This window comes from Mauremys mutica, chromosome 2, assembly GCF_020497125.1.
Source record: "Mauremys mutica isolate MM-2020 ecotype Southern chromosome 2, ASM2049712v1, whole genome shotgun sequence".
Classification (NCBI taxonomy): Eukaryota; Metazoa; Chordata; order Testudines; family Geoemydidae; genus Mauremys; species Mauremys mutica.
In genome coordinates this window covers 233,740,661-233,884,839 of record NC_059073.1, presented here as the reverse complement: position 1 = coordinate 233,884,839, position 144,179 = coordinate 233,740,661, and the positions used below count along the sequence as shown (strand labels likewise).

At 43.0% G+C, this 144,179-nt stretch overlaps 3 protein-coding genes across 7 annotated transcripts; 2 read left to right on the top strand and 1 right to left on the bottom strand.

Annotated features, from left to right (window-relative positions):
• Nucleotides 1-6,118: 6,118 nt before the first annotated feature.
• TRA2A (transformer 2 alpha homolog) lies at nt 6,119-50,961 on the bottom strand. Of its 2 annotated transcripts, XM_045003495.1 has the most exons (9): nt 50,800-50,961; nt 37,367-37,500; nt 32,346-32,517; nt 27,447-27,509; nt 21,208-21,396; nt 8,740-8,855; nt 8,106-8,225; nt 7,248-7,315; nt 6,119-7,045 (listed from the first exon to the last, which is right to left on the bottom strand). In XM_045003495.1, the coding sequence occupies exons 1-9, from the start codon at nt 50,833-50,835 to the stop codon at nt 7,035-7,037; spliced, it is 909 nt and encodes a 302-aa protein (XP_044859430.1). In that variant the 5' UTR covers nt 50,836-50,961; the 3' UTR covers nt 6,119-7,034. The 2 variants fall into 2 exon arrangements, with proteins under 2 accessions (XP_044859430.1, XP_044859431.1); XM_045003496.1 differs by lacking the exon at nt 27,447-27,509 and having other exon boundaries at nt 50,800-50,959.
• A 32,787-nt stretch (nt 50,962-83,748) lies between these two features.
• Nucleotides 83,749-94,554, top strand: CCDC126 (coiled-coil domain containing 126). 3 transcript variants are annotated; one of them, XM_045008151.1, is made up of 4 exons: nt 83,749-83,838; nt 90,302-90,442; nt 91,062-91,457; nt 93,959-94,554. In XM_045008151.1, the coding sequence occupies exons 3-4, from the start codon at nt 91,220-91,222 to the stop codon at nt 94,141-94,143; spliced, it is 423 nt and encodes a 140-aa protein (XP_044864086.1). In that variant the 5' UTR covers nt 83,749-83,838; nt 90,302-90,442; nt 91,062-91,219; the 3' UTR covers nt 94,144-94,554. The 3 variants fall into 3 exon arrangements, with proteins under 3 accessions (XP_044864086.1, XP_044864087.1, XP_044864088.1); XM_045008152.1 differs by having other exon boundaries at nt 83,823-83,887; XM_045008153.1 differs by lacking the exon at nt 83,749-83,838 and adding an exon at nt 85,904-86,042.
• A 17,191-nt stretch (nt 94,555-111,745) lies between these two features.
• FAM221A (family with sequence similarity 221 member A) lies at nt 111,746-142,748 on the top strand. 2 transcript variants are annotated; one of them, XM_045002852.1, is made up of 7 exons: nt 111,746-112,045; nt 116,013-116,186; nt 120,191-120,381; nt 123,335-123,541; nt 127,734-127,844; nt 128,592-128,680; nt 129,296-130,620. In XM_045002852.1, the coding sequence occupies exons 1-7, from the start codon at nt 111,981-111,983 to the stop codon at nt 129,791-129,793; spliced, it is 1,335 nt and encodes a 444-aa protein (XP_044858787.1). In that variant the 5' UTR covers nt 111,746-111,980; the 3' UTR covers nt 129,794-130,620. The 2 variants fall into 2 exon arrangements, with proteins under 2 accessions (XP_044858787.1, XP_044858788.1); XM_045002853.1 differs by lacking the exon at nt 129,296-130,620 and adding an exon at nt 141,805-142,748 and having other exon boundaries at nt 111,806-112,045.
• The last annotated feature ends 1,431 nt before the right edge of the window (nt 142,749-144,179 follow it).

Here is a 144,179-nt window from a genome sequence, read left to right as displayed (position 1 = left end):
CTGAGGCACCAGAGACAGCTACTATGTGGATCGCTCACGGGCATGGACCTTTTGCAGCGACTGCAGGGGTTAAAGTGATGAAACTTAAACTCTAACTACTGCTAAGGGCTAACTAACTCAATTACTATGTATACTAACTTTACAAGAACTCTAGTTTGTAAGAACGAAGCCTCAGCAACACTAGTAAAAGCAGCGAATGTTCCGTGCACCATCACTGGCGGCAAGAAGAAACTGAGGGTCGGGGGAGCTGGCGGCGCCCCTTATACCATGCCATGCTGGTGCCACTCCAGCAGGCGCCAGGTCCGCTCCCCAACAGATACTGCTGAGGGAAAAACTTCTGGTACCAGTGCATGTGGCGAGCACATACACCTAATGTGGAATGGACATGAGTAAGCACTCAAAGAACTACAGTTCTCTCATAGACAGATAGTGTTTTTCAAACTTAACAAACCAAAGGTCAGACGAGACCACAGAAATCACCTAGTCTGACCACCTGCATACACAAGCCTTAGAACTTCCCAATCTCCTTAGGAAAATACATCCAACTTTGATTTAAAAATGGCCAGTGATGAGAATCCACCATGACCTTGGGTAAGTTGTTCCAATGGTTAATGACTCTCACCGTTAAAAATGTATGCCTTATTTCCAGTCTGATTTTGTCTAGCTTCAACTTCCAGACAGAGGATCGTGTTGTACTTTTCTCTGCTAGATTAAAGAGCCCACTATTAAAGGTTTGCTTCCCATGGAGGTACTTAGAATGTAGTCAAGTTCTCTCTTAACTTTCTCTTTGTTAAACTAAATACACTGAGCACTTTGAGTCTATCACTGTAAGGTATTTTTTAGTCCTTAGTCGTTCTTGTGGCTCTTCACTGAACCCTCTCCCATTTACCAACATCATTCTTGAATTGTGGACACCAGAACTGGACCGTGTTCCAGTAGTGGTCACACTAGTGCCAGAGAAGTGAAATAACCTCTTTACTCCTACTTGAGATTCCTGTGTTCAGGCAGACAAGGATTGCATTAGACCTTTTGGCCACAGCATCACACTAGGAGCTCATGTTCATCTGATCATCCTTCTCACCACCACCCCAAAAATCTTTTTCAGTCACTGCTTCCTAGGATAGAGTCCCCCAGCCTGTAAGTATGACCTATGTTTTTTGTTGGCAGATATGTTTACATTTAACCATATTAAAATGTGTATTTTTTGCTTATGGCCAACTTAACCAAGTGGTTCAGATCACAGGATCTCAGTACAAACATATCTGTTTGATTATTCCCCATTTACAATTACATTTTGAGATCTATCAGGTAGCCAGATTTTAATCCGTGTACTTACCAGAGTAGCTCTTGTTCTCTGTATGTATTGCCTCCACAGGACCATGCATGCCTGGTCTCACAAACCTTTTGTAACTTGATGGGCAGTTGAGCACTCACAAATTCCTAAAACTTAACAGTGCCTTGACAACAGATATATCCTACACACTCTCCAACCAGCCTTCAGTCTCTTTCTTCCTCCAGGAGCTTTAGGGCTTTAAGAGTGAAGCAAAGAGGAGGGTCAGTGTGGATCTGTGGAGGTGATGCTGTTGAAGAACGTGTTGGTGTGGTAGACGACCCTTTTTTGCTTCCATAACATTGCCTCAACAGCACTATGCCATAGAGAACTAGCTAGCAGTGACAGTCGTCAGAAGGTGGCCTGAGACCACTGCTTGTTGAACATTAGTTAAAGCACTGCCCTTGTTGAAACCAGCATCTTGTTCTTTGTGAAAATAGTGATTTGTGAAGGTGTGAACCAAACTCCATGGAGTAGTGGGTTCTTGACATAAGATAGGGCCCCACCTCAGAAGTTATGTGGGGACTGGGGCTATCCAAGGTAAGCATACAAATATCTCCAGGAAGCAACAAAATCACAACATATGGTGCTGTAACAATAATACGCGGCAATAAGAATTCCATGGGCTCAGCCTGCTCTTCTTATGCCAACAAAAGATGTTTATCAATAAGTCTATTTGAGTGAGAATAGTACTCTATATCCTAGACCCTCGATCAAGAAAAATGCAGTCTGATTATTGCTTGAGACAAATAAATTGATCTGAGCCCCCTCCCCCATTTCTCATAGATCTTGATCAGTACTGTATATTTCAACTCAAATTCCCTTGTGGAGAGAGTTTGGTAACTTAACTAGTCAACTTGAAGGCTGACCTTGTATTGGATGTGTGTATCCGAGACAGGTTTCCCACACACTGCAGGTTCCAAAGAGTAAAATTTGATGGAATAGCTGGCTGAGCTGCTGCTCTGAAGCAGGATGGAGCTAAATTTAATTTGAGGGTTAAGGGTCTCCAACAGCACTGCCCTGACTCCAATTTTTAATCTTGCTTTGTTTCTTCCTGGTCCATTTACCATGATGTGTGAAGACCCATTAAAGTGCATCATCCCAACACTGATGCATCTACAGTTATCTTTGTGGGTAGCATCTCTTGTACTTTCCCCTGGGATAAATCTAGCTTGCTCCACCATCTCAAGGATTATAGTTACTTGTGGAGACCATTACCTTGTGCCATGGATCTTCTTGGCAATCCACTCTGTTAGGATGGATTACAGGTCTGATGCAGGACGGCTAACTGAATTGTGTCTGCATGCATTAGGCCCAGAAGTTTCAGCAGCTGACAAATTTGGGCCGTTGGGATTTTGTACAGAGGATCTGCAGCCTACTTCTTAATCTCCTGCTAAAAGGAATACAAGATCTGGATCACGAGATGGGTTGATCATGCCACCACTCCTCATGTCCAACATTCACAACTATTCTGGCTCTCTGTTGTGGCAGGGTCTGAAATGCCGAAGATTGGAAAACATCCCCTTACAGTAAGAAAAGGAGGATTTATGTATGAGATGGCTGCTCTTGTGGCTGCCTGAGCTGCACTGTAATCCTCCTTTACACTATACTTAAAGACAGAAAGCTTAAGTGCCTACCCTTCCACAGGGATTACTTTGGAATGGGAAAATTTGTAACTTTGTAGCCTTTTATATAACTTTGTAGGCTTTAGTAATATGGCTATTTTCCTTATTTTTTAGCTGTCACCATTTTTAATGTTTTCCCCAAAGAGGAATGTCTGTTCATGTGGATGTGCAGAGTATCTATTGGGAATGACTGTCAACCATCCATGATACAGCCACAATAGCCTCCAACCAAGTAGCTAGGATGCAATCATTCTGCAGAGGGTAGTGTTCTCTCTATGGGATCCTTTGGTAAAAAGATTCCCTTGTCCAAGCTGATCATGATGTCTTTTGTCAGCAAGGCCACAGCTGTATCAACCTTAAGCACCTGCAACTTACACAACTTCTAAAATGTGTTTTTATTCAGCATTCATGTTTTTCTAAGTGTTCATTTAGATCTCCTGCTATTCATAAAGTTGTGGAGGAAAAATCTGCAGCCATCCTAGCTTGAATAGGAAACTTACGCTTGGTTTTGAGGCCTTCCTCCTCTATTGCTAATGTGGCATCAAACTAGGTAGATGGAAAGAATTTGGTTCTGATCTGGTCACGTCGGATACAGGTAACTTGCCCTGTGCAAGGGCAGGGTGTATGTGTGTATAAGAAATACTACAACTTTTGGGTTTTTCAGTACCCAAGGCCTTTTAGTGTGTTTCAGCAACTATTGCTGTCTAAAGAAGCTTGTGTAGCAGTGGGAGAGTGGTATTTTGTGCTGTTCATACATGGTTCCCTTAATTGCTCTTAGGTGGGGCAACTGTATGTTGTACGTCCTCAACTAGGGGCAGGCCAATCCAACAGAGGCACTGGGCAGTGTTCCTTTGGGGGAGGAAGAACCATGAGGGAGTCCTGGGATCTGAAAGACACCAGTCTGCTTCCTTAAGCCAGTTAGCTCCCATTTCAATACTTTACAAGGGACCTAAGTATCCTAGGTCCTTTTCAAGTAATCTGTGTTTGGTACATGAGAAGGGTTTTGCACTGAGTGTTCCTTGGGTGCCCCTGAATGAGAGCTAGAGTCCTTTATGTATATTTTTCTGGGCAGAGGCCACCCTGAATGAACATTCCCTGTGCTGTGTGGAAATGGGGGGAGAAGGGAAGAAAAAAGGATCCTCTCTAGCCTTTGAGCCCTTTTGCCAGCTTAAGACGACAGATATAGCCCCTCCCCCCTTTCTGATGTAGCCTGAGGAGGACTTTGCAGATATTGTGTAGAGGACAGCATGCCTGACAGAAGGCACTCCAGGAGGGTCTGTGCTTAGGTCATTTGCCTAACAAATAAAAAATGCTACCCCTTGTAGGGAGCAAGGGAGAAGAATAGGTTTCACTTGTTTTTGTTCCCATCAGTTGTCCAGAAAACGTTAGTTCCAGAGAAGTTGACTCCTACCATGTCAGTGGAGAACTTCAAGGTAACACAAGATAGTGCTGTGACCAAGCGGAGTAGATGGTTAAGCAACAGTTTGAGTTTCGTCTGCAGCAAGGCACCAAACCAGTATTGCAGACAAGTGGTGCCAGGAAGCAAAAATACTTGAGGTGCTGATCCTCTTTGTTGTTCATATAACATTTTACTAAGAACCAGAAGAGGGGAGATGGACATGCCCAGCCATGCTCTTTGGTGAAACCCAGAAACAGAAGGTCCAAGCCAAGTATTTTTTAAAGTGTTAAACAGCTGAATGCATCAAGACTGCTTCATAACTCAGGTTTCTTCTGTTAAAATTAACAAGTTTAAGCAACTTACATCACTTGTATGCTTCACATGTAGTGAGACAGGAGATTGAAAACTCAAGTTTTCAAGCACGAAGTATGGGTATACTGTATAAATGGCATTTTTAAAATGGTAGCTTCAGTAAAGCTATTTTCTCTCATAGCAAACACTTTTTAGGCCCAACTACCACCAATTTTCTGATAATTTTTGTATAACTTATTACAAACAAAATGCCAGTTGCTTTTCCCAGGAAGTACTGAAAGAATCTACATTGGTTTAACACATTTATGCTATCCTGGGTAATTACAGGTTGTTTTGGACTCTGCCATTTGCAAAACATTTTTCACCAGTACAAAATACACTAATGAAACCTTTTCAGACAGATGTCTACATAAAAATGGCACCTTCTGTCTATTGTGGTCCTGCCTCAAAGCCACTTATCAAGGCCTCCTCATGCTAATGCATAAACATTAATGCATAAACATTATGCTCAGAAAAAATTTACAACCAAAGCTCATTGAAAACATCCAATCCCTGATTTTCAGGTCTGCTTACTTCAGTAACAATACTTTTTACAGCTTTCCTCATTAGCCCTGTAGAATTAACATAGCTATTGGATATGGATTTGATTCCTTGTGCATAAGAATTATTCACTGTTACACCAATGCAAGTCCAATGAGAGTTTCACAGGTGTCACTAAACACTAATCTCCACTTCCTTTTCCTGTGGGCACCCTCCCTTCTGCCCTCCCCCTCAATTGCATCAGTAAAATGGTCATTTGCCTAACAAAGAATTACTTAATGTAACTTACTTAATTTCTTCACAGCAGTGTTAGACTTAATTCCATTTTGTTAAAATTCCTTTGAGAGTCTCAGTTAAGGCACTATACACATACAAATAACTATTATGGTGGGAAGATTTGATGGCTTGGGAATTAAAAGGAGAGCTAATTTCAGCTCAAAATTTAGAAGAGTCAAAACCCTAAAAAAATTTGCTAGTGCACAAGCTCATGTAAATGAGGGAAACGATTTTAATTTTCTAAATTTTGTCAATGATTTTGGGATGGTTTCTTTGGAGGCATTTACTTCAAATTGGTAAACCTTTCTGCATGTGACCAGAGCTCCATCTGGGCATATGTTTTACAAATCTAAAACTGAATGAAATGCAAAAAGAAATGAAGTAAATTAACTTCCACAGTTAAGTAGTAATAGTTAAGTTTAATTAGTTGATTGTGAAAAAATTAGCAAGAAATACTAAATCAATATAAATAAAGTGTAATCTAAATCTAGTCATGAGAGCTGGATGATTCAGGAGATTCTTGGAATATGGATGTTCTTCATCTCTAACTCACTGGTTAGAATTTAGCCCATAGTAGTAGTACTTTTTTATTATCCAGATGACATGTATATACAAAATAAAAGACATGAAAATCCATTTGTGTAATTAACTTTATTTTGAGGAAGAAGAGGTTTATATGTAACTGTAATTTTTCTATCCATACCAGAAACTTCAAAAGGACTGGAAACTAGAACTTCCTTAACCATCATTGCAATACCAACATGAGTTTGTATGAACAGCAAATTATATAACTAATTGCTATGTTCAATAAATATTTTTCTCCTGCACTGATTAAGGGGAAACACTACTTTGAATTCAATTAAAAAAAAATCAGTTAGATTTTTATGGTTTTAACTTGTGTAGCAGTCTAGAAATTTTTCATCTATAAAACATACACTGAAGATAAAGGTTGTAAGAATCTGTTTTTCCAAAGAAGTTAAACCAAATATGAAAATTTGCTATAGCTCTAATATTTTCTACACTCAAAGCAATTTAACCAAAAAAACCCGTTGGGTTCATGACTATCTAGTGAAATTCGCCATTACAGAAAAGGTTCAGAGATGTTGCTTATTTTTCAAAATCAACAACCAAGCATTAACAGAAAGATTAACAAGTTTTTTTTGGAAACACAGGTTTATATTAAAGTAGCTGAGTGTGTATATTACACACAACATGCAAGCTTTAAAAAACATCAATGCTCTCTTCTCCTCATTAGATTAGCCAGGAGTACAATTGTTTTAAAAACAAAAACAGAATGACTTACAAAATGTAACAACACTTTGGGATTTCTATTTAGTTTTGCTTAAGATGTTTACTACACAAAACTACAACAATTACAATTTTAAGAGTATTACAATAAAAGGGGTGGAAAACAGCAATACTTCAACTGAAAATATGCATCTTCTAAATGAACCAAAGATCTTATAAGATGGATTTGAGGGGGAGACCAAAGGGAAGCTAAGGGCAGAACTTTATTTAAAAATCATGTCCACAACTGGAATTCTTCCGTTCTTCAGTAGCGTCCTGAAAAAAGATGACACTATTACTATAAAAATCATGTATATTTAAACATTCGAGCTTGCAGTAGCAGAACTTACACCAAGGCGAATTTTCTGTTGCCACATTCAAGATTTCTCATTTATCACAAATCTATTTTCCATTAAAACTAACAATCAAGTCCAGATGCATTAGCATGGTTTAATATGAACTATTTACATATACTTACTTGGGCTATAGGAGCGGGATCTTGACCGTGATCGATATCGGCTATAATAAGGTGAAGGTGATCGTCTCCTTTAAAGAGAATATAAAGTTTTTGCTTTGTTATGAAAGTGTCTTTATACAATCACTTCTATGTGATACAGTTATTCCCTTGATGGTGGATGATTGGACTGTATGGTTGATTTAAATCTGATTTGGCAGAGACTCAATGAAATATTTAAGGCGCTCCTAGCTTCTCTATTCCAAGTATTGTGTATTTAAAAACTTACGAGTTTATTTAGAATGTTTATTATCCTATATGGTGCTCCAAAGTGTGCCCAGCACATCTGCAGAGATGTAGAAACAAGTCCTTTCCCCCAAATAATTTAGTTTAACTAGACAACTTTGACAAAGGAGAAAGACTTTTAAATGGATCTGACCTCATGCTTAACCATCCTTTTAGTGGCTTTATTTTCAATATGACATTTTCCATTTCATTTTAATATTTTCCTATTTTAGTTTTATTTGCACCCCTGCCTATTTACATACATTCTTATTAGCTTGGGTTCAGAAATCTCCCCCCCCCCCCGATTCTGAAACCTTAGCTTTCTATTACATTAGCCTTTCCTCCAGTTCCCTACTGACATTATTTCCCTTTCTTCTCCTCCCCTTATTCTCCTAGAAAGGAGTATGTGGACAGCTGAATATGTTATTTAGTTGACATAACTGCATTAGTAAGGCTACAAGGCTTGCTTTTGCTGATCTTTCTCCTAGCGGTCACTTGAAATTTAAGGACACCAGATATGTATGAGAGTTGCAAGTTTCCCCACAGCAACATATTAAAAAAAATAAAATAAAATAATCAATTAATCAAACTGGTTACCTGTACCGGTAGTCATATTCTTCATATCTGTCATATCCTCTATCATATCCCCTATCATAGTAGGAATCACGACGACGACCTGCTCCTCCACCACCACCACCACCACCGCCACCTCCACTGCTATTTAAAAAAAAGGAATAAAATAGAAGCATAAAAGTCTGCCTTCGTTCTTCTTAATTTTAAGTTCTCTAAAATTATCTTCAGTGTCCTCAAGTGAAACTACTAACTGTACACTTTGTGTCTCAGACTCAGTAGATTCCACATTTAAAGAAAATCACTAAGTGCATTAATTAACCAGAGTGGGGTGGGGTTTAGACATTAAAGAGCCCTGGAACAATTTGTTTCCCCCATCTTGTTTATTTTTAATATATTCTTCACTCAGTAAGCTCTTGGGCTTTAAAAGACGTTCACCTTAAGTAAAAATACCATACTAAAACAGGGTTTAATAGTGTACCTCAAGATCAACTGCAACAAACCCAACCCCAGTGCATGCAAATACATTAGCGATAAAGAACAGCTTTAAAAAGGCAGACGACAAACCCTCACAAAAAATATGCTGCTGGTAGCGTCTTAACACACTTAGTTTAACTTGATCTGAGGTTCGTTTACGCAGAAAGAAGAGTAAATTCCTTACTGGGTTGGCCTGCCCATGTAGATGCCCGGGGTGGGCGTGTGCGCTCTCTTGGTGATGGAGTAATCCACGCGGATCCTCCTGCCGTCCAGTTCCATGCCATTTGCATGTTCCATCGCCTGCAGGGGAGACAGGGGCCCGGCCATTAGCTCGCGAGCTGCTACACCAGTTAATGAATAGGCGATAAAATGAGCGCTTCGCTTTTCAGTACGCGGCACAAGCCCTGAACAAACGTGATCTACTCAGGCTGGCTACTAGCGCCCCGCTGTGGCGAGCGGCGCGTCTCGCCCGCCGACATGCCCGTCGCAGGCGGAGTGTTGCAGCGCTGCCTGCACTGGGGCGCTGGAGCTACGTGACGCGCGATCCCTGTGCTAGCCATTAACATACTGACGCTTTCCCCACACCACTTCGACATTTAGCCAACCAAAAAGTTAACAGGCAGCAAAGCAGCTTTCCCTGTAAACGGCATCCTTCCGAGCCCCGCGGAGGGGACGGGCTCATTCAGAAGCCGCGCACACAGTGGCTTCCTGCGGGATGCATATGGCCACATTACTGCTAGTCGGCTGCCATTTCATGCTCTCTCTGCCTCCTGCCATCTCCCTTACAAGGACCTACTCCAGCAGAGCTTAATAAAATGGCGGGTTCAGCCTACATGGATACCTAATTACAACTTTCCTCTCTACTCGCACTCTGTGCCGCTCGCTAAACCGATACCCATCAGGGACTGTGCTGGAAGGCTGCGCCCCCAGACAGGAATGGGACCCGCACACGCACTCATTCAGTGGCCCCCTGATACTCTCGGTTTTGAATCAATACAATGGCCCCCTAGCCCTATTCCAAATCATTCAAACTGGAATTCAACGGAGCATCACACACTTTAAAGAGTTACGTGAATATAATCTAAGACTTCAATCAAAGAGATCAGAGTTAACCACTAATATATTTATTAGGTTACAATTAAGTGTTATTTGCAATAAGCAGCAATTTCTGGCCCCTTCCATCTAAGGGCATTCTCAGCTAACAGGTCTTTGACCGATCAGTTCATACTAACGATTAGTTTACCTGATGTAGATTGTATTTTCCTTCTCTTATATGAGCTAAATAGAGTTTTATTAAAATTAGCACACCAAATTGTCTTCCCATTTTATGGATTTTAAGTTAAATATCACACATCACACTTAAGGCTGTCTTGTAAATGATACACAAAGCATTCTCTTTTACAGACAGAAAGTAACTAAAATTGTAACCATTAAAACAAAATTAGATTCAGATATGGTTCCTTTTCAAGTCCCTTTTTTGGCCAACAATAATTTTATAATTTAATGTTAAATCAATGCAATAGGAATCTACAAGACAACACCACATGGTCACTGTTTATATCCCTACCAAACTGGAAATAAATTCTCCACTAACCTATTTAATCCCACTTAGTTTGCTCTTTTATAATGCTGTTTAAATCTAGACAATATCGCCACCTAGTGATATCAATTCAAGCTCAAAAATAGCTAGATTTAGTACAGGGAATAGCAGAGCAAAACCATGAGAGGATAATGAGCAAGATCTCAATCTTTCAGCATTACACTTAAACATATAAATACAAGGTTTTGAAGTGTTTGCATACCCATAATCTTTTAAACTACTCCTATAATGCCATAAAATAAAAATGCTGTTCAGCAAAGATGCACTCAGATATAAAAAAGCAACTGGCTACAGAATACCCTAGAACTCAACAGGATTCTCAACTGATGTCATTTTGACCATAGGCATCTCAGAAACTTAATAAAGTGAAATAAGGTATAAAAGGTGGGGTTATTTTATATTCAGGTGGAAGATATTTTAAAATCTAAGGAAATATGAGCCAGCAATTTTGGTAAAGTCTTACAAAGCAAATACGGCTGAAGTGACAGCCAGTTCAACAAATACAGACTTGATTGAGGTTTTTGTTTAACTGAAAAGCTAACTCTACAGGAAAAGGAACTTCTATTTCAAATGGCCCCGTCCCTTTCAGGGAGAAGTCAACCTTGAAGATGATCCATTTTGAGAGCTGCTATATACGAACAACATACCTAACTGGCAAATAAGGTTTGAGTGTGTTAACTGGAACAACATCTTAGAACTACCATTAAGATATGTACCTATGGATCTCAAGTCAGTGTAATTCTAGTGTCTTATTGTGACCCAAAATATTAATAACTGTTTCCCCAAAGAACATTAAGTACATTACACGTTAATATAAAGATTCAACAGTTTAATTTGTAATTCCACAGCTCTTCAGAAAACCTGACTGGCCTGCTTAGTGTCCCAAATAAATGTTTATCAAAAACAAAACACAAAGACACTCTTTGCCCCCAAACCTACCCCCTTCCCCCCATAAAACACAAAAATAAAAAAGCTGAACAACTGTCAGCATCATGGTCAGGATATTTAAAGTAACTTTAAAGTGATTTCCTTTTTTACCTATGTGTATTACAGTCCTTATAGACATCTATTTACCCAATAGGCAAGAACAATGGGGCCTAGATTTTTTTTAAAAAGGTAATTAAAGTCAAATAATTTTCATAACCTGATCCCACCTTCAGCCACTAGCAACTCTTCTTAATGATGCTGTGTACTATTTTTAACAGCACAAAGCAACTAACAGAGAAATCCATGCAATGATCGTTCATAGAGTGCTTAAACGGTCCACAGGTGAAAGTGTCTTAAATTTGCAGACATTATTGCCAGGGACACATTAGGAATGCTAATAACTTTTGATAGTTTGCATTTCTGTACCTCAAACACATCCATTTGTACAGCTATTTTGTATTTGTATGCAAAGCATATTTTTATTAATTACTGTAAAGCGTATAATAAAAAATATTTAAAATGTTTACTTGCCTAGGGAAAGTTTCCCACAGTTAATCAAATTCTTTACAACATTTGTAAACTAGATTTTCAAATAGGATTGCATATCCCTACAGCACAGTCTCAGAAATTCACTTTTTCGTCAAAAGGGTGAAAAACAGTATTGATTTGAATGTCTGGCAAATCTAAAATAGATGCCCAAATTTAAGAGGAAAATTATTAAAGTTTAATTTTGGTTTTAAACATCACTGTTTACTACCCTTTCCAAGCCATAATGCTTTCCCCTATTGATTCTGTCCTTTTCTATTTGAACTCTGATTTTCTCCCCAATATCTGAACATTTCTGGAAGACCTGAAATCACCATGGCTTTTATAAGATGATGTAACAAACAGACAGAAACAAGTTTTAGTAGTTTACTTGGGTAGATTCCATGGGAAACACTAAGTCACTGTCTTCACAGAGGGAGAAAGAATGGAAGTATATGAACATTAGTAACCGCATGTGAATTCTTCAATTCTACATTACTATCTTAAACCTGGATCAGCTTAGTACTGTTTATATCCTTACAGCTGTTCAGTGGCCTATTAACTTTAAGTTGGTAGTCTGTGTAGATCCTAGTGGACTGGTATACCACCTTTACCCTAGTGACAATGGCCAAGGATTCAATAGGCAGAGACTCAACTACTCTTTCATCCCCCTAGAACAGAGGTTTCCAAACAGTGGTATGCATACCCCTGGGGATACATGGGAGAAATTGTGCAATGGTGGATTTTATTTATTTTATTTATTGCATTTTCATAATAAATGAGTCAAAGATTTAACACAGTGGGAATTTGTTATATAAAATACAGTAGTTGATTTACTCCATATGTACCAAAGAGAACAGTGAAATATGGACAGATGGCTTAAAGACAGGTAGTATTTAAAACACAAAAATTACCAATGATGAAAAGGCTAGAGGTATGAAGACAGCTGGTAGATCCGGAAGGGGGTACGTAATAACAAGAGTTTGGGAACTTCTGCCTTAGAAAAAACAACCCAGGGGAGGATTGAGGCACATAGGAGGGCTTACGCCATCTCTGTGTGTTGCACTTATTCAGCAAACAGCTCTACAAAGTGAAATCCTTTGTTAATATATTTCATGAGGCCTAAAGTCACTAAAAATAATTGTGCCAATTACATGATTGGTTTTAAGTAAGAGATACAACCCAAACTACAAACAGATCAAACATTAGAGGCCTTTATTTGACAGTGTCTCATTAACTGCTATGTACAGCTTCAAGAATTTGTGAAACCAATGAAGCAGGCCAAGCATAGTTAGTAATTTACTACTACAATTGTAAAGGCAATACCCTTACACACTGTAAAAATGTTTTAAATAAAAAACTTACAGCTGTAACTTCTAAATAGTAGTTAATGACTTTTGGGACACATTCAAATATTTCTACATATATTTATTTTCAGTATTCCTTAAAGAATTGTGATTACTTACATGGAAAGGATTTCTACTAAGTCATTGGCTTTTGTTGCCTATTTCTTACCTGACGTCCTCCTTATGTCAATCACTTCCACAAAAAACAATTGTGATGCAATGAACAATATTAAAACATGTGATAGGACCAGACAGTCACAATGAATGAATTAAACTAAAGCTTTTGTGAAACCAATATTGTTTAATATCTCATTCAGATCAGAATAAAAAATGCAAGCAAATTAAGCATATAAAAATAGCTTTTTTATTTACTGTAATCTGTCAAGTCTAACATTCAGGACTCTATTTCCTTGTAAGAGTCTGCATCAGTTTCCTGCTCTGGTGTAAGTATTTCTAATGTTAAATGTTAGAAATTGCAAGCAAGCCTGCATTTTACATATTTAAACATCCTGCTAAGAATTTGGGATCCTGTTTTTCAAAAAGCTTTAAAGAATTTAAGGGTAGATAAATACAGGATATAAAAGAAAATTATTTCTAATCGGAATGCTATTCTAATGTTTCTCTGAGTGTGTCAGCAATGTCAGGACACTTTACAATCAGCAAACTTTTAAAATCGTAATCCCATAGGTCTCTTAATCTCTGCTGGTTCATTTTGTTCTCAAGAGTGCCTTCTGTATGATTTGTGGGTTTTTTTTAAATGTAAACAATTTCTTTAAGCATTCACTGAATAATTTGTATGAGAATTTTTGAAGTCTGTAATAATAAACTATGTAAATTTATTTCTAAACACACCGATAGGCCAGCACTGTAGAGAGTAATTAGTATTGATAATTAGTAACATAGTTAACAGTGGTCTTAAGTAATGTAAATATTTGGTCAGAATATTTGTGGTCTTTTTGGATTTAAGTCCATGTTTCAGTGCTTGGGAAAGGTGATGAATTGACCACCCTTAAGTTCTCTATCTGCAGAACGGAAACAAAATATATCTAGCAACAATGTCAAGTTCATGTTTTATTAATGTGTTATGCTGACCCAGGGAAATTAATTTATAAAGGTCTAAAAAGCAGTGCAGTCTCTATGCCTACACAATCCTTGGTGCCTTTACCTAGACTGCCAACAGTGTAAATTACCACCACTTCTAAAAGTAGTTTTATAAGATTAACGCAACTGGACATTCCATAGAACTGGCATCCATAAAATTGAAAAATCCATATAATTACCAATACCCTGAATTATCCAGTCTCTCACACTTAGAAGTTTCCTGACACATTACTAAACAAATACACAATGTTACAAATATTCTACTTGCGGTTTTATTGAGAAGGCATTCCACTTCCCCACATGTGCAGCATTGTTACTCAAAGGTGTTTTAGCTATGAGTGTAGTAGTAGTTTTTCCCCGCTGCTATACATATTATTAGTCAACACAAACAACATTGAGGATGCATTTTTTTAAATAGAAAAGTGAACTCCAAAACGCAAACAGGTGGATAGGCGAGAATGGGCTAGAATTCCATCAAGGTGTTTCAGTGACAATGCGGTAAACAAGTGGAGGTAGAATGATTTTTCGTTCGAATTTTATGATGGAATGCCAATCGTGTGAATTATCTCCAAAGGGAGAAGATTACAAATGTGATAATCCCTTGTAATAAAATGCCATTCCTTAAACATCTCAATCTTTGAGACTGAGTAACTCAAGGAAGATCAACACAAGTGACCACATACTGCAACAGACAAGACACAAAAACAAATACCCAACTTTTAAGTTTCTTAAGAAAATATAACAAGTGATAAAACGTCTCCTTTCCTCTAAAAAAAAAAAAATCAGACAGAACCTCAAAGATTGTGCCCTCAGAAACAATCCGTGTTTTACAATTGGCCTACTCAAATAAACATCCTGAAAAGGACAAAAAATACTCTAGCAGGTAGAATAGTCTGGGTACCTCTGCTTTGAAAATAGCAACTAAAGACCAAACTGGACCCTTAAAGATTCTAAGCAACATTGTTTTGAAAAAGCATGCCAGAAGGACCACATGTAAACTCTGCATATATTTGGAAGAAAAACAGGTCTTAGGCTGGCAAGTGAAACAACCCTGCCTTATATAATAGCATGATAGTACAGGACTGCTAAAAGCTTATAGCAGCAAGAAATGCACTCAACACAGCCTTTGTAGTAACAGCAACACCTATTCAATTGGTGTTAGATACCAGAAGCTGGGTGGATTAAGGCTGTTCAACAGCTGATCTTTTGGAAACACTAGAATATAACTGTGAAGTCATTTATTGCATCTGTTGAAAACAAAGATGGGTTTGTTAGTTGACCCCATGGTGTCTTGTAAGCTCAGCAAGTAGATCTTTACAGTACTCTACGTGGGAGCTCTTTGGGAAGAAATTACTCACTTTGTGAAGTAACTGTGGTTCTTTGCTATGTCTCCCCCTTCAGGTGCACATTCACCCCTCAAAGCCCTTGATCAGAGGCAGTTAGTACTGTCCATTCAGCCCATGCCTCCTCACCCAGTACCAAGGCTACTGAGGGGCACGCAGGCGAGTTGCCCTTTCTTCTCCACTCAGAACAGGAATAGTCTGAAGCAGAGGGGAAGAAGGGTGGGTAGTGGAGCACCCCTAGAGACACACTTCTCAAAGAACTCAGGAATGCTGGAACAGGAGAGGCAAGGGGGCCATGGCCCCATCACTTTTAAAAGTGCGACGGCATACCAGCCACAAGGGCAAACGACCGGGGGTGGGCAGGGCCATGGTGGAGAGGCCATAGGGGAAGGGGGCCACAGTTCGGGCGCTAGTGGTCCCCACACTTTTAGGGTGCTTCTGCCGCTCCTGAAATAACCAGTTACTGCACAAAGTAACCAACCTCTTCTTCTTTGAGAAGTGTCCCTATGAGTGCTTCACTTCAGGTAACTTCTGAGCAGTACCTTCAATGGAGGAGGGAGCTTCAGGAGAGAGTCCGGAACTGAAGACAGTACTGCAGAACCAAGCATGGACAGCATGGAGCTAGGCGTAATATTTTGAAAACGTATGTACTGAAGCCCATGTAGTAGCCCTACAGTATTTCAGATACTAGTACACTCAATCAGTAATGTCGCAGATGTTGCCTGCGATCTGGTTGAATGTGCTATTACCCTGGGTGGGGTGGGGTGGGAATGAACACCCACAGCATCATAACAAGTGATAATACAGCTAGATATCCATCTTGATAGCCTGAGTAGAGATTGAGAACTGTGTGGATCTATCGGCAAAGAAAATGAAGAGCCTAGGTGTCTTCCTAAATTGCTTGATCCCATCTAAGTAGAAGACCAATGCTCTTCTGACATCCAGAGTATATAAACAAAAACCCTGTAGAGAAATATGTAGCTTTGGAAAAAACACCCATAGATGAATGGCTTGAATAAGGTGGAACTCTGATAGAAACTTAGATAAGAATTTAAGGTGTGGATGTAAAGAGAACTTCCCTTAAAGACCACCGTAAATGGGGGATAGAGTAAGGGAATCTGCCATCCAGGATCCAATCTCCCTGACCTTATGGCTGACATGATGGCTACTAAAAAGGCTGTCTTCATAGACCAAAGCAACAGAGCAGGTTGCCACTGGTTCGAATGGAGGTCTCATAAGGTACCAGACTGAGGTCTCAGGTTGGGGCAGGGTTTCTTATCTGGAGACAGACATTCCTCAAACCTTTAATAAGCCTAGACCACACTGCTTGAGCAAATATGGAAAATCGTTCTAGTGAAGGATGGAAGGCTGATATTGCCGTAGTATATCTGAACTCCTGTGGTACCGAATAGAGGATCAGTACCAACATGGTAGCGGAGGCCATGGTCGCCAAAGTTGATGGTACCGCCAATGGTAGGCATACCGAAATAAAAGCCAATGATGTGTGGTGCTGTTGCTTGCTGGTGCTGAATGCATGGGTACTGACAGATGGGCTGAACTTGATGGTGCCAGTTCTGAGTGTCTGTGCTTGATATGCTTGCTAGTAGAAGGTACCAAGTCCCGATTGGACCTCTCTCTCTCTCCTTGGTGCTCCAGGACTTTACAGCCCCTCTGGTACTGGATGAGGAGTCCTTCGATTCAGTGGTATTGAGTCAAGAGGCAGCTCAGAGGCCATAGATCTCACCAGGGTCCTGGACTTGTTTTGGAGCTGGGTCCTTAAGGTGAGAGCCAATGTTCTTTTTAGAAGCATTTCCTGAAGCCTCCAACGTTTTTCCTTCCTTAGGAGAAGCCTGTGCTGAGGTAAGAGAGGTGCTGGATCTGTCTGGAGACAGTTGTAGAGTGAGTGAGTGAGTGAGTGTGTGTGTCACACTGTCTCCTGACCTGACTCAGCAACTGTCTGAAGGGAGTGTTCCATCATTAGCAGACTGAGGTTAACCTCCTTTTTCATTGCCCTGGATTTGAGGGCCAGGCAGAAATTGCACTTCTGGCAGACTTGGGACTTCCCAAGCCCGACACACTTAGAGTGGCCATCTTGCACAAATACAGCCTCTCAGCAGGAGAGGCAATGTTTGAAGCCTGGTGAGCCAGATATGCCCTGCCAGGAAAAATAAGTCTCCCAGAAGGTAAAGACAGTAAAACTATTATCTCACTACTTATCTAACTAAATCTATACTAACAACTATAAAAACTATACCACTATAGAAATATTAGAAAAGCCAAGGCACACTCAAGGAGGACACAGTAGGGCTTCGTCTCAGGCTGAGGCGATTGAGAAGGAACTCAGGGCTGTTGCTCACCCCCCCCAATATAGCCTTGGTATCTGGCACAAGGAGGCATAAGGATGGATGAGCAGACTGAATGGACATTGCTAAGTAAAAATCTCCAATCATGGGATCGACAGGTGCATGCGTGCCTAAAGTGGTGCACCCATAGGGACACCACTTGAAAAAAGAGGAGCAGCTTTCCCACACCTCTATCTGGGTCCTGTTCAGTTGGAATGAGTGTAGTGTTATGCCATCTACATGTCATGCAACAATAGAATCAAAAGCCAAAGTAAGGCTGAGGTTTTGCTTTTATCCCTAGCTGGAGAGTGGCCACTAAATTACTGCTATGAGGACTGCCTCTTTCTCAAGACCTATCTAAAGTCTGACAGAAAAATGCAAGATGTCCACAGACATTAATTATATGTAATTTCATACTGCCTATGAGAGGTACTCATGTACCAGGACCCCACTGTGACAGGCACTTCATAAACACAGAACAAAAAAGAAGGTTCCTGCCCAAGGAGCTTACAATCTAGTTGTACAACAAGAGACAGAGGGTTACAAAAAAGAGCACAGGGAAGCAATTAAATAATATTGGCCAGCCTCATTGGCTACTGGTGTGCTGAGACCATAACTCAACTGTTGTCAAGTTTTTTGGGTGCATCATGGCATAGGAGAGTTTTAAGGAGGGATCTGAAGGAGAACACTGAAGTGGTTTTGCAAATGTTTACAGGAAGCTTCTCCCAAGCGGGAGGGGCAGCATGAGAGAAAGCATGAAGGTCCTTGTTTGAAAATCTAACAAGTGGGTAATGGAGGCTAGTATCATGAGCCAATCAGAGGCGGGAGTCAATATCTTGATCCTTAATGAGAAATGATAGGGTGGAGCTATTAAGTGATGTGGAGTTTGGTTGTTACCACGTATGATATTTTTACTTAAGTAGAGGGAGACTAGATCCGATAGCATATGGAGAGATGGCAGTTATGTGTACTCTGAGACATGCTGAATAGACCCAAATTCTACCATGACAGAAATTTAGCACTCTGGTGAGACTGGAAATTCTGTAGCAGTTTCACACTGAAGGAGAATTTTACAGAATTAAATAAAAGCATGTTAAATTCAATTAAATGTTGCACCATAATTATCAGTTTTTTAAATCGGCTGCAGAATTTTGTGCTGAAAATACAGAACTGCATTGTGGAAGCTGGAGACTATGAGTTCGTTAAGAGATAGCTGGGGCTTTTGGAAACTGGGAAAACAGTTTATGATTGTGAAATAAGCGTAATAGGCACATGTTTCTGCTAATGTGGTCAGCATTGTTATAGTTAACAAGGCTGACGCAAACTGTCATAATTAGGTTCCAGAATTAACGCTCTATTGAGCATGAGGATAATTCACACCTCTTAGACCTACTGTTTCAGACTGTCTACGCACTTAGGAAGACAACACAGAGACAGTTTACGTTCATTTCAAGTTCTCTTCATAACCAGGAGGGCTAGAAACTTTAAAACAAAATCTTAAGTTTTGCTTAAGGTGGGGTCTCTGTAGACAGTTACTCAGTAGCTGAAAACACAGCTACTAAATAACTTTAAAGCTGATCAGCTTTACCAGGGTCACATTAAAAGCTCAAAGGAATCTTAGTGAATTTCAGACATGTCAGAATGCACATGAACCTGATAATGGTCCTAAGAAACACTTGTTTATTTTGGACTAGTTCATGCAAGACTAAAGCATAGCTGTTTACATGGATCACTTTAAGGGACACATGCTGGCATGCATGACTTCTATATATGGCAAGTAATTCCCAAAGGTATGTAAAATAGTGCTCTTCTTCCAGTTACTTCAGCCGAACTGGCGAAGAAGAGGGAGCATGGTCTAGTACAGTGGATATGAACTGTTCCCACCGAAGATCCAATCAATCATACTTCTTACTGCAATCCAAAATCCCACAAAAATTTGTGGCCACAAAGAAGTGCAAATATGGGCTCCACAACAAGAAACTGGACCTCAGTTTGGGGACTGGGGGCAATGTGTTAAGGTGCTGATAATAACTATGATTTCCCCCATTCCCCAACCTCCTTCCATCCAACTGTTTCAAGTTATTGTGGAATAACAGAGCGAAGTAACTACAAGAAAAAGAAAGTTTCTCTTTTCCTCACTCCTAAAAGCTGTAGCCTTTGGTAGCTTTCTTTCTATCTCACATTCTTGTCATATGAGTGCTTAACAAAAAAATCAATTAACCGATATTATACACCCATGAGGTAGGTTCATTTTACTGCAATTCCTGAATCTATTATCTCCATTTTACAATCAGAAAACTTAACCTGCAAATTACTCATCTGTAGTTACACTACAAATCTGTGGCAGAACCAGGAACGGAATCCAGATCTCTCAAGTCCCAGTCCAATGTTAACCACTAACCCACCCTTCCTCTTTATCAAAATGCCTTCTACCTTAGCATAGGAAGTTTTTTTGTTTCTTGGCCCCTGGAGTGCAACCAATCCGGTAGCTACCCCCTCATGACCAACTTGGGGGGAAAGTAGAGGAGGTGTCACATCCCAGCATTTGAGAAACTAATTTAATGGAAGAAGCATTGACTGCAAACTTGAAACTGCTGATTTGGTGTCTATTTTTCTTCATTTTGACAGAGCACTGTTTAGAAAAACTGGAGATACAGTATCTTTAATTGAGGTGGCCTCACAGCCACAGAAGTTTCAATATAATTTCCTATCTAGGAAGAAGTAACAACACACCTCTTTTTAAAAAAGACACTACTTTTCTATGGTGTTCTGTACCCCTTGTGCAAAAATCAATTTAGATTCTTGGTTTCCATTCTTTCCTCCTCAACTGACCGTATCATGGATGGAGAATGATCAATCTCAGCAGCAAGGTGTCTCACAAGTGTTTTGCATTGATTAGTAACCCACTGACCAATAAAGGCACATAGTGATGAGTCAAAGTAAGCTGTCGAAATCTTGTTCCTTAAAACAATGACAGACAAAAGCTCAAGACTATGTGAGAGAAAACAATGGTATTTCTCACGATTCTGACAGATAAGAGACTGCTCAAAGAAGAGAGAAGTAACTTTTTAAAGGCAGATGTTTAAAAGGTTTCGTAACATTAAAAAAATCCATGCCCCTTTAAAGATTTTATTTCCATTTTGTAATAGATGTACTGAGGCAAACAGGGCTTGCATTAGTGGGTAGTTATGGTTGTGTTAATGGACGTATACTGATTGGACTTTACAGCTGTCAAGCCCAATAATGTTTGCTTAAACAGTATATTTGTATATAAAATTGCAGTGTTTTATAAACACCAAAACATTACTTCTCATAAATTTGACCAATGTACTATTTAGACAGCGATTTTCAGCATTTACGAGATTCACAAAATACATTTAAATTCTTTAGTTTATAAAAATATGTGAAGCTTTTTACAAATATGTAATAAGAATGAACTCCAGTCAAGAGCAATAAACATGAATTTACCTCTTTAGAATCATCTATTCTCTCAAAATAAACAAAAGCGAATCCTCTTGATCGTCCAGTCCGCTGATCATAAACCACATTGACGCCACTCAAAGGTCCATAACGGGAAAAGACTTCACGCAAGTCTCGCTCAGTGGTATACAAACTGAGGCCAAACACTCCAAGGCATGTGTTAGGATCTGGATTAGCCTGTTAAAACAAAAGTTCAAAATATATTCCATTAAAATGTTATTACTATCATATCAACCTACTATTTGTTTTCCTGGTTATTCAAAGCTTAGCACTTCAACCTTAATGAACTAAAAGATATTTTCAAAAATCAACTTAATTTTTTGATAAAAATATTACAGCAAATTAAATATTAGCAAACGATACTGAATTCACAGTACTGGGAACTGAAGCCCTTTGTTAACCTACAAAACAAGTATAACGTAGACAGCTGCTCCGGAAGCTTTCCGATACTGCCCCTTGCTAATATGCTACTGGCCTGATTTGGAAGGACAGACACTAGTGGTCAGAGTAGCACTACTCTCCTTTCAGATTCCATCCTTGACCTCTCTGCAGAGACTGGAATATCATTTAACACTCTATTCATGAATATATAGCATAGGGGTGCGTGAATTCCTAATTTATCTTTGCTAGATATGGAAATCTCAACCATTAGTATACCTGTGATCTTCCCCAAAGATTGTGACTATATCTGTCATTCCCTCCCACAATAGTTTTATGTCTGTAAATAAAAGGCTCAATTTAGGTCGTAAGGTGCATCTCTGTCCTATCCCTCTAAACAGACCAAGATCACAAGCTCATCTTATCTAGATAGTATAGATATGAACTATTTTAAAGGACCTTGGCACTCCAAAAACAGTAGGACCACAATTCTGCAGCAAGATGCCAGGATTCTTACATGGTAGACTGGAAATTCTTTGGCACCTTCATCTCAATTGAATTTTACTACTTTTACTTAACCTACCTTTAAAAAAATATAACATTGACCCACACAATCAGTACAGTACTTTTTATTACATTTATTTTATGTTGTCTCCACATTTTCATTTTTTGATATGCTGGATATTTTAGTTTTAATACACTGCATTGTAGAAACTGTTTTGAAACTTTTAGCACATTCGGAACTGTCGGAAGCACTTTAGGACTGTAGGATTAATTGCAGTAGCTGAATGTTTCAGCTATAATGATCAGCAGTGAAAGTTAATAAGGTTGAAATTTAATCATTTTTAGATAGAACAATGAAGTGAATGGCACAGTTCACATCTTTCAGAACTATGGTTTCAGATTTTCTAGCCACAAAAAGTGCACTGGTTAACATGCTCCTGATCTCTGGAGCTGTGAAGAAAATTACATTTTTTATTTTTCATTTTGGAGCATAATTCCACAGCCATGGAATAATTCACTGACATTTTCAGTGACCACTAACTTGACGCAAGTCATTGACTTACATAAAAAAGTGTAATTTCATTCCTTAATTCCCTAAGGGATCTCATATCTCTACAATTGGCATGAACCTCTTATTCATGTCAGTTATTCTAAAATAAACACTCCTTGTGATAATGTGTGGGCCCTGTGCAATTTGAAATGGGGTTTCCATCCTGTTTAAGGCAATAAAGCCACTTTAAATTTAAAAATCAAACATCTGTATGATAATTTTGTTCTTAGTAATTTTAAATTCTAACAATGACAACTAAAATTTTAGTGAGAACATTCTTTTATACCTTCAATTGGTTTACTTTATTCAATAATGTCAAATGCACAATCAGCTTGAATTATTTCTCTGTTTGTGTAAATCTTATACAATAAAAGTGAAAGTTTAAAAAGAAAAATGTGATTGTACATGCTATAAAAATTGACAGGGGATTCGTGGAAAGATATGGGTTCCAGAACTACTACTTTAATTGACCAGATCACAAACTGATGGTGTTTCTTTAAGCTTTTCTCATGATTAAAGCATTTTCTACCTGTTTTGCACTTGTTTATAATTTACAAAGCTTAAAGTTTTCTGTGGCTGAGTGTAAGCTCATTTACAGTATTATACAGAAACGTTTATAATTCATGTGAGAACTGATACAGACACAGACTTAAAAGCCAGAACGGACTATCATAATAATCTAATTACTTCTATTACTTCAGTTTTCAAGGTCATCCAAATCTTTTTGTATGTCCTCCTCAGTATTGACAATATGTCCCCACTGAGTCATCCAGTTTTTATTAGCACTCACTTTTTGTATCAAGGTCATTAACAAAAATGTTAAATAAGCTTGGTCCCAAAACCAATCCCTGAGGAACTCCACTATAACATCCCTCCAACCTGCCAGTTCACCTTTCAACATGTCCTGTTGTAGTTTCCTCTTTATTTAACCAGTTCCTTACCTATCTTTTGATTCTCATATTAATCCCCATTTTCTTCAATTTAACTAATATCAAATGTTTTGCTGAAATCCAGGTAGATTAGATCACTACATGCCGTCATGTAATGGCAGACAGCTTAAAAGTGACAAGTTTTTAAAGTGCTTTAATAAGATGGGTGAACTGAAGTGCCTTGCATTAAATGAAGATACTGATATAATAAGCATCACAGAAACTTGGTGAAATAAGGATAATCCGTGGGACACAGTAATACCAGGGTACAAAATATACTGGAAGGCCAGAACAGGTCGTGCCAGCGGGGAAATGGCACTATGTGTGAAAGAAAGCATAGAATGAAATTAAATAAAAATCTTAAATGAACCAAACAGTACCATAGAATCTCTATGGATAGTAATTCCATGCTCAAATAATAAAAGTATAGCAGCAGGGATATATTACTGACCACCTGACCAGGATGGTGATAGTGACTATGAAATGCTCAGGGAAATTAAGAGGCTATTAAAATAAAAAACTCAATAACAGGGGATTTCAACTATCCCCATATTGACTGGGTACATGTCACCTCAGGACAGGATGCAGACATAAAAGTTTCTTGACGCCTTAAATCAGGGGTGGGCAAACTTTTTGGTCTGAGGGCCACATCTCAGTATGAAAATTGTATGGTGGGCTATGAATGCTCACAAAATTGGGGGTTGGGATGTGGGAGGGGGTGAGGGCTCTGGGGTGGGGCCAGAAATGAGGAGGTCAGGGTGCAGGAGGGGATTCTGAGCTGGGACGGAGGGTTGGGGTGAGGGCACTGGCTGGGGGTGCAGGAGGATGCTCTGGGCTGGGACCAAGGGGTTCGGAGGGCAGGATGGGGATCAGGGCTGGGGTAGGGGCTCAGGAGGGGGTTGGGGTGCAGGCTCTGGGCGGCACTTACCTCAAGCAGCTCCTGGAAGCAGCGGCATGACCCCCTCCGGCTCCTAAGCAGAGGCGTAACCAGGCGTGTCTGCACACTGCCCCGTCCGCAGCTGCCAATGGTTGCAGTTACTGGCCAATGGGACTTGTGGGGGCAGCACTTGGGGTGGGAGCAGCGTATGGAGCCCCCTGGCTGCCTGTTCGCATAGGAGCTGGAGGTGGGACATACTGCTGCTTCTGGGCAGGCATGGCAAACGTGGAGCGGGGCAAGCCACCGACTCCACTTCCCGGCAGGAGCTTGAGGGCCTGATTAAAACATCTGAAGGGCTGTAGTTTGCCAATCCCTGCCTTAAATGACTGGAATCCACCAGAGGAGAGGCAATTCTTGATTTAGTCTTAAGTAGAGCACAGGATCAGGTGCAAGAGGTGAATATAGCTGGACCGCTTGGTAATAGTGACCATAATATAATTAAATTTAACATCCCTGGGGCAGGGAAAACACCATAGCAGCCCAACACTGTAGCATTTAATTTCAAAAAGGGGACTACACAAAAATGAGGTTAGTTAAACAGAAATGAAAAGGTACATCACCAAAAGTAAAATCCCTGCAAGCTGCATGCAAACTTTTTAAAGACACCATAATAGAGGCTCAACTTAAATGTATATCCCAAATTAAAAAATCTTGTAAGAGAACCAAAAAAGAGCCACCATAGGTAAATGATAAAGTAAAAAGCAGTGGGAGGCAAAAAGGCATCCTTTAAAAAGTAGAAGTTAAATCCTAGTGAGGAAAATAGAAAGGAACATAAACTCTTGCAAATGAAGTGTAAAGATATAATTAGGAAGGCCAAAAAAGAATTTGAAGAACAGCTAGCCAAAGACTCAAAAAGTAATAGCAAAAAAATTTTTAAGTACATCAGAAGCAGGAAGCCTGCTAAACAACCAGTGGGGCCACTGAACGATCAAGATGATAAAGGAGCACTCAAGGAGGCAAAGGCCATTGTGGAGAAACTAAATGAATTCTTTGCATCAGTCTTCACGGCTGAGGATGTGAGGGAGATTCCCAAACCTGAACCATTCTTTTTAGGTGACAAATCTGAGGAACTGTCCCAGATTGACCTGTCATTAGGAGGTGGTTTTGGAACAAACTGATAAACTAAACAATAATAAGTTACCAGGACCAGATGGTATTCACCCAAGAATTCTGAAAGAAGTCGAATGTGAAATTGCAGGACTACTAACTGTCATCTGTAACTGGTTAAAAGATAGGAAACAAAAGGTAGGAATAAATGGTCAGTTTTCAGAATGGAGAGAGGTAAATAGTGGTGTCCCCCGGGGGTCGATACTGGGCCCAGTCCTATTTAACATAATAAATGATCTGGAAAAAGGGGTAAACAGTAAGGTGGCAAAATCTGCAGATTATACAAAACTACTCAAGATAGTTAAGTCCCAGACAGACTGTGAAGAGCTACAAAAGGATCTCTCAAAACTGGGTGACTGGGCAACAAAATGGCAGATGAAATTCAATGTTGATAAATACAAAGGAATGCACATTGGAAAACATAATCCCAACTATACATATAAAATGTACCACTCAAGAAAGGGATCTTGGGAGTCATTGTGGATAGTTCTCTGAAAACATCCACTCAATGTGCAGCGACAGTCAAAAAAAGCGAACAGAATGTTGGGAATCATTAAGAAAGGGATAGATGATAGAAAATATATTGCCTCTATATAATCCTTTGTATGCCCACATCTCGAATACTGCGTGCAGGTGTGGTCGCCCAATCTAAAAAAAAGATATATTGGAATTGGAAAAGATTCAGAAAAGGGCAACAAAAATGACTAGGGGTATGAACAGCTGCCGTATGAGGAGAGATTAGTAAGACTGGGACTTTTCAGCTTGGAAACAAGACGACTAAGGGGCAATATGACAGAGGTCTATAAAATCATGACTGGTGTGAAGAAAGTAAATAAGGAAGTGTTATTTACTCCTCATAACACAAGAACTAGGGCTCACCAAATGAAAATAGGCAGCAGGTTTAAAACAAACAAAAGGAAGTATTTCTTCACACAACGCACAGTCAACCTGTGGAACTCTTTGCCAGAGGATGTTGTGAAGAACAAGACTAACAGGGTTCAAAAAAACTAGATAAGTTCATGGAGGACAGGTCCATCAATGGCTATTAGCCAGGATGGGCAACAAGTGATGGATCACTCGATGATTACCTATTCTGTTCATTCCCTCTGGGGCACCTGGCATTGGCCACTGTCAGAAGACAGGATACTAGGATAGATGGACCTTTGGTCTGACCCAATATGGCCGTTCTTATGTTCTGTTTCAAAAAACTGGTTATCTTCTCAAAGAAAGATCAGGTTGGTCTGGCCTCCCCTACCATTTGTAAAACTATGGGTTTTTTTAATCCCAATTACCATTTACCTCTATGTCTTTAATTACTCTTTCAAAATTTGTTTGAAGTCCTTGCATACATTTGAGGTCAAACAGGCCTGTCGTTTCCCAAGTTACTCCGCCCCTCCCCCTTTCTTAAATATAGGCACTCTGTCTATAATTCTCCAGTCACATGGTATGACAGCCGAGCTTATGGATTTATTAAAAATCCTTGCTATTGCCTAGCAATTTCAAGAGCCAGTTCCTGTAATATTCTTGGCTGGAGATTAGCCTGGCCCCTCGATTTGATCTCATTAAGTTGTTTTGAGTTTGGCCTCCCTCCACGATGTGATAGTTTCTACTTCCATATCCTCATTCCCATCAGCAACCGTACCCCTGCCCCCAAGCACCTAATTATCCTTATTGAAAACTGAGGAAAAGTATTTTTTTAGATTTTGGGCCATACTTAATATTATTTTAATCTCCACCCTGTCATCAGTGTTTAGCAGTCCCACTTCCTTGTTTTCTTTTTGTTTATATGGCTAAAGAACCTTTTACTATTGATTTTAATTACCTTTGTAAGGCCCAGCTCTGCTTGACTTTTGGCACGTCTCACTTTATCACTATGGTTTCTGACCTACATTGTTGGATCAAGGAAAATTGTTCATTCTCTCAAATATACAAATAAATGCAAAACAAGTCTATTCAAAGTATTTAATGGGAGATTATATGATGAAATATTTAGACATTCGTAAAGTTAAACAGAAGAAAAAAATGCGTCAAAAATGCACAATGTCATGTACTATTACAAGAGTAACTGGTGGTAATCTCTATATTTAGGTTTCTTTACGCTTTCCATTATATCAAATTCTTGTAACTCTTTTTCCAGAAGCTCTAACACCTACACTGTTCACAGCAGGCTTTTGCAATTTGGCAACTAGAAAGCCCTTGGGTACGAAGTACCTTTAATCCCATGAAATTCCTTTCAGATTTAGCAGAGTTATAAACAGTTAAAATAATTTCCCTTCTTTCATTAACATTCCTCAGGAAAACTCTGTCTGCATGCCAAAATATTAACAGAACACATTCTAATGAACCAGGCTGCCACAGCACACGATGTATTAGGAACACCTGGCCCTACCAGAGCAACTCCAGTAGTGCGGTTTACGGAAGGAGCTAGACCAGGCCCCCTAATTCTCCAATCACATCACATGGGTAGAGCCCTGCAAATCTGCGGATATCCGCAGACCATGTTTGTGGATTGGACACGGATACAAACACTGGACTCTGAGGCCATGATCTAGGTCGATCTCCATCTGCCTGCCCTTGCGGCCATCATATGGGGGAGGAGCTCCCTCAGCTCAGGGGGCAGTTGGGAAGGGGGTGGAGACAATCAAGCCAGGATCCCCCACCAACTCCACTGACTCTGCACATGGCACCTGCAGACCATTCCTGCTTTGGGATAACTGTCTCCTCCTGCTGCCGGTTAATATGGTCAGTTCTCAAGTAGTAGAAATGTTGCTGCACTGCTGAGGGTTGAAGTCTCAAACTTTCTTGATTATCCATGATGGTGATTGTTACAGCCATACAACCTGCTTTATATTTTTCCCTTTAACAAACCTAGGGAAGTGCAATACAAAAAACTGCTTCAAACGAAAATTGTTTAGATTACAAAACCAAGAATGCAGAAGTTAAGAATGTCCAGATTTATAGTTGCCTATGCAATCTTAATTCTACCACTTTGTGCACATGCATTTTGACAATCTTTAATCAAATCCTCCCCACATCCCAAGACACCTACCTCATTTAGTCCACAGATTGTATGCACAAGGGGGAAAAATTTAGGTTGCATGGGCAACTGTGAATCTGACATTCCCCAACTTTCAAGTTCTTTGCTTTGTAACCGAAATAACTAAGTGTAGATTTTTAAAAATGTAATTTCATTGGGTGTTTGTTAAAATACTTTTAAACCTTAAATAACCTTTTTAAATGCATTTTTGAATGCCTTCTATGCATATATATACTACTCATAAGTGTAAGTGCCTAAACAATTACCGCTACAGTAAGTCACATACACATGTTGTACACATGTTCTAGGCTGGATTTTATACCTAAAATATTGTATTGTGCAAACTAATAAATGAAATGGGCATATTGCCATATGCAAAATGCTTTCGTCACTTGCACCTTTTAAAATATTTTAAGGCAGCGAGGGGTCAATAGCCACTTTTGATATGGAGAAATGTACTGTCTTATTTTGGACTGAAGTTAGCTACCATGGTTACATAAACTAATGTATTTCTCAAGTCGAGCAATTTAGACTGCTTATTGCTAACTCCAACAATAATGTAAAGAACACCTAATCAGGCAAACTGAAGGCAAATGAAATCAGGATCATCAATTTGGAACATCCTGATCATTTCTACCAAATTGGTGGTGATCAGAATCAGAGAGCGTCTGAACTTAATTTCTTCAGGACACAATGGATCAGAGAAAAAAAAAGGTGCATCTTAGATGAACTTCCTAAAGGATCAGGAGTTGTCCAACCCCTTTTTCCTTTGTAGGGAGTGGATAGCGGGGCATCGTTGGTATTCTTAGTAGTCACAAACAGATTTGGAGGAAAAACTCGTTTCAGCTTTCATTCCCCTGGCAGTAAAGACTTAAATCATCCATTTTAATTGGATTGAGCCTGCTGGCTTGGTAAATCATCTCGCGGAATACCAAACGGCATATTGCCCAGCCCATCAGGATCCTAGGTTCTTGTTCTTGGTGTCATCAGTCTTGTGGGACTCACTCTGTCTTGAAGGAGAGTCAAGATCCTATGGGCAAGCTTGCCACAGAATAGATCAGGCATACGCCGGTCACTGTAGTGCTCCATGTTTCAGTTGTATCTTGCTTCTGCTGCCATAGCTACCAAAGGGGGGGGAGGGATAGCTCAGTGGTTTGAGCATTGGCCTGCTAAACCCAGGGTTGTGAGTTCAATCCTTGAGGAGGCCACTTAGCGATCTGGGGCAAAAATTGGTCCTGCTAGTGAAGGCAGGGGGCTGGACTCAATGACCTTTCAAGGTCCCTTCCAGTTCTAGGAGATTGGTATATCTCCAATTATTACCTATTACCTAGAAGTGCTCAAGTAAGAGTACCTGAGTCACTAAAGTAACTGTCAACTGGAGTGGAGAGACAGAGGACTACTGATAGCAGGGGCTCTGCTGTGGGCTAAAAGCCTATACAAGAGATAGAGCTACTTGCAATAATATAAGGAGCAGCACCTCAGATTTCAACTGGCAGGTTCCTTCCAGAAACTAAAGTCAGTCAGACAGGTACTGATGACTCTTGATCATGATCAAAGTGACATATCAAAATGTATGATAAAAAATAAACCTTATCCAATTCACATTTACGTCAATGCTTGATATTCCCCAGACATGTTTGAGTACTTTGCCTTTTTGTTATTTCCTCTGATCCAGAACAGCTTCACTACTTTATTCAATGTTTCAGTTTTGCCATGCTCAATCTGGGTAATTTGAACAAGGATGCCAACTCCTTCTTTTCATCAATTACAGTGTTGAAGCATTTTTTCCCTTGAAGTTCAGCCTAAGTTTTACCTGGCTCCATTTCATTCCATAATTTCCAGTTATTCCTCCCCGTATCATTAAGCAATTTCCTCTTTATTCTTTACACCCTTAATTATTTGTGTTTGTTACAGCATGCCTTTAGTAGTTTTTTTTTTTTTTTTTTTTTTTAAAGCTTAAAACATATTTCTTCTAGCTTTTCTTCATGGGCCTCTATACCTACTGCTACCTGTACTGCCCTTCTGTCTTTGGGATACTATGTGCAAATAGGAGATTTACAGCTCAACCATTGCTATTACCTTTCTAATGTGTGACACAGAGAGCTAGGTATAACAATAACTATGCCACTGTGTAATAGGTTACAATCCCCGATACAGGATGGATTAATTTAATATTGCCTCTTATCACCATAGTATGTGAGAAAACTTTCACGTAAAAGCAACGGGAATGGTGAAATCCGTATTTTTTATGGGATCTCTGGCACTTGTCCATGTATAGCAAAAATTCTACTTGGGCATTTTGTTTTCAATTTTTTAGATTTTATAAATTACCTTTTTGGAAACTCTAGGGGTTTTATCTGGGTTGAAGGGGGATGGGGGGGAATCAGTGTTGTGAGTCTCTCTTATGGTGGAAAGACCTTTTTGAAGAGGAATGATTTGCAGCATCTTTCCTAAAGTAGCAGCAGAATTTACTCTTGCCTCTCCCTTCAACCCTCATTTAAGATAATTAACATATTTCCTAAATTTCATTATTAATTCCAGCCAATTTTTCTAAGTGATATAAACACATTCTCAATATTTTATGTGTATACAACTCCATTTGGCATTGTCATCTGCAAATTTAATTAATTCTTCCATAGATCATTTATAAAATATGCTAAAATCAATTCCTACACTGACATTTCAAGAAGTCCTACTAAACAGTTAATTCAGACAAGATGTTCAAGTCAAACAAGATGCAGAATTACTCCTTAGTTACATCCTGTCATCTTTTAACCCTTTTAATTTTGTATTTGCCCAATAGAGTGAAATTTCATTAGATAAAAATTAATCTGAGGCATAGTCAAGTATGTCAGAAGTCGAGATATCTTTCATAGGAAATAATGTCTAAGGGTTTAAGCAGAGAACCAGGAGTCATGATCCTATCCTACCAATGTAATGTCTAATCTTGGGTAAATAATTTTAATCCCTCTATTATTCCCCCTTGCACGTCTTTAAAATAGGGGTTTGGTTTGTTTGTAAAGTGAGATACTTAGATATTGCCTTTCATAAGTATACATAATAAACTAATGTTTACACTGTAGCCAAATAAAAGTGTAATTTATTTAAAAAAAATTATAACAATGTTTATTCTTCAAAAACTCATGCCACTTTTATTCATCAGACACCAACAGATTTGTTCCCCTTACATGCTATCGTGTTGCAGATGGGACTTTGGGGCAAGGCTAGATTCTTTACTCCTCTGGCTGGAACCACTATACAGGCAGATTCTTGCATTATGTTCCCACATCCCATCCAGACAAAGCACTTAGCAGAACTGATTAACTCCATATGCACCAAGACGTGAGCCCACAGAGCACCTCCTTCACCAAGAAGGCACAAGAAATGCATCCTAATCATAGCTCTTCTTTAGTTAGGCATGAATAGTCTTAAGTGCCCTGAACATAGTACACTGCAAGCTATGCATGGATAATCAATCCAGGAATCTTTACTCCTTCAGTCAGCCTTAGAGGTAGACATCTCCTGGAGTTTCTCTTGCCTTATTCATCCACATAAACAAAGAAAACACAGTAAACTCAGAAGCACTTTAAAAAAAACCTAGCCTCCCTTATGATAGAAATGTCCACATCATACCTTACATCATTTATTTATTTAAAATACTCAGACTTGATTAATACCACATACTCTGCTGCCAGTGTGCCTTCTTCGGTTAGACATTGGAGAATGACTGCGGCTCCTTCGGCGACGATATTCGGGTGTGTACGATCTGCTTCGAGATCGTCTCCTATGGGAATGAGAATGAGAATGGGACCTGGAGCGAGTGTAACGTCTGTGAGAATGTCTTCTTGATCTGGACCTTCAATGAAGAAAAAAGTTTTCAGGTGTATATACATATGTGAAATACATGCAACAAATTCAATTTAAAGGTTACTTGTCCCTAAAGGAAAGTTCACAAATTCACTATCATCACACACAAATTACATTTAAAATATTGTTTAAATTCTACTTCTTAATGTAACTATAAATTGACAATTGCAGATTTGTAGTAGTTTAAAATTGCACTGAGACTGATCAGTAATGTGATTCAAACTCACACGGCAAGTACACTTTTGACATGTGAACTAGAATATATTTTAAATTAGAGAAGAGATTTCTAAGCTTACACACACACACAGCATGTCAATATAAAATGACATCTATAACATGCAGTGATATGGAAGCCCAATATACTATGTTTTAAGAAACAGTCTTACATCAGCAGGGAGATAGACAGATCTAGCAGGGCTTTTCTGTCTAACTTCTATGATTGAGGTAAGCCTAGGCTCAACAGTAATCCAAAATTAAGGCCAGAAGGATCATGCTAGTTTCAGGTAATTAGGTTGTTCTTCACATCATTCACACATGTCCAGCTGTTCAGTAAGATGGTACAAAACTGTTCCAAATTATGTTGTTTCACACACAAGTACCATAGTCACAGGTAGGGTACAACCCTCATTGCCTAACAGTCCAGTATCATTCATGCTCATTATGAAACCTATGCTCTAACACCTCACAACTACCTGCAAAGTTTTGGTAACCCACAGAAATTATTGTCTGACAGTAATTATGAAGAAACCAGTGTGGTATGATTTGAAGTATTTGATCTCATTCTCTACTCCAGTCTCTGGTGTGAAAACTCTGAAGTAGAGAGGAGGAGGAAAGATAGTGGAGCTCCCACAGGGACAACCATCTTGAAGCACCTCAGTTACTGCACAGGGCAAGTAACCTCCTCCTCCTCTTCAAGGATTGTCCCTGTGGGTGCTCCACTTTAGGTGACTGTAGAGCACTGCCCGTTGGTGGAAGGGAGGGGCTTTGGAGTTGCAGTCGTAGACCATCTGATGAGTGCAGCTCTGTGACATAGTGCTGGGTGAATGTATGCACTGATGCCCAGGTTGCTAGCTTTGCAGATGTCCATAACAGGCGCATTGTTGACAAAGGCTACTGATGTGAAGAATGCTCTGTTGGAGTGCGTATGGGTCCCCGTGGGGGTTGTACCTATTGATGGCAATAAAAGTCAATGCAGTTGGAGATCCATTTCCAGAGCCTTTGTTTTGATATGGCATCTCCTGTAGATCCTTCCATTTCTTTGTCCTTTCAATGTAAAAAGCTAGCGCCCTTCGGACACCCAGGATATAAAGTGTTTGTTCTCATGAGGTTTTGGGAAGAATGATAGGAGATGGATGGGTTCATTGAAATGTAATGATGAAACTATTTTAGGTAGGAATTTGGGATGTGGTCATAGGTTAACTTTCAAAAATTTTGTTTATGGGGAATGTGCCATGAGGGCCCTCAGTTCTTCTACTTGTCAGGCAGATCTGACAGCAACAAGGATGGCCATCTTCATTGAAAGATGGAGAAGTGAACATGTCACTAATGGTTCAAAAGGGGCCCCCATAAGGCATCGCAGCACCCGATTGAGGTCTCATTATGGAATAGCAGCTCGTATTACAGGTTAAAGATTAGAAACACCATTGAGGAAGCATTTTAGTGGTAGGGTGGGCGAACATCAAGAACGTGTCCACTTTGTGAAGGAATGCCGTGATTGCTGTGAGATGTACTCTGATCGAGCTCAATGAGAGATCAAATTTCCTTGAGATCTAGTACGTAATCCAATGCCACTGGTAAAGGAGAGGTAGTTGCCATTGTTTGCCTATTCTGGCATCACGTATAGAATCTTTTCCATTTGTGAAGGCAGGTATATCGTGTAGTCAGGGCTGGCCTTTAGGAAAATGGCGCCCTGTGACAACTTGTATTTTGGCCCCCCCAGCTCCCCCGAGTGTGATGCTTCCCCCACTGCCCCAGGTGTGAGATGGTTTACCTCCTGTGATAGTAGGTGTTCATGAGAAGGATCCCTAACGAGGGACAGAGAGAGTGGGTAGGGGGAATGGAGGCAAATTGGATAGAATACCCAGTCTCGATGATTTCCCGTACCCATTTGTCTGACATGATGTTTCTCCGCGCTGGGTGGAATGGAGTCAGACGGTCTCTGAATGGATGGATTGTGTTGGATGGTTCCAGCAATAGAAAATGTCGGAGGTATCTCGGTCCTCGACCAAATCCTTGAAACTGCTGTTTAGAAGGAGGTTGTTGGGATGTAAGGGGCTGAGAAGAGAGTGGTCTCTGTGGGTCATATTGCCTCTGAGGTTGGGTGTAGGGTGCAGATCTTGTTCTTTATGCCAAATAATACTTCTAGTTTTTTCTTTTGAGAAAGTACATAAATGCTCAACGATCTGAGAGTCACACTGGAATCTTTTAATGTGTGAAGAGACTCCTCAATCTTGGCTGCCAACAGCTTTGGGTCCTCGAACTGGAGATCCTCGAAGGTAGACTGTACCTCTGAGAAAAACAGAGAAGTGGAGGCAGGAAACTTGTCACATGACTAAGGCTGTGGCGATGGAATGTGTTGCCCTGTCCACAGAGGCTTGTCAAACTGTTCAAGAGAGAAGGTGACAAGGTTGCTTTGAATTGCTGTTTTTTTGTCCTCGGGGAGATGATCAATACATTCAGACATTTTTCAATAATTTGTGTAACTGTATTTGGCCATCAGTGCCTCATAATTGGCAATCCTGAATTGTAGGGTCACTGACAAGTAGGCCTTATGCCCAAAGACATCTAACCACTTCCAATCCCTATCATATGGGGTGGTTCTAGAGTAGGGTGACCAGATAGCAAGTGTGAAAAATCGGGAAAGGAGGTGGGGGAGGAGGGAATAGGAGCCTATACAGGAAAAAGCCCCAAATATCAGGACTGTCCCTATAAAATTGGGACATCTGGTCAGCCTATTCTAGAGTGATGTTGCCTGCCCTGCTCATTCACAGCCTCTACCACAGGAGAGTTTGATGTGGGATGGGAAAACAAAAATTCCGTTCCCTGAAAGGGGACTTAGTATTTTTTGTCCACTCTCTTACAAGCAGGTAGAATTGTTGCCAGGGTCTGCAGGATTGTCTTGGCCGTGTCCATGAGAGCCTCGTTTATTGGTAGGGCAATCTCAGAAGAGGCTGAAGTCTGAAGGATGTCCAACAACTTATGTTGGGACTCCGCAACTTGTTCCAATGGAATCTCTAATAAATCTGTGATTCTCTTAAATAGTTCTTAGAACTGTTTAAAGTCATCCCCCCATTGTGGGTGGTGGAAGCATAGCAGCTTCATCCAGAGAGGATGAAGAAAAACTGGTACCTGGAGTGACTCAATCTGAAGTCTCCTCCAGTTCCTCAACTGCCTCTTCCGGAGGTTCAGAGGGTACAGGTACAAAGGGTGATGAGGAATGCCTCACCCTCTCTGTGTGCGAACTGGGAGGCTGACAGTGTTGGCAGTACACTGCCCATGAGTCCCAATAAGACCACTGTGGTGGGAATGGCATCGGTGGCAGCATTCATGGGTGTCTATACCATCCCTGAGTTTCAAGAATGAGTTGGTACTCCTGTTGTAGTGGACCTGGTCTGGTGGGGGTAGGCAAGGAGTGGTGGGAGGAGATTTCCTCTTCATCATCATTAGCCTCATTGCTGGATAAAGGAGGAGCTGATCTGGCTAGTGTGGTAAGTTGGTACAGTACCGAGCATGCTGGAGTAAGGTCAGTACTCAGGAGTGGAGATTCTGGTGCTGACGAGACTAAAAGGTCCTTATACCAGAGGAATTGCTGCGGTACAGAGAGCATTGATACCAAGGAAGGTATTGTCGGCGGTACCAGCACCTTTACCGCAGTTGTCAGTGCCGAGGGCCTTGCGCTATGCACTGTGTAGGCAGGAGGTAGTGCCATAGATTGTAGTGGCGCCAAGCTGCTTAGTGCCACATTTGATCAGCGTTGGTGGTATCGAGGCAGGGATTTCCCCGTTTTTGCCTTTTTCTGAGCCAGCCCTCTTCGGGTCATTTGCTTGCACAGTATCGAATGATCCCACTACCTTAGAGGTGGATGGTCTTGGTGCAGTCAATACTGATGTGTCTGAGAGGCCGGAGAAAGTCTTTCTGGCAGCTTCCTGAGACAGGGAAGGTGGAGCCCGTTTCTATGTTGCTTTTTTGGGGAAGTGCTCTTTCCTCTGAGAGGGTGGTGGGGAGAGTCGGTCATGTCCTTTAGAATAAGGTTCTCCCGTAAGGGAGGGTTACTACATTACACCAAGGGGTATACTAATAACTGAAACTTAAACTCCTAAGATAAGGAAGAATTATTATTTTTTGTAAGAAAAACAGGGGAAAGATAGGGCAGTTAACTATGAACTAACTAAATGGGTTATAAACTGGTACTCCGTGAGACAGGGACAGCGCATGAGACCCCCAACCAGGCACCGATACTAAAAATCTCTGATTCCAAGCACAGGCATGCAGATTTACCTAAAGCACCCACATGGACACTCCTCAAAGAAAAACATGGTGCTGTCTGAAAAAGCACTATATTAAAGTGCACTAGGGATTTTAGTGCAGACCAGCAGGGCCCAATTAATGCCCAACATGTTAAGCAACAGTCTACATTACTGCTTTATGTAGACAAGACTTCAGATACAAGTAACCACTTCTGGTGTTTTTCCACTGTTTACTGGGTGTAACAGATTTCTGTACTGGAGAGTTTTAATGTGTTTCTTGGTCGAAACTGAAAATCAGACGCTCTAGGTATCTTACATCATACCCATGGATATATGATGCAGAATTAATTTTTTATCAAAACCAGTACATACCTGGATTTTGACCTTGACCGGGAGTGCGATTCAGAATGTTTGGAAGCCCTCGATGGACTACGAGATCCTGACCTGCTCTCCGATTTTACACGAGCAGGACTCCCAGCTGGAGATTTTGACTGGGAGCGAGACTCCTAACAAAAAAGACAGTATTACAAATGGTACTGGTCACATAAATGCCTAACTCCTAACGTTTAAAGTACCGTAATTATATTATTTTGATTGCTCCTGAAAGACAAATGGTTAGGCAATACCCTCCAGAACAAATTTCAGTCTGTTAACCCACTGTTAATATTGTATGCTTTCCTCAAATAATTCCCTACTTGAACCAGATCACCAATTCTCTATTAACTAAGTAATCATGCAAATTCATCTACAACTTGATCATACAGACACTGGAACATAAACCATACATTTACTTAACCTAGGACCCATTCATTCTTCCAGATTCTTTTAATTCTACTTCACTCTTGCTTTCTACTTTTCTTCATTCTTCATTGAGTTTTTCATTTTTCATACTTCGTGTATTCTTCCCCAATTCAAACAATTCATTATAGCCTTAAAAAAACATTCAAGTGCTTCTATCTGACCAATCTTCTGTTCAATTTTTTCCCCCATTCAATTTTAATTTTCTGATCTTTAATACTTTTCATTAGCCTTCTTTTATCTTGATTTATCTTCCACAATCTTGGAAAAAACTCTTCAATTTCTTCACGAACATTAACCTTAATGGAAAAAGAACATTTAGTATATTTAAGCACTAGGGATTATAAAACTCTGCTGGAGTTCAGAATGTTATCTACCAAAATTGAAAAGCCAGCAGGTAAAGTGCAAGTAACTATTTTATAAAAACATTTTTTTAAAAAAAAAAATCTTTAAAATTGTATTATTTCTAGGTTCTGACAATGAGTTTACTGATTTTCTCAAAATGTTTCAAAGCTGCCCTCCTCCCCTTTCAAATTATAGAATTATCCTTATTTTTTTAGAATTTCTACAAGATACAAACATGTACTAAAACTTAATTTGCACAAATATATTAAGATGTTCTGATATAAAATAGATTTTTTCCTAATATTAAATGTTCACTTTGATATTAAATACCTAAAATGCTAGTCTTGTAATAAGCTCTTATTAAGCCATGTTTAGTTCAACAGAACGTTAAAGCAGCACTTTCCCAGTCCAAAAAAAAAAAAAAAAATATGCACATAGGTATATACAGTGCCCAAACTAAACTTGAAGTTAATGATTCTCTAAATTTTCTTCTCTTCCTTATTGCTATCCTATTTCCCTTGAGTATTAAAGCCATATTTAAAATAAAATGTGTATTATAGTACAAAGCAACCCATGAAGGGCCATTTTTACTTGCATGAACACACACATAAGAGAAATAACCAGGAAAACAAGCAAACAGAGCAGGATAGGATTCTCCTCCCCCCGCCCCCCTTCCCGGCCAATAGCACTTTTTTCCAGGGAGCGTGGCCATATGTGGCTTAAATTTGCTTTAAGTAACTGTAAATGTTTAGATATGGAGAAGTATTAAATATACACAAATTTTAGCAAGCTTTCCCCCAACTTTCAAGTTCTTTCAAGAACCTTTCAAGTTCTACTGAGCCTCATAACATGTAACCTGAGCAAGCTTCCCCAATGTACCTCAACACGAATTCAAGAGAAAGAAGGGAGAGCTACATTCAGACTGCTAACTATTCAGAATGCCCTCTGATGACTATAGGAGGCTTCCATAGAGATCACGAGAAGGTGGTGATTTTATGTACCTTTATTCTATTCCATGCCTTATTCTCACATCCAGAGCTCACTCAGAAAACATGCTCCCTTTCAGGCCCACAACTATTCCTGCCTTTTCTTTCTCTCTTTCCTTCCTATCCTCCTTACTCTATTTCTCTGCCCCTTCATTGTCTTTGGGTATGGCTACACTTGAGAGTTGCAGCACTGGTGGAGGCTTTCCAGCGCTGCAATTAGTAACTGTCCACACCTGCAGGGCACATCCAGCGCTGCAACTCGCTGGCTGTACACCTGGGTCTGCTTGGGGTATAACGATTGCACGCTGGTACTGCAGCACTGCTCGTAAAGTGTGGCCACACACCAGCGCTGTTATTGGCCTCCAGGGTATTAGGAGATATCCCAGAATGCTTTTAAACTAAATTACTCTGTTTTGTTATGCTGCCTCTCTTTGTTTTGTTGTGAACTGGGGCTCCGGGAGCTGCTTATCTAAAAACCAAACACAGCTCCTGTTTGCTGTGAACAATCTGTAACTGACTGTGAACAATCAAAATGAGATAACCCACTACCTTGCTGTGAATGAGGCAGGCAGGGGGATGAGTGTTTGCTTGAGGATAGAAACAGAAGGGGCAGGGGGGAGAAAGGGAGTCTGTTGGAGCAGCTGCTTATCTGGTCTGCAGGCTGTTTACAGTTAAGAGTAAGGGGTCGGGAAAATTTTCTGATTTTGCAAGGCAGGGAGCTGATACACAGTGTCAGCTCCAAAAATCCACACTCTCTCTCTCCCCCGGTCTCTGTCACACTCCACCCCACCCCCCTCTTTTGAAAAGCACATTGCTGCCACTTGAACACTGGGACAGCTGCCCATAATGCATCACTCCCAACAGCGCTGCAAATGCGGCCACACTGCAGCGCTGGTAGCTGTGAGTGTGGCCACACACCAACGCTTTCCCTACACAGCTGTACGACCAGTGCTGTAACTCCCAGCACTGCAACTCTCAAGTGTAGCCATACTCTTTGAGAGCCTCCTCTATTCTTTCCTCTACACTTTATTCCCTGCAGCAATTCCCAATACCTACAGCAATCATTCCCACTGCCTTCCTCATTACAAGTGATCAGCGATTAAAGTTAATTGCAGAAGTGTCATTGACATATCAATCAAATTAAAAAGGGAAGGGTGTGGCCCACAGGATATATGTTTGACACCTCTAGTATAAGAGGTTATAGTTCAGTATCCCTGTCCATTCAAACTTAAAACTCTGCTGACAGTGCCAACATGGTTTCCAATTAATGCCATATTGACATGAATGTATCTGCCAGATATTTGAAAGGAACCACCACCTCATTTCATACAGATCAAACTATAATCCATTTGTTTTATTTTTAAATTATTTCATAGACCTATAGAATATCAGGGTTGGAAGGGTCCTCAGGAGGTCATCTAGTCCAACCCCCTGCTCTAGAACAGTTTAAACTCACAAGACAGTTCAACTGTTCCAATTTTCAAGTTGCAGTGAGAGCACAGGTCCTTACAAGTTTCAAACCTCTTCAAATTCATAACAATTGGTGATGTGGACTGCAGTTGAGGAGACAACTATTCTCTATCAGCAGCTGCATACTATATGTCAATGCCAGGCATTAACAGTTTTCTGATATAACAGAACATTACTCTCACAGAACTTCAAAGGGAGTATTAAAGAAATCTATATAATGGTTTTATGAGATAGCTGCTTTGCTTTCCTTAAACTAAGAAAATATTTCCCTCTACTTGTGGTCTTTTGCTGAACTAGAACAGGTTTCCAACCCCTGGTGAGTTACATAATATGGGATGAAGTCTTCTGCTGGGAAGGATTTTTTCCAGAGACCTCACCATTCCTACCTTTTTTCCCCAAACTCTCCTCTCCCCGCACCCCAAAACCAATATGGCATCTTTACAGTTTTATCATCTACAATGCAAACAGAGCAGACCTGATGGTTTTGTACACAAGCATTTTATGGGATGGATATAACCCACAAACCTCATATATTATGTTTTGTCCTACAATATAATCCCTGTCCCAGGAAGTAAGATTTTTCCTTAGGCACATAATCTTTAATGAATGGGGAAAAAAAATCTCCTAGGATTATTTGAGTTTTCTATGCAGCCGCCAGGTTATAAAAATGATAAAAAGCATACCAAAAAATAAGGGCTTGTCTACACTAGAGCAATCAGTTATTGCTCTTCAAATGGTCATACAGCACTGATGGAAATACCAACACTTGAGTCCACACTTGCCTCCCTAACTGGTTTAAGTTTGCCCTTGCATCCACATTCATCATGGCAAATCCTAAATGAATGTGGCCTTGCAGATGAAAAACCACCTGCGCTGATTTGAATTCACATAAAGACTGCCCTAAAATAACAGTGTGGACAGTTATCTTTGACTGCCACCTAAGCTAGCACATATCCTTACTTGCCAACTGTCCCCTCTCCACTGTCTTCGTCCTTACAGTATATCCTGCTCCATAGAAATGCCACTGAGCAATGCCCTCCCTCCTGTTCTGAAGGTCCTCAATTTGTGACAAATCACCAGTTAAGGCTGTATTTCTTAAACACCATTAACCTCCCATCCCACTGCCACCATTGAACAGAACACCTACACTAATGCCTCCCCCTCTATCTGCTACTCAGTGAGTCATTAATGGTTCATCAGTCAATTCTCTTGCTCTAACAAACTACAGGTAGTTTGTCACAGTGAATGCTTCAGACAGCAATCCACAGATGATTCTCCAGCTCAAGAGGCAGCAAGAAGAGCACAACTAGTAGCTGCGCTCCTTACAATACCTTAGGTACCAGATTCTCCCTAATACTCCAAAGCTAACAGAGCACCTTGACCAACTCCACTCTCCCTGTGGCAGGCCCACATTATGGCTGACATTCTTACTCTGATGAACCACAAGCAAGCAGTGGCACAGTCAGAGCAGGAGACATTACTGGAGGTGAGTGGACAAGCTACAGAGTACAGTTTCAGCTACTGATCTACTGGTGCTTCACCAGATGAGGATATGCAGAGCCAGAAGTATTTCTAAAGGATACAGGGGGGCTCTTCTGGGAAGACAGGAAACCAGAAGCGGAGAGGGGGCCCACCAAGGGCAGAGAGGGAAAACTCACAATCAAACTGAAGACCATTCACGAGCTGAGGATATTGTAATCTCTGATAGATATCGGTTAACAGGGCACCAACTGTACCAATGTGTTGGGTCTACATTGATACACAACTGGTTGAACTATGGGGTATATCCTTACAAATTTCAGATAAGCTACACTGACTGTTGCCTTCCCAATAATCCATGTTATTTTCTCCAGTACAGATAAGGCTTTAAAACAAGCTTTCAGAGTACTTAAACTATCCCACTGAATCTTTTGCAGGGTTTTAAAAAAAATGCTCTTTCAAATTTCCTGGGGTGGTGAAGAGAATGAGGTAAGGGAAAAAAGGGGGAAAAAAAGCCTTGGGGGAAGGGGTATTTATGCCCTCTCACTGACCACTTGAACATCTCCAAAGTGTGACAGAATGAGTTTGTCAAATGAATATCAATGGACCCCATTTTTGAGATGAGATATTAAAAAAGATAAAATAGGGCATAGCAGTGTGTGCATGAAGAGTAGAATAGGAAGGAAAAACAATTCTATGGAATTTCACTATGGCTATGTCTCATAATAACCCCACCTCTCCCTCTCCTCCCCCTCCATGCCAAAATACAGTATGCTTGATTTGGTTAAAAAGAAAACATACATATTACATGCAGAACAAATAAAATCAGTCTCAGACTTCTCTGTAGCTAACATTTCACTTGCAAGAGCTGCACATACATCAAGGTTTTAATCTAATGAAACGTCATGTGAATTCGACTTTCACCACCCCAAACACACTTAAAACATCCACTGAGCCAGTCTTGCCTATGCTACTGTTCTCAAAGTCCTTCCCTACCACAAGAAATAGCATAAGTAGCAAAGTAAGACTGACAGTTCTGATCATATACAATGCTATTCTAGTCTTACTTAGCCAGGGAAGAGTACCACCACAGGCTGGGCCAGTATTGTATGAGCCTTTATTGTTGATGGGGAGTAGCAGCAGGCTCAGCCCTAGACAAGAGACAGGGATAAGCACAGGGATGTGGCTTGCATCACTTGCTGGACAGCACCCCAAGTCAACTGAAGGAGAAACTTCAATGGTCTGGAGCCAATGGAAGGACAATCCTATGTACTTTCTTGGGAATTTCACCAGACCCTTCCCCAAGACAGACAGACAAAAAGGAAACACTAGCAAAATAAAGAGTGAATGAAAAGGAACACAACCCTTTAAAAGGAAAGGAAAAATAAAAAGGGAGATGGATGATCAGAAAAGGAGATTTTAAGGAATGTATAGATAGCAGCCCGAGTCTGTAGGATAAAACATCAACAGGGTAACAGCTAACAGATGAGTCCCTTCAGTCACAGTTATTTACTCAGGGATCAATTGGAATACCTTGCCACAGAATACGGCCAACTTTGCTTTAAATGGAGAAACAGATCTCTTAATGGCTATTTTTTCCTTATACCCTGTCAAGAGCTTGACAAATCAAAACGTAAGACTGTAAATCCTATAATGTGATCTGTATATTAAGCTGTCTATGTATGAGTAATTCAACATATATGGGAGGAAGATGAATTGCTGCTAAAAAAGATAATTTGCCAACTATACTGTCCAACAGAAAATATACCGATAAACATATTCAACTCACAATGTTAATGAGTTACATGATTATCAACAGATAACCCTTACCCTTCAGTGTTCAAAAAATTAACTGGAGCTAAAAGGTCTTTGAAAATACTCATATTTACGGTTATAGCCAAAAAGAGAAGTTCTGTGCTCTACTTAGGGTTTATTTAGGTGAGTATTTTTGCAGAAGGATTGTTTTCAAGTACTCCTCTATAAGGTAGGGAAGACAGGAACAAATCTCCTTTTTTGAAACCTAAGAGTCCGGCTGTCTACGATGGCATGAATAGTAGTCTAGCAGTAACTACCAGCATTACTCAATAACAAGACGAAAAGCCAAAGGGAACAAACAGGACAAGAATATTCAGACACTTAACAAAAAAAAAAGTTACCCTCCTTTTTCACACTCTTATAGACTCAGACCATGGGATTATCAGAGCATTTCCCAAAGAACTGTTGGACTACCCATGTGTGAAAACTGCCACTGCCATCTCCAAAAGCTGCAACAGAATACATCCATACTGTCATCCTCTAAAAATTCTTGTTGGGAGCGTCTGGTCTCTACTGAGGCAGTAGACTGGCCTTGGAGAATATGTTCTGACCCCAACCAAAGGTTACAGACACAGCCTTCCCTAAAATTATCTTTGAGCCAATGAGAGGACTGCAAAGAGAATAGATGACCAGATTTCCTTAACCTGTATATTTTTAAGATACACCTGCAAATTATTCTTTTCAAGCCAATACTCCTTTCACAATTTCTCTGATCCAGCAAAGCACATAAGTAACCACACTGACTTCAATGAGACTGCTTATGTGCTTAAAGCTACATACGTGCTTAAGCACTTTTTTGGACTATGGCCAATGTTAGGATTTATACAGAGTAGAAAGAGATCTCAATTAAAATCAAAGGTACTGAAACTTAGGAAGTTGAGAAAAAATATTTTACTGCTACTTTGACCTGGTGAAAAACTGAATAGGCATATCTTGTAGGAATTTCTATCACTCCTTGACTAGCAAGGTAAATATCTGCTGAAGACACCATTTTTTTAGGGAAAGAATCCCAGTTATCTATGTCTAAAAGAATAGTTTTATATATTACATATGAGATGACAGGGGTTGAGTAAATTGTAGTACACTGCTACCTCGATATAACGCCACCCGATATATCCAAATTCGTGTTATAACGTGGTAAAGCAGTGCTCGGGGGGGACGACTGCGCACTCCGGTGGACCAAAGCAAGTTCAATATAACATGGTTTCACCTATAACGCAGTAAGAGTTTTTGGCTCCCAAGGACAGTGTTATACCAAGGTAGAGGTGTACTGCATTTTTAACATACTCCCCCTGCTGTGCATAGGATGTTTTCAGGATGAAATAAAGAATATGGGCTTATTCACCTCTTTGAAACCAAACAAACCAACCTTTCCGGTTACTCAATCCATCTAGATCAATGTTTCTTAACTTTGGGGTTTCAGCAGGGGGCGGTGGGAGGAGGACGACTCATCAAGAGATGGGTTAGGAGGGGGGTGGTCACAAGTGCAGGGCCAGCATTAGGGGGTGGCAAGCAGGGCAACTGCCCAGGGCTCCATGCCACAGGTGGCCCTGCAAAGCCAAGTTACATGCTTCAGCCCCAGGCAGCAGAGTTCAGTCTTCAGATAAGGCTCACGGGTGAAAAATGGTCTCAAGTATCACACTGAAAGTACAGTAAGTATAATATTTATATTCCAATCAATTTATTTTATGTCTATTTAAAAAACGAGAAAGCAAGCAATTTTTCAGTATTAGTGTGCTGTGACACTTTTGTATTTTCATGCCTGATTTAGTAAGCAAGTTGATTTTAAGTGAGGTGAAACTTGGGGTCTGCAAGACAAATCAGATTCCTGAAACAGATACAGTAGTCTGGAAAGGTTAAAACCACTGTCTTAAAGTGTACTTTGTACACTGCTTTGAAAAACCTCACTACGAAGCTACATCACTGGATGCAGAAGACGCTGCTAATGACAACCAGCTGAATATGAAGGGAACAAAGACTCAAATCTTAAATTCTCTGTAATTTACTAATAATTTGCACAAACTTTGCATAAGAGGTGAAAAAGCCCATGTTCTTTATTTCTCTCTGAAAACATCCTATATGCAGCGGGGGAGTAAGTTAAAAATGCAATACTACAATTTACTCAATCCATGTCATCTCATATATAATATATAAAACCATTATTTTAGACATAGATAACTGGGATTCTAGTGAAGTACTGTCCCTGAAACAAGGAACAATACTCCCCTGACCTGAGGAAGGACAAAAACTTACTTACAGTTTTGGGAACCAAAACATAACAAAGGGCAAATTGGAGTTACCAGAATGAAAATAGTTCCTTCGTGAGTACATGAGCCTAGGGCAGTGGTTCTCAAACTGTGGGTTGGGACCCGGTTTTAATGGGGTTGCCAGGACTGGCATTAAACTTGCTGGGGCCTGTGGCCGAAGCCAAAGCCTAAGCCTCACTGCCCAGGACCCAAACCCAAGGGCTTCAGCCCTGGGCAGTGGGGCTCAGGCTACAGGCCCCCAGCCTGGGGCTGAAGTCCTGAGGCCTCGGCTTTGGACCCCTTGCCAGGGCAGTGGGGCTCAGGCTTTGGTCTCCCCTCCTGGGGTCATGTAGTAATTTTTGTTGTCAGAAGGGGGGGGGGGGGGGGAGACAGTAAAATGAAGTTTGAGAATCCCTGGCCTAGGGTATGAGCAGAAAATGGAACTATAAACCAGACTTAAATCCAGGGATATGACAAAAAATCCACTCTTGACATCCCCTGGAAGCTGGAAACAGAAGACTTCATCTTAGTATTGCAATTAGCAACCACCATATTCACTTGGGAAGGTCTTAGTGTTTGCCACATCAATTAGCACCTTAATTGAAAAGGTGAGGATATTTAATCATTAATAAAGGCTTCCTTTATATATTTATCCAAAATATCAGGTGTTAAATAGATTTAGTCATTATGAATAAAAATCCTTTTACTTTTCAAATTGCTCAACTTCCACCATTTCAGCTCTAACGGGGTCACCATTTCAGTAGTTACCCAGTCAGTGTCTTTCAGCATAGAGATCTTCTGTCATTTTTAATGTAAAAAAGGCAGATTTAAAAAACAAAACAAAAAAAACCACTTTCCTAGTCCTCCATATACATCAGGGGTTCTCAAACTGGAGGCAGGACCCCTCAGGGGGTCATGAGGTTATTACATGGGGGATCACGAGGTGTCAGACTCCACCCCAAACCCTGCTTTGCCTCCATCATTTATAATGGTGTTAAATATATAAACAAGTGTTTTTAATTTATATGGGGGGGTCACTCTCAGAGGCTTGCTATGTGAAAGGGGTCACCAATACAATAGTTTGAGAACCACTGATATACATCATATACAAAAAATGCACATGCCCTTTTTTCCTCTTAGCAGATCACCTTTAAGAGAGATATCAACTGGGAATCTACTCAGCTTCAACAAAATAATTTTAAATAGCTTCAATTGCTATAATTGCCAAGTTATGGAAATTTCCTTAACAACTGTATTAAGGTTTGCCATGACTCAGTTTCCATACAAGCATTCCTTTACTAGTTCAAAGGCCACTTGGTGCAAGTTGCATCCAAAAGGTGTTGTTATCCTAACAATAATATAGTTATAAGCATTGGCCAACATGCTTACAATCAGTTCAGGGTTGGGAGACACCTTCCCCCATCATGCCATGTCTCCAGAAGGCTAAAGAAAACTGACAATGAAACTGCATAAAAAGTAAGCAATATCACTGCTGGTTATTGGACCTTAGCTAAAATCAGCTGAAGCAGTTTAGGGCTGCACCATACTTTCTCATCTCACTTTGCCATATTTTCCCCAGCTGCAAGACTTGACTAAGCATTTCTAACTTATTATTTACTGCACCTGGTGCTCAATTAACCATGTTCTCTTTATTTCCATTGCTTAGCTCAAACGCTCAATAAGGTAACAGTGATATTTCCAGGACCATTGTAAGTTTTAACACAAACAATCCCTCTCATTTTTTCTGGCTGCATGCTTCAGACCTACCTCTTACGTTAAAACCAAAACAATGTAAAATCATAGTTTACTTAGGAATATAGGCCTACATGAGACCTACACCAAGACTTCCCAATTTTGTGGCCTTACAAATCATATTTATCTTTAGTGTGTGTGTTCTAGCCTACAATGTGGATGGGTAAGACACCCCCATAAGTATTATTCATTATACAAGGAAAAAAGTGAAACTGACTATATATACATAAAAATGCAAAGTAAAACTGACAAAGCTAGAGAATTATTTTTCTAATATTTCAAGTATAGTAAACTTAAGTGTTGCACAATTGTTAAGGCAGTCTGCAGCACTTTTTTAAAGTTACTTTATCGTAGCTAGGCTTTTATGACATCCACAACAGTGGTAATTCAGTTCAATTCATATTATTTTAGAACAAAAAATAAAACACTCAAATGCATGTATCAAGGACACATGATGATTAAGGTATGACTGGTTGGGCTGAAGTAGTGAAGAACACATACTTAACTAAGCAGCACCATACAGTACTTCAATTTTATTTTAATTAACTTTAGTGCAATTGACTTTTGTTGGATTTGGGAGAAGTGTTCAACAGATGGATCTTCAAAATCGCTCACAAGCGAAAACACAAGGCACAGATGTATTGCATCTTTAAAATAATGTTTTACACAAAGCAAAAGAAAAACGGACGAAAAATAATTTTAGAATACTCCTAGAGTAACGGGAATTAGTGTTTGTGATTGTTTTCTGTTCTGATATATATGAACAAAAGTAAACATATCACTAATTTTCTCTACCATTGCATTCAGCTGCATGGAAGACCATAAAATGGAAAATAACCAGCATAGCAAATGGCAATGTAAGAAATTTCATCATCACTGGAAATAAAGATAAGTGTACTCCCAAAAGAACTGAAGTAAGGCTAATGGCACACACTGACAAGTAAACTTTACCCTCTAAATAGAGAAGGGACCAACTGCAACAGCAGTGTCAGAACCGTAGCTTCAGAAATGCTTAGAGTAGACCCTTCTATTTCAACATCAGGCAATGGAAAACATACAGTAACTCTGAAGCTCATCAGTTTCATCGCCGCCCTAACAACTGTTCTCTTAAACTAGAGAAAGGGATGAGAAAATATCTCTGGGGAAAAAAAAGCAAGATACCAAAATACATAGTAAAAATTCTTGGTAAACTAGTGCTCAAAGAACATCATAAACTGTAAAGAATTACTGACAAGCAAGCACGATTGTTACCCAAGTTTTTCAAACTGATATCTAAATATACATGTTCATTTTCCATTTACTCATTACTTTAATTAAATCAGAAATACACAGCTAACAGCCACTTTTGCCAGAATAATCCACACTAGAACCGTTTTTGTTTACCTCACCTGAGGAAGCGGCAGCCAATTCTATAGCAGTGTATTGTGCTTCTAGCCTAGGGACTATTTTTATTTAGTGTTACAAAAGTAGCACTACTTCAGTAGAGATACTTGTTGGAATACAACACTGCACTGTCAGAATTTCAGTGGTCATTTCCCTAGGCAGCATCAGGTTGCTGCAAAAGCTGCTGCCACTGCGTCATCAGAGGAGGTCACAAAAAAGCTCCTCTAGTTCTCTTCAAGAGCAACTCTTGAGAGGACCCCAAAGATTTCCTACAATAAAACGGAGGTAAACAGGGATGGGATGAAGACAGTGACCACATGGACGTGAACATCTGTCCCATGTCTCAAATAGTATCAAGCAATTTCTAATTTCTGCCTTTGTCAATCACTAAAAGTGTACAGAGACCATTCACACGTATACAAAGACCATTCACACATGTACAAAAAGACTGCAGCAACCATTAGTGCAGGGGTTCTCAAACTGGGGGTCAGGACCCCTCCAGGGGTCACGAGCTTATTATATGGGAGGTCACAAGCTCTCAGCCTGCACCCCAAAACCCGCTTTGCATCCAGTATTTATAATGGTGGTGAATATATTAAAAAGTGTTTTTGATTTATAAGAGGGGTCACACTCAGAGGCTTGCCATGTGAAAGGGGTCACCAGCACAAAAGTTTGAGAACCACTGCCTTAGAGGATCAGTGAGGTGCTCAGCCTAACAAGGCAAGGGGCCACTGCACCCCAGTAGGTGGCACAGGGGGAGTGGTGGGATACAATCGGATCATCAGTGAACTACACAGGGCAGCAGCGGAGACCTCAGGTGGCATCGGGAATCTGGCTGAGAGGAAATCCCGATCACGGGCCATCGGAAGGGAAGAGGAGGCTGGTCCCTGCGCTCCTCAGGCAGTGACACGGCCCGTCTCTCACACAGGCGCAGCCATTAACTGCCCGACAAAGAAAGCACAACCAAACCAGCGCTGACACGTTGTGATCTCCCCCGCCCCAAGGGCTGGCACCGCGCCGCCTCCGGTGCCCAAGCTCCGGGTAGAGGAGCTCCAGGAGTGGGATCCCGCAGACCTGGGGGCTCGGGGCGGGCGAGCTGGACTCGGAGCCCGAGAAGGAGAGAAAAGAGAAACTCAGAGCGAGCGCGCTCGCCGGGGCTGCGGGAGAGAAGAAGGGACCCCAGGCGGGCTCAAAGGAGGTGGGCAGGTAGCACGGCGCATCGCCCGCATCAAGAAATGAGAGTGGCGGGGCCAGCAGAGCAGGGCGCCCCATGGCTAGACTGTGGGGAGCAAGGGAGGGGATAGGGGGAGAAAGGGCAGCGGGGCGCTGACAGTGGCCCAATGCAGAACCCGCCGGGGGCGGGGGGTACCGGCGGGAGGCATCGATGGCTCAGCGCCGCCGAGGGGCGCCATCTTAGGGAGAAGCTAACGCGCCTCCCGGCCCGCCGGAAAAGAGCGCCTCGCCCCTCCCCCACTCCCTGGAAGACCGGGCCAGCCTCCCCAAGCACGGCCCGGGCGGGCTCGCCACTCACCCTCCCCTCGAAGTTATTCTCCTCCACGTCGCTCATGGCGGCGGGGTGCTGGTTGCTGCGCTCAGCGAACGGGGACGCGAGTCCCGGGCAACGGCCTCCTTCCTGCCTCCCTCCCCGCAGAGCCTCCGGACCCGTCGTGCAGGCAGCGGCGGCAGCGCAAAATGGCGCCTCTGCCTCGTCTGCGCCCGACACCGCGCAGGGGGGCGGGGCCGCCCCGCCAATCACAAAGGAGGCGCCCGGCGGAGGGGGGTGGGTGACTGAGGTGAGGGCCCGCCCCCGGCTTTCAGCCGTCCGTCCCGCCCGAACTGGCGGGGAGACACTGTCCTCATTTACCCCCTGCCTGCCCCTACGGCGGACCCCCTCGTGCGCGCACCCAGGCTCTGCAGCGGCCCCCTCAAACACACGGGACTTGTACGACTCCCCCGCCACACTCAACACACATAAACGTATAAATTCCCCCCTCCACAACACGCGCCGCTGCGTACGTGCCCCCACGCGGTTTGTACGAGCTACCCCCAAACACACAACATACGCCACCACGTGTAAGCCCCCCTACACACAACACACAGCCGTTTGTATGAGCTCCCCCCCCCCCCGCCCAACACAGCGTGGTGTGTTGGGACTCCTGCATCTCACAGCGTGTGTATGAGCAGAAAGTGAAAGTAGGCCAGTGTGTGCGGTTGTGGGGGGCTCTGTGCATGTGTATGTCTGTACGGGTTTTTTGGGGGGGAAGTTGTGTATGCTAGCGTGTGTGTGCGGTTGTGGGAGCTTTGCATATGGCAGCTTGTGGGTGCATTGAGAGCACTGTGCAGGCAGATGTGTGTGTGTGAAGAGGACACGTGGTGCATGCTGATGTTAGGGTGATCAGACAGCAAGTGTGAAAAATCGGGATGGGGTGGGGGAGGTAATAGGTGCCTATATAAAACGAAGCCATAAATATAGGGACTGTCCCTATAAAATCGGGACATCTGGTCACCCTAGCTGGTGTAGACTTTTGTGCATGCCAGTGTGTGTGTGCCTTATATATGCCAGTGTATATTGGCAGGGGCGGCTCTAAGAATCCCGCCGTCCCAAGCAGGGCGGCACGCCGCGGGGCACGCTCTGGCGGTGCCGGTCCCGCCGGTCCCACGGCTCCGGGGGACCTCTGGCAGACTTGCCTGCGGAGGTTCTGCTGGTCCCGCAGGTCCGGTGGAGCTTCCGCAGGCACGTCTGCGGGAGGTCCACCCGAGCCGCGGGACCAGCGAACCCTCCGCAGTCATGCCTGCGGGAGGCCCCCCGAAGCCGCGGCTCCGGTGGACCTCCCGCAGGCATGACTGCGGAAGGTCCGCCGGAGCCGGCTGCCGCCCTGCAGGCAAAATGCCGCCCCAAGCGCGCGCTTGGCATGCTGGGGTCTGGAGCCCGCCCTGTATATTGGGGGAGAATGTTGTACGTACCAGTATATGCCCCTTTGCCACACACATCAGTGTGTACAAGCCTCCTGCACACTAGTGTGTACAAACCCTGTCACCCTACACACACATCAATGTGTATGAGCCCTCTACCACCTGCACTCACATCACACACATCAGTGTGTACAAGCCTCTTACCACCTACACATACAACACATACTGGTGAGCCCCCCCCTCAAAAAAACCATACATCACATGGTGCGGTGTGTACAACCCCCCCCACTACACACACATCAATGTGTAGAGGTCCACTACTGTCACAGAGACACATGCTGATGTGCACAGACAATCCTCCTCTTCCTCACAGAAATGTCCACGGTGTTTCCTTCAACATATACATCAGTGTTAGGGTGACCACCTTTGCTGGATAGAAATAAGGGAAAACCACATGAAAAATAAGGGTCAACGCTTTATTTTAAGAGACATTTTAAGGAAACATTTTTTTTCCTTAGCATATCATGTATTTTTCTCTCATGTGTATATTTCTACTGCCCTCAAGTAGACAATGCAATTATCTTAAGCTTCAGTTTAATGTTTAAAATGGTACTTATTAGTTTGAATACATTTCAATTCATCTTAAAATAAAGGATGGATGGTAACCCTAAGGAACAAATCAATGAAATAAGGAATGGTCCTTTAAAATAAAAGGTGAGTGATCATCTTAATCAGTGTGCATGAAGCCCCCTGTTGTCAGAGTGTTACCGGTGTGGTGCTCTGTTTTCTTCAATGTTGATATCACTCGGCTGCGTGCGTGTGTCTCCTCTGTGTGCTGTCCCAGCTCTGCGCAGATAGCTGACACAGCAGACCCGACGAGAACCCCCAATAACCACAAAGTCCACTAAGATGCAAAGCCACGTCGGCTAGGTTTATTGCGACTTCGGACACAATTGCAGTTCCCTGTAGGTTTCTTAGCCTAACTCAGGGCATACTACGAGAAAGTGCCTCTTGGCAATGGACCCGGCTCAGTCAGTGGCAGGACTTTCCACTGCCCCCTAGGCCAGACAAAGACACCGCCCCAGGGGTACATTCTTATACACAGGTACAAACAAGTTACACATCACTCCTGACGTATTGAGGGGCCACCCCTCTACGCAGCGAGGTTCAACCTCTCTACGTATTAAGGTGCCGCCTTTTACCTTGTACATGTTGGTTCGATCAAAACAACTCTATCCATCATTTACCCTTTTGCCCCTGTCATTGGGCTGGGTCGGCCTATCCTTTTATTATCTATGGAATGTTTCAGTATAGTGTATTCACGTGCTGTGTTTATACTTTGGTATGCTAGGTGAATATATGTTTATGCAGCATCAGCCCTTTTCCTGCCAGCTTCTGTGAACTGGGCCGGCCTTCAGCTCACAGCCTCACTTTGCTTTTTAGCTAAGTCTTGTTCATTACTTTAGTTCAGGCCTCAGGCCTCATACTGGGCCTTTATCAGGGCCTGCACTTACTACACCCCCCACAACAGTGTGTGTGTCCATTCTCTCCACACACACACAGACGCTGGCATGATTGAGGTCCCACCTTTCTCTCCTCACCACACACTAATGTTTATGAAAAAACAACGAGGAGTCTTGTGGCACCTTAAAGACTAACAAATTTATTAGCGCATAAGCTTTCATGGGTGTTTTTTTTTCATAGCCCACGAAATCTTATGCGCTAATAAATTTCTTAGTCTTTAAGGTGCCACAAGACTCCTCACTGTTTTTGCTGAAACAGAATAACACAGCTACCCCTCTGAAATTTATGAGGCTCCCTTAGACAAACACTGGTATGTACAACACGCTACCCCAACATACATTGGCATACATAAGGCACACACACACTGGCTTACACAACACTCTACACCAGCATGAACAGCGTGTCCTCTTCACACACACACACACACACACACCCCTCCCTGCACACAGTGCTCTCTTCAATGCGCCCACATGCTGCCATATGCAAAGCCCCCACAACCACACACATACGCTAGCATGCACAACCCCCCACAAAACCGAATGGACATATACATGCACAGAGCCCCCACAATCGCGCACACATACTGGCCTGCTCAAGCTCTCACTCTCTTCTCATACACACATAGGGCTGACAACTCTCCAGGATTGGCCTGGAGTCTCCCAGAATCAGCATCGATCTCCCGGTGACTACTGAAAGCAATCTGGGAGATTTTAATGGGCTATTTTAAGAAAATGACATCATGTCACGTTGGGGGGGAAAATCTCCCAGAATAGCTTCAGTCAGAGTTGGCAACCCTATACATGCACTGTGAGATGCAGGAGGCCCAACATGACATGCAGGTGGTCCCCTTATGCCTGCAACCCCCAACATACCAACACCTTCCCTGCACAGGTGCGTACATATCCATCTTACCTCACACAGATGCTCCAGTACACACATCACCTATACTTTCCCCTCATCTCCTTATCAATTTATTTAAAACTCACCTCTGTGATGGGTTCAGTCACAGGGGCCCCCTTGGGACTGTCACCTGATGTGCTGAAATTACCTCTGAACCTCATTTCCCTGCCAGCTTGGGACTTCCAGAATCCTGTCTTGTTGAGCCAAATATGCCAGCCTGCTACAACACAGACCCAGGGTTTGGTCCACGCCCCCAAAGCTGCAGACTTCCTGAAAACAGCTCAGCAGGTTATCTGTCTCCATCACCCAGTTCCCAATGGGATCCAAACCTTCCCATCTTTAAAGTTTTAGGCTTCACACAGGGAGAGGTGACACACACATACTCCCATACACCTCTCTCACATAGGGAGGGTGGCTGACCGACTCGACCCTCTCTGCCCAGATTTCTGCCAGGGTTCACACCAGAACATGGCCACAGCAGTCTTTTGGCTTTTGCCCCGCACACTGCATCTTTGCCCTGCCATCAGCCTTGCACCCCCATAATCGGCCACTGGACCCCCCGACTCACCCTGTGTGGGTGGGTGGTGAGCAGGGATCTGGCCAGCAGCAGGACCTGCCAGTACTGAGGGGGGCAGGGGACAAAAAATATGGGACAATTTGCCCGTTTTTAAGAAAAAGTCAGGAAACCGGCAGGAGGGCTTAAATACGGGACTATCCCTTTAAAAATGGGACCTCTGGTCACCTAACTTGAAGAGTTAATATAATAGGCCTCACTATAACTCGGTGGTTCTCAAAATTTTGTACTGGTGACCCCTTTCACACAGCAAGCCTCTGATTTCAACCCCCTTTATAAATTAAAAACACTTTTTTATCTATTTAACACCATTATAAATGCTGGAAGCAAAGCAGGGTTTGAGGTGGAGGCTGACAGCTCACGACCCCCCATATAATAACCTTGTGACCCCCTGAGGGGTCCTGAACCCCAGTTTGAGAACCCCTGCTATAACTGGAATTAGTGCTAAGTAACTGTCATTTTGTTATTACTGTACCCAGGGCCGTCTCTTCGTTGGTGCGGGGCCCGGGACAACCCCTCCCCTCTGGCCCTGCCCCCACTCCACCCCTTCCTCCAAGACCCCGCCCTGCCTCTTTCCAGCTTCCGCCCCCTCCCCCAAGCAACGCGGGGAGCCGGCAGGGTGGAGCGGGGCAGGCTGGGGCCGGGTCGCTCGTTGCTGGCAGTGCCAGGCCCTCCACTAAACCCCTAGGCCGCTCTGGACCCTGCGTCCCAAAGTGTGGGGCCCCCAAAGCGTGGGGCCTGGAGCAGTTGCCCCAGTCCGTCCTATGGATGGGACAGCTCTGACTGTACCAATAAAGCACTTACATCATTGTAAGAACAGTTTGCTCTGATCCTTTCTGACATGGTATCAAAACAGCCCCAGGCTGGGGAGCGGAGTCCCAGGCGGAGGGCCGGGAGCAGGGCTTCGAGCACAGAGACAGCAACTGGGGCATGGGGACAGCCCTCGAGCCAGGGAGTGGACTTCGGGCATGGGGCCAGTGGCCCCACATAAAACCTGGGGGTGCTGCAACACCCCCCGCATCTCTACTTTCCACGCCTCTGGCTGGGATAATAGTAAAAGCAGAAAAGCATAAGGTGGCAATGGCTGAAGTACCAGGTTGGAAATAGATGGATCTACCCCAGTCAATGAATGTAGAATCCATAAAAATAGTACAGTCCACAAAACACAGAAAAATGCCCAATCCTTTAGAGGGATGGGCCACTTGCAGTACATGGTTTGTGCCCAGTTTTAGCAATAGTGTTACATCTATTACAGGCGTGTATGAGGCCAGGTCGCCACTACGCATTTATACCGAATTTAGCAGCGTTAATCCAAATTAACCCTGAACCCGTCCACACAACGAAGCCCTTTATATCGATATAAAGGGCTCTTAATATCGATATCTGTACTCCTCCCCGACGAGGGGAGTAGTGCTCAAATCGGTATTGCCATTTCGGACTAGAGTTAGTGTGGCCGCAATTAGACGGTATTGGCCTCCGGGAGCTATCCCATAGTGCACCATTGTGACAGCTCTGGACAGCAATCTGGAGTTGGATGCACTGGCAGGTAGACAGGAAAAGCCCTGCGAACTTTTGAATTTCATTTCCTCTTTGCCCAGCGTGGAGAGCTGATCAGCACAGGTGACCACGCAGAGCTCATAAGCACAGGTAACTATGCAGTCTGAGAATCGAAAAAGAGCTCCAGCATGAACCGCACGGGAGGTACAGGATCTGATCCCTATATGGGGAGAGGATTCCATGCTAACAGAACTCCGTTCCAAAAGACAAAATGAAAAAACATTTGAAAAAATTTCCAAGGCCATGATGGAGAGAGGCCACAGCGGGGATTCGGTACAGTGCTGTGTGAAAGTTAAGGAGCTCAGACAAGCCTACCGGAAAACCTAAGAAGCAAACGGAAGGTCCGGGGCAGGGCCGCAAACATGCCGCTTCTACGCTGAGCTGCATGCAATTCTAGGGGGGTCCACCACCAGTACCCCACCCCTGTCCGTGGATTCCAAGGTAGGAGTAATCTTAGCCGTGCCTGAGGATTCTGCGGACGGGGAAGATGAGGAGGAGGAAGAGGAGGACGAGCTTGCAGAGAGCACACAGCACTCCGCTCTCCCCAACAGCTAGGAGCTTTTTCTCAGCCTGAAAGAAGTACCATCCCAGCCCTCCCAAGCCACTATCCCAGACAATGAAGCCATGGAAGGGACCTCTGGTGAGTGAACCTTTGTAAATATAAAATATGGTTTAAAAGCAAGTGTTTTTTAATGATTAATTTGCCCTGAGGACTTGGGATGCATTCGCGGCCAGTACAGTTACTGGAAAAGTCTGTTAACATGTCTGGGGATGGAGCGGAAATCCTCCAGGGACATCTCCATGAAGCTCTCCTGGAGGTACTCCAGAAGCCTTTGCAGAAGGTTTCTGGGCAGGGCAGCCTTATTCTGTCCTCCATGGTAGGGCATTTGACCACGCCAGGCATGTAGCAAGTAATCTGGTATCATTGCATGACAAAGCCTAGCTGCGTATGGTCCCGGTGTTTGCTGGCATTCAAGCAACATCCGTTCTTTATCTCGCTGTGTTATCCTCAGGAGAGTGATATCGTTCATGGTAACCTGGTTGAAATACAGGAATTTAATTAAGGGGACAGAGATGGTTGGGCTGTTTGCCTGTGGCTTAAGAGAAATCCTTCCCTGCATTTAGCCAAGCCGCAGGGGGGGAGTGATTGGCGCTGAGCTTTTTCGCGTTTGGCTAGCTGGGATCTTCCCTGTTACCAGCCACGCGGTGGTGGGGAGGGTGGCTAGCAGCGATCTTCCATGATACCAGCCACGTGGTGGGGGGAGGGGTAAAGCGATCATCCCAGATAATTGGATGGGGGCGGTTCTGGTGCTGCACGTTAACAGGAAAGAAGCAGCACTCAATGGGCTTTGCTTGCTATTTGGGAAAGGAGGGTGCTGGATATATGAAGGCTGCAGAAGCCGAAAGACAATGGCTTACCATGGCCGCATGCAAACCGAATTCTGCTGCCCGGACCTGCGTCTGTGAGCTCTAACACCAAAGCCGCAGGCACTCAATAGTAAGATGCAAAATGCGACCTTGTAGTGAGATCACATGTGCTATGTAAGGTGAATAGTGTAGTTCACCGTGAAAGAGTATAACCATTGTTCTGTAAAATGTATCTTTTTAAATACTTCTCTCCCTTTTTTCCCTCCCTCCTGCAGCTGCAAATTTTTCAAGTCTCCCTCCTCCGTCCCGAAGTCTATCTCAAATAAGGCGGCGAAAAAAAAAGACGCGAGACGAAATGTTCTCGGAAATCAATGAAAGAGCTCATCTGAATGAGTGGAAGGATGTGGTATCAAAGTACAGGAAAGATGTCAGTGAACGTGAGGAGAGGAGAGATGCTCGAGATGAGAGGTGGCAGCAGGAAGATCAGAGGAGGCATGATGCAACGCTGGGGCTGCTGCGTGATCAAACGGACATGCTCCGGCGTCTGGTGGAGCTTCAGGAATGGCAGCAGGATCACAGAGTGCCGCTGCAGCCCCTGTATAACCGCCCTCCCCCCTCACCATGTTCCTTAGCCTCCTCACCCACCTGACGACTAAGAACGCGTGGGGGGAGGCTCCGTGCACCCACCCATTCCACCCCAGTGGACAGCCCAACCAAAAGGCTCTCATTATTTTGAAATTTTTTTAGTGGCCTTTTCCTTCCCTCCTATCCTCCTCCCAAACCCCACCCGGGCTACCTTGTCAGTTCTCTCCCTCTTTTTATAATAAATTAATAAAGAATACATGATTTTTAAACGAGAGTGACTTTATTTCCTTAGGAAGCAAGCGGTAATCCAAGGGGGAGGGTGGGTGGCTTACAGGGAATGAGTCAATCAAGGGGGGGGGTTCATCAAGGAGAAACAAACACAACAGTCACACCGTACCCTGGCCCGTGATGAAACTGGTTTTCAAAGCTTCTCTGATGCGCACCACTTCCTGGTGTGCTCTTCTAATCGCCCTGGTGTCTGGCTGCGCGTAATCAGTGGCCAGGTGATTTGCCTCAGCCTCGCACCCCGCCATAAAGGTCTCCCCCTTACTCTCACAGAGATTGTGGAGCACACAGCAAGCAGCAATAACAAAGGGGACATTGGTTTGGCTGAGGTCTGAGCGAGTCAGTAATGTACGCCAGCGCGCCTTTAAACGGCCAAATGCACATTCTACCACCATTCTGCACTTGCTCAGCCTGTAGTTGAACAACTCCTGACTACTGTCCAGGCTGCCTGTGTATGGCTTCATGAGCCATGGCATCAAGGGGTAGGCTGGGTCCCCCAGGATAACTATAGGCATTTCAACATCCCCAACTCTTATTTTCTGGTCTGGGAAGTAATTCCCTTGCTGCAGCCGTTTAAACAGAGTAGTGTTCCTGAAGATGCGAGCGTCATGAACCCTTCCCGGCCATCCCACGTGGATGTTGGTGAAACGTCCCTTGTGATCCACCAGTGTTTGCAGCACCATGGAAAAGTACCCCTTGCGGTTTATGTAGTGGGTGGCCTGGTGCTCCGGTACCAAGACAGGGATATGGGTTCCATCTATTGCCCCACCACAGTTAGGGAATCCCATTGCAGCAAAGCCATCCACTATGGCCTGCATGTTTCCCAGAGTCACAACCTTTTGTAGCAGCAGCTTAATGATTGCTTTGGCTACTTACATCACAGCAGCCCCCACAGTAGATTTGCCCACTCCAAATTGATTCCCGACTGACCGGTAGCTGTCTGGCGTTGCAAGCTTCCAGAGGGCTATCGCCACTCGCTTCTCAACTGTGAGGGCTGCTCTCATCTTGGTATTCTGGCGTTTCAGGGCAGGGGAAAGCAAGTCACAAATTTCCATGAAAGTGCCCTTACGCATGCAAAAGTTTCGCAGACATTGGGAATCATCCCACACCTGCAAAACTATGCGGTCCCACCAGTCTGTGTTTGTTTCCCGGGCCCAAAATCGGCGTTCCACGGCTAGAACTTGCCCCATTACCAGCATGATCTCCAAAGCGCAGGGGTCCATGGTTTGAGAGAATTCTGTGTCCATGTCCTCATTACTCTCGTCGCCGCGCTGCCATAGCCGCCTCCTCCTCGCCTGGTTTTGCAAGTCCTGGTTCAGCATAGACTGCAAGAGAATGCGCGAGGTGTTTACAATGTCCATGACTGCTGTCTTGAGCTGAGCAGGCTCCATGCGTGCCGTGCTATGGCGTCTGCACAGTTCACCCAGGAAAAAAGGCGCGAAACGGTTGTCTGCTACTTGCACGGAGGGAGGGGTGAGGCTGTACCCAGAACCACCCGCGACAATGTTTTTTGCCCCATCAGGCACTGGGATCTCAACCCAGAATTCCAATGGGCAGGGGAGCCTGCGGGAACTATGGGATAGCTATGGGATAGCTACCCACAGTGCAACGCTCCGGAAATCGACACTAGCCTCGGTCCATGGACGCACACCGCCGAATTAATGTGTTTAGTGTGGCCGTGTGCACTTGACTTTATACAATCTGTTTTAAAAAACGGTTTCTGTAAAATCGGAATAATCCCGTAGTGTAGACATACCCTAAGAAGGTTGTTTAAAGAGACCACTGTCAAGAGGCCTTCCACTTTTTGGAACAAGAGCTGTCTAAAGACCTAGTGCTAATTAACCTACATTTTGACAAATCCTCCCTGGTGCTCACAGATGCTTGACACTGGTTTAAGGGATCTCCTGATGTAAGTAAGTATAGAGGGATAAGGAAAGAAATCCTATACAATGCATGGATCATAATTTTGTTCTGTGTTTGTGCAGTGCCTAGCACATGGGATCCTAGTCCATGACGGGTCTTGGCCTATGACTGGGATTTCTAGGTGCTATCACAACATTAATAAATGTAACCCTTCTGCCCCTCTAAGTTGGCAGCAACAAGGGCCGGGTTCAGTATCCAGGGGTTCCGTTTCAATAACACAATGCAAAACCGGCTCGAGCCCCCACCCAGTGACCTGGGACAATTACCTACCACCCCCCGGGCGCCTCTAGGAGGCAATACTTCCCCACTCGCAAGCACAGAGTCCGAGTGTAGCAAAATCCTTTTAATAAAGGAGGGAACCAATGCGGCATCACATTGGAGAGACACCACAAACAGGACTATACACAAACCATAAGCAAAAAACCCACCTCCAAGTACATTTGGCACTGTCCTTTCCCCCTTAGGGTCTTAAGTCCAATCACCCCAAAGTCCAACAACCCAAAAGTCTCTGGTCAGTGCCACCCCAGAGTTCAAAAGTTTATCTGCAGAGTTTTACCCCCCCCAGCCTGGGTGGAAATGGGGGGTGGGGGCGCACACAGGGTGTTAAGGGACACCTTACGTGGGCCAGGGCCGACTGCCCCGCTTCTCCGTGGAGTTCTGCTGCAGCCTTCACCACAACTGGCTCCACTCCACCAGCTGTGCTGTTCCTCCAGCAGACTCGAGAACCACGTCAGCCGTCCCCGTAAACCACTCCACACTGCTCACTGTTCTATGGGCTGCTCCAACATGCTGCAGACTGCTCCGCTCTGCCAGCCGCTTAGTGATCGATCTTCAGGCTCCCCCACTCAGTGATCTCAGCTCAGTAAGCTTAGCTCTTTTAGTGATTTCAGCTCTTAGTGGTTTCAGCTTGTAGTAGGGGAGCCACAGTGCCACATTGGCCCAACGTGAATTCAGGTCAGCAGCCTCCAGATGGACTCCTAAAGGATTCAAAATTAGCTCTGCTCTTTAACAATGGAGAGAGGAGGATGTGCAATTGGTGTTCCAGGCCCTCAAAAGGGGCCCATACCATCAGGTACACACACCAGTCCCCAACCTCTCTCCATTCACTGGGTTTTGGAACCCATGTCCCTTGTCTAGCAAGTACTATTTAATGTAGGTTGAGTCATTTCTGTCATAAAGCAGTCTCATAGTTCCTCATTCACATAATTAAGGTGACAGCACTTTTTTTCCTTCCTGCCCCAATAACAAAGAAATTGGGGATCCCACAGCTATGAAAATAACCATCCCAGGCTGCTGTGTGTTATGCTAAGTGGAGTCGGTTTACCAATGCAAATGCACATTCTTGAAATTCCTTTGCCCACTCCTCATAATTTACCACTGGATGTCAGGGTAGAGCTCATCCTGACTCTGCTTACATAAAATAATAATAAGAACAACAATAAATAATCTAGCTATGCAAAAATACTATTAAGAGAGAAAAACTATGCTACTGTTGAAGAAAAGTGTCTTGTCATAATGCAGGGTCTAAACATACTATAGCTATCTCATTATGGGAAGTGGTTTACTGAATAGATAGACCCGCAATCATATGATCACATCATATGAAAGGAGAATGTTAACTTGTTGTGAAGCCTCAACTCCACAGATCAGCAGCCATGCTGTGAAACCTAGCTCTCCCCCCCCCCCCCCCCACCTGATTAGTGGTTGGGAGTGTGTATGTAAGCAAACAAGAAGCTGGACTCTCCACCCTCAAAGCGTTCTGATTGCCTAGAGAGCTGGCAGGTAATTTTGCTCATGCTTCCTACTGCCAGCTCTCCTAGGACTGGAGATAGAATTCAGTGGGTTGTTGGAAAGGGCATGTGCAGTTGGCTGCTGGTGAGACATATCAGACCAAGAGTCTGAGCTCTAGATAGGGGGGAAACAAGGTGAGGGAGCAGCCTAAACATGTGGCTTCATTCAGTAAAACAGCACCATATGCGAGATTCAGCTAGAACCCACAAACAGGAAGAAGGTATCCTGAGTGTCTTTAGAGTAGCACCCCTGTTTGTCTGTATCCGCAAAAAGAACAGGAGTACTTGTGGCACCTTAGAGACTAACATTTATTTGAGCATAAGCTTTCGTGAGCTAAAACCCATTTCATTGGATGCATACAGTGGAACACTTTGCTGATAAAGCTGACTGTTGCTGATAACATGATTGTTTGTTACTGATAAAGGAGTTGTAGTGGCTTCTGGGTGAATATTTGCCTCTCCAAAGGCCATAGGAGGGCCTTAAGCCCAAGGGGCTGGGAGTTAGGAACTGGCTACCACAGCGGGGAGCTCCCACCACACTGGTGTCTAGGCTACAACACGGACAAAGTCCTGTCTCAAAGAACCAAAAAATAAAAATGTGTTGTTTTCAGTTGTTAGCTTAATGCAAGTGAAAGTCCCTCTAACACTTGTTAAGATGCAGTCTAGCATGTTTTAAGGCATATTATCTGGCTGGGTTGCTGCCTAGGCTACAACATAGCCAGCCAACATGCCTTCATATGTATTATCCTGTTTTATTGAGTGCTGAAATGGTTTTTCAATTGTGTTAAGCTAACTTGATGGAGAATTTTGGTCCATCAAGACAGCACCTTGTAAAGGGGAAGGAGTATGACAAATCCATTATCTTGTCCATTATTCATATTAGATATGGAGTACCATTAATGTTAAGGACAAATTATACATTTATGTAAACCCTGCATCTTTAAAAAGCAGACTGACCTGGCTTCAGGATGGCACCTTCAGGCAAGACAATTCACTTGCCAAGCCCAGTACAAAAGGTCATTCTTGGAGAGGAGAAGCTAAATTGGGTTGATAAGATGCAAAAATGGAGCAGAAAAGGAGGAACTGAAATTGTTTGTTCTCAGCACTGAATACTATTCTGAATGAATTTGGGAATGGACCCTCAGATACACTTCTTCTGCATACTATTTCATTTGTTTTAATCTGATCTCCTTACATGATTTTTAATTAAACCACTTGAAACTCAGATCATTCTGGACAGGTGACAAATTTCAGCCTCTAAAAACAGGTTAACGAAGAGCATCTGTATGATGCTCTTCTCAGGATTCTCATCACAAGGGCATAAATGAAGGAGTCCTCTCTCATTAGGTGTGTCACTTAATATTAAATAAATATGTACCACAAGAGGAGCCGGTGGTCGTGGTACATGTAGGTACCAATGACATAGGGAAGGGTAGGAGAGATGTCCTGGAAGCCAAATTTAGGCTGCTAGGGAAGAGACTCAAATCCAGGACCTCTATGGTGGCATTCTCAGAAATGCTCCCAGTTCCACGCGCAGGGCCGGGTAGGCAGGCAGAGCTTCAGAGTCTCAATGCGTGGATGAGACGATGGTGTAGAGAGGAGGGGTTCATGTTCATTAGGAACTGGGGAAACTTCTGGGATGGGAGGAGCCAATACAGGAGAGATGGGCTCCACCTAAACCAAAGTGGAACCAGACTGCTAGCACTAAACATTAAAAAGGTTGTAGAGCAGTTTTTAAACTAGGAGATGGGGGAAAGCAGACTGCTGCAGAGGAGCGTGTGGATCGGACACAGACTTTTCTTAGGGGAGAGTCTGATGATAGAGAATCTCCAGGTTATCGTCAGGAGCAGAGGACTGAAAAGTATAATGTAAGGGCCGGATCAGATGATAAACAGTCACATAAAAAAGAATCTGGCACATCAGAAAAAGGCAGGCTAATAAACAGGGACAAGTTTTTAAAGTGCTTGTACACAAATGCCAGAAGTCTAAATAATAAGATGGGTGAACTAGAGTGCCTTGTGATAAAGGAGGATATAGATATAATAGGCATCACAGAAACCTGGTGGACTGAGACCAATCAATGGGACACAATCATTCCAGGGTACAAAATATATCGGAAGGACAGAACAGGTCGTGCAGGGGGAGGAGTGGCACTATATGTGAAAGAAAGTGTAGATTCAAATGAAGTAAAAATCTTAAGCGAATCCACATGTTCCACAGAGTCTCTATGGATAGAAATTTCATGCTCTAGTAAAAATATAACATTAGGGATCTATTATTGACCACCTGACCAGGACAGTAATAGTGATGATGAAATGCTAAGGGAAATTAGAGAGGCTATCAAAATTAAGAACCCAATAATAGTGGGGGATTTCAACTATCCCCATATTGACTGGGAACATTTCACTTCAGGACGAAATGCAGAGATAAAATTTCTCGATACTTTAAATGACTGCTTCATGGAGCAGCTGGTACAGGAACCCACAAGGGGAGAGGCAACTCTAGATTTAATCCTGAGTGGCGCGCAGGAGCTGGTCCAAGAGGTAACTATAGCAGGACCGCTTGGAAATAGTGACCATAATACAATAGCATTCAACATCCCTGTGGTGGGAAGAACACCTCAACTGCCCAACACTGTGGCATTTCATTTCAAAAGGGGGAACTATACAAAAATGAGGGGGTTAGTTAGACAAAAGTTAAAAGGTACAGTGACTAAAGTGAAATCCCTGCAAGTTGCATGGGCCCTTTTTAAAGACACCATAATAGAAGCCCAAATTCAATGTATACCCCAAATTAAGAAAAACAGTAAAAGAACTAAAAAAGAGCCACCATGGCTTAACAACCATGTAAAAGAAGCAGTGAGAGATAAAAAGACTTCCTTTAAAAAGTGGAAGTCAAATCCTAGTGAGGCAAATAGAAAGGAGCACAAACACAGCCAACTTAAGTGCAAGAGTGTAATAAGAAAAGCCAAAGAGGAGTTTGAAGAACGGCTAGCCAAAAACTCTAAAGGTAATAACAAAATGTTTTTTAAGTACATCAGAAGCAGGAAGCCTGCTAAACAACCAGTGGGGCCCCTTGATGATGAAAATACAAAAGGAGCGCTTAAAGACGATAAAGTCATTGCGGAGAAACTAAATGGATTCTTTGCTTCAGTCTTCACGGCTGAGGATGTTAGGGAGATTCCCAAACCTGAGCTGGCTTTTGTAGGTGACAAATCTGAGGAACTGTCACAGATTGAAGTGTCACTAGAGGAGGTTTTGGAATTAATTGATAAACTCAACATTAACAAGTCACCCAGACCAGATGGCATTCACCCAAGAGTTCTGAAAGAACTCAAATGTGAAGTTGCGGAACTATTAACTAAGGTTTGTAACCTATCCTTTAAATCGGCTTCGGTACCCAATGACTGGAAGTTAGCTAATGTAACGCCAATATTTTAAAAGGGCTCTAGGGGTGATCCCGGCAATTACAGACCGGTAAGTCTAACGTCGGTACCGGGCAAATTAGTTGAAACAATAGTAAAGAATAAAATTGTCAGACACATAGAAAAACATAAACTCTTGAGCAATAGTCAACATGGTTTCTGTAAAGGGAAATCGTGTCTTACTAATCTATTAGAGTTCTTTGAAGGGGTCAACAAACATGTGGACAAGGGGGATCCAGTGGACATAGTGTACTTAGATTTCCAGAAAGCCTTTGACAAGGTCCCTCACCAAAGGCTCTTACGTAAACTAAGCTGTCATGGGATAAAAGGGAAGGTCCTTTCATGGATTGAGAACTGGTTAAAGGACAGGGAACAAAGGGTAGGAATTAATGGTAAATTCTCAGAATGGAGAGGGGTAACTAGTGGTGTTCCCCAAGGGTCAGTCCTTGGACCAATCCTATTCAATTTATTCATAAATGATCTGGAGAAAGGGGTAAACAGTGAGGTGGCTAAGTTTGCAGATGATACTAAACTACTCAAGATAGTTAAGACCAAAGCAGATTGTGAAGAACTTCAAAAAGATCTCACAAAACTAAGTGATTGGGCAACAAAATGGCAAATGAAATTTAATGTGGATAAATGTAAAGTAATGCACGTTGGAAAAAATAACCCCAACTATACATACAACATGATGGGGGCTAATTTAGCTACAACGAGTCAGGAAAAAGATCTTGGAGTCATCGTGGATAGTTCTCTGAAGATGTCCACGCAGTGTGCAGAGGCGGTCAAAAAAGCAAACAGGATGTTAGGAATCATTAAAAAGGGGATAGAAAATAAGACTGAGAATATATTATTGCCCTTATATAAATCCATGGTATGCCCACATCTCGAATACTGTGTACAGATGTGGTCTCCTCACCTCAAAAAAGATATTCTAGCACTAGAAAAGGTTCAGAAAAGGGCAACTAAAATGATTAGGGGTTTAGAGAGGGTCCCATACGAGGAAAGATTAAAGAGGCTAGGACTCTTCAGCTTGGAAAAGAGAAGACTAGGGGGATATGATAGAGGTATATAAAATCATGAGTGATGTTGAGAAAGTGGATAAGGAAAAGTTATTTACTTATTCCCATAATACAAGAACTAGGGGTCACCAAATGAAATTAATAGGCAGCAGGTTTAAAACAAATAAAAGGAAGTTCTTCACGCAGCGCACAGTCAACTTGTGGAACTCCTTACCTGAGGAGGTTGTGAAGGCTAGGACTATAACAATGTTTAAAAGGGGACTGGATAAATTCATGATGGCTAAGTCCATAAATGGCTATTAGCCAGGATGGGTAAGAATGGTGTCCCTAGCCTCTGTTCGTCAGAGGATGGAGATGGATGGCAGGAGAGAGATCACTTGATCGTTGCCTGTTAGGTTCACTCCCTCTGGGGCACCTGGCATTGGCCACTGTCGGTAGACAGATACTGGGCTAGATGGACCTTTGGTCTGACCCGGTACGGCCTTTCTTATGTTCTTATGTTCTTAAAAATAAATTACACAGGATTTATGTAGTTTGTTATAGTACTTTTTTTCCTGGTCCTAAAACACCTTGTAATTAAATCACTACAAACAGAAGAACTGACTCTGGGGTGTTGGATTAAAGTTCACTTACTCAGCAGATGAGTCTAACAAATATTTATTAAGGCAAAACACTCAGAGCAGTGATCAATTACTCACAAGTGCCAAGCTCACCAGGATGATCTCATCACAGTCACCTGCAGCACTGGACAATACAGCTTCAATCTCTCTTTGTTACACAAACTTATTTATAACTTTTTGTTATCTTTTCTTATACATATGTATTAGTCTCTCATGTCCATGTTAATTCTCCTCCCCTGTCAGTAGAAATTTAGTATTAGTTCAAACTATTCTTTTCTAGCTTTTTATTTACTATATATTTTCTTGTTTTCCCAAATATGATTACTCTGCAATTTCTTACATATGTGCAATGCTAAACATAATTATTCTGCAATTTCTTACAAGTACACAGTTCTACTTATGCTTATGCTGTTAAACATTATCAGAACAGATTCTTAAAATCCACAGCAGGCTTCTGCCAGGCCTAAATATGCCTTCACTCCCAATACAGGCATCAGTGTGAAGATTTTAAGTGCACATATTCCTAAAATGTCTAATCACATGCCTGGGATAACAGGGCAGCATATCATTTAATACGGTGATAGCTGTACCTTCATAATTGAAAAAAAGTAACAAGAGCATGACTATCAGCCCAAAGGAACAAATATGAACACCAGGGATTTCCCTACACCCCCCCTGAATTTCCCCAACCCCCCAGTTTTGTGAACTAATTACATGCAATGTTGCCAATTTAGTGATTGTTTGGAAATTTGAATTGAATTTAAAAGATTAATATACACTTTAAAAGCATATACTGTGTATGATAAAATTAATGTATCGGAAAAAGTATAATAGATTTGAAAAGTTTGAACATAGACTAGCTTCCTTATACAGCTGTTGTTTTTTATGACAATGTCAGTGCATCCATTTTGGTGATGTTGGCCAACATAGTAATTTCAAATTATGATTTGTAAGCAAAGTCTAAATGAGCTCTCCCTGACAGCTAGTGATGAGCTGGGGGCTGGGGGGAAAGGCTTCAGGACCAGATTGTATTTACATTCATACCTAATCTACCTAGGTATCCAGGAAACAGAGCTGCACTGCCCAAGTGATAGATTTTGGCTGGGGTTGGGTTACAAATCACTTGAATGCAGAGGTGGGTGGGTGGGGCGGAATGAAATGTTATCCTTATTGTAAGAAAGTAAAGGGCAGTAGAACTGTACTTAGCCTGTGCTGATTGAGGGCATCAAGAGAGAAGGTGGGGACAGGTGTTTTGCTTGAGGGTCTGCCTGAGTCACAAGTACTATTTGACATGCCCCTCTCCACTGTTTAAAGACAGAGCTGATTAGGCTCCATAGATAGTCTTTTGTTTTGTTAAGTGACCACTACAGCTGAAATCACTGATAATCAGGTTTAAGTGCTTAGACCTGCTGTAGGACAGTGTTTCTGTGGGAGTGATGGCCCAGTCTGCACTAGCAGTGAGAGTTCAGCTGAAATCACCGAGAGCTGGGTGGAACCTCAAGAGACCAACTAGCAGAGGTCACAGTGGCAGGTGGCAGCAGAAGGTGATGGCACAAGGCCACTGGCAACAGAGTGATGGAGTGAACGGTGGCACAATGAAAACAATGGCCAGAGCGAACAGTGAGCAGCTGGAGGAACGAGCAAGGTGCCTTCTTGCCCCACATGTGGGAAACAAACTCATGTGGGGGGAGAGATAGCTCAGTGGTTTATGCGTTGGCCTGCTAAATCCAGGGTTATGAGTTCAGTCCTTGAGGGGGCCACTTAGGAATTTGGGGCAAAATCAGTACTTGGTCCTGATAGTGAAGGCAGGGGGGCTGGACTTGATGACCTTTTGGGGTCCCTTCCAGATCTATGAGATAGGTATATATCATATCATAGGAAAACAACTCTGAGTCTCCACTGACCAAGGACAACACCAGTGAGTGTTAATGAGGCTGTTAAGAATGCTGGAGGCACAACACAGTTCATGTGAACAAACATGGCTGTGGCATCATACTTTCTATTTAAGCAAGAGATACCACACTCTACAAACTGGAGGCCAATGTTAAGTGCATTGTCACTTGTTCATCCTGAAGTTGAACACTGGTTCCAAACAAGAACAGCAAATGCTCACTATCTTTCTGCAAGAAACTCAACCGACTGGCTAGAAGCATGTGGTGCAACAGTGAAAGACTCAACAGTTGAAAAGGCGAAGAACTCTCTCACCACATTCAAAAAATGTGCATACATGGTTGATGAATGCACCAATGCAAATGGGAATCAAGTATTAAGTCATTGTGTACGTTATCTTGATGTCAATGATAAGCCAGTAGATGCATTTCTAGATGTTCAAGTTATAGAAGACACATCAGCTGCATCTGTGACAACCCACATCTTAGAAGGGTTAAATGCTTGTCAACTGTACCCCAAACAGATGGCTGCTTGTGCATTTGATGGAGATGCAAACTTCTCTGGAAGAGATGGAGTACAAGCTTTGCTCGGAGAAAACCCTAAGCTCTTCTATACACAATGCAGAGGCCATCTACTCCAACTAGCGCTAGTACAAGCTGCAGACTCTTCAAAAGACATTAAAAAAGCTATAAATTTAATGTCTTCATTATATTATTTTTTCAGCAAGAGTCCAAAAAGACTGAATATCTTGGAAAATATAGAAGATACACTGGGACTGAAGTTCAAATTAGTCCAACCTAGGAAAACCCTCTGGTTTTCTCATGAGCGATCCTTGGCTGTTGTCCGTTATTACTGGCTTCGGAAAGTATCTACCAGCACTGGATGGATCTAAGTAGTGAGGCTGGTGGATTACTTTTGCTACTACGTTCAGAGAAGACGATTGCTGTTCTTTCTCTTGTAAGTCTACTGTTGAAACCACTTGAGTCATTAAACAATGCCATCCAGGGATCTGCTACAACAGTAGTAGCTCTTTGTCCAGCAATAGAAGCTACATTTGGATGAATCAGAGAGCTATCCATTGAAAAAGTACTGGAAGAAGCAAAGACTTCAGTCCAGGAGTTGACTAATGAAGGCATTTATATTGAATCCTTAAGTGAAGGGGACAAGAAGTGTTTGTTAAGACAACTGAAAAAGTACACAGACTTGATTCTTAAAAATCTACAGCAGCGACTTCTCGATTCTACTCAACCTCTACATAGCATTTACAGATACCTGTCCTATAAAACACCGACAGTTGAGTGGAGTGAGGCACTACCAGCAATGGGGCTGCTATGTGCTCAGGATAGAATAGAGAATTTGAACACAGAGTGGAATATCATACAACGAATGATAAAAAAGAAGTTGAAGTCAAATCTTCATTCATCACTAGTGGCTCGACCCGATCTTTGTGCTATGTTTCCTGGGAAGAAAGAAGTAGGAATTCATCTTTTGCTACTTCCAGTCACAACAGCTACAGCTGAGCATTCTTTTGCCCCATGGAATAGAATTTTGTGTTCTGAAAAAAATCACCTTCTGTCTGATCATGTGAATGAACTAATGAGCATATCAACTGAAGGAATGAAAGTACCGGACACACGAGAAGCCACCAAAGATGAATGCACTGCATTTAATAAGTTCATTAACAGAGTTGTGCAAAATTTATAAGAAGAAACCAAGAAGGATATATAGACGTAGTGCTTCATAGAAGGCTTGAGTTGCCAACTTTAATTTGTGTGATGGTTTTAAAACATGAGTTAAATCTAATAAAATGGTCATGAAACATTTTTCAGTTTTGACTATGGTGCCATACAGCCCACCTTCACCCTCACAGTCTCACCCCTCATCGGCCCTGATACCCCCCCTCCCCTCATAAATTTGAACACATGCACCTAATTTCAATTCCTGGGGAAAACATTGATGAACACAGTTAATAATTTATAAGACCCTGTCTGCAGTAGAAGGAACCTGGATACAGTTTGCTCTTGTAGGGTGAAGAGACTATTGTAACACAGATTTCCTGACCCATATTAGCACAGTTTCCCATATTTAGGCCTTGTCTACACTACATAGTTTTGTCAACACAAGTCAGGTTTCATCGACAAAACAGTGGAGGTGTACACAAAACAATGCTCCTCCTGCCTTGACGAGCGGCATAGAACTTTTTACAACAAAGTTAGAGCGATACAGTGTCAGTAAAGATATTGTGCTTGCTTATGTCACCCTAAGTGGCCTTCAGGAGGTGTCTCACAATGCCTATCATGACCACTTTGGTAAGCAGTTTCTACTCTGCTGTCCTGCAGACAGGTACACAGGCATGCACCCCTGCCCCTTTAAATGCCCAAGAATTTTTGAAATTCCATTTTCTGTTTGCTCAGCGTGGACAGCTCACATTGCATCTTCCCAGCTGATGATGCTGGCTTTCCTCTGCAAACACAGTCCCGCCTGGAGTACACCAGATTATTCACCACACTTTCCCTATATGTGAGAAAATAAAATTGCCAAGTCTAATCATTGTTCTCAAACACCAGTGGCTTGGTCATCTGCACCAGATGGACATATTCCAAAGGATCTCCTGTATGGAGAAATTCCAGATGCTCCAGGGCCCCTGGGCCAACCTAGGCTCAGGTTCAAAGATGTTTGCAAAAGGGAATTGAAAACTTGCAGCATTGACACTACAAGCTGGGAAGATGCAGCTAGCAAGAGGACATGCTGGAAGGCTGGTCTGCACCAAGGTGTCAAAGAGGCTGAAGAGAGGTGGTTGAGAAAAAGGAAAGGAAAGAGGGAAGTACAGCAGGCCTCAAGTGCTAGTAGTGTATTAGTTCATCTTCTGGCTCAGCATCTTACACCTACATTATCTGCGGCAAGGACTGTTGCTTGAGAATTGGACTTATTAGTCACTTGCAATACTGAAGCATAACACACAGTAACTGAATTGCTTCAACACTTACACCACTGTCTTTTGAAATGAACAGCTGCCATTCATTCCCTACACTCATACGGAGGGTGCCCAGTGTGACAGTCTGTATCCCTATATTCACCCTTTTTACAAAACTATAATGGATTTTGTACAAAGTATGCCTTGTGACATCATTTGAAAACAATTGCTCATCGTTATTGTCCTGGTAAAATATGTGTGGCAACATTGTATGTAAAGTTATAAGATTCCACTGTAAACATTACTGAGACACATTCCAAGTTTAGAAAAGCAGGCACAAACCTGTTCCTCAAAGACAAAAGGCAAACTAATGCCTCAGCCAGCTGTCAACAAAATCAAACAGACTATTACCTGGTTAAGCAGCCATGCTTTGGCAGGAAAAGTGTGTACATGAGAAATTTACATCTTGGCAAAGAAACAGCTGGAAGTTCCCGTCCAACAGACTTTCTGTTTCCTGAACCCCAGCTGGAGATGATTCTCAAGGAGGAGGAAAAGATATAAAAATGGGGAACAGATGCCTCAAATGACTCCTCCTTTTTTATCTGCCCATGGCATCAACAACTACTGAGAAGAAGGAAATTAACACTGAACTGGGGCAGGGGTCCTGGCTGAAAGGATTCCAGCTCTAAGACTGCTAAAGCATGTGGTGAGAGAAACCTCTTGCTTTGAATTCAGTTAACTTGTTAAGTTAGGTGTTAGCTGCATTTCATCTTTTATTTCTTTGTAATCAATGCTGATTTTTATGCCTCATTACTTGTAATTACTTAAAATCTATCTTTCTGTAGTCAATACAATTGTATTATTGTTTTAACTAAACCAGTATGTGTTTGGACTGAAGTGTTTGGGAAATTTCATTTGGGATAACAAGACTTGTGCATATAATTTTCTATTAATGAAATGACAGACTTTATATGAGCTTGTGTTGCCCAGAAGGAGCTGGGCAATACAAGATGCACATCACTGGGGGAAAGTCTGGGACTGGGAGTTTGCTAGTGTTGCCCTGTAGTGTAATTCATGGGTGACTGGTTATAGCACTCATACAATATAGCTGGGAGTGATTTACATGCTGGAGGCTGTCTGAACTGACCAGGAGTTGTTGCTCTCACAGCTAAGCACCCCAGGTTGGAGAATTGAGAGGACACACACAGCTGTCCATCAGTCCACATTGTACCCTGGGTAATGTCACACCCAGTATCTAAACTTTCCATGCAATAGACTATCCTCCCTGGCCTTCTCCCTGCTAGACTGTACTCACCATGGCTTGAGCTGCAAAATGGTGCTGTAATGAGCACTCCAAAGCTGAAGTGACAATTAGCATTTCTTATTAAAGATATTTATGGTGATAATGTAAGGGAATTTTAAGACTTATCTGTCCCTTTCCACCGTGACTGTAAATCTAATGGTGTGTTTGTCTGTTTTAATCAGCAGCCTCTGGCATGGTGACTTTGTTGGTCCCTCCGTGCCTGCTGAACACTGAACCTTGATCAGGCACAAAGAGAAGCAGACCAGGGAGGATATGTAATCTTGCTTCCTTCAAAGGGGATAAAACTAAAGTGAACTAAGGACATGTCTACACTATGGGGACTATAGCTGCATAACTATGGTGCTGTAGGTATGCTGGCATAAACCCATAGTGTAGACACAGCTTATGACGACGGAAAGGTTTTTCCAGCTCTGTAGGAACATCACCTTCATGAGCAATGGTAGCTAGGTTATCAGAAGAATTATTCCATTGGCCTAGCTGCATGTACACCAGGAGTTAGGTTTGTATAGCTATGGTGCCCTGGAGTGTGGACTTGTCATGCCCCTGAGCATATCTATGTCAACCTAAATTTTAAATGTAAGACACTGTGATGAAGTGGGGGATTTTCTTGTTTTTTCCTTGTTTTTTCCAATGCTTTGCATGCAGAGGGAGTGGGACTCAGTGTCCCTGGGTGTTACTGGTTTAATGAGGTGAGGGGAGAGGGAGTTTGTTGTTACAGAGGACCGGAGAGGGAACTTGGGACCCCAGCCAATGACCTGGAAGACGGATACCTCAGCAACTGGTGTCCTGGCGACCCAGAGGCCCAGCTCAGGAGTCACAGCCCGTTCTGGCCAGTGGGAGGACAATGGGCTGTAAAGAGAGGACCCCGGTGACCTAAAGAGAGGACCCTGATGACCTAACCAGCTGGTTCTAGCCAGAGGGGGCCAGAGGACAGAAGAGAGGAGAGGAGTCCCAGGTGACCCTTTTTGATGACTCTATTTACCTGAAAACAATGGACAGAAAACTTGGGGCCGGTGATATCAGATGTCCAGCTGGGAAGCAGGGGGCTCTGGGCTGGAGAGGGGGGGAGCAAGCAGAGCCCACCTGGATGCAGGGGAGACTTGGATGTGCTGTGCTGAGAGAGGCCAGGCCTCAGGCCCTGAGAGTTTCCTGTGCTGCATTCAACGCTCAATAAACCCTCCTGTTTTACGCTGGCTGAGAGTCACTCCGGTCTAGAGAACAGGGTTGTATCAACCCCTTCGGGGGGTGGAGGCCCCGGGGGTCCAGAGCGAGTGGACTCCCTGAGGGGGCCCACGGCAAGAAACAGGTGTGCTAAGGCTCAGAGCGGTGCGGCTCCAGGAGGTGCAGGGGACTAATCCCAAGAGAGAGTGGACCCCCAAGAAGGGCTGTCTCCCTGAAAGGGGCATCCCCCACTGGCCTCACAGGGCCAAGAGTGGGCACGATCTGTGAGTCCGTGACAGATAATTTCAAATGAAGGCCACTTTACTTTAGAATGAGAGCATCCACACAAGGGTTTAATAAGCTTGAACTTCACGCCTTTAGCAAATTTGTCTTAACTTTCCTGTAGGGCTTGTCAAAACAGGGTGTTATTCTGGAAGGAGGGGTTACTCACTGTGACATTGCATTCCATATTTCTTATTCATATCATAAGCATATTTTCATATGACATAACTGAGATATACATTATATCAGATGGTTCATGTGAGATATAATGGAAAAGGTTATGATTTACTGAATGCGATTATCCAATTTGTATGCCATCATTTCTGTAAAAAGCAGCAAAGAGTCCTGTGGCACCTTATAGACTAACAGAAGTATTGGAGCATAAGCTTTCGTGGGTGAATACCCACTTCATCAGATCATTTCTGTATCTGAAGTTAGGAAATTGACTATGTATCTGTATTTTAACTATGCTACTTTGGGTGATGCCCACTGCTAACAATTCAGGTTAACAACAATGGAAAAGCCAGACAGGGTGGATGGCCCATCAGCAAGGACAATTGACTGTGAAAAGCTTGGCCTTCCTGTGGACACTCCATACCGCCACTGACTTATGGACGCAGTGATCCTACAGAGTCAGGTGGTCTTGTCACCCGACACTAAAACATTACCTGGGGCTTTTTGTAACTTTCCACTGTAAGGGAAAGGGGGGGGTGGCAAGTTTGGGAAACAAAGGATTCCCTCTTTATGTAAATCTTATTTAAGGGTGGGGAGGAAGGCAAACAAGACTCCTCCTCTCAATGGCCTGTCTGCCCAAGAAGAAAGACTGCAAAAAGGAAGGAAAGGGGGGAGTCCAGGCTGAAACAGGGGTCCAGTCTGAAAGGGAATATAACTGGAACTTTGAACCACAGAAACTTTGCAAACTGCCTGCAACACTATCTAGGGTGAGAAATACTAATTGTAACCAATTTCTTTAATGAAACTAGCTTAGTTTGTGTGCTTGATTTCATTTGCTTAGTAATCTGCTTTGTTCTTAGTAATCTGCTTTGCTTAGTAATCTGCTTAGTAATCTTCTTGCATCCGAAGAAGTGGGTATTCACCCACGAAAGCTCATGCTGCAAAACGTCTGTTAGTCTATAAGGTGCCACAGGATTCTTTGCTGCTTCTACAGAACCAGACTAACACGGCTACCCCTCTGATACTTGACTGCTTTGTTCTGTTTGTTATCCCTTTTATCACTTAAAATCTGCCTTTTATAGTTAATAACATTTGTTTTGTTTATTAGTAAACCCAGTTTCTGTAATTTCCAATGGGGGAACGATGACAAATTTCATAATATAGCTCCACATTGAGGGAGGGGGCAAATTTCATAATATATCTTTGGGTCTGCACTCCAAGGGAGGTGGACATCTGAGTGCTGGAGCAAGTCCCTTAAGATGAGTCTTCCCAGAGCTGATCTGCATCTGGGTGTGGCCCTGCCTGTGTGTGTGTTAGAGGAGGTTTTAAGAGCCTGGCTCAGCAAGACAGATTAAAGGGGGCCCATGCTGGCAGAACAGGTAGACTCAGTGGTATCTCAGCACATCAGGTGGCTTCCCAAGGGGTCAAACTCGTCACACTCACCTTGTGTAGTAACTGGAATTCTTTGAGATGTGTCTCTCTACGGGTGCTCCACTTGAGGTGCACCTGTGCCTTGTGCACCTTCCACTGGAGATTTTCAGCAGCAGTGCATGTGCCCTAACTATCTGTGTACCCCAAACCGAGAGTATACAGGGCAATCTCAGACAAATTCCCACACAGACCCATGGAGACAAGACTACAAATCAGAGGGGAAGGAAGGTAGGTAGTGGAGCACCCAAAGGGACACACATCTCGAAGAACTTGTTACTGCACAAGGTGAGTAATCTTTCCTTCTTCTTCAAGTAGTGTCCCTCTGGATGCCACTAAGCAGTGCTCTTCAAAGGAGGTGGCAGCTTCAGAACGTGGTCTAGAACTGTTTGCAGAACAGCAGAACCGAAGGTGGCATCTGCTGTAGAGGCATAGTGTCTTGAAAAGATGTGAACCAAGGCCCATGTAGCAGCTTTCCAGATTTCTGATAGGAATATCTTTCAGTAGAGCAACAGATGGGGACTGAAATCTAGTAGAATGGCTTATGACCCTAGGAGAGCATGGCACATTAGCAACTGCATAGCAACAGAGCAGGGGTCGGCAACCTTTCAGAAATGGTGTGCTGAGTCTTCATTTATTCACTCTAATGTAAGGTTTCGTGTGCCAGTAATACATTTTAACATTTTTAGAAGGTCTCTTTCTATAAGTCTATAATATATAACTAAACTATTGTTGTATGTAAAGTAAATAAGGTTTTAAAAATGGTTAAGAAGCTTCGTTTAAAATTAAATTAAAATGCAGAGCCCCCCGGACCGGTGGCCAGGACCCGGGCAGTGTGAGTGCCACTGAAAATCAGCTCGCGTGCCACCTTTGGCACCCATGCCATAGGTTGCCTACCCTTGCAACAGAGGATGCAGCCAGAAACCCACTTAGAAAGTTTCTGGTTGGACACTGAAGTTCCTTTAACTCTGTCTGCAATAGAGACAAATAGCCTTGGAGAAACTTGAAAAGGTTCAGACCTGTCCAAATAATATGCTAGCACTCTCCTAACACATAAGGTGTGAAGGGCAGCATCTTCCTTAATTTGATGAGGTTTAGGGTGGAAAACCAGTAGATGAACTGTGTGACTGATATGAAAGTTCAAAATGACTTTGGATAAGAACCATAGGTATGGTTAGAGGGATACCACATCCTGGAAGAAGACAGTGTAAGGGGTGAGGTCAGTTATCAAAGCCCCTAATTTACCAATTCTTGGAGCAGAGGTAATTACCACTAAAAAGCAGTTTTCATGGAAAGGTTTAAAAGGGTACAGAAAACTAGTGGCTCAAAGGGAGGTTTAATTAAGTTCAAGTCCCAAATTGAGGTCGGCTCTCTGACATTTGAGAAGACATTTAATAATCCTTTGTTGAATCTAAAAGTTGCAGGGAGAGCTAATACTGAGAAGCCTTCCATAAGAGAATGAAATGCTATGCTGGCTGCTAGGTAAACTTTAATGGCGATCAAAAGGAGACCTCCTTGCCTCAGTGAAAAGGTGCACCAGTGATAAAATCTTTTCCATTTCTGAAGTAAGTTTTCTTTGTGGATTCTTTTCCTGTTCTAGAGAAATACAGGAAGTCCTGTTGAACAGTAGAGAGTTCTAACCCTGAGGAGGCATCCAGTACCAAGCCCTGAGTCATAGAGTGTTCAGGTTGGGGTGATAAATGTTCTCCAAATTCTGAGTGAGAAGACTGGGCGTTAATGGGAGATGGATGGCCTTGAGAGTTGTTCTATCTGTTGTAAAGGTAAGATGGAGGACTTTGCAGTATTGAGCTGAAGGCTGAGCATATATAAGAGAGACGTAGCCTTCTTTACCACTGTTTGAACTTCAGTGTAGGTGTGACGCTGCGGTCTATATGGTTTTATAAAAATATGCTAATGAGTGAAGATAATGTAACTGGAATATGCTTCATACAAAAGGTCTCTTGTAAGGTATCATTACAAAGCTTATAATGTACTGAGTGTGATCATCCTATTTGTATAAATGTACCACTCTTGTATCTGAAACTAGAAATATGAAATATAACTCTGAGGGCCTATTGTAATTATGCAAAGTGTGGGCCATCAATGGTGGTTTGAAATCTTGATGCCCCCCATTAACCAAGACAATTGTTTGCAGATGGGTGTGTTTTACCTGTTAGTCTTCCTGTATACGTGTGTGTGCTGGCAAGAGAGCAATGAAGTCTTGCAGTGACATGTGAACATGTCACCTGAACTGGAATCCATCTTTAACCTGGTGTCTTTCCATTGGTGGGGGGGGACCCAGAGAGGGACAAAGAATTCTTGCCTTATGCAAAAGATATATAAAGGCGTGGAAGAGAACAAAGGAGGGAGAGAGAGCCATCATGAAGAATCCCCTAGCTACCACCTGAGCTGGAACAAGAGCTGTACCAGGGGAAAGAATTGTGCCCAAGCCTGGAAGGTGTCCAGTCTGAGGAAAAACTTACTGAAGCATCTCTGAGGGTGAGATTATCTGTATTCAGTTGGATTAGACACAGATTTGTGCATTTTTTTTATTTTGCTTGGTAACTTACTTTTTTCTGTCTGTTACTACTTGGAACCACTTAAATTCTACTTTCTGTATTTAATAAAATCACTTTTTACTTATTAATTAACCCAGAGTATGTATTAATACTTGAGGGGCAAACAGCTGTGCATCTCTCTCTATCAGTGTTATAGAGGGCGAACAATTTAAGAGTTTATCCTGTACAAGCTTTATACAGGGTAAAATGCATTTATTTGGGTTTAGACCCCATTGGGAGTCTTGGCAAATCAGGTGGCAGCTCCCAAGGGTGTTTCTGTGATTCAACCTTTCACAGTAGGAATGCCCTTTTAGAAGCCAATTGTCAAAATGGGAAGATGATTACTCACATTGGTGAAGCATCTACTGCCATAACTTTTGTAAAAACTTTGGGGGGGGGGCAGTAGAGAGTCCGAAAGGGAGGACTTGATACTGATAGTGGGTCCTGACTATGGCAAAGCATAGGAATCTCTTGTGAGAGGGATGTAGTTCAACATGAAAGTATGCATCTTCAAGGTCGAGAGTCACAAAATAGTTTCCTGGATTCAGGGATGGGATAATAGCTGTGAGTGTTACCATCTTGTATTTCTGTACTTTGACAAAGGTATTCAGAATACTGAGATCTATTTTGCAAACCAGAAAGTACTTGGATTAAAATCTGCTTCCTTTGTACTGATTGGGAACTGGTTTCACAGCTCCTAAGCAGAGGAGGGAGAGAACCTCTTGTCTCAGGAAAGACTCGTGAGATGGGTCCCTGAAAAGGGATGGGGGGGAGGAGGATAGGAGGGAGATATGAAGTGAAAATAGATGGAGTACCCTGATGTTATAACCTCCAAGACCCATATGTTGGAGGTAATCTGCTTCCAGGAGCTGCAGGAAAAAAAGTGGGAGCATGAAGGGGGGCAGGGTGGGACAGCCTCAGATTTAGATCATACGGGTGTTCATGGCCCTCGATGGAGGCATCAAAACCAATGCTTGTAGATGGTGACTGCTGCATCGATCCTGGTGCAGTGGTTGAGAACTTCCCCTCTGCATTCTGGGTTTCTGTTTATGTGTGGAGGCCTGCAGTATCAAGCAATGTGCAGGAAACACTGACAAGGATGGGCAGAAGGGGGAGGACAGGCAGGAGCATGGCTCCCCTCAATAATTAGCGGGGGGGCACAGAACTCCTCTGCACAAGACCCCCAGGCTGGGGCCACACCACGCTGTGCCACTGATCGGCGCCAGGTTTGTAAAATTTTTGGTGAGGCCCAGGACAAGTCCACAGAGCTGCCTCGTCCATAGGACAGACCAGGGCAACCGCCCCAGGCCCTGTGCTTTGGAGGAACCCATACTTCAGGGGGACACAGGGTCCAGGGCAGTGTGGGAGGTTAGTGGGGGGCCTGGTGCTGGCAGCAGCAAGTGACCCAGCCCCAGCCTGCCCCGCCAACTCCTGGCATCACTCAGGAGAGGGGGTGGAAGCCAGAAAGAGGCGGGGCGGGGGCTTGGGGAAAGGGGTGGAATGGGGGTGGGGAGGGGGCATAGCAGGGATGGGAAGAGGCAGGGGCTTGGGGGAAGGGATGGAGTGGGGGTGGGGTGGGGTGGGGGCAGAGCAGGGGCAGGAAGAGGCAGAGCTGGGTGGAATGGGGATGGGTCACTCGCTGCTGCCAGCACCAGGTCCCTCACTAGCCCCCCAGGCTGCCCTGGACCCCTCCTACCCTGAAGCATGGGGCCCCCCAACGTGCAGGGCCCAGGGTGGTTGTCCTATGGACAGGAAGGCTCTGAAAATATGAGCCCATACATTGGTGGAGCCGGGCCCATGTTCCTATTGGTGGAGCATGGGCACCATGGGCCCATATAACTCGCCGCCTGTCCTCCCGGTGCTGGAACCACACTGGGGCTGGGGGCACTCTGCCCGCCCAATGTGCTGGGGCTAGGGGCACACAGGCGGGCAGGGATGTGTGCTCTGGACTCTGGTGGGGGGGAAGAAGGGGTGGGGCCTTGGACAGAGGGGCAGGAGCCGGGGCTAGCCCCCTCCAAGGGCACGTTCACCCACTGCCCATGCTCATGTTTAATTGCTGTCAGAAATATGATTTGTGGCTCTTGGACACTTCCATAATATAAATATTTACTAGTAAGTTTTAGTAATAACCCATAGGCTGGGGTATGCAGGACTGCATACTACCCTCACTTCAGCATAGAACTCCCATTTGAAAAGTGTAACTGTCAACTGGAAAAGTAACTAAACTTGCAGTTATAATGTATTAATTTCCTGTTGACTAATGCTTTTGTATTCAGCATCACTCACTGGGAAAATATACTTACCTTTAGGATGCCTACTTTTTCTATACCTTGGGTTTGTCTGCACATGGAACAGCTGTTCCTGAATAACTCCATTTGTGGACACACTTATTGCAGAATGAGTCCACATCTACACCAGGGGCTTGTGCCAGCATAGTTATTTTGGTCAGGGGTGTGAAGAGGTGTGACTTGTGGCCAACATAGCTGTGCCAGCAAAACCTTCTAGAGTAGATGCAGTTATTGTAGCAAAACTATGCTGTCACCAGTTTAGCTTGTTTCGCCCAGGGTGATGGTGGAATAAGCTGTATTGGTTAGCTTTGCTGGTATAACTATTTCCACACTAGAAACACTGTGCTGATATATCTATAACAAAAAATGATCCTAGTCTTGACATGGCCTAATAAGGCCTGATCTACATTTAAAAGTTGTTGGCATACCTATGTCAGTTAGGCGTGTGATTCTTGTATGGTTAGGCCTAGTCTACAGTACTAAGTTAGGCTAATGTAAGTTGCCTTGCGTCAACTTATTTGCATGTGTGTCTACAATGAAATTTGTCTCTAGCCGACATAGTGGCCCATTACAGCAATGCAGTAAAACCGCCTCCCTGAAATGGTGTGGAGCCATGGTCGACTTACTGAAGTCAATGAAGTGCGACTGTTGACAGCGTGTGACCTCTATCAATCCTAACAGTCCTATAGCAGTTGTCACACAATGCCCCATTCCCTGCAACAGTAACTACTACGTCACAATTTTACACTCCACTGCCCAAGGGTCACAGAGACCAGAACTCTGCCCCTCAAGCCTCCCCATGTATTTTTGAAATGCCTTTTCCTATTTGCCCACCTTGCTCATATCTAGCAGTTCACCCTTGTTGTGTGCAGCTTCCCAAATGACCATGGTGGCGCCCTGCACTAGTCATGCTCCTGCCTGGAATAGACAGGAAGTATTGGCTCTCCTGGGCTTGTGGGGAGAAGAGGCTGTGCCAGCACAGCTATCAGCTATGGACCAGCTGTAGTAACAGGGCCATCTACCACCAGATCGCACAAGGGATGCAGGCAAAGGACTACAACAGGGATCAGCAGCAGTGCCACATGAAAGCAAAAGAACTGCGGCAGTAGTACCAGCCTAAGGAGGCCAACACTAGACCTGGTGCTACCCCACAGATATGCTGCTTTCACAATGAACTGCATGCTGCACTTGGCTGGACTCCTGCCAGCAGGGCCGGATCAAGCTTTTGTGGGCTCGGTGCCAAACATATTTGTGGGCCCCCATGGAGGCAATGGAGCATGGCACAGGGACATTAGTCCCCAGAGCGAGGGGCTAGCCAGAGGCAATGGGGCATGGCATGGCAAGGGCACTATTTACAAATGGGCAGTTGCCAAATGCACAGTGGCCCACCTGGCTCTGTGCTGCCAGCATGCCCCATCCCCTCGGGGGCAGGCCCATGCCATGCCACACAGCACCCCCAGCCAACACCGGAACAACCCCCCGGAGTTTCCTATAAGCTGTATTTCTTATGGCCAGAGCCGCCCCGGATCCGCTAACAGGACATGGGGGAGTTTAACTCTGCTGAGCTAATGTTTCAGGTTAACCCCCGCTCAAGAATCAGTGGGGACGTGCTCGTCACGCCCCTGCAGGTCAGGCACGTTGTTTTCAATATGAAAGCTAAGGCGCCACGCTGGGCGAGGCTGCTATCTAGACACGCGGCCGAGCCGGGCTGGCTGCTTGGCACCTCCTGAGCGGCACAGAACAAACGCACCCTGGCCTGTGCACACACAACCACAGATGGCAGAAGCGCACGGAGACCCAGCAAACGCTGCGGAGGCGGCTCCTGTGCTGCGACGACAGGAGCGATCCGAGAACCAACCCACGCGCGCGCCCTGCAGCAAGGAACGGACACTTCGGCCCGCGCCCTCCTCTGGCTCGCGCGCAGAAGAGAATCGGGATCGCGCATGCGCTCGGCGGAGGCCGCGGGATCCGTTTCCCGGCATTCGTTGGGGTGGAAGGGCTCGGGGGGCGGGGCTGTGGGATGCGCGGAAGCGGGTTGGGGAGCCGGTGTCGCGCCTGTCAGCCAGGTAGGGAAGAGGCGAGAGAGCCGCCGCCGGGGAGCCCGGGCCTTTGTTGGTAGGGGCGGCCCCGTGCCCCGGGGGGCCTGAGGGGGGGAAGGGCGGCTCCGGGCGTGGGGGGACAGGGCCGGCCCCGTTCCCCTGGGGGGTGTTTGAGAGGGGGCCGGGATGGGGCGCAGCGGGGCGGGCCCCGTTCCCCGGGGTGTCTGCGAGTGCTACAGCGGGACAGGATCGAGAGGTGAGAGCAGGACTGCGCTGTGCTGGGAATTGGGGACATGATGCGATGCGATGCGATGCGGGGGCTTAGGGGATTGCAGGGAGGTCTGAGATAGGGATTAGGGAATGGTGTGAGTGCTGTGAACTGGGACAGGTATGCGTGTGAGTTTGAGAATGCGTGTGGGATGGGGTTTGTTATTCTAGGTGTTGGGGGTGGTCGCAGTTGTTGAGTAAAGTGAGGTTATTACCTCCTCAGCATCTTATTTTGATTCTTCTCTATAGATGTCTCCCTGGTCCAGATCATGCTCTCTTCTCTTCTCCTTCCTCCCCTCCCTGTTCCTGCCCAGCCCATCTGTACATGCAGATGGTTTTCACACCTCTACTGCTAGAACAGGGCCTCATCCTCCCTGATTGAACTAACCTCGTTATCTCTAGCTTGCTTCTTGCTTGCATATATATACCTGCCCCTGGAAATTTCCACTACTTGCATCCGAAGAAGTGGGTATTCACCCACGAAAGCTCATGCTGCAAAACGTCTGTTAGTCTATAAGGTGCCACAGGATTCTTTGCTGCTGTACATGCAATGATCTGCTTTTGTTCTGATTTGTCCTGTTGCAGCAGTTCCTGGTACTGGACTGTATGAGCACTTGGATTCTGATGGCAGGAGCAATCCCTTTCCCCCCCCCTCAAATCCCTGTTGTTAATACCAATGTAATGTTCCCCGTGTGCTTGTAAGGGGGTTGTTGCAAACCTCTCTTAGCAGGGCCTCTGTGCAGTGTTCCATGGGAGCTAGCTGCCTTGACTCAGCCTTATTCTAGCATGGATCACCCCGTTGCACATCTGTGCTGCATTGACCCTCAGTTGTCCTGGTGTGAGTCAGCATTTTACTATGCGTTGTGCACTGTTAATAATGTATACTTTCCTAAGTTGTCCTCTTAGGGGCCACAAGATCTGATGATTATCAATTTTAGGTATATATAGAGCCCCTGTTATCATAGTACCTGAGAATGTCACAATCTTTAAATGTATTTATCCTCACACCACCTCTGTGAGGTAAGGAAGTGCTATTACTCTTCTGTGGCTATGTCCAAACATAATAAGTTATATAAACGATTGTTTATATTGAATTGTTTTGCGGAGAACAAGGGATGTATTGAGGGAATGATGCATCAAATAGTTGTCTTGTCTTACTACCCAATTCTAGAATTTACTCAGGACACATAGATTAGTGCTTCCTTAAAAATACTTTTGTGTTGTTTCCTTCTGCATTTGCTATAGAATCACAGTTTTTACCCCCGTATAACTCCTAAACTTTGAGAACTGTACTATGGCTGCTGTGACTCTGAAAAACTAATGTGTTTGCTGTACTGTAAGGACCCAATCTAACTTACCAGAAAATCAAAGCAATGAGTCTTCTGTTACTGCTTAGTATGCTATTCCACAGCCTACTATACCACACTGTCATCTGTCTGTCTTTATTGTACGTTAACTTTCACTTATATAATTCAGTTACTTCTAGTGGCAATACCTTATACATCCTTTAAATAACATTTTTCTTTCCTTGGAGTTTAACCTTTCAGATATTTATAGATTATCATCATGTCTCCTGTTTTTCCAAGCTATATATTTTTACATTTATTAAACTTTCTCTATAAATCATTCGCTCCAACTTCTTAATCAACCTTGCTAATCTTCTCTAAACTACTTTTTGTATACCTCATTACTGGAAAGATACAGATAACTAAATGGAATATAATTTTCCAGTGTGACATAAAGAAGGATTTTCTCTCTGTTCTGTGATAATGACCTGGGGTCTACTTATGCCAGTTTGCAGCAATTTAGTAATCTGATGCTTTTTTTTAGTGGCTCCAATCTTTGCTCCATAATCCAGGTTACAGTATGAAAAATAAGGCACTTTGGTGTTGGCAAATGTAACACCTCCTTTAGAATGGGAACAGATTGTAAACTGATGAAATTTTAGTACACAGTTCTGAGAGGTGAGTTGCTGCAGTTAATCTCTGTGTAGTATTACTTCTGCAGCTAAAATATGATGATTTAAATATCACTTTTGTTACTACGAGGGCTGTCAAGCGATTAAAAAAATTAATCATGTGATTGACTGTGCTATTAAACAATAATAGAATATCATTTATTTAAATATTTCTGGATGTTTTCTATATTTTAAAATATATTGATTTTGATTACAACACAGAATACAAAATGTACAGAGCTCACTTTATATTATTATTAAAAATATTTGCACTGTAAAAATAACAAAAGAAATAGTATTTTTCAATTCACCTAATACAAGTACTGTAGTGCAATCTCTTTATCATGAAAGTTGAACTTACAAATGTAGAATTATGTACAAAACAATAACTGCATTAAAAAAAAAAAAGTAAAACTTTAGAGCGTACACATCCACTCAGTCCTACTTTAGCCAAACACTCAGAGAAACAAGTTTGATTAAATTTACAGGAGATACTGCTGCCTGCTTTTTATTTACGTCACCTGAAAGTGAGAACAGGCATTCATATGGCACTTTTGTAGCCGATGTTGCAAGGTATTTACGTGCCAGATATGCTAAACATATGTATGCCCTTTCATGCTTCAGCCACCATTCCATAGGACATGCTTCCATATTGATGATGCTCGTTAAAAAAAAGTGTTAATTAAATTTGTGACTGAACTCCTTGGGGGAGAAGTGTATGTCTCCTGTTCTGTTTTACCCACATTCTGCCATATATTTCATGTTATAGCAGTCTCAGATGATGACCCAGTACATGTTCATTTTAAAAACACTTTCACAGCATATCTGACAAAACTCAAAGAAGGTACCAATGTGAGATTTCTAAAAATAGCTACAGCACTCGACTCAAGGTTTAAGAATCTGAAGTGCTGTCCAAAATCTGAGAGGGATGAGGTGTGGAGCATGCTTTCAAAAGCCTTAAAAGAGCAACACTCCGATGCGGAAACGACAGAACCTGAACCACTAAAAAATAGAACACCTGACTCAGATGATGAAAGTGAACATGCATCAGTCTGTTCTGCTTTGGATTGTTATCGAGCAGAACCCGTCATCAGCACGGACATATGTCCTTTGGAATGGTGGTTGAAGCATGAAGGCACATATGAATCTTTAGCGCATCTGGCATGTAAATATCTTGCGATGCCAGCTACAACAGTGCCATGCGAATGCCTGTTCTCACTTTCAGGTGACATTGTAAACAAGAAGCAGGCAGCATTATCTCCTGCAAATTGTAACCAAACTTGTTTGTCTGAGTGATTGGCTGAAGTAGGACTGAGTGGAGGTGTAGGCTCTAAAGTTTTACATTGTTTTGTTTCTGAATGCAGTTATGTAACAAAAAAATCTGCATTTGTAAGTTACACTTTCATGATAAGGAGATTGCACTACAGTACTTGTATTAGGTGAATTGAAAAATACTATTTCTTTTGTTTATTATTTTTACAGTGCAAATATTTTTAATAAAAAATAATATAAAGTGAGCACTGTACACTTTGTATTCTGTGTGTAGAAAAAAAACAGGAGTACTTGTGGCACCTTAAAGACTAACAAATTTATTTTAGCATGAGCTTTCGTGAGCTAAAGCTCACTTCTTCGGATGCATAGAATGGAACACACAGACAGGAGATATTTATACATACAACATCCAACATATTTAATAAATTTCAATTGGTATTCTATTAACAATATGATTTAATTTTTTTGAGTTAACTGCGATTAATCGACAGCCCTAGTTTCTACTTCATTTCTGAGTAAAGTATAGAAGAAACGAGGAACAATATGAAGATGAGCGCAATCCACTTGGAGTGGTTTCTCATCGTGAGCGTGTGGATTTTGGTTTGTAGGTGGAATGTGGAAAATTACAACTACTCTTGTCCCATTTTGACCCTCAGGATGTGATTCCCCTGTGTACACAGCCCATTGGCCTTGTGCCTTCTTATTTCTTGCATTGTGTATTCATGTCTAATTTGTTAATAATTTATTTGCAGTTATTTTACAGCTCCTGAGAATTATGCAATGGTTTCTGAGTTCTCTGGTCTAGTAAACAGGGATATTCCCCAAAACCTTAATAGATAAGTGCATTTAAACTGCACTCTTATTGTTGGGCCCTTGTGTTCCCTTTCCTCAAAGAAAACTCATCCTATCGTCTAACTTGTTGGTGATTCAATGGGAGACTGTGGTCTTCCTTCTGAGCCAATTCTGATCAAATGATTCAGTAAGGTATTAAAGGTCACTCTGCTATTAGAAGTGACATCTTTCACTGAAGAGAGATACTGAGGTCATGAACACATATTAACATCCCATAACACTTTTTACAAGATTTAGGGGTGTTAATCCTTGTATCCTGTCTAAGTTATAAACTTGAGTCATTGTATGTTGTCTACTGTAATTGCTATAGGCCTGGTCTACAATATCTGAAGACTAATGGGTGCTGGAGATAGTCAGCAGAGGGTTTACAATAGAATTTATCAGTGCTTCTTGGGGTTTAATAGTTAGCTGGTGATGCTGAACAAAATTAACCTTGGTCTAAACTGACTGCTAAAATATGTTCAGCGTTGTGTAAGTTAGCCTGGACAACCCTGTTCAGATGTGGGTGAAATCTAACAGTGTGGTGTAGGCTGTATCTTTTCATTTCCTCTTCTAAACTTTTGCCTTAGGACTGTTCACTGTTAAACAGCTGCTACATTCCATCCAAGTGTAGAGGAATTGATTAGAATATAAAATATTAGGGTTGGAAGGGACCTTAGGCGGTCATCTAGTCCAACCTCCTGCTCAAAGCAGGGCCAATCCCCAACATTTTTTTTTGCCCCAGATCCCTAAATGGCCCCCTCAAGGACTGAGCTCACAACCCTGGGTTTAGTGGGCCAATGCTCAAACCACTGAGCTATTCCTCCCCCTCATATGTATTCTCATACATAATATTTATGAAGGACTTTGGGATCTTTTGCAATTTAATACTGCTTTGTAAATGTAAGATGTGGTTATTAACTTAAGTCTAAAATAGTGCCAAATCATAAGTTTTCAAATGTTTTGCCATTGAAACAATCTGTTTTGCCCTTATGGTCAGGGGGAAGGGGGTGGGCTTTATCTTTATTATATTCCTGAGCCTTGCATGTGTTATGAACAATAAAATACTTTGTCACTCAAACCACCATGGTCCCCATATTTAGCTACTTTTTAATGTGATCCTGGCTTTACTAAGATAAATTGACTAGTTCACCTAGTCAAGCTAGCAAGGATAGTCCCAGAGGAACCGAAAGCACTGTCTTTAATGCCTACTGTATGATTAAAAAAAAAAAAATCTTCTGTTGGGTCAGTATGCTGTGTCAGAAGTAAAACACATTCGAAAGAGAAATTTTAACTACTTGTACACTTTAGAGGACTCTAAATTAACTTTGTTAACTCAAGAAAGGTACTCGGACATTGCTCTGGGCAGCCCAATGAAGACCTTGACTCAATGTGCAGCTATGGTCCAGAAAGCCAAGATGTTAGGATGCCCAAGGAACAGGATGGAAAATAATATGGAAAATACGATGCCATTATACGAAATATTATACAATGCTATTATACAAAAATACGATACTGAAGCCTCACCTAGAATATTATGTGCAATATTGGTTACCTAATCTCAAATGGGATATTGCAGAATTGGAAGAGGTCCAGAGAAGGATTACACATGATTAGAGGCATGAGGAAAAACTCATTTAAAGAGAGACTGAAAAGATTGGGTTTGTTTACCTTAGAAAGGAGACAAGTAAGAGGGGATATGATAAAAATATGTCAAAGGTAGATCCAGAGTTTCTGTACTCCTTGTCATGACACAAAACAAGGGGATGTTTTAATGAAATTAAAAGATGGAAGATGCAAAACTTACGGAAGGAAATATTTTTTTCACACATTATTGAGCCGTGGAAGTCATTGCCACAGGATACTGTAGAGGCCAAATCCTTAGTAAGATTGTAAACAAGGATTTTAAAAAGCAAAGTAGCTGCTTAAAAGAAGAAATCTTTGCCTGCCTTTCAAACAGAAGTGACTTTATGTATGTGAAATTTGTGTTTATATGTATGTTAAGCCACGGTATCCAGTTCCAATCGTTATTTTAGTAATTTTGGGTTTTCAGACATAGTTATTTACAATTAGGCACTGCTCAACTGGAGGCTCCTCCTTGAAAATGTTGGTCTTAACATAATATGCAGAACTTTATTTGAATAAACTTTGCTTGACATGCAGAGCTCTCTTTGAAGATGTATGGCTGGTACTACTCCATACCCTCAGAAGCTGGATATTTGGTTTATAAGTACTGATATGTTCCTGCTGATCACTTCCCACCTGAAGTCCTAATCTGTAGTGGCATCAAAATTGGTTGCTACGGTAAGGATTATATAACTAATGGATAATTATTAGCCAAAGTGCTATAAGGAGGTGTAACTTCATTATTTTTTATTAAGACACTGACAATGTGTTTGATGCTGTACAAAAGCAAATGAGGCCCTTGCCCAAGAAACTTAGTCTAAATAAATTTCATGTTTGAGTTTCACCATAACCTTGTGACTTTCAGTGGGGAATAAGCAGCAGCTGCAGATGAATTTGCAAGGACTTTTTTTGTGTGAAAATATGGCATTATAAACAACAGTCCAAAAAATATTGCTTACAAATGGAATAGTTTCTAAAGGGACGAGTTTTTTACAGGTTTCTGTTAGATGACACTTGGTTCTTGAAATTGAACCCAAATGCACTTTAAAAAGTTAATTACAATTACAGTAATTTAAAACTGAAGCAATGATGGTGGTATTGAAGCCTTGACTTGATGCAAAAAAGCTAAGAGAGAAAGCTGTAGAGGTAGGTGAGGTGGACAGGTATGTTTCTTCACAGATATGAATCCACAAAGAATTTCTAGAATATCCAGTATTACTGACCTTGAAAACTGTTTTTTTGTTCCTTTTCCTGGTGAATGAGCATTTTGACTAATCTTGTAATACTTCAAATTTAGGAATCAAGTGACATGGAGAAAATGTGTTTAAGATGGTCCATCCAGAAGATTTGTTACTTTGTGAAGATCTTGCTTTTGACTAATATGTAAATACCATGACAACTTCAAATTGAATTATTTTTCTTGAAATCGAGACTCATCTGTTGCCTTCATCAGAAATGTTTTTAACATTTTCAAGAAAACACATGTCCCAGAAACTGAGTTTGTTGTTGCTGGTGTTTGGATTCATTTGGGGCTTGATGTTGCTGCGCTATACTTTTCAGCATCCAAGGCACCAAAGCAGCGCTGAATTGCGTGAACAGATACTAGACTTAAGTAAAAGATATGTGAAAGCCCTGGCAGAAGAAAATAAGAACATAATGAATGGTGGTAATGGAGCCTCAATGGCAGGATATGGTAAGATTAAATAAACCTGGCTACACAAACCTTTTTGTTCTAAACTGCCTTTGGTACAACATTTAAATCTTATTTTAAATGGTACATGGAACTCTTCAAAATATTTTTTTTATGTACTGACTGTGTGTTTGCTCGTTCATAGAAGTTATGCCTTAAAATTAAGCCCTAACACTTGTTCTTTAAACATAGTTGTATGTATTATAGTAATTTGACTGTCAGCATCAATATTAGGTTGCCTTGTTTCTCCACCAATTGCAAATAGAGCTCTGGGGGGTTTTCTCCACAGTAACATGAAGTAGTAGATTCATAATGTAGGAATTAAATGTAAAATTAAAACACTTCACTACCCAAACACTGTTACTTTGTGTGTTATTTCTACCTTTTTATTGCTTTTATATCTTTTTTTCCTTTAATTTTCTTCTCTTCCACTATTAACAAACAATGAGAAGCAATCATGATGGTAAAATTGGAAAGGTGGGGGCATGATTATGTATTTAGCAGAAGGCAGTAGAGTGCTCCAAATCTTGAGCCTCCATTGTGTTTGCATCACCATATTCCCCTCTGACTTGACACCACTGTGCCCTGTTACCTGTGCACCTGCTATATGTCTATAGCCCATGCTCATCTAGAATGCAAGAGAGATCTGTGTGTGATTTAGTTATTGAGATCTGTTTAATGTAAACATTGAAAATTTCTCACTTCAAAAACATAACACTTTAAACTCTGCAACTCCAGTCTTATGATTTGTCTAGTTGTTCTAACCTGCCATTTGACAAATACAATCTACTTAAATTTCCTACACTATTCTCCAGTGTTTCATTCACACTTAAATTTCTGAGAACTAGATAAAATAAACTCATTGACAGAATACAGGCAGGCATGCAAAACAAAAACTTCTGTGCTAACATATGTAATATAGACAAATTAGTTTACAGAGAAAGAGCTAAATTAGGATTTTACATACAGAGAGACTCATTACTATACTTACTGCCCCTTCTTAGAAGGAATTCTAGTTGAGGGTAAATCTCTCTTTCAGTGTGTAGGTCAGGTCCAATATTTTAGGGTGTCAAAATCTTTAACTCAACAAGACCCTTAAAGGGGGGTGAAGTACATCTATAACTGGATCTATATTCCTTGGTTCTGTGCAAAGGAATTTATTTGAAACATATTTAGAACAATAAAATTCATTAGTTTGTTCACTGATGCAGACTCACCATCAGAGGTTTGGTTTGAGAGAATAAGATAAATCCAAATAATGAAGAATTTTGCAAAACTAAGTCAAATAATTTGGTCAGGCCAGATGGCTCTCAGATTGTGAAGAAATGAACTAATTAATTCTGAAAGAATACATACAGCAAAGTGTTGAGATTTTTGTTGAATTAATGTTGATTACTGCATTGTTTGTTTAGTAGTCTTGCCTACTGGTGTTCTTCCATTCCACACCTAGATTAACTGTTTTTATAATATCAGTAGGGTCTTCTTCCACCCTGCTTTCTCTTTCTTGATATATAGATAGGCTCCTTATGAATCTTTTTTACATCAATTTAAGTCTAAATCTTTTACATCCAATAATTTTAACATAGGAAAGAAACTGTATCCTTTTTTCTGCTTTAAGAATTACACTGTGTATTACAATAATGCTTTACCTTGTCCTTGTGGCAGACAGCAAGTTCTGAACTTGTAGAATAATTGGAAAGGAACTGTAGAAGGAAATAATTAAGATCTGTCTTATCTAAGGGTACGTGCAGACTACCCGCCTTTTTGGCGGGTAGCGATCGATTTCTCGGGGATCGATATATCGCATCTCATCTAGATGCGATATATCGATCCCCGAACGTGCTCCCTGTTGACTCCGGAACTCCGCCAGCGCGAACGGCGGTAGCAAAGTCGATGGGGGAGCTGCGGATGTCGATCCTTCACCATGAGGACCCAAGGTAAATCGATCTGAGATACTTCGACTTCAGCTCCGCTATTCACGTAGCTGAAGTTGCATCTCTTAGATCGATTCTCCCCCCTCCCCCCCCCCCGTGTAGACCAGCCTTAGGGTGGAAAAACATAAGTGCTTTCTAATGCTGCCCAGTGCCAGAAGCTGTTATACAGGTTAAATTTATTTCCAGTCTACTGCTGCTGAGGGTTAAAGTCCAAACTATTACCCTTAAATAGTCACTTATCTTTTAAAAAAAAATGGGGGAGAAGGGGAGACTAATGTTATTTTATATTCTGATTCAATGGGCCAATTCTCAGCTTGCTACTGTGGTAGTATCTTCTAGTATGCAAAAAATAAGAAATAGTACTTTAACTATATGACCTCTAGAATCCATATGTAGGATAATTAAAACGCACTCTTCCTTTTCTCTGTCCTCTCCAAACAAATCCAGGAAAAAAGAAAAGCAACTTTTGAAGATATAAATTAGATGTCCAAATCCCCAAATTTCTCTCACACTGCTGATAATATAAATGAACAGTATTCAATGCTACTTTCTTTGTTTTGTCTTCTTCAGCTGATCTCAAAAGAACAATTGCTGTTCTTCTGGATGACATCTTACAACGTCTGGTGAAATTGGAAAACAAAGTTGACTACATTGTTGTGAATGGCTCAGCAACAAATACCACCAATGGAACCAGTGGTAATCTGGTGCCAGTAACTACAAGTAAACGTGTAAATGCAGCAAGCAATATTAGATAACATACAAGACACCTTATGCTACTTTATCATAGATTCAATTTGATTCAAGAAAAGCTTTTTACCTCTGGGTAGGCAAAGCAATAGTTGACACTAACATATCGTACACTGTTCTGCTATAGAATGTGCTGGGTACATGCAGTCCCAACTTCTGTACATAAGGTTCTCAAAGGATTAATTTGTTGCTTTCAGACAGTTCTGTTAAAGCAGTGCTGTACAATATCGTATTTAAAGATATTCTGGTAACTTGGCTGATGTAGTATGCCAAATGGGTGATACTTTGTAATGTTTGAAGTTAAACTGAAATGGAAAAATATATATTCACTTCTAAAATATATTTATTTAAATAAAAATTTAACATATCTTTTTGGATAGATTGATTATATAGCTTAATCATTTTTTGTGTGATCTGTTTTAAACAGGTAACTAAGGATAATGTAATGTTAGAAGATGTGTATTATTTACAGTACAGTATTTTGTTACTTATTAATTTGCTAGTGATATGTTGAAGATAACAACATTGAGATAATGTTTTAAAAATTGCAACCCAAAGAATGTCTTTATTTGCACTACCTGCTAGAATAGCTAGAGAGAATTTATTGTATATTAAAAAAAATCAATTATAATGAAAATCTTAGGTAGCAACACTGTCCAGATATCTTTGCTCCACAAATAGATCAGTTAGATTATCAAAGGCAAAACAATCTCTGATATCATGCATAGCTATTTCATAGAAAGATATTTGTGTGTGTATTTTGTAACTTCAGATAAGTTATTTAAGAGATGGAAGTCAGTTTTCAGATGTGAATATCTTTATTCATTGCTGTTTCTTTTTAATATTTTAGTATCTTGTAGCGTGTGACAAATATAGCACATCATCTCCTTAAGTTACTTTTTTAAACAGGAGGGAGTAGGTAAATTAAGTTGAAGGGAAGCAGTGCATCTTGGCATATATACTAAAGAGATGCATGTGCTAATGGTGTTTTATGAGGGACGTAGGTGGAAGCTAAGGTTACATTGCCTTATAGCCACGTTATCCTTACAGCAATGAAAATTGCAGTGAGGGTGCACTATTTTCCAAAATGTGCTTTCTGCATCATAAATGCTAAAATGAAAGTGCCATTCAGCCCTATGTTTTTTAAAACTATATTAAGTGGTGGTTGTGTTTTTTGGGTTTTGTTTTTTTTTAGAATTATGTTCAGTAATATTTGCTTGAAATATGCTGTGTAATAGCTTTTTAATATTTTATTTTAAAAAATGGAATAAGACCAGAAGTGCTGGATGACATATGGTCTCAAGGTTTTCTGCTTTTCTCCCTGATGATAGTCTGGACTGGTCTAGAGGAAAGTAGAATATATAAATAAAACTTGAGTTAGTGTCCAACTTTTTCTTATTTTGTGTTTGACATATTGAGTGTAAACTTTTTTTTTCCAGGAAGAAAGAAAATAAAATTTGTATTTGTGAAAGTTTTTTTTTAATTAAATGATTCGCCCTTTCCTATTTTCTACACGTACTCTCCATGTACCTTGAGACTTTAAACTATTGATCTTTGTAATTTATCACTAATCATAAAGTCTGCTATTTATCTCATAGGCTATATAAGTAGAAGAGTATAATTCACTTGGTTTTGGAACCCCAATATTTCTCAAAAACTTTGCCTAGTTTGGAGGGGAGAGAAGAAAATATGACTGTGCAATAGTTTTGGAGTGGAGAAGCTTTCAAAGGCATAGAAAACAGCTAGACACGTAACTCCTGTTGATGCATTTGAAAAATCTCTGACTAATCTGAAGGCACACTATTTTTCTGGATACTGGTTGATTTCACCAGGCAAGTTTTAGTAATATTTAGTAATGCATATATAAACTTTTGATTGATTGCTCCTCTTGAAGAGCATGAAGTCCAAAAGAAAATTGTCAAGGACTACTGTCAAGGAGTGTCAAAATTGTCAAGGAGTGGTGAAAGTTTCAAAAGTAGGTAGATGGATCTCTTAGAACATAAGAACGGCCATACTGGGTCAGACCAAAGGTCCATCTAGCCCAGTATCTTGTCTTCTGACAGTGGCCAATGCCAGGTGCTCCAGAGGGAATGAACAGAACAGGTAACCATCAAGTGATCCATCACGTCACCCATTCCCAGCTTCTGGCAAACAGAGGCTAGGGACACCATCCCTGCCCATCCTGGCTAATAGCCATTGATGGACCTATCCTCCAGGAATTTATCTAGTTGTTTTTTAACTCTGTTATAGTTTTGGCCTTCACTACATCCTCTGGCAAGGAGTTCCACAGGTTGACTGTGTTGTGTGAAAAAATACTTCCTTTGTTAGTTTTAACCTGTTGCCTATTAATTTCATTTGGTGGCCCCTCATTCTTCTGTTATGAAAAGGAGTAAAGAACACTTCCTTATTTACTTTCTCCACACCAATCATGATTTTATAGACCTCTATCATATCTTAGTTGTCTCTTTTCAAACCTGAAAAGTCCCAATCTTATTAATCTCTCCTCATACGGAGGCCGCTCCATACCCCTAATCATTTGTGTTGCCCTTTTCTGAACCTTTTCCAATTCCAATGTATCTTTTTTTTGAGGTGGGGCAACCACATCTGCACGCAGTATTCAAGATATGGGCATGCCAGGGATTTAAATAGAGGCAATGTGATATTTTCTGTCTTTTATTATCTATCCCTTTCTTAATGATACCCAACATTCTGTTCGCTTTTTTGACTGCCACTGCACATTGAGTGGATGTTTTCAGAGAACTATCCACAATGACTCCAAGATCTCTTTCTTGAGTGGTAACAGCTAATTTAGACCACATCATTCTATATGTTGTGGCAAAATACCTGCCCCTCTGTTTGTTAGCTCAGTCCATCCCAGCCTCAGAGGCACAGGCTAGGGCACAAGGGAAAAAAAACCCTTCTCAATCTCACAAGGCCGGGCTGATTCCTTCTCAGCCAGCCCCCTAGCTCTAGTTTCTTTTCCCCCCCTGGGAAGAATGCCCTCCGTCCTGCAGCGAGTCTCAGAGTTCAGCTGTCCCTCCTTGCTGGCAGCTGCCCTGCTTCTCTCATCCTCCTCCCCCCCCCCCCAGCTTCCTTGTCAGGGAGGGTTTAAAAAGGGCTCTAGCAACTGGGGCCAGCTGAACCTGATTAGGTTCTTCCTAACCCCTGCCCCAGCTGAACTTTATTTTGCTGGCTAAGCCTTCCGGGCTAATTGTTACCCCTCTCCAGGCAGCCAATTGGCCTGAATTTGCCACAATGTATAGTTGGGATTATGTTTTCCAATGTGCATTCCTTTGCATTTATCAACATTGAATTTCATCTGCCATTTTGTTGCCCAGTCACCCAGTTTTGAGAGATCCTTTTGTAGCTCTTCACAGTCTGCCTGGGACTTAACTATCTTGAGTAGTTTTGTATAATCTGTGAATTTTCCACCTCACTGTTTACCCCTTTTTCCAGATCATTTATTAATATGTTAAATAGGACTGGGCCCAGTATCGACCCCTGGGGGACACCACTATTTACCTCTCTTCATTCTGAAAACTGACCATTTATTTCTACCCTTTGTTACCTATCTTTTAAGCAGTTATCAATCCATGAGAGAACATCCCCTCTTATCCCATGACAGCTTACTTTGGTGAGGGACTTTGTCAAAGGCTTTCTGAAAATCTAAATACACTATATCCACTGGATCCCCCTTGGCCACATGCTTGTTGACCCCCTCAAATAATTCTATTAAATTGGTGAGACATGATTTCCCTTTACAAAAACCATGCTGACTATTCCTCAACAAATTATGTTCATCTATGTATTTGACAATTTTGTTCTTTACTATAGTTTCAACTAGTTTGCCCAGTGGTGAAAAGTCAGGCTTACTGGCCTGTAATTACCAGGATCACCTCTGGAGCCCTTTTTAAAAATTGGCGTCACCTTAGCTATCCTCCAGTCCTTTGGTACAGATGACAGTTAGTAGTCCTGCAATTTCACATTTGACTTCTTTCAGAATTCTTGGGTGAATACCATCTGGTCCTGGTAACTTATTATTGTTTAGTTTATCAATTTGTTCCAAAACCTCCTCTAATGACAGCTCAATCTGAGACAGTTCCTCAGATTTGTCACCTAAAAAGAATGGTTCAGGTTTGGGAATCTCCCTCACATCCTCAGCCGTGAAGAGTGATGCAAAGAATTCATTTAGTTTCTCCACAATGACCGTAGCCTCCTTGAGTGCTCCTTTATCATCTTAATCATTCAGTGGCCCCACTAGTAGTTTAGCAGGCTTCGTGCTTCTGATGTACTTAAAGTTTTTTTTGCTATTACTTTGAGTCTTTGGCTAGCTGTTCTTCAAATTCTTTTTTGGCCTTCCTAATTATATTTTTACATTTCATTTGCTAGAGTTTATGCTCCTTTTGATTTTCCTCACTAGGATTTAACTTTCACTTTTTGAAGGATGCCTTTTTGCCTCTCACTGCTTCTTTTACTTTGTTTAGCCACGGTGACTCTTTTTTGGTTCTCTTACTATGTTTTTTAATTTGGGGGTATACATTTAAGTTGAACCTCTATTATGGTATCTTTAAAAAGTTTGCATGCAGCGTGCAGGGATTTTACTTTTGGTGCTGTACCTTTTAATTTCTGTTTAACTAACTTCCTCATTTTTGTGTAGTCCCCCTTTCTGAAATTAAATTCTACAGTGTTGGGCTGCTGTGGTGTTTTCCCCACCATAGGGATGTTAAATTAATTATATTATGGTCACTATTACCAAGCGGTCCAGCTATATTCACCTCTTGGACCTGATCCTGTGCTCCACTTATGACTAAATCAAGAATTGCCTCTCTTGGGTTCCAGGACTAGCTGCTCCAAGAAGCAGTCATTTAAGGTGTCAAGAAACTTTATCTCTGCATCCTTTCATATGGTGATATGTACCCAGTCAATATGGGGATAATTGAAATCCCCCATTATTGAGTTTTTTATTTTCATAGTCTCTCTAATCTCCCTGAGTATTTCAGTCACTGTCACCATCCTGGTCATGTGGTCTGTAATATATCCCTACTGTTATATTCTTATTATTCAAGCATGGAATTACTATCCATAGAGATTCTATGGTACTGTTTGGTTCATTTAAGATTTTTACTTCATTTGATTCTACGCTTTCTTTCACACATAGTGCCACTCCCACACCAGCATGACCTGTTCTGTCCTTCCAATATATTTTGTACCCTGGTATTACTGTGTCCCGTTGATTAGCCTCATTCCATCAAGTTTCTGTGATGCCTGTTATATCAATATCCTCATTTAAAAGGAGGCACTCTAGTTCACCCATCTTATTATTTAGACTTCTAGCACTGGTATATAAGCACTTTAAAAACTTGTCACTGTTTAGCTGCCTGACATTACATGATGTAATTGAATGGGACTTTTTTTCATGTGACTGTTTCTCCTTAGATCCTACCTGTATTTTATTGTCTTCCATCTCCTCCTCCTTATTAGGACATGGAGATTCTCTATGTATAGATCCTCCCCTAAGGGATTTCCAAACCACATGCTCCTCTGCACCTGTCAGCTTTCCCCCCAATCCTTAGATTAAAAACTGCTCTACGACTTTTTTAATTTTAAATGCCAGCAATCTGGTTCCATTTTGGTTTAGGTGGAGCCTATCCTCCTGTATAGGCTCCCCCTTTCCAAAAGTTTCCTCAGTTCCTAATAAATCTAAACCCTTCCTCCCTACACCATAGTCTCATCCACGCATTGAGACTCTGCAGTTCTGCCTGTCTAACTGGCCCTGAGTGTGGAACTGGAAGCATTTCAGAGAATGCTACCATGGAGGTCCTGGACTTCAATCTCTTACTTAGCAGCCTAAATTTAGCCTCCAGGACCTCTCTCTTATCCTTCCCTATGTCATTGGTACCTACGTGTACCACAACCACTGGCTCCTCCCCCACACTCCAAATAAGCCTATATAGATATCTCAAGAGATTTGCAACCTTTGCACCAAGCAGGCAAGTCACCATGCAGTTCTCGCAAACCCATTTATCTATGTTTCTAATGATCGAATCACCCATTACTAATACCTGTGTCTTTCTAACAACTGGAGTTCCCTCCACCGGAGAGGTATCCTCAGTGCAAGAGGATACCACATCATCATCTGGAAGAAGGGTCCCAACTATTGGATCATTTCCCTCTGCTCCAGTTGGATGTTCTCCTTCCCTGAGAGCACTGAGGTTGTCAGACCGAGGGTGGGACTGTTCCCGTGTCCTGGGAAGTCTCATCTATGTACCTCTCTGTCTCCCTTAACTCCTCCAGCTCAGTTACCCTGGCCTCCAAAGCCTGTACACGGTCTCTGAGCGCTAGGAGTTCCTTGCACCAAATGCACACATACACCACCTACCCATAGGGCAGGTAATCACACATGCTGCATTGGGTGCAATAAACTAGGTAGCCCCCACTCTGTTGATGGGACTTCTGCCTGCATTCTCTTTTTACTCCTGGTTCCTTGGTTGTTTTTATTAGGGGATGTTTTTAGCTTAAGTTTAAAGAAGTGTACGGAATATTAAGTGTATGTAGCCCCCCCCATACTCCCCCTGTAAACTCCCTCACAAAACTTCCCTGTTAACGGCTCCTGTTCACTAGATCCTCTGGTTGCTTAGGAGCAGGCTTTTTAAAGCCCTGGTCGTCCTGAGTAGCCCTGCCCTCTGGTTAAGGGTTGATAGGTGCTAAAGGGCTTAGGGATCAAAGCCTTGTTAAGAAGCTCTCAGTGTGGACACGGTCAGCACACGGTCCCCCAAACAAACAGACCACACGGTATGTTTCAGTTCAGCAGCAAGCACACCACAACACACACACATACCAGATAACAAACACCCCAAGGGTCATGTAAGCGCTTCGTCATCTGGAGAAGTCCCTCGCAAAACTCCCCTGTTCGCTAGTTCTTTGCCCAGGCATTGTGGATAAGGGATTTTGATGACTGATGAGCTTGTGTAGATGTGTGCAATCATACAACTATTACAAAGCAGTTCTGTAGTTTTGTAGTAAACACTTAGTTGCACTATCTATCAGCTTTGTGTAATACACATACTGGATATAGCTTATTAAAATACTAAATATTTAAGGAGAACATGTAGATAATTATATAACAAATATTAAATTACTTTTGTGGATGGAACAGATGTCTCACTACTGTTTTAACAATACAGTGTTATATTTCTAATTTCAGATTATGTCAGAAACCACAAAAGAATTGGGCTGTTTCAAATTGGTACAACACAGAATTTATTTGTAAATAATTTTTTTAGCTGGTAACTACTCTGAAACCAACTGATTTATTTATTTATTTATTTTAAGTTTTACTGTGTTTTTCTAATGGACCTGAATTTTCTCAATCACAATGTTTCATGCTCCTTTTGGGCATAAAGTAATTCAGATATTCCTGCACTTCAATGATTGGCTAACTTGGGCAGGGAAAGCTAGTGAGGTCAACACCTAAAATACAGGTCATAACTTGCTAGATAAGAATAGACAAGTGTGTGTGGGGGGGGAAGTAGTCTTGGCAACTGCTACCTGGACAGCTACAAGCACCTGGGAATCCAATACAATCCCCAATATGTTCCAGACCTCATTACTATAGGAAGCATACATGTCCACTCAAGGCAACTGAAAAAATCTCTTATTTTTCTGTTGCCTTCTCCAATCTGTGAATTACTTCAGTTTTATCCTGTCTGAGTCCAAGCCTGCTAGCCCTCATCTAAGCTCCTATCTCACAAGCCCATGGGTCAGTTGCTCAATTTTCTGTCATCTGAAATGGAGACTTTAACAAACTGCAGCCCCAATGCAACCACTTCTAACAGGTTTATGTTGGTGTGCATACAGTACCTTCTGAAATTCTTGCTAATGCAGACATGGTCGATCTGGTTTTCTGTCATGCCTGCTGGCGATATCCAGGTACTCTTGTGGATCCGCTTGTGAGGAAAGATGCTGCCTCCTATGACCAGGTTGTTAAGTGCACACAGATCCACAAATCTCTCTCCATTCTCACTCATCTCTCCCAGAGCATGGGTCCCCATGACTTGTTCGTATCCTGTGTTATCAGGTCCAATTTTGGCATTAAAGTCTCCCATAAGGATGGTAATGTCTTTGTCTGGGAGAGTCTCTAATATTTTCTGGAGTCTGTTGTAAAAGTAGTCTTTGTCCTCCTCTTCACTGTCATTGGTTGGAGCGTAGCACTGAACAACATTCATCTTAATCCTCTTCATTTTAGTTCTGAAGGATGCTGTGATGATCCTGGGACCATGTGCCTCCCAACCAATCAGTGCTCTCTGTGCCTGCTTGGACAACATGAAGCCTACTCCCTGTGTGTGGTGTGCGTCGCTCTCTTCATGTCCTGAATACAGCAACAGCTCTCCTGTCAACAGTCGTCTCTGTCCAGCTTGCGTCCATCTTGTCTCGCTAATGCCTAGTAGGGTCAGGTTGTTGCTCCTCATCTCTGCTGCAACCTGCGACGTCTTTCCTGACTCGTACATGGTCCTCACGTTCCATGTGCCGATGGTAATCCTCCTGGCTGCAAGAAGGGTGATCGGCTTAGTGGCTTCCTCGCGGCTTTCACCACCCAGCGTCATGCATCTTCGAGTTGAAGACCCTTCTTTTTCTAGGCTAAAAGTCTCTGTTAACTCTATTGTTGGCGTTTCTGTAGCAAGCTGATTTTTACAGGGTGGAGTTGCTAGCCCCACGCCCAACCCTCCTCCTTTACCCTGACTTGGGACAGGCAGATGGCCCCAAAGGACCTCTCTGGTGGAGTTGAAGAATAAGTTTTCAGTACTGCAGGATCGGTCTGAGGAAGAGGAAGACAGTGTACTCAACAGATGGCAGAAAGTGAGAGACACACTTAGGTCAGCATGCCAGGAAGTGCTTGGAATTAAGAAACACCAGCAGAAAGAGTGGATCACAGCAGAGTCCTTGACAAAGATAGAAGACAGAAAGAAGAAGAAGACAGCAGTCAACAACAGCAGGACTAGAGCAGCAAAGGCCAAAGCTCAAAAAGAGTATGCTGAAGCCCACAGAGCAGTGAAGAGGAATATTAGGAAGGACAAGAGAGATTATGTGGATGGACTGGCAGCAGAAGCAGAGCAGGCAGCATACAGCGGTAACATGAAACAGCTGTACGATACTACCAAGCGACTGTCTGGAAAGTTCAGCAAGCCAGAACGTCCCGTTAAAGACAAGCAGGGAAAGTTTATAACAGGAATAGAACTACAGATGAACAGATGGGCGGAGCACTTTGAGGAACTCCTGAACAGACCAGCACCACCAAATCCACCAGACATCGACCCAGCCAACGAGGACCTCCCAATCAATTGCGATAAACCAACCAGAGACGACATCAGAAAAGCCATCACCATGATGAAGAACAGGAAGGCGGCTGGACCTGACGATATCCCAGCAGAGGCCCTGAAAGCAGACCTGGATGCTTCAGTGGAAATGCTGTACCCCCTCTTTGAGAAAATATGGGAAGAAGAAATGATTCCGGCTGACTGGAAAGAGGGATATCTCATCAAAATCCCCAAGAAAGGAGACCTCAGCAACTGTGCCAACTATAGAGGAATCACACTCCTGTCGGTGCCAGGGAAGGTCTTCAACCGAGTCCTCTTAGAGAGAATGAAGGATGCCGTCGATCCACAGCTACGAGATGAACAGGCAGGTTTCCGGCAGAACAGATCATGCACGGACCAGATAGCAACGCTCCGCATCATAGTCGAGCAGTCTATGGAGTGGAACTCCTCGTTGTACATCAACTTTGTTGACTATGAGAAAGCATTCGATAGCGTGGATCGAGAGACCCTCTGGAAGCTCCTTCGGCACTATGGCATCCCAGCAAAGGTGGTCAACCTGATCAAGAATTCATACGACGGCATACACTGTAGAGTGATCCATGGAGGGCAGCTCACAAACAGCTTCCAGGTGCGAACCGGAGTCAGACAAGGATGCTTGTTGTCACCACTTCTCTTTCTTCTCGTCATCGATTGGATTATGAAGACATCCACTTACAAGCGTAGGAATGGAATCCAATGGTCATTGTGGACCCAGCTTGATGACCTGGACTTTGCCGACGACCTTGCACTCCTTTCGCACAGTAAACAGCAGATGCAAGAGAAGACCAACGTAGTGGCAGCCACGTCATCACAGGTTGGCCTCAACATCCACAAGGACAAGACCAAGATCCTTAGGATCAATTCCATCAGCAACGACCCAGTCACACTGAATGGAAGCCCCCTGGAAGAAGTGCAGTCCTTCACCTACCTAGGTAGCATCATCGACCAGCAGGGTGGCACAGACGCAGACATCAAAGTAAGGATTGGTAAGGCAAGAGCAGCCTTCTTACAGCTCAAGAACATCTGGAGCTCCAGAGAGCTGTCTTTGGCAATAAAGATTCGACTGTTCAACTCCAACGTGAAATCAGTCTTACTGTATGGAGCTGAAACCTGGAGGACAACCAAAACAACCACCAGGAAGATCCAGACCTTCATTAATAGCTGCCTCAGAAGGATTCTCCAGATCCGCTGGCCAGACACCATCAGTAACATCCACCTCTTGGAGAGGACCCATCAACTCCCAGCAGAGGAAGAAATTAGAAGGAGAAGGTGGGGCTGGATAGGACATACACTACGCAAGCAGCCAACCAACATCACCAGACAGGCACTGCAGTGGAACCCCCAAGGCAAGCGGAAAAGAGGCCGCCCAAGAAATACCTGGCGACGCGACCTTCAGGTTGATAGCAAAAAAATGGGCTATACCTGGAACCAGCTAGAGCGAATGGCCCAGGATAGAAGACTATGGAGATCTGTGGTTGGCGGCCCATACCCCGGTTGGGGTGACGGGCATGAATGAATGAATGAATGCATACAGTACCTAGCACAATGGAGCCCTGACCAAAAGTTGGGGCCTCTAGGTGTTGTTGTAATCCAAATAATATATGTTGAACAGGAGCAGTGGCAGAGCCTTGAACAGCCCCATATTAGAGAATCATTGGAGCATATAAAATGTCCTCCCCCACAAAAAAACCCTCTGGGATCTGTCGTGAAGAATCCCACCCATTGCTACTAGGTCACAGATGCATGCAGATCTAGTTTTATTTTTTTAATAAACACAGGGATATAGACCTAAAAGTAAATCTGGCAGATCATCAGTCTCCTGGGCATCCAGTCATGTGCTTTAGCACTACATTCTCCCTCTTTAATTGGCTCATTATTTCTTGGGTACAATCTTCTCCTTTCTAAAGCTGTTAATTGTTTGCCAGAATCTTTCTGTAAGGCTAGGTTAAAATATATTATAAATATATAAAATATATAAAAATAGGGAAAAAATATATTAGTTCACCCTGAGAGTACTTGCTAGTGGAGAAAACTCTTTTTTTTTTAAATAAAGGAGAGGCTTAAATTATATTGCATAACCAAAACCCCCCAAAATTATCAGAATACTCCATTCTACAATATGGAGATGAACTGAATAAATGAGGTCATTAATACATGAAGTCATTTCAACTGCTTTTTAAATAAGCAGATATGAGCTTAGTGCAGTTTTCAGTTTGCATCTTTAGGTGCCTAAATACCTTTGAAAAATCTGCCCCTGTGTCCTCTTCCTCCTGGTTTGTATTCATAGATCAGAAGAGGAAAATAAGCTTTTCTGCTTTATCAACTCCCAGTCGGTTTCTCATCTTTGAACTAGTTCAAATTAAGAAACTATTCTGAACCTACTAGCTAAATTGAAACTAAAAGCTTTGGGCAAGAGCTTTTCTACACAACAGAACTGAGAAAGTACTTACATTTGCAAAAATGTAAATACCATAATTTGCTCCATTGTACAAACTGAAAATATAGATACTTAATGTAGTACAGGATATTGTGACATTTATAAAACTTGAGTTGATCTCAAAAGTTAAACATGTTTTCTCTCTGACCTATGCAGAAACTCTAAAAGAAATTGGGCTTGTTTAATCCTGAGAAAAGAGTGGGTGGGACCTGAAACTAGTCTTCAGATATGTTAAGGGCTGTTAGAAAGAAGATGTTCTCTATGTCCACTGAAAGGAAGACAAGAAGTAATCTGCTTACTCTGCAAAAAGTGAGATATAGGTTTAGATATTAGGAAAAACTTTCTAACTATCACAATAGCTAAGTACTGGAATAGGCTTCCAGAGTTCCAAGGGAGGTTGTAGAATTCCTGATGCGGGAAATTTTCAGAACATGTTGGGTTCTCAAAACATTTTTTTTGGGGTAACCTCAGAATCTGGCCACCAACCCTTGCTGGTGGTAGCTCTGACAATTTTTCCAAGCCCAAGCCCTGCTGCCCCGGGCTGAAGCCCAGAGCCTACTGAGCACACACATTGGCCCCACATGTCTGGAGAGGCACTGCCCAGAGCCCCCAGGAGGCTGCATTGTGCAGGGTGCTGATCCCCTGCTGGCAGCAAACAACAAGGCAGCCAGGAGCTGGGTGCTGCTGGGAGGGGCTGCTGCCTTGCCGCCCTGCCCTGCCCTGTCCCCCTCTTCCCCCAATCTCTGCCCAGGAGGCTGTTGTGGCCACAGAAAAAATCTCCTGGTGGCCACATTTGAGAAACGCTGGGATAGACAAACACCTGTCAGCAATGGTCTAGGTATACTTGGTTCTGCCTCAACCCTGGGGCTGGACTTGATCTCTTGATGTCCTTTCCGGCCCTACATTTTTATGATTCTGTGAAGCAGGGGGTGTTGACTATTGAAAAGACTACACAAAGCAAGCACACCGTAAAAATATTTTCCCCCTTGAAACTTGATTATACTAATCTTAGGGTTATTTGTAAGTGCACTCAAAAATAAAATAACTTCACATAAAACTATGCAGTGTTGTAGCCATGGTGGTCCCAGGATATTAGAGAGACAACAGCCATAGGTATTAGGATGACTCCCCAGTATGCCAACCTCTTCATGGGCCACCTTGAAGAAGAATTTCTGGACAAATGCACCATTAAACCAATTAAATACCTGAGATACATCAATGATATTTTCAGCCTCTAGTCTGGACAGATGACCTAAACTCCCTCATAAATTTCCACCACAACTTTAACCGCCACCACCACCCATCTATTAAACTCTCTTTGGAACATTCCCACAACAGCATCAACTTCCTCGACACCATGATCAGCTTCAACAATGGAACCCTACAGACAATTATATACAAGAAATCCATGTATCACCACACCTACCTTCTTAGAGCCGGTAACTACCCCAAACACACCAAGAAATCTGTTCTCTACAGCCAGGGACCCACAATACCACAGAATATGCTCCAAGGAGAAAGTCTGGGATATACAACTTAACACACTCAATACCACCTTCACCAAACAAGGACACTCCAGCAGAGAAGTAAATCAAATCATGGAATGGGCCACCCAAATACTCTAAAAGAGCCTGCTTTGGCACAGAAATAAAACCACCTCCGACCATACACCCCTAGTTGTCATCTACCTCTCCACGTTGGAATCCATATGGGGCATATGAAACCTGCCATCGCACCCCTGCTGTGCCACTGACTGAGAGCCGCCTGAAGTAAGCCCCTGTGCCCCAATCCCCTGACCCAGCCCTGAGCCCCCCCAAACCAAAGACCCTTCCTGTACCCCAAACCCCTCATCCCCAGACCCACCAGAGCCTGCACCCCCAGCCCAGAGCCCTGATTCCCTCCCACACCCTGAACCCCTCATTCCCGGCCCCACCCCACAGCCCTCACTCCAACCCTCTGCCCCTCCCACACACCAAACCCCTCATCCCCAGTTCCATTGGGTTGCGGGCATCAACAATTTTCTTCAACTGGGTTGCCAGAAAAAAGTTTGAAAAGCACTGTTTTACACAATACATTTTCAAGAGGGTTGGTCCTTTTATTTGTGTACAGTATGTGGCCAAGCAGAACTCAACACAATCTTTTAACCCACCACCCCTAAGGCATATGTGGTCCTGGGTATGGATTTGATTAACAGTGATGGCTAGCATGATGTGATGCTTCCCAGCATGGATGGGGGCCTAAAGGCTAACAAAACTGTAGTGGCGAGCTGGGGCTAAGAGCTTATCCCCTCCTCACATTGTGCCTCTTTATCTGTACCAGTATAAAGTGGTACAACACTCCCACCCCACAGTGTAAGGGTAGTTATACTGGTATAAAGATGCTTATACTGATATAGCTACTTCTGTGCAGGAAGAGAATTGGAATGATTATTCCAGTAAATACCAATAACTGTGCCCACACTAAGGCTTTTCCGGCTATAACTATTTTGGTTAGGATGTGATTTCTTTTATCAGAATACTTACAACAATAAAGTCCTTGTGTGTGCACCATCAGGCCAAGCCTGCACTACAAACCTTTGCCAGTACAGTGACGTCAGTGTGATGAGGTAGGATCCCTGACCAGCATCGCTGCACTGGCAAAAGTCCCTAGTGTGGATTTAGGCCTTGTCTACACTACACAGTTTTGCCAACAAAAGTCAGCTTTCATTGACAAAATAGTGAAGGTGTACATACTGAAAGGCTCCTCCCACTGATGTAACTTCCCTGCTATGCCAGTATAATAAAATCACCTTGTCGCGCAGCATAGAGCTTTTTGCCAGGTATTAGAGTGACGCAGCATCAGTTAAAGCACTGCATTTTGTTATGTTGCCCTAATTCGGATATGCATTCCATCAATCACTCTGCCATAGTTAGAGAATCCCATAGCCTCAAAGCCATCAATTATTTCCTGCACATTACTGAGAGTCACAGTTCTTCGTAGCAATTAATGGCCTTGCATACTTGCATCAGATGCCATGGTGGACTTTCCAACCCCAAAATGATTCACAACCGACTGGTAGCAGTCTGGAGTTGCCAACTTTCACACAGTGATCACCACTTGCTTTTCCACAGTGAGCACAGTTCTCATTCTGGTATCTTTTGCCACAGTGCTTGGGCGAGCTCTACACACAGTCCCAGGAAGGTGGATTTGTGCATCCAAAAGTTCTGCAGCCACTGCTTGTCATCCCATACATGCATACATCCCTCCACTCAGTGCTTGTTTCCCTAGCCCAATACTGACAGTCCACAGAGGCAAGCTGCTCTGTGCATGCCAGCAGAATCCTGAATTGTTTTTCCTTGGCACACAGCAGGGCAGGCACCATAGATTTCTGTTCAGATTCCCAGCTCATGAAATACTGTAGGATCGGCTGCATGGAGCAGCTGCATGGTGGACCATTCCTTTTGGGCTCGGCCCATTAAGATTTGCTCCCGGCTCTCCTTCCTCTCCTGCCTATTTTATAATTTTCATTTATAGTCTCTTTCCATACCCTGTGGTCTTGTTTTTCAGCATCTGAAGATTGGAGCCCCTCTCGGAAACATGTCCTCTTTGCTCCTTCTCGGTCACTTCCTTATCTGGCGGAGGCGCTCTGCCAGTGTATAAGAGGTTCCCCTGAAGACCACATCTGCAGAAGCACAAGAAACAACAAGCAGAAGCATGACTGATAGTGCACTAACTGCATCAAATCATTATAGTAAAATACATCTCTTTCTAACTGTTCCTTGGCAAGCACGCAGCTTGGCAAATGGCCTAAACATGGTGAGTTTGGCACAGGGATGGGCTCAAGATGGGACAAAGGGTCTAGGTAATTTTTTTAAGGGGATCACTGCAAGCAATTAGGATAGGGTGACCAGACAGCAAATGTGAAAAATCGGGATGGGTGGGGGGGTAATAGGAGCCTATATAAGAAAAAGACCCCAAAATCGGGACTATGCCTATAAAATGGGGACATCTGATCACCCTAAACTAGGGACAAAATTGTAAATTCTGTCACCATTTGCCACAGGCAGGGGTTATTGAAGCCAATATCTCACTCCTGAGGGTAAGCAAGGATGCAAGGGTGCATCTCCTGCATGCATGTGGCTTCAGACTCGGTCCCTATGCTGCTTGCTTATGTGCTGCTTTGGTCCCTGCACAAGTGATTGCCGATTGGCATGGGAAAGTTTCCTGCAATGGAGAAGGAACAAAGTAGCTCTGCCAAGGAACCTTTGGCAGAGAATTGGCAAATACCTTCAGGAAAGTTTTCTAGAGATCTCTCTGGAGGAGTCCCATGAAATTTCTGTGTGTATTAACACACTGTTCCACCCCACTGCATAGCTGCACAGGGGAATGTGAAGCACATGCAAACACAGCTAATCTTGTTCATTTCTATCCCTTAACCTACTCCTAGAATACAACAAAGCAAAGGACAGCTCTCTCTCATATAAACTAGCAAGATCAATTAAAATGATCACTTACCCCCTCTCTGCATCATACACATTAGAGACAGAGTGCTGGGACTGGCTTGAACCCTCCTTGGTCGAGAAAAGGTCCTGGCTTGCCATGGTACTAGATGACCCTGTTGCCTGTCCCATCTTGTCCTCCAACTCAACCTCCTTGTCCACCACTTTGTCCTCGGGTGAGTCTGCTCTTTCCCCTCCCCTCCTGAAGCATCCACAGGGCTCTTTGTGATGGAGGTGGGATTGCTGCTGAGGATGGCATCCAGCTCTTTATAGAAGCAGCAGGTCTTCAGCACAGCACCAGAGCAACAGTTTGACTCCCTTGCCTTCTGGTACGTCTACCTATGCTCCTTTATCTTTGCACGGCACTGATGCATGTCCCATTTGTAGCCCTTATCCAACATGCCATGAGAAAACTGCCCATAAGTATCGAAGTTCGTACTGGGACTGCATAGCCTCCTCTCCCCACAGAGCGAGCAGATCCAGCAGATCAGGTGTGCTCCAAGCACGAGAGCATTTGCTGAGTGTTCAGCTGGGAAGATGTGATATGTGAGCTGTCCACACTGTGCAAACAAAGTGGAATTAAAAAAATTCCTGGGCCTTTAAAGGAGGGAGGGGCAGAAGCTTGTGTACCTGGGTGCAGGGCAGTGGAGTTCAGAAGGGTTAGGATGGGCACAGTGGGATACCTCCTAGAGACCATTTATAGTGACATAACCAAGTGCAGTGTCTACACTGACACTTTGTCGATATAACTTTGCTGCAAAAAGCTCTACTCCTCTCACTGATGTGGTTTTATTATGTTGGCATGGGTGGGAGGAGCATTTCAGTGTGTACACCTCCACCGTTTTGTCCATGAAAGTTGATTTTTGTTGATAAAACTCTAATGTAGCTACGCCCCTAGTGTGGACCAGGCCTTATACTGGCATAAAGCCTTGTTTACAATGAAAGCCTTGTCTACGCTCAGGGGCGGCTCTACGTATTTTCCCGCCCCAAGCACAGCAGTCAGGTGGCTTTCGGCAGCACGCCTGCAGGAGGTCCGCTGGTAATGCAGATTTGGCGGCATGCCTGCGCGAAGTCCCACGGTCCCGTGCCTTCAGCGTACGCACCACCGAAACGGCAAGACTGGCAGACCACAGACATGATGCCAAAGGCAGCCTGACTGCCACCCTCACAGCGACCAGCAGGCCACCCCCCCGCAGCTTGCCGCCCCAGGCACGGGCTTGGAGCGCTGGAGCCGCCCCTGTCTACACTAGAAACCTTTCGCTGTCAAAGCTACACCCCTGTGGCTATATCACCAGCCCTCCTACCCAGATCCCTCTCTCCACGCAGAAAGACCAGCGGGGGCTGTACTGAGGTACCCGCCGCAGCTGGGCGGGAAGCTCTGGGCGGGCGCAGTTGGCCAGTCCCCGCTGGAGACCCGTTGAACCGGCGCCAGCCTAGCAACGGCCCGGGAGCGCGAAGGGCGGGGGTAACCGCTCGTCTCCCGCCTGGGCCGCCTGCCCCCTCGGCTGGGAGGGAGGCGCTTCCGAGCCGGAAGCCGGCGCTGCGAGGCGGCCCCCGGGCCTGGGAGAGCGGCGCGGATGGAGCGGCTGCGGCTGCAGGCGGGGGGCACGGCGGCGGTGGACGAGTACGTGGAGTACCGGAGGTGAGGGGCCGCCTGCACTGCGGGGGACGAGCCCGCACTGAGCGCAGGGGCTGCGGATAGTGTGAAGGCCCTTCCTGGTGTGGCTGAGGCGTGGGTCACCGCCACTCGCCCGGTCCTAGGGATGGGGGCGCAGGTCGCTGCTGTGTAGTTCGCAGGCTCTTTCTCCTGCTCCCGTAGAGGCTGGGCTGGGCGGGGAGATGGCTGAGGCGGGTCAGTCTCTCTCCCCCCTACCCCTTGTTCTGGAGATGGGGGCCGGGGGGTGCTGGGTGAAGCAGCAGGAGTCACTCTCCTCGGGGAGCGCTTTATTAAAGCTGAAATGCCGTTTTACGAGAGAATGAACGTGAATCCCTGGCGGGGCTGCTTTGACGAATGCAGCTAGGGGAATCCTCTAAATTAAAAGTGTTGGACACGGGGTAATTTCTCAGCCAAGTCAGCCTCTGCTGTTAGACACCTGGGAACCTGATGCCACAGTGCAAAATTATACCAATATATTTGATCTGAAAAGATTTTTTTCTCATGTAAATCCGTCCCCTCCCAAAGATAATTAGAAACCGGGAATCTTCTTTGTTTTGTTTTGTTGAGACACAGGGAAAGAACGCTTTTTTCCTCCATGGAAACACCAGAGCAACAAAGCTTCTTTCTTAGCAGAGGGGAGGAGTGCTTTGTAAATAAAAATGTTATTTAATACTCCACCTGAGGTTATAATCCTGATTTATCTACCTTTTGCTGTTAGACTTCTTTTTCTACTGTGCAATACGTTACTCTGATTTTTAAGTTATCATTCATTGAAATTCTGGGTACGAGAGCTCAGCAAAGTTTAGAGTCGCTAGTACTCCAGAATGTTTTCATGAGTTCTGTGGCTAAGTCAGAACACTTTAGAACTTAAAAAAAAGTTTCTTTTTCAAAAGGCTGGGGGAGGGAAATCTCCAACTACTCTATGCAATGCCTTTGTCTCTGATGTTATGGCTCTATTAATATTTGTCTCTTTGCCAAACCCAGGGTTGAGAGTTCAATCCTTGAGGGGGCCACTTAGGGATCTGGGGCAAAAATTGGTCCTGCTAGTGAAGGCAGGGGGCTGGACTTGATGACCTTTCAAGGTCTCTTCCAGTTCTAGGAGATTGGTATATCTCCAATTATTATTTTGACATGCAAGTATCTTTTCTGTTGACATGTTGTAACTGGGCATAGAGTCACCCAGCAGCACCTCCTGCTGGTTGTCCTCAGGAATTAGCAACCAGACTCCAGAGCGCCTTCTTTGGGCTAGTGTTTCACCACCACTGCTGGACCCCCGTGTCCCTCCAAGGACCCCAGTGCCCCTTTAACTGGGTGCTGCCCCCCTGGCAGTACCCCCACAGTTCTAGGTCTCCCCATCCTAGGGGAACCCCCCCCCACACACACACTAGCCCAACTTCACCTCAGTCTTGGCTACTGCCCAGTCTCCATTTAGCCCCCATTAACTGCGGCAGACTGCAGTATAAACCACTCATCACTGGCAGAGGAGTTCAGACCTGCTGCTTCTGTCTACCCATGGGCTGCCCCATTGCAACCCTGCACCTCTTCAGCCTATAGTCAGGCCTGCAGCCTGGGGCTTTCCAGGCCAGAGCTCCCAGCTCCCCTGGCTCTTCCCCAGCCCAAGCTAGGTATCTTGCATGGGTCCCTGCAGCCAGGCCCTTCTCTCTCTACCAGCAGAGGGAGACTGAGTGGGCTTCTGGCTCATAGCCTCTTATAGGGGCCAGCTGGGCCTGATTGGAGCATGGCCACAGCTGAGCCTACTTTCCTCCAATCAGCCCAGGCTTCTTGCCCCAGCCACAGCCCTCTGATCTTTTAGATATTATATCTCAGTTGAAATATGATAGTTGAAATTATGTTTCTGTTTCCCCTGCCCAGGCATGCTTGTATGCCTGCCATCTGCCCAAGAGTAAGCTTTTGTGAAATAGTTTAGGAGGACAATAAGCCAGTTCTACTATTTTTTTCAGGAAATACAAGTTGACACATTTTATTTTGACAATTATAAAAATGTCCCCATTTATAAGAATCTATAGGTGCATCTTGTTAAAATAATAACTTTAAAAAAAACCCCAAAAGTAATTTAGCTCCTGTTTTACTGAGCATACATGATGCAATAGCTTGCACACTATTTTTAGCTTAAGAAAACATTCAGTAAAATATGAAAGATGCAGGTAATCATACTTTTTATCCATATATGTTCAAAATGCTTTAAAAAAGAGGGTAACTTTCAATAAATTGTGATATCAGGTGTTGATGAAATATATTAGCACATATTACTGTGATATTGTACGTTACTGATATATTGTGAATTTGCATATGTATATCCACACTGTAGCTTACTGAAAAACAGGCCCATGTTATATCTATTGTAGAAAGTCATGCAACTTACCATAATAATACTATAAATTATTATAGCATTTTATAAACATGAATGAATGAAGTTTAACAACTCCGTGAGGCAGGTAAGTATTATTCCTGTTACACAAATGAGGAAACCAAAGGCCTTCTAGGGCTTGTTCTCACTGCAGAGTTAACTAGAATTATAACTTGAGTGTTGCCCCTTGAGTCCTGTACACATACACAGATCTGTAACTCGAGCATAGTTAATTCAAGCTGGCTGGCCTGTTGGGATGGTTACTGCTCTGGTTAGCACGGCTCATCAGCTGCTTATAGCAGTGTTTCTCAACCGGGTTATGTGTACCCCTGGGGGTACGCAGAGGTTTTCCACGGGGTGCATCAACACATCTTGATCTTTGCCTAGTTTTACAACAGGCTGCATAAAAAGCACCAAAGTCAGTACAAACTAAAATTGAAGATAGACAAAATGAGAAAATAAGCAATTTTTCAGTCAGTGTGCTGTGACACGTGTATTTTTATGTTTGATTTTGTAAGCAAATAGTTTTTAAGTGAGGTCAAACTTGGGGTATGCAAGGCAAATCAAGACTTCTGAAAGGGGTACAGTAGTTTGGAAAGGTTGAAACCTACTGGCTTACATAATTTTGTGCTGCTAATACACTATTAGATACAACTGGAGTGTTATTTCATGGTGTGGCAGCTCTCATTCAAGCTGGGTTAATGTCAGAAGAGTTAACTCAAGTATAGATAACTCTGGAGTGAAGACATAGCCATATAGCAGTGGCCTCTGAACTTTTTAGGGTCATGCCCGCCTTACCCCTGTCTGCACCTCCCCCCGCCCCACCCCAAGCCAGGGACAGGAGTGGAGTCACATCTCCTGGGGCAGGTGGGGACGTGAATAGGGGTAAGGGAGCAAGACTTAGAGTGGGTCTGGGGTTGGGAGTGAGCCAGGGCCGGGGCTAGGAACAAAGTCGCAGCGAGGGGCTAAGGCTGGGGCGGGGGTGGAACCGCAGCTGGGCTATGATGGGTGCAGGGCTGCAGTGAGGCTGAGGCCAAGGCCAAGGCCAGAAGCTGGGGATATGGCTGGGGGCAGGGCCAGAACAGAGTTGGGGGTGTGTGGTGCTTCCTCTCCACCCCCTGTGGGGGCTGGCCTGGGCACCACCGCACCCCACTGAACATTTCTCTATGCCCCCTCAGGGGGTTGTGCCCCACAGTTTGGGGACCTCTGCTGTAGAGAGATGACGTGACTTGTTAGAGGTCATGCAGGAAGTCTGAGTCAGAGCTAGGAAGACCCCAGCATTCCTGACTTGCAGTCCGTTTTCTTCAATGTAAAAAGGAACTTGGTAGGTCGCCTCTTGACTCCATCCTTCGAGATACTTTTCATAGCATTAAAACCAGTTTATAAGCATTTGTTTAAAAACTTGAGTACAGTTCCTTACAAAGGCCCTCTCTAGGGTACTATTATGGAAGATAAAATAATGTTCAGTGTTGTTTACTGGTGCATCATTATATATTTTCAGAATTGCAACCTACCTTTGCCCCCTCGATTTTACTGAAAGTTAAATGTAATTAAAATATTATGAAACACAATTACATGTTGCAGAATTGTAGGTGATGACGACGGAGGGAAACTCTTTACCCCAGAGCAATATGAAGAATACAAAAGAAAAATGTTACCAATACGATTACAGAACAGATTGTATGTGAGCTGGAGATCACCAACTGGGATGGACTGTAAACTTGTGGGCCCGGAGACACAGTGTTTTTGTACCCATAGGTGAGGTTTTTTTTTCTTGCTGCTGAACTTTCTTTTTACTTAGAAAATGTAAAATGCTTATAAAAAGCACTGTCATACCAGTAATGAGCTTGAGAATCTAGAGATATAAAGATTGATGTAATTTAAGGAAGCATTTTTGAGATGAAAGAAATCATTCCATAGTGTTCCATAAATGCATAAGAACATAAGAACGGCCGTACCGGGTCAGACCAAAGGTCCGTCTAGCCCAGTATTCTGTCTGCCGACAGTGGCCAATGCCAGGTGCCCCAGAGGGAGTGAACCTAACAGGCAGTGATCAAGTGATCTCTCTCCTGCCATCCATCTCCATCCTCTGACAAACAGGGGCTAGGGACACCATTCCTTACCTGTCCTGGCCAATAGCCATTTATGGACTTAACCACCATGAATTTATCCAGTTCTCTTTTAAATGCTGTTATAGTCCTAGCCTTCACAACCTCCTCAGGTAAGAAGTTGCACAGGTTGACTGTGCGCTGCGTGAAGAAGAACTTCCTTTTATTTGTTTTAAACCTGCTATTAATTGTTAATTTCAGTTGGTGACCCCTAGTTTTTGTATTATGGGAAGAAATAAATAACTTTTCCTTATCCACTTTCTCCACATCACTCATGATTTTATATACCTCTATCATATCCCCCCTAAGTCTCCTCTTTTCCAAGCTGAAGAGTCCTAGCCTCTTTAATCTTTCCTCATATGGGACCCTCTCCAAACCCCTAATGATTTTAGTTGCCTTTTTCTGAACCTTTTCTAGTGCCATTATATCTTTTTTGAGATGAGGAGACCACATCTGTACGCAGTATTCGAGATGTGGGCATACCATGGATTTATATATGGACAATAATATATTCTCAGTGTTATTCTCTATCCCCTTTTTAATGATTCCTAACATCCTGTTTGCTTTTTTGACCGCCTCTGTGCACTGCGTGGACATCTTCAGAGAACTATCCATGATGACTCCAAGATCTTTTTCCTGACTCATTGTAGCTAAATTAGCCCCAATCATATTGTATGTATAGTTGGGGTTATTTTTTCCAATGTGCATTGCTTTACATTTATCCACATTAAATTTCATTTGCCATTTTGTTGCCCAATCACTTAGTTTTGTGAGATCTTTTTGAAGTTCTTCACAGTCTACTTTGGTCTTAACTATCTTGAGCAGTTTAGTATCATCTGCAAACTTTGCCACCTCACTGTTTACCCCTTTCTCCAGATAATTTATGAATAAGTTGAATAGGATTGGTCCGAGGACTGACCCTTGGGTAACACCACTAGTTACCCCTCTCCATTCTGAGAATTTACCATTAATTCCTACCCTTTGTTCCCTGTCCTTTAACCAGTTCTCAGTCCGTGAAAGGACCTTCCCTTTTATCCCATGACAGCTTAATTTACGTAAGACCCTTTGGTGAGGGACCTTGTCAAAGGCTTTCTGGAAATCTAAGTACACTATGTCCACTGGATCCCCCTGTCCACATGTTTGTTGACCCCTCAAAGAACTCTAATAGATTAGTAAGACACGATTTCCCTTTACAGAAACCATGTTGACTATTGCTCAACAGTTTATGTTTTTCTATGTGTTTGGCAATTTTATTCTTAACTATTGTTTCGACTAATTTGCCTGGTACCGACGTTAGACTTACCGGTCTGTAATTGCCGGGATCACCTCTAGAGCCCTTTTTAAATATTGGCGTTACATTAGCTAACTTCCAGTCATTGGGTACAGAAGCCGATTTAAAGGACAGGTTACAAACCTTAGTTAATAGTTCTGCAACTTCACATTTGAGTTCTTTCAGAACTCTTGTGTGAGTGCCATCTGGTCCCAGTGACTTGTTAATGTTGAGTTTATCAATTAATTCCAAAACCTCCTCTAGTGACATTTCAATCTGTGACAGTTCCTCAGATTTGTCATCTACAAAAGCCGGCTCAGGTTTGGGAATTTCCCTAACATCCTCAGCCGTGAAGACTGAAGCAAAGAATCCATTTAGTTTCTCCGCAATAAGTTTATCGTCTTTAAGCGCTCCTTTTGTACCTCAATCATCAAGAGGCCCCACTGGTTGTTTAGCAGGCTTCTTGCTTCTGATGTACTTAAAAACATTTTGTTATTACCTTTGGAGTTTTTGGCTAGCCGTTCTTCTAACTCCTCTTTGGCTTTTCTTATTACACTCTTGCACTTAAGTTGGCAGTGTTTATGCTCCTTTCTATTTGCCTCACTAGGATTTGACTTCCACATTTTAAAGGAAGTCTTTTTATCTCTCACTGCTTCTTTTACATGTTTGTTAAGCCACAGTGGCTCTTTTTTAGTTCTTTTGCTGTGTTTCTTAATTTGGGGTATACATTGAAGTTGCGCCTCTATTATGGTGTCTTTAAAAAGCGCCCATGCAGCTTGCAGGGATTTCATTTTAGTCGCTGTACCTTTTAACTTCTGTTTAACTAATCCCCTCATTTTTGCATAGTTCCCCCTTTTGAAATGAAATGCCACAGTGTTGGGCTGTTGAGATGTTCTTCCCACCACAGGGATGTTGAATGCTATTGTATTATGGTCACTATTTCCAGGCGGTCCTGTTATAGTTACCTCTTGGACCAGCTCCTGCACTCCACTCAGGATTAAATCTAGAGTTGTCTATCCCCTTGTGGGTTCCCGTACCAGCTGCTCCATGAAGCAGTCATTTAAAGTATCGATAAATTTTATCTCTGCATTTCGTCCTGAAGTGAAATGTTCCCAGTCAATATGGGGATAATTGAAATCCTCCACTATTATTGAGTTCTTAATTTTGGTAGCCTCTCTAATTTTCCTTAGCATTTCATCATCACTATCACTGTCCTAGTCAGGTGGTCGATAATAGATCCCTAATGTTATATTCTTATTAGAGCATGAAATTTCTATACATAGAGATTCTATGGAATATGTGGATTCACTTAAGAGTTTTACTTCATTGGATTCTACATTTTCTTTCACATATAGTGCCACTCCCCCGCCACATGACCTGTTCTGTTCTTCTGATATATTTTGTACCCAGGAATGATTGCGTCCCATTGATTGCTCTCAGTCCACCAGGTTTCTGTGATGCCTATTATATCAATATCCTCCTTTATCACAAGGCACTCTAGTTCACCCATCTTATTATTTAGACTTCTAGCATTTGTGTACAAGCACTTTAAAAACTTGTCACTGTTTATTTGTCTGCTCTTTTCTGATGTGTCAGATTCTTTTTTAAGTGAATGTTTATCATCTGACCTGGCCATTACATTATCCTCTTCCATCCTCTGCTCCTGACTATAACCTGGAGATTCTCTATCATTAGACTTTCCCCTAGGAGAAGTCTGTGTCCGATCCACATGCTCCTGTGCAGCAGTCGGCTTTCCCCCATCTCCTAGTTTAAAAACTGCTCTACAATCTTTTTAATGTTTAGTGCCAGCAGTCTGGTTCCACTTTGGTTTAGGTGGAGCCCACCTCTCCTGTATAGGCTTCCCCCATCCCAAAAGAATATAAATGCAGTTTATGCTTGAAACCGTGAGTCTATCAGAGACTGAAGTGGTCAGAGGTAAATTCAAAAGTTTAGAGCTTTGAAGCTACTGATATATTTACACTTATTGTGTGGATCTATAACCATGTGATTCGATCACCACATACTGCTTTGAATATATATACTTGAAATGGCGCCAAAAATCAAATGTAAAAGTCTGCCGTATTTTTTCACTAGGGTATAACTTAAAGCACTTGAAACCCCACACAGCATTGAAAATTATCTTTTGTGAGAATGAGCACTTTTTTTGTAGAAGAACTAAATGTATCTCTGCATTAAACTTGAAATCTAAATTATAAATTCTTTAAATAAATTTTTAATGGTAAATGCTGAATGACTTTGAGCTATAATTGTTTGCAGTATTGTTGCAGCTGTGTTGGTACGTCACCAACCTTGTCTCTTTGAACTATAATGGTATTGTTATAGCCAATATGCATATGTACTAATTTCTTTTTTTCTGTTTTTAGGTATAAACAACACAAAACAGATTATGAAGAGATTCCAAAAGATCGCCCTATTTGTGTACCCTGTCGAGTGAGCCGTTGCCAGTGCAAATCCTATCACTATGTCCCTCTAAATGGCACTCAGCCCATTCGTTGTAGATGCAAGCACTTTGCTGATCAGCACAGTGCAGCACCTGGATTTTCCTGTAACTCCTGTAAGTTAGTTTCCTATAAATACACATGCAGTATTCTTTACTGCTAATTTAAGAAGCATACGCTTTAAATACAGGTATATTTTCTAAATTTAGCAAATAGCACTTCATGCCCATGCAAGATTATTGGTAACACTGATTTAACATACCAATGGTTAAATCCTGGTATCACTGAATTCAGTGGAAGTTTTGCTATTGACTTTAGTGGGACTAGGATTTGGCCCTAAAACAGGAATTATTAACATCAGCAGTTAAACTACGTACTCAAGTATCAGAGGGGTAGCCATGTTAGTCTGTATCCACAAAAACAACGAGGAGTCTGGTGGCACCTTAAAGACTAAGATTTATTTGGGCATAAGCTTTCATGGGTAAAAAACCCGCTTCTTCAGATGCAAACTACGTACTGATTTTTTGTCTTTTAGATCTCTTCAAATGATATATTGATGGATATTTTTAGCCAGATTTCTAGATTGTAATTGCATGAAGTATATGGAATAATTTATACAGGAAGGATCTCATAAACCAGTTTTGCTTGCAGAATGGGGAATAATATCTAACAGAATAATATACAACACTGATCTCCCATGTTTAAGAAAGATTAATTCAAACTGGAACAGGCGCAGAGAAGGATTACTACGATGATCAGAGGAATGGAAAACCTACCTTATGAGAGGAGACTCAAGGGGTTTGGCCTGTTTAGCCTAACCAAATGAAGCCTGAAGGGAGATATGATTGCTCTGTCGGAGAGGGAATGGAGTTATTTAAATTGAACACCAATGTTGAAACAAGAACAAATGGATATAAACTGGCCATAAATAGGTCTAGGTTTGAAAATAGATGAAGGTTTCTAACCATTAGAGGAGTCAAGGTCTTGGACAGCCTTCCAGGGGCAGCAGTGGAGCAAAAAGCCTAACTGGTCTAAGCTTATGGAGGGGACGGTATAATGAGACTGCCTAAAATGGCATATGGCCCATCAGTGACTGCTAGTACAAATATTCCCAATGACTAGAGTTGGGACACTAGATGGGGGCGCTCTGAGTTACTACAGAGAATTTTTTCCTCGGGTTTCTGGCTGGTGGGTCTTGCTGACATGCTCAGGGTCCAACTGATAGCCAATTTGGGGGTTGGGAAAAAATTTCCCCCCAGGTCAGATTGGGAGAGACCCTAGAGGGTTTTCACTTTCTTCTGCAGCATGGGGTACAGGTCACTTGCAGGTTTAAACTAGAATAAATGGTGGATTCTCTGTAACTGGAAGTCTTTAAATCATGATTTGAAGACTTCAGTAACTCAGTCAGAGGTTATGGGTCTATTACAGGAGTGGGTGAGTGAAGTTCTGTGGCCTGCAGTGTGCAGGAGGTCAGTCTAGGTGATCATAATGGTCCCTTCTGGCTTTAAAGTCTATGCCTGTAAATAACTTTCCCAAGGTCACACAGGGAGTCTATGGCAGAGCTGGGAAGTGAACCCAGGTTGCTAGAATCCCAGCCCTGTAACTGACTAATTGGACCATTCTGTATCCTGATTTAGGTACATGAATCCTTCTTGGCTAGGCATATGTTGGGCTGTATGCTGCTGCTTCTGGGTGACTCTGTGCCCATTCCACAGAACAGCTAGAGCCAATTGGCAGGGGAGGTTGAGAAGTTAGATAATGGTTGCTGCTATCTGGGGGAGCATTACAGCAGTGGATCTCACTTGCTAGTTGTTACCTTAGCTCAGAGGTGGGCAAACTTTTTGGCCTGAGGGCCACATCTGGGTATGGAAATTGTGTGGTGGGCCATGAATGCTCATGAAATTGGAGTTTGAGGTGCAGGAGGGGGCAAGGGCTCTGGGCTCTGGCTGTGGGTGCAGGCTCTGGGGTGGGGCCAGAAATGAGTAGTTCAGGGTGCAGGAGGGGGCTCTGGGCTGGGGAAGGGGGTTGGGATGCAGGAGGGGGTGAGGGCTCTGGGGTAGGGCCAGAGATGAGGGGGCTGTGGGTGGAGCAGAGGGGTTTGGTGTATGGGAGGGGGCTCTGGGCTGAGGCAGGGGGTTGGAGTGTGGGAGGAGTACAGGCTCTGGGCTGGGGGTGCAGGTTCCAGGGTGGGGCTGGGGATGAGGGGCTTTAGGGTGCAGGAGGGGGCTCCGGGCTGGGGGTTGAGGTTTGGGGGGTGAGGGTCGGGGCATGGGGGGAGGTCAGGGCAGCGCTTACTTCAAGCAGCTCTCGGAAGCAGCAGCATGTCCCCCCTCTGAGACCAGCTTCTATGTGGAGGCGCAGCCAAGCGGCTCTGCAAACTGCCCCATCTGCAGGTGCCACCCCCGCAGCTCCCAGAAGCAGCAGCATGTCCCCACTCTGGCCCCTACATGGAGGCACAGTGCTGGCCAGGCAGCTCTGCATGCTGCCCTGTCCGCAGGTGCCCGATTGAGCCAATGAGAGCTGCAGAGCCAGTGCTTGGGGCAGAGGTAGCATGCGGAGGCGCCTGGCTGCTCCAACATGTGGGGGCTGGAGGGGAGGACAAGCCGCCGCTTCCGGGAGCGGTGTGGAGCCACAGCACAAGCAGGGAAAGCCCCCGACCCTATTCCCCGGTGGGAGATCAAGGGCCGAATTAGTCTGGACGCAGCCTGGACGCAGTCTGGACGCAGCCTGCGGGCTGTAGTTTGCCCACCCCTGCCTTAGCTGAAGCTGCCTCCAACTTGTTGAAATTGTTTGATAAATTGTGGGAGCACAGTGCACAATCAATCCTTTGATTTGCCTGGGACTGATTCCAGGAATAGAACTCAGATCTCCTGATTCCCGTGATTTAACCACATGTTCATCCTTTCTCTTGTAGAGCTTCCAAATGGGAAGTGTGGTTGGGTACTTACACATGGAAGGAAATCAGCAGTGCTTGGGAAAGCAACAATTTAGGGAAATTCTCTATGTGTGATAATGAACGAACAGACTCAATTATCATCTCACTCTGAATACTTTTTATTTTTAATTTAGGTTCCAAATGTTCAGGATTTCACAGCTGCTTTACCTGTGGGTGTGGTCAGCCAACATATGCGCATGAAACGGTTGTGGAAACCAAACAAGAGCGCTTATCCCAGGGAAAACCTGTGGGGCAGGATGTTCCCTATGCTGCAATGGGAGGATTAACTGGCTTTAGTTCACTGGCCGAAGGCTATATGAGACTTGATGACAGTGGAGTAGGTAAGTGCAGGAGACTTGAGATAACATTTTGATCCTTTGTCTATTTAATTTTCATATTTGAAAATCAGTTGAATATTAAATTTCAGGGCAAGTTAGACCTTCCCATAGGATGGGGACTCCAAATCACTGATTTTTTTTCATAGATTTAAAGGCCAGAAGAGATCATCATGATAATCTTCTCTGACTTCTTGTAGAAAAGAAGCTATAGAAATTAGAGGCTATGACATAGTTGGCATCACAGAGACTTGGTGGGATAATATGCAGGACTGGAATATTGGTATAGAAGGATACAGCTTGCTCAGGAAGGATGGCAGGGAAAAAGGGAGGAGGTGTTGCCTTATATATTAAAAATGTATACACTTGGACTGAGGTTGAGATAGAAATAAGAAAAAGACTTGCTGAAAGTCTCTGGGTAAGGATAAAAGGGGTAAAAACAAGGGTGATGTCATGGTAGGGGTCTACTGCAGACCACCAAACCAGGAAGAAGAGGTGGATGAGGCTTTTTTAAATTAACTAGCAAAATCATCCAAAGCACAGGAGTTGGTGGTGATGGGAGGGGAGGGATAGCTCAGTGGTTTGAGCATTGGCCTGCTAAGCCCAGGGTTGTGAGATCAATCCTTGAGAGGAGAGATTTGGGGATTTGTCCTCCTTTGAGCAGGGGGTTGGACTAGATGATCTCCTGAGGTCTCTTCCAACCTTAACAATCTTTGATTCTATATCCAGACATCTGTTGGGAAGACAACAGCAGGGCATAGATTATCCAACAAGTTCTTGGAGTGTACTGGAGACAATTTTTTATTTCAGAGGGTGGAGAAGGCTACTACAGGGGAGGCTGTTCTATATTTGATTTTGACAAATAGGGAGGAACTTGTTGAGAATTTGAAAGTGGACTGCAACTTGGGTGAAAGTGATCATGAAATGATAGAGTTCATGATTCTAAGGAATGGTAGGAGAGAGAACGGCACAATAAAGACAATGGATTTCAAGAAGGCAGACTTTAGCAAACTCGGAGTTGGTAGGTAAAATCCCATGGGAAGCAAGTGTAACACTGTTGGCAGTTTTTCAAAGAGACATTGTTAAGGGCACAAGAGCAAACTATCCAACTGCATAGGAAAGATAGGAAGTATGGCAATAGACCACCCTGGCTTAACCAGGAGATCTTCAATGATCTAAAACTCAAAAAAGAGACTTACAGAAAGTGGAAACTCGGTCAAATTACAAAGGATGAATATAAACAACACAAGTATGTAGGGACAAAATTAGAAAAGCCAAGGCACAAAACGAGATCAAACTAGGTAGGGACATAAAAGGAAACAAGAAAACATTCTACAAATACATTAGAAGCAAGAGGAAGACCAAGGACAGAGTAGGCCCATTACTCAATGAGGGGGGAAAGACAATAACAGAAAATGTGGAAATTGCAGAGATGCTTAATGACTTCTTTGTTTCGGTTTTCACCAAGAAGATTGGTGGTGATTGGATGGCTAACAGTGAATGCCAGTGAAAATGAGGTAGGATCAGAGTCTAAAATAGGGAAAGAACAAGTCAAAAATTACTTATACAAGTTAAATGTCTTCAAATCACCAGGGCCTGATGAAATGCATCCTAGAATACTCAAGGAGTTGATTGAGGAGATATCTGAGCCATTAGCAATTATCTTTGAGAAGTCATGGAAGACAGGAGATATTCCAGAAGGCTGGAAAAGAGCAAATATAGTACCCATCTATAAAAAGAGAAATAAGGACAACCTAGGGAATTACAGATCAGTCAGCTTAACTTCTGTACCTGGAAATATAATGGAGCAAATAATTAAGCAATATAACAGTCACCATGGATTTGTCAAGAACAAATCATGTCAAACCAACCTGATAGCCTTCTTTGACAGGGTAACAAGCCTTGTGGCTGGAGGGGTGAAGCGGTAGATGTGGTCTACCTTGACTTTAGTGAAGCTTTTGATACTGTCTCACATGACCTTCTCATAAACAAACTAGGGAAATACAACCTAGATGGAGCTACTATAAGGTGGGTGTGGAACTGGTTGGAAAATCCTTCCCAAAGTAGTTTTCAGTGGGTCACAGTCATGCTGTAAGGGCATAACGAGTGGGGTCCCGCAGGAATCGGTTCTGGGTCTGGTTCTGTTCAATATCTTCATCAATTATTTAGATAATGGCATACAGAGTACACTTACAAAGTTTGCGGACTATACCAAGCTGGGAGGGGTTGCAAGTGCTTTGGAGGATAGGATTAAAATTCAAAATGATCTGGACAAACTGAAGAAGTGGTCTGAAGTAAATAGGATGAAATTCAAGAAGGACAAATGCAAAGTACTCCACTTAGGAAGGAACAATCAGTTGCACACATACAAAATGGGACATGACTGCCTAGGCAGGAGTACTGCGGAAAGGGATCTGGGGGGTCATAGTGGATCACAAGCTAAATATGAGTCAACAATGTAATGCTGTTGCAAAAAAGGCAAACATTCTTGGATGTATTAGCAGGAGTATTGTAAGCAAGACATGAGAAGTAATTCTTCTGCTCTACTCTGCACTGATTAGACCTCAACTGGAGTATTGTATCCAGTGCTGGGTGCCACATTTCAGGAAAAATGTGGACAAATTGGAGAAGGTCCAGAGAAGAGCAACAAAAATGATTAAAGGTCTAGAAAACATGACCTATGAGGGAAGATTGAAAAAACTGGGTTTATTTAGTCTGGAGAAGAGAAGACTGAGAGGGGACATGATAACAGTTTTCAGGTACATAAAAGGTTGTTACAAGGAGGAGGGAGAAAAATTGTTCTTCTTAACCTCTGAGGATAGGACAAGAAGCAATGGGCTTAAATTGCAGCAAGAGTGGTTTAGGTTGGACATTAGGAAAAACTACCTAACTGTCAGAGTGGTTAAGCACTGGAATAAATTGCCTAGGGAGCTTGTGGAATCTCCATCATTGGGGATTTTGGAGGCAGGTTGGACAAACACCTGTCATGGATGGTCTAGATAATACTTAGTCTTGTCTTGAGTGCCAGGGACTGGACTAGATGACTTTGAGGTCCTTTCCAGTTCTGTGATTCTATGAAATTCATTCATTAATTTCTGTATCCAGAAGAGTACATTCTGGTTGAATGACATTGACATTCAGTGAAGACACTGAAAACTTCTACTTGATATTCCGCTGCTTATATATTCAAGAACTGAGTTGGCCCTCTTAGCCACAGAGTTATATTGGGATCTCACGTGCCACTTGGTTATCTAACACATAAGTACAAGTCCTTGTCAGAAGCACTTCTTTCCAAGATACAGTCCGCCATCCTGCATGTGTGATCAAATTCTTTGTTCTTTAGATGTCCGATTTTGCATTTGGCCATACTGAAATGCATGTTATTTGAATGAACCCAGTTTACCAAATTATTCAGATCACTCTTCATAACTGACTTATCACTGTTTATCATTCCACCAATTTTTGTGTCATCTACAAACTTTACTAGCCATGATTTTATGTATTTTTTCCAGGTCACTTGTAAAGATGTTGAATGACATTGGGCCAAGAACAGATCCCCATTAGAAACACTCCCATTCATTGATGATTCCCCATTAACAGTTACATGTTGGGGTATCTTCCTATTTTCTCTTAACATTATTATTTTAAGTTTTCAGCCTGACAAGTACAGATAAATGATTTTTTTTCCAGTGTAAGGCACAATTTATAGTGGGATTTCAAGCTGATTTGTTACAAGTCTACAATTAATGCTCAGTATATAAAATTGGACAAAATGTAGAACTGGGTTGTTATCTTACACCACTGGTTCTTAGAGAACTTCTGATTCTCTCTATTCCCCTGTAATATAGTTTTGAATGTAGGAGTCTTTATTTTGAAATACTGTTGGTATTTAATTATATTTTAAATTCTGGGTCTGGTCTCCACGATCTTTCTGCAATGTAGTTACTGTATAGTACAGTCACAGCAACAGGAAGAGAAGAGCTCAGCCATTTCATTTCTTTTCAAGCCATACTTTGGTTCTTTTACCACACCTATTTTCTTCTAGTATTCTGGATGATACACAATGTGTAATTTTTTCATGTGGTTTACTACATATCAGCATTAGTTATTTTAAGTGATAGGTATATTTGGTTTCCATCATGTATGACTCCTAACGCTTCTTGTGAAGCTAATTTTTTTCCAATATGTTTTCTATTAGGGGCACCCTCTGCTGAATTTCTAGAGGTACCTAGTAGTGGCATGGACCATCCATTTCTAAAAGCATTCCAAGGCCCCTCCAGTTCTGTACAAGCCAGCTCACAATTAACAGGTGGTAATGAAATGAACTAACCATTTTTTAATTTTTTTTAAATTGTGGTGTATTATTATACTCACTCAGTATAAAGGCACTGTATAATGTTGACTTTTTGATGAGTTAAGGAAAGCTTAAAGGTGTACATTAGAGTTCAAAACTAAAGCGAGTATTTAAGATTATTTCCTCTAAGAGGGATGTATGTAATTAATATACAAACTTTTCTGTAATCAAGATTTTCAAAACAGAAAGGTTTTTTCATTGTTGTTTTAGAAAATCTCTCTCCCATTAGTTTAATATGAAACTAGATTTTCTTGATTTTGATGCCCTCCCTCTGCACCTGTTTCTTCCTTAATAATGGAATCACCTATTCACTGGAGTACCATCTCTCCGTTTTTGTTTCCCAGTAAGAGATCGTTGTCTGAACACACACTTTATATGTATTTACTCAGTGTAATATTGTGCAACTGGTTTCTCCCTATATGGACATAGCTGTGAGTTCACTTCTGCCCAATTATGTGCCGTGGCTAGTAAGATGGTAGTCACAATGTAGCTCCTCTGAGGCCTCTCAGAGAAACTACCAGTCTTTTCATTCCAGACCTAGTTAACAGTGCTGCTTACTTGGCTGGAGATATTGCTTTTAAGTAAAATAGGGCACTTCTCCCTTGTGCAGACTGAAATTTATTTGAAAATCTTTTTCCAAATTGATTTGAAATCAATAAAACAAGTATTTTAAATAGACATTTGTTTTGGGGGTTTTTTCAGGTGGTTCTAGTGCAGCAAAGCACGTTTCTAATTTAAGGAGTTCTGAAGAAGATGACATGGCTTACTTTGAAAAACAGTACCAGGAACGGGTAAGTCATTGTATTTAGAGCTTAATACAAACATGTTCCTTAAAAATAAAGTGGCTCAATTTAAGGTGGGTAAAGTTAAAATTGAACTTGCCTACAATGGTTCACATTGCTTTAACTGCTATTCTGATCCTGAAAAAATGTATTAGCATTTCAAAATGAGGGTTACAACATAGTGACCTAATAGTGTAGGTCCATAGGCCAATCATATCTGGAATAGTTCAGTGACCTTCCTACCTAGATCAGGCAGATTAAATTTAAAAACTTAACTTGCTTTGGCCAGAGGAAAGCAAAAGCATAATTGCTCCAAAATACCAAACAAGCACAAAAAGAAAAAACTCGGTAATTGTTTTGGACAACTAGGAGAAACTGTGTAAAAACAAAACAGACCCCCTTCGGATACTCAGGAAAGCATGAACTGCTACTCTCAGGCACAAAACTTCTTAATACCCCTTTAATTTATATGTAGTCATTCAGATTCTGGTTTAACTCAGTATTACTTCATTCCACCATCTTAGCCAGAAGTGAATTCTACTCATTTACCAATTCCTCTATAAAGTAATATTTCACTTAACTAGTTTTAATAAAGCCTAATGTTATGCTTGTTTCTTGCATCAGGTGGTGGTTTTTCTGTCAGAACTGGTCTTTGAAACTCTGAATCTTTTCTTGAGAAACATTACAAAAATAAAGAAGATATGTGCTACAAATTTTGCAAATGTAATAGTTTATAGATATAGCATTACTACTAAGTCTCAAGACTTTTTCCAGTATTTTCTTTTCCTTCGTGAAGAGGCTGAAAGAATTTCAGATATTCGATCCAATCCTGCAAAGACTGAGGCATGTGCTTTTTTTTTAGCACGAGTAGTCTCACAACAGGACTACTTATCTGTGTGCATAACTTTAACCTTGTACGTCTTTGCAGGGTGCCTTACTCACTTTTTTGTCAATCTTCTCCATCTTCCCAATGGGGATCCACTACCATGGCAGCAGCGAGGTCTATCTCTAGCTGGCCCCTCACACACCAGGACCAGCAGAAACAGCAGGGGAGTACCTTCGGTCACTTACTACTTTCAGAAAATTTCCTTTAATTTTCAAAAGATTAAAGTGAGGCTGTGACTCCTCTCCCAGTCCCTCCCTCAGCCCAGGAACCATCACCAGGAATAAGGCAGCCTAAGGGCTTTGTTCTTTTAAAAGGAAAGAGCCCCATCCCAGCTCCTCTAGACACTTCTCCACATGCTGGCCAGGAGGCCACTTTTCAGCTCTTACTCAGACAAGACTAAAAGGTAAGTGTTATTTCTCATCCTCTACATCTCCCTCCCAAAGCAGGCAAGAGCAACATGGGTGTCATTACAACACAGACAGTTTATTTCAAGGAAATAGATATCTGATGCCATTGATACTTCCTCTTATGGGGCTCAGCCCTATTATTGTCATTTATTACAATTTCCATTCCTGTTATGCCTCCATGCTTCTAGCATACCCACCACTGCTCCAGTAACACACTGCTCCAGCTCTATCCCTTCCCAGGACTCATCCAAGTTACAGCTCCAAAATATATCCAACAGAGCTGTCTTTCCTATGGCAACTGGTGAACCAGAAAACTGTTCCTTCACTTGGAACATCCCATGGCAACATTTACTTCATTACCTATCACAGTTCAAATTGGGAGGACCTGTCCAAGAAAACAGGAAAGCAAAAATAAGAAGCTAGATTCGAGACATAACACACCTGTATGCTGCACAGGTCCACTACATAGTCCACAGGCCAGAAACAGACAGCACAAGGCATCACAAATTGAAGCTGATGTTAATCAATGCAAGACCTGCCACTAGGGTATGTCTACAGTACGAAATTAGGTCGATTTAACAGAAGTCGATCTTTTAGAAATCGATTTGATACAGTCGATTGTGTGTCCCCACTGAGCGCATGTGCGTCCACAGTACCAAGGCTAGTGTCGACTTTCGGAGTGTTGCACTGTGGTAGCTATTCCACAGTTCCTGCAGTCTACGCTGACCATTGGAATTCTGGGTTGAGCTCCCAATGCCTGATGGGGCAAGAACATTGTTGCGGGTGGTTCTGGGTACTTGTCGTCAGGCCTCTGTCCTTCCCTCCCTCTGTAAAAGCAATGGCAAAAAATCGTTTCTCGCCTTTTTTCCTGGGTTACCCATGCAGACAACATAGCACGGCAAGCATGGAGCCCGCTCAGCTCACTGTCACCGTATGTCTCCTGGGTGGTGCTGGCAGACGCGGTACTGCAGTGCTACACAGCAGCATCCCCTTGCCTTGCCTTGCAGATGTCAGATGGTAGAATACGACTGCTAACCATCATCGTCCCGTGGGTGCTCCAGGGCGACCTCAGTTAGGTTGGTCGGGGGCACCTGGTCAGACATGGGTGCTCCTGGCCAGCCTCAGTGAAGTTGGTTGGGGGCACCCGGACAAAAATGGGAATGATTCCAGGTCATTCTCTTCTTTAAGTTTTGTCTAATGGAGATTAAGTCCTGCCTGGAATATCATGCCAGCTGGAGGCTTATGCCTCAGGCTGCTCTCCCAGTAGGCAGCACCTCACGGTCGCACCTACCCCAGCCTACCCCTTTCTCCCATGGCTCATGAAGCCTGGACAGTAGTAAGGAGCAGTTCAACTATAGGCTGAGCAAGTGCATAATCGTGGTATAATATACCTTTGGACATTTAAAAGCTCGCTGGCTCAGTTTACTGACTCGGTTAGACCTCAGCGAAACCAATATTCCCATCGTTATTACTGCTTGCTGTGTGCTCCACAATATCTGTGAGAGTAATGGGGGAGATGTTTATGGCGGGGTGGGAGGTTGAGGCAAATTGCCGGGCCGCTGATTATGTGCAGCCAGACACCAGGGCGGTTAGAAGAGCACAGCAGGGCACGCTGCGCATCAGAGGTGCTTTGAAAACCAGTTTCATGACTGGCCAGGCTACAGTGTGAAAGTTCTGTTTGTTTCTCCTTGATGAAAACCCACCCCCTTGGTTCACTCTGCTTCCCTGTAAGCCAACCGCCCTCCCCTCCCCACTTTGATCTCCACTTGCAGAGGCAATAAAGTCATTGTTGTTTCAAATTTATGCATTCTTTATTAATTTGTCACACAAATGGGGGGATAACTGCCAAGGAAGCCCAGAAGGGGTGGGGGAGGAGGGAAGCACGGGTGGGGTAGTTGTAGGGACACCCCCTAGAATGGCATGCAGCTCATCATAGAAATGGCATGTCTGGGGCTCTGACCTGGAGCGGCCGTTTGCCTCTCTGGTTCTTTGGTAGGCTTCATGCGGCACTGCTGCGGGTCCCTGTTATAACCTCTGTCCTTCATGCCCTTGGAGATTTTTTCTAATATTCCGGCATTTTGTCTTTTGGAACGGTGTTCGGATAGGACGGATTCATCTCACCATACAACGATCAGATGTAGTACCTCCCATTCGGTCTATGCTGGAGCTCTTTTGCAATTCTGGGACTCCATGGTCACCTGTGCTGATGAGCTCTGCATGGTCACCTGTGCTGATCAGCTCGCTACGCTGGCCAAACAGGAAATGAAATTCAAAAGTTTGAGGGGCTTTTCCTGTCTACCTGGCCAGTGCATCTGAGTTGAGAGTGCTGTCCAGAGCAGTTACAATGGAGCACTTTGGGATAGCTCCTGGAGGCCAATACCGTCGAATTGCATCCACACTACCTCAAATTCGACCCAGCAGGGTCGATTTCAGCACTAATCCCCTCGTCAGGGACGAGTACAAAAATCGATTTTAAGAGCCCTTTAAGTCGACAAAAATGGCTTCATCGTGTGGATGGGTGCAGGGTTAAATCGATCTAAGGCTGCTAAATTTGACCTAAACTTGTCGTATAGACCAGGGCTGACAAACAATACATTACCTCATCAGTGATGAGGCACCTAATATAGCCTGCTTCACCAAGTCCTGGCTGGATGACAGAGCAAGTCCTGTACTAGCCAACCGCATTCTCCCAGGATACTTGGTACACCCCTGACCTAGAAAGGACAAAAAGCCAGTTGGTACTCCATTCATTTTCTTTGCAAATGTCAAATGCAAGCGAGGAGCCTCAGATAAGACAACTTCATTTGAATTCATTCATCTGACAGTCAAAACCAGAGCAGAGAGTGTGTGTGTGTGTATAGATTTTATGCTTATTTACAACCACTGCAGAAAAGGGTTCATGAAGGAGCTCACTGGCATGTGGTTGGCAGTGGTGGTGAAATACCCCAGACTACTTGTCCTGGGAGATTTCTGTATTGATACTAACAAGCCTCAGATACAACCCCCTCAAAACTCATCACCTCACTTGTCTCCCTAGGACTTTCATAGGTCATCTCTGGCCTTTTGGTTTCAGTTTTTACCAAAAAATTCTGGGTTTTACAAAAGCAATTCCCCCCAAATATTGGAAGGGCCAGAACTTCCCAGCTCTCCTCTCTGGAAGGTGAGGTGGTGACTCGGTAACCTGGGTGGCCCTGGTTTCTGATCCACCATCTCCTTTTCCAGAGTGGAGGGGATGGATCAGAAGTACTAGAATGACTTGAGTGCTGATGTATATACTGCTGTCAATCCCACACCCATCACATACATATTACCTGTTCTACAGATAGCATGGATGTTTATAGCATTCAAAGCAAATAAGATAGTGAACTACTTTTCATGCCAAAATTAGTCAAAAATGAAAAATTGTATTTGACTATGTTTCAAAACATAAGGGCTGTTTTGGATGTTAAAAACAAAAACAGGAGAGAAGAGGAGAGAGATATTTACAGAGAAAACTGCAAATTCATTTTTTGCACTGATTTTCACCCATTTTTTGCAGGGCCACCCAGAGGATTCAGGGGGCCTGGGGCAAAGCAATTTCGGGGGCCCCTTCTATAAAAAAAGTTGCAGTACTATAGAATACTATATTCTCGTGCGGGCCTGGGGCAAATTGCCCCACTTGCCCCCCTGGGCAGCCCTGATTTTTTGTAATAAACATTGATAAATTTCCAGGAAATTTGAAACAAAAACAGAAAATTCAGGGCCTTACCTGCATAGCTAACTCGTACTCCAACGAATTCCAAAGCCTGCTAAAGGATAACAGCACCTCACCCCCGGGCTGAGGAATCAAGGACCTGGTCAATCATTATCACTCTACACTGGCCTCCGCCATTGACATATTTGCCCCCAAATAGCCCCTTCTCCCCATTGCCCACACAGATTATCTTGATTTTATGACACCCTGTGCCGGATGAAGAGAGAGGGTGGAAACTCAAGTGCTGATGGCGGAATACAAAGACTGATTCCTACAGGATGAAACAAATTCCTCAAAGCCTATACTGAGGCTGCATTGCAAGCCGAGAGAGCCTTCCTATCAGCTTTCTTTGAGGCTGCCAAATCCCACCACAAGGGGTAAATTCCTTCAATCCTGAATGCCTACAACCTGTATCAGAGCCAAGAACACCAAGCACCACAAAAAAACTATCACTGAAAAGATCATGCACATTCAGGAAGTCTTCTCAAACAGCATGCATCTGCTCTGCCTGCACTCACTAATCAAGAACCAGCTGCATTCTCAGAATTCAGTAAATTGACTCATCAAGAAGTTCTGGACACCCTAAAGGAGTCCTGATCCAAGACTTGTTCATCACTCTTTCACAAGCCATGAAGGGAATAGGTCAGATTCACAACTTGTGCCACTCCTGAGTGAAATAGCCAATGCTTCAGTCATGCTGTCTAGAGTGGTACACGACTGAGTGCCAGCCTCAGGGCAGACAAACTGACAAAAGTAGGGCAGATATCCCAAACTAGTGGTATGTATTATAATTAGATTTTAACAACCCAGTAACAAATGTGAACTCCTGGATCACTGTAACAGTCTTACCATGGAGTCACAGACCATGCTCTTGGGCTTGCCAATCTATCTTGCCACACAGGCAAGCTGGATTTAGTCATAAATGGTCACTTACACCAGAAATTATAAAACATTTAGGTTGCAAGCAGTCACTTACCCCAAATCAATTTGTACCTTAGATCTCACACCAAAGACAATTCTGGTAGCTAATCCCATAGTAAATTAACAGAGGATTTATTAACTAGGAAAAAGAAATGAGAGAATTATTTACAGGTTAAAGCAGGTAACATGTATACACAAATGAGTTCAGCCTATGGTTCCATGTCAACTATCTTTATTTCCCTCTTGCAGCATTCCAACTCATGGGATGAGGCGTTCTGCATGTGCTTCTCCCTGGGTGGATGGGGTAATCAGCAAAGCTTTTGTCCTACAATGGCCCACAACTTTGATAGCCCTCCTGGATGAGCTGGGGTAGCCACTCTTCCCATGTGAGTTCACAAGTTCAGAGCAGTCATTTTTAAAGTTATAAAACAAACTTATATTTTACCTTGTAGCATGGTATATAGACATTACAATTGTAATGTTAATGCATGCAGCAACTTAGTTATTTTATAGCATCTAAACACATTCTTACAAGTCTAACACCTATCTAGAACAATATTAGCATACAGGTGAGCTGGTCTGGTTTCCAGCTATGAATTTCTCAGTACTCAGCTGACATCTACAGACTCTGCAAGAGCTGGCACTTGGTTTACCAGCATCACAGCCTCATTCAGAGAAGGAATCTTCCCTTCCTCCTTCAAACAGAATAGTCTGACCAACATTGAAGAAACCCATGCTGGCCAACCCAGTACTAGCCAACTACCATATCACACAGTGTCAATCCTCCCGTTCCTGAACAAACTCAGATAAACTAGCAAAGGGCCCAACTACAAATTCATCTAACAGAAGCTAACACTCTAGACCTGGCACAATCTGGATTCAGGCCAGAACACAGAACTGAAACTGGATTAGTAGCACTGATGGATGATCATCTGCTGTCAGTGATAGAACACAGACATCCATTCTCATCCATTGCAGCATTCAACACTGTTGACCATGAGGTACTGCTATCTCACCTGAGAGAAACAGGAGTCCAGGGCAATGCACTAAAATGGTTTGAGTTCCACAAGGATCAGTGCTCTCTCTGATCTTTTTCAACATCTCATTCAACCACTAGGTGAACTGGTCAGATGACATGGACTCAAGTGCCAGCAATATGCAGGTGACACACAGCTCTACCTATCCTTCATCACATATGACCACACCACTCCCACCAAGATGGCCCAGTGGTTAGACAAGATCAGTTAATAGATGAAAAACAGCTGGCTGAAGCTGCGTCTGAGCAAAACAGAGATGATGCTGGTAGGCAGAGGGAAGTATTTTGAGGTGTTTGCAGCTACTATGCCATGTCCTTTGGATGAAGGTTCATAGCCACAATTGGTCAATTCAGTCTGTAGTCTAGGAGTACTCTTGGATTCTTTGCTGACACTGAGCCCTCACGTCACAGCAGTCACCACAAGTAACACTTTAAGCTGTGTCTGGTTGTGTCATGGGGTGCACTCACCCCACGTGGCACCTCCTGATGGCAGCTCGAGGGATTAGTTCTTGCCAGGTGCTGCTCTCCTCTGGCAGTGTCTCTGCCTGTTGTCTCTTTCACTCTGCAGCCCATCTTGCTCTCAGAGCTGCAGCTTCCTGTTCGTGGCTGGGCCCTCCAGCCAGGTCACTAAGGTCCTTCCCTTCCAGGGAAATCAAAGTCCTTCCAGACCAGCTGTCTGGCTGGTGTCTCCAATGGCTGGAAGGGGAACCCAGGCCCACTCTCTACTCCGGATTCCAGCCCAGGGACCCTATAACAGTGGCTTTCAACCTTTCCAGGCCACTGTACCCCTTTCAGGTGTCTGATCTGTCTTGCATACCCCTGAGTTTCACCTCACTTAAAAACTACTTGCTTACAAAATCAGACATAAAAATACAAATGTGTCACAGCACACTATTACTGAAAAATTGCTTACTTTCTTATTTTTACCTTATAAAATAAATTGGAATATAAATATTGTACTTACATTTCAATGTATAGTAGATAAAGCAGTATAAACAATATATTGTCTATGAAATTTTAGTCTGTACTGACTTTGCTAGTGCTTTTTTTTTGTAGCCTGTTGTAAAAGTAGGCAAATACCTAGATGAGTCCCCCTGGAATACCTCTGCATACCTTGAGAGATGTACATACCCCAGCTGAGAACCATTGCCCCAAGGCCGGCTTTAGGCCGATTCACCCGATTCCCCGGAATCGGGCCCCGCGCCTTAGGCGCCTTTTAAATTTTTTTTACTCACCCCAGCCACCGGGGTCTTCGGCGGCCCCGCTTCCCTGTCCAGAGTGCTGGCCAGAGCACGGCAAGCCCCGCGGCCCCGCTCTCCCGGATGGAGCTCCAGCTGGAGCGCGGCAGCCCCATGGCCCCGCTCTCCCAGCCGGAGCTCCAGCTGGAGCGCAGCAGCCTCTCTTTGATTTCTTTTTTCCCCCTGTCTCTTAAGGCAGTGCAGTGAACATTGATACACTATAGATCCACACACCTTCTCAATACAATTATTCAAAATAATGTTTAATGAACCCGTGAATCACACTCCCGTGAGTGCTGTAGACCAATTACTGACTTCCAAAGCTATGGAATAATTAAAGTAATTATTTATTATCCTTCAAAGTAATTGAAGGAATTGCCACACTGAAGTTGCAGTGGGATGAATATAAATCCACAATAAAAAATGGTAGTCAGGTACATATTTTGGTAAATCAAAGCATGGAGTGATGTTCGTCCATCGTTTTCGAAGAAGATCTTGACATCTAGCAGGTTGTAAGCTGTCCACAGTGCGTCCGCAGGTGGCTGGCAAGGCCAATACGGGCACGGAATGTTCTGACACATGTCGGGCAGACATGCGTGGGCACCACTGTTACAGCATTTGCAGCTCTGGCTTTACGGAGTGCTCGCTTCTCTTGTGCTATGGTTATCCTTCTGGCTTCAAATGTCTGGCAGCCTTGGTGGATCAGCGTACGCTATGTCGATCGATCTTGTGCCAGGGTTTCCCAGGAGGTGATGTCGATATCCAGGGACTTAAGAGAGGCTTTCAGCGTGTCTTTGTATCGCTTCTTTTGTCCCTCGTGCGATCGCTTTCCTTGAGACAGCTCACCATAGAAGAGCTGTTTGGGGATGCGGTAGTCTGGCATCCTTACAACATGGCCTGCCCAGCGTATCTGGGCTTTCATAAGCAGAGTGTAAACTGACGGCAGGCCTGCTCTGGAGAGGACTTCTTTATCTGGCACCTTATCCTGCCACCGGATCCTCAGAAGTCTGCGGAGGCAAGTCATATGGAAGTGGTTCAGTTGCCTAGCGTGCCTCCTGTATACAGTCCAAGTCTCACTGGCATACATCAGGGTAGTTAGCACTACTGCTCGGTAGACTTTAAGCTTTGTAGCAAGGCTTATTCCACGGCGGTCCCACACGTTGGTCAGCAGTCTGCCAAATGCAGAACTTGCCTTGGCGATTCTGCAGTTGACCTCGATGTCAATTGTCACTGCGCGAGAAAGGGTGCTGCCAAGGTATGTAAATTGATCCACTGCTTGTAGCTTTTGTCCCTTCACTGTGATGGTGGACTCTCGGTGTTGGGCTTTCGGAGCTGGCTGGTGCATCACTTCGGTTTTCTTTATGTTGATGAGGAGGCCGAAGTTGTCACATGCTGCTGCAAATTTATCCATGCTAGCTTGCATTTCCTGCTCTGATCCAACATTCAGGGCACAGTCGTCAGCAAAAAGGAGGTCTCGTAGCACAGTTTCCTTTATTTTGGTGACAGCCTGGAGTCTCCGCAGGTTGAACAGTTTCCCATCAGTCCTGTATCTCAGGCTGATTCCCAAGGAACTGTTCTGAAAGGCGTCTGACAGCATGGCTAAAAACATTATGCTGAACAGGGTCGGAGCCAACACACACCCTTGCTTGACGCTGTTTGTGACGGGAAAGGCCTCTGAAGCTTCTCCGTCGTCCAGAACACGAGCCATCATGCCATCGGGGAACTGACGTACCATCAGGATAAATCTGTCAGGGCACCCAAACTTCGACATGATGCGCCACAGACCTTCGCGACTGACAGTGTCAAAAGCCTTGGTAAGATCCATGAAGATGGTGTACAATTCGCGATTCTGCTCTTGACACTTCTCTTGGAGCTGTCGGACTGCGAAGATCATGTCCACAGTGCCACGCTCTTTGCGGAAGCCGCACTGTGTCTCGGGTAGTAGACCCTGTTCCAGGTGGTCAATCAGGCGATTCAGCAACACTCGTGCAAGGATCTTACCTGCGCTAGAAAGCAGTGATATTCCTCTATGATTATCGCAAACTTTTCGATTTCCTTTCCTCTTGTAGAGGTGTACGATGGACGCGTCTTTCAATTCCTGAGGAATGGACCCTTGATTCCAGAAGGACTGGAACAGCTGAGTGAGTTTGTCAACAAGCATTGCACCACCATCCTTATAGATTTCCACTGGAATCGCATCAGATCCTGAGGCCTTGCCACTGGACAGCTGGCTGATGGCCTGTAGAGTTTCAGTCTCTGATGGTGGAACTTCCAGGCTGTAGTTGATATCTGCCTGGGGCATTCTGTCAATCGCCTTGTTATTGATGGAAGATGGGTGGTTCAGTACGGAAATGCTCAGCCCAACGCTGTAGGATCAGAGTCTTCTCAGTAATGAGAGTTACACCATCTAAGTCCAGTAGAGGGGAACTCCCTGAAGGCCGAGGTCCGTACAAGGATCTAAGGGCTTCGTAGAACCGTTTGGCATCGTTTCTATCAGCAAACTTCTGGATTTCATCTGCTTTGGCACTCAACCAGGAGTCCTGCATCTTGCGAAGCTTGCTCTGTACGGTCCTGCGAATGTTGTTAAAGGCATTTTTCTTAGCTGTTGACAGCGGGTCATTCTGATGAGCACGGTGAAGGCGGTGCTTTTCAGCAAGTAAAGCCTTGATCTCTTCGTCATTTTCATCAAACCAGTCCTGCTGTTTCCTGTGTGAGGGTCCAAGAACCTTTAGTGCAGAAAAGTGCACAATATTTCGGAAGCGTTCCCAGTTCCTCTCAACATTTTCCTCTAATTGCAGCTCTGAGAGTTGGTTGCCAAGATCTTCTACTAGTGAAGCTGCTGTGTTGGGGTTCCTCAGTTTACTGATGTTGATCTTTTTCATCACATCTTTGTTTCCCTGCGGACGTCTCTTTGGCTTGATATGAAGGCTTAATTTAGAGATGATAAGTCTATGATCAGTCCAACAGTCAGCACTCGGCATGGCCTTGGTCACCCTTACATCCTGTCTGTCTTTCCTCCGCACGATGACATAATCAATGAGATGCCAGTGCTTGGAGCGTGGGTGCATCCAGGATGTCTTTTTGCGAGTGGGCAGGCGGAAGATGGTGTTGGTGATGATCAGATCATGAGCCGCACATGTCTTCAATAGTAGTAGGCCATTGCTGTTGCATTTGCCGATTCCATTTTTTCCAATGACGCCATCCCAGGCAGAGTGATCAGATCCTACTCTCGCGTTAAAATCGCCAAGTAGAATCAGCCTGTCGGTGTGCTTCACGGATGAGAATAAGGCATCAAGATCTTCATAAAACTTGTCCTTTACTTCATCCGGATTCGTCATTGTGGGTGCGTAAGCACTGATTAGTATAACTCGCTTTCCTCTCGGTAGTGGAAGATGCAGTGTCATAAGTCGATCGTTCACGCCCTTGGGAAAACTGGCAAGTGTGCGGACAAGATGATTCTTAACCGCAAAGCCAACTCCAGATTCACGACGTTTGTCACTGCTGCGTCCACACCAGAAGAATGTGTAACCACCTCCTGTTTCTGTGAGCTGACCTTCATTGGCTAGACGAGTTTCACACAGGGCCGCAATATCGATGTTAAATCTTGCGAGCTCTCTGGCGACCAGGGCTGTTCTTCTTTCTGGTCGATCTGCTGAGGGGTTGTCTTGAAGCGTGCATACATTCCATGTACCAATAATGAGTGGTGTCACTGTACGTTTTATTATTTGAAATTTTGTTGTTCGACCGCATAAGGTGGGATCCCCTCCAGCCGCGATAAGCTGGCCAGGGTTCTATGAAGCAAATAATGTTTAGGGCACCTTTTCTAGCCCCTTCCTCTTACTACGGAGGTGAGCAATGCGGTCCTAAAGAGGACTGCTCAGTCACTCAGGTAGACGCCGAATCCAGCTGTTGCTTCGGTCAGCAGGAAGACGACCATTAGACCTGAGCTGCCTGTGTGCAGGTCCGCGGCTACAGCTCCCGGTGTATCCACACCTGCTGCTTCGTCGCTCGCCCATCGCCACAGGACTTTAAGGTTTACGGAAATTGGAGGGATGTCAAGACTTGCGCGTGAATTGGATTAAAGTGAGGGAGAGGTGCGCATAGTCAGCCTCACTCTCTCTTCCCAGATTCCATCTTGCTCCAATGGCAGGACAAAAGTTGAGACGGTTGGAGATGGGCTGGGCGCAGTGGTTGACCAGGGCGTCTTTCGCGTCTTGCCGTGCTCTTAGCGTACCACATCGCTTGCAGAAACCGCCTTCATGACCGTTGGTCCTATTCTAAAAGGTCTCATCCGCTCAATCCGCCGGAGTCTGTCTTCACATGCTCGGGATAGACAAGGCCCTATCTCACCGTAGGTCTATGCCCGACGGCTACCCTCAACCTGGTTTGGCCAGCCTGTCGAAGCTGTTGCCTGGGGTGTGGCCGCTGCGCATGCTACAGCTACAGGGAGCCACAGGTGAGAGCTGAGTGACAGGTGGAGACCAAAGGTGGACGAGCTGCCCTGGAAGGACACGACATGCCCCCACACCAGAGGTGCTACCCCTCCCTGAACACCCCATACACCCCAAAGCATGGAGTAAGAAACTAGTGAAGGGAAAATCAATTGGGAGGAAGAATGATCTTGTGGTTAAAGCACCAACCAAGAACTCAGGAGAGCTGCCTAGACCTCCTTTGTGACCTTGAGCATGCTAGTTAGTCTTTTGGTCTGTGTTCCACATCTGTAAAATGGTGTTAATAGAATTTCTCTTCATCTAATGGGTATGAGGATAAACTCATATTTGTGAGGTACTGTGGTGTTGAGGGCCAGGTAAGTACCTAGATTTCTATTATAAAGTAGTAGTTTAATTAGTACTGCATTGTTCATTTGTTGACACACTAGTGCTCAGACCATTGCTGTTTTTCTTTATTACAGCTGAAAAAGGAGAAGGCTGCTAAACAGAAAGTTAAAGGTCCGCTGCTATCAAAGAATCCATGAAGATTAATGAAACAAAGGAGTTTTTGTAATATAGAATTATCATTATATTTAAGGGTATTTTCATGGTGTTTATTGCACACACATATTTTCTAGTTTCTCAGTATTAACACTGCTATATTAAAGTATCGATGAAATTCATTTAAAATACTTGGTGATTCTGGTTCTTTCAAATAAAATTGTTACTTTTTATCAAAGCAGCTTGACATACTATTTAAGCTCTCAAATATTGCTGCATGGATCTGACCTTTGTAGTAGAAGACGTGTCATGTGTAGTAGAAAATGATGGTTTTTAGAGACTTCTAGAATTTTTCATTTAGGCTTTGATCCAGCAAACACATGTTTAAGTGCTTTGCTGAATCAGAGCCTTAGGACAGCAGGTAAAATATACATTATACACCACATCATATCCTCAGACTTCCATTATATACTTGCTTCTTTATATGTGGATTTAGAATTCTTCTTGTTCCTAACTTTCTACTCACTGGGGTTGTAGTACGCGCAAGGATGACACGCAAATTCGTGAAGCGTTCCATATTTTTAGGACACCGTCAATACCACACTGAGTAACAGACCGCTGACCAGGGAAATAACCCACTTCCTTCCCTGACGAAACAAGGGACGCACCCCCCCACCGCATGTACTTATCCGCTACACCAATACTGACTTGGATTCCTTATTCATTCCATGAGTGGCGTACCCGAGCCCACTTATCCACTGACACTTTAAAAACCCTTGCACCCCAATCTGGATCTATGCAGGTCATGCGATATGTATGTCTCTTTTCATCCTTGCAAACAATATCTGTAACCCCTCATAACCGAAGCCTGACCCCAGATGTACAGTACCTTCCCTCTTAACTCATGTATATTTCATTTTAAACATTCACTTTAATAAAATTTTTAACACTGGAGTTTTAATATTTTCTTAAAAGACACAGACACTGCTCCCTTCACTGGCTTCACATCTTCCACATCAAATTCAAATTGATTTTCCTCACCCTCAAGCTTCTGCAAGCTCTGTCCCTGACAACATATATTCTTCTCTCACCTCAGGCTCTGCATTCAGGTAATTCTGCTTCCCTTCATGCCTGTTTTGTATCCTTCTAATACACTCACCTCTGTGTTTTTTCCTGACCTTTCTCTACACCACTATTATCCTCCTTGAGCCTTTATGTCCTACAGCCTCCCCAAAATGACCATCATACTCCTGCCAAACTAATCAAATATAAATTGGCTCTCCCAGCCCTGTAAAAAAAACATCCCCACTAGAAGAGTAGCTACTAGCGCTGGGAGCTGAGTGCTGGTGTACTGTCTACACTGCCATTTTACAACACTGCCATTTTACAGCACTGAAACTTTCTCGCCCAGGGGTGTGAAAAAACAAATGTAGACAAGGCCTAAGTGGGTTTTTGTTGCCATTTTTAAATGTCTTTCTTATCCTTTGCAATGTTGTAGCTGTGTGGGTCCCAGGATATTAGAGACACAAGGGGGTGAGGTAATATCTTTTATTGAACCAACTTATGGTGGTGAAAGAGACATTTTTTCAACCTTACAGAGAGCTCTTCACGTCTGGGAAAGGTACTCAGTATCAGAGTTAAATACAAAATGGAATAGACTGTTTAGCAAGTTAATTAATGCATACTGTAAGAGACCATTCAAAGTGTCTTGTTAACACCCCTGCAGTCATCGAATAAAAAAAAGGGGGAGTGTACCTTCAAAAGATGAGTCTGGAAGCTTAAATTAATAACTCTACTAAACACTAAAAATCATAGATTTAATAAAACCACTGGATTTATGGCTTATTACAACACACTGATGCCACTAACTCCCCCAACACACCCTTTTTTTGTCCTATGGCTGCAGAGGCGTTAACTGGCCACTTCACCTTGAATGGTTTCTTACAATATGTGTTACCTACTTATGCTAAACAATCTGTTCCACTTTGTATCTAGCTTTGACATTGGCCAAACCGGACAGTCTCTACGCAAAAGAATAAACGGACACAAATCTGACATCAGGAATCATAACATTAAAAAACCAGTAGGAGAACATTTCATCCTCTCTGGTCACTCAGTAACAGACTTAAAGATGGCAATTTTGTAACAGAAGAGCTTCAAAAACAGACCAATGAGAAACTGCTGAACTTGACTTGATATGCAAACTAGATACCATCAACTTAGATTTAAATAGAGACTGGGAATGGCTGAGCCATTACACACATTGAATCTGTTTCCCCATGTTAAGTATCCTCACACTTTCTTGTCAAACTGTCTCAAATGGGCTATCTTGATTATCACTACAAAAGTTTTTTTT

Excerpts from the sequence above, each read along its gene's own strand:
- TRA2A (XM_045003495.1), bottom strand. The coding sequence starts at position 50,835 with ATGAGCGACGTGGAGGAGAATAACTTCGAGGGGAGG. Across the intron at positions 8,856-21,207 it reads GAATAGATGATTCTAAAGAG|GCGATGGAACATGCAAATGG; the intron begins GTAAATTCATGT and ends TCTCCCCTGCAG. Across the intron at positions 7,316-8,105 it reads GAATATGACTACCGGTACAG|GAGACGATCACCTTCACCTT; the intron begins GTAACCAGTTTG and ends TTCTCTTTAAAG.
- CCDC126 (XM_045008151.1), top strand. The coding sequence starts at position 91,220 with ATGTTTTTAACATTTTCAAGAAAACACATGTCCCAGAAACTGAGTTTG. Across the intron at positions 91,458-93,958 it reads AGCCTCAATGGCAGGATATG|CTGATCTCAAAAGAACAATT; the intron begins GTAAGATTAAAT and ends TGTCTTCTTCAG.
- FAM221A (XM_045002852.1), top strand. The coding sequence starts at position 111,981 with ATGGAGCGGCTGCGGCTGCAGGCGGGGGGCACGGCGGCGGTGGACGAG. Across the intron at positions 116,187-120,190 it reads CAGTGTTTTTGTACCCATAG|GTATAAACAACACAAAACAG; the intron begins GTGAGGTTTTTT and ends TTCTGTTTTTAG. Across the intron at positions 120,382-123,334 it reads TGGATTTTCCTGTAACTCCT|GTTCCAAATGTTCAGGATTT; the intron begins GTAAGTTAGTTT and ends TTTTTAATTTAG.